At 43.3% G+C, this 144,179-nt stretch overlaps 4 protein-coding genes and 1 long non-coding RNA gene across 6 annotated transcripts; 2 read left to right on the forward strand and 3 right to left on the reverse strand.

Moving 5' to 3' along the window:
* Positions 1 to 23,945: 23,945 nt before the first annotated feature.
* On the forward strand, positions 23,946 to 28,128 carry TMEM252 (transmembrane protein 252). The gene is made up of 2 exons (XM_010725602.4): positions 23,946 to 24,970; positions 25,956 to 28,128. Exons 1-2 carry the CDS (start codon positions 24,621 to 24,623, stop codon positions 26,209 to 26,211), a joined length of 606 nt encoding a protein of 201 aa, XP_010723904.1. The 5' UTR covers positions 23,946 to 24,620; the 3' UTR covers positions 26,212 to 28,128.
* Positions 28,129 to 30,453: 2,325 nt separating this feature from the next.
* On the reverse strand, positions 30,454 to 99,592 carry PGM5 (phosphoglucomutase 5). The gene is made up of 11 exons (XM_085212810.1): positions 99,181 to 99,592; positions 92,655 to 92,817; positions 90,711 to 90,857; positions 89,456 to 89,581; positions 87,193 to 87,383; positions 86,074 to 86,228; positions 58,997 to 59,112; positions 50,446 to 50,581; positions 49,056 to 49,239; positions 43,136 to 43,270; positions 30,454 to 32,009 (listed from the first exon to the last, which is right to left on the reverse strand). The coding sequence occupies exons 1-11, from the start codon at positions 99,439 to 99,441 to the stop codon at positions 31,920 to 31,922; spliced, it is 1,704 nt and encodes a 567-aa protein (XP_085068936.1). The 5' UTR covers positions 99,442 to 99,592; the 3' UTR covers positions 30,454 to 31,919.
* Positions 99,593 to 100,141: 549 nt separating this feature from the next.
* On the forward strand, positions 100,142 to 112,303 carry LOC104914994 (uncharacterized). 2 transcript variants are annotated; one of them, XR_014880329.1, is made up of 4 exons: positions 100,142 to 101,052; positions 103,829 to 108,315; positions 108,600 to 108,754; positions 109,126 to 112,303. It is a non-coding gene; the product is annotated as an uncharacterized LOC104914994 (long non-coding RNA). The 2 variants fall into 2 exon arrangements; XR_014880327.1 differs by having other exon boundaries at positions 110,542 to 112,303.
* An 8,990-nt stretch (positions 112,304 to 121,293) lies between these two features.
* Positions 121,294 to 124,000, reverse strand: LOC146542173 (uncharacterized). The gene is made up of 3 exons (XM_085213555.1): positions 123,889 to 124,000; positions 123,214 to 123,274; positions 121,294 to 122,662 (listed from the first exon to the last, which is right to left on the reverse strand). The coding sequence occupies exons 1-3, from the start codon at positions 123,998 to 124,000 to the stop codon at positions 121,294 to 121,296; spliced, it is 1,542 nt and encodes a 513-aa protein (XP_085069681.1).
* A 5,524-nt stretch (positions 124,001 to 129,524) lies between these two features.
* Positions 129,525 to 132,647, reverse strand: LOC146542174 (uncharacterized). Its single transcript, XM_085213557.1, has 4 exons — positions 132,536 to 132,647; positions 131,966 to 132,033; positions 131,786 to 131,846; positions 129,525 to 131,170 (listed from the first exon to the last, which is right to left on the reverse strand). The coding sequence occupies exons 1-4, from the start codon at positions 132,645 to 132,647 to the stop codon at positions 129,525 to 129,527; spliced, it is 1,887 nt and encodes a 628-aa protein (XP_085069683.1).
* Positions 132,648 to 144,179: the final 11,532 nt, after the last annotated feature.

Raw genomic sequence — 144,179 nt, forward strand, 5'->3', positions numbered from 1 at the left:
CATCTTTTGATAGTTGTAATATCAAGGAGGCATTTTAAAGTGGCTTACAATGGCCAATTGTTAAGATATATTTTAAAATGAAGAGTTATTGTTCAGTAGTACAATGTGAGACCAGCAGCAGTCATGTTAAAAATGTTCTCTAACATGAACACTAGCTGCTAATAAAATGGCTGCTGAATCCTTCTCATGCTGCTTATTTAGGCATCTTATGGAAGGGATGTTTTGTTGTTTCTACATGATTACACAGAAACTAGACTTACGGCTCCCCTTTACTCCTTTGATTGCATGGCTTCAGAGCTAAAATCTATAATGTATGGAATTAATTCTACTCATTGCTTGAAATCTCATCAATAACTGAATCCAAATAAGACTTCAGAACTGCTGGAGCAGCAGTTAAGTAGAGACAGCTCTGTTAAATAAGTTGGATGCAGCTGGAGAGAAAGTATGTCTCAATATCGCAGTCTGAGCAGAGGTATCTTGGTGCAAAGCTACACTACCTCACAATATTACACAAGCCAGATAACAAGTTTCACTGGTGGGATGTATTCAGTGACATCAGGGGATAGAGGACAAAAATTCTTCAGCCTAATTTGTTCCATATCTACAGCAAATGATGACAGGAGCAGAAGATAATAAGTTCTAGTTTCATCAATTCTGTGCATGCAGTGATTGCAAAAAAAAGGACCAAGGAATGTCTTTCGAGATCTTAACTGAGGAGTATTACCATTGCATTTCCTACCCCTCTGATTATGGATTATTTTGTCTTTCCAAAATAGAAGTGTTTGTTGAGAAACTATACCTTAGAAAAACATACTATACCACTCATGTACAAAAATCCTGTATATAAACCAGAGGGACTGGAAAAAAAGATTAATTCTGGTTTCCACGTCACAGACCTGCAGACAGAGCCCTCATTTAAGGCGAAAGCTGTTACAGCTGTCTCCAACTGTGCCTTCTGTTGTTTTGGTTTTTTTTCTAACATATTCAGTAGTCAGGGTGCTTACTATCATTATGAAAAAAGGCACAGTGTAATAACAGGAGTGTAAACACAGTATGTATTTACTGAAGAGGTATCCAAATTACCTAGGAGCAGTGCAATATTTGGATGGCTTTATTTTAAACAATTGTTTTATGATCTGGTATTTTAAACAGTGATGGTAGAATTATTTAAGCTGGCTACAGTTGACCTTCAGTGAGATACTGATGACATAAGAGCTGGTAGCCCTGGCAGAAGCCTGCAGGGAACCACAAGAAAAGAAATATGGACCTGAAATACACTTTTGTTATCTGCCATGCTAAAGGAAAGTTGTGGAAACAAATGGTTTCATGATGTCTAGACCTGCAGTGGTGGCCAGATGGCAAATGCTCAACAGATCAAGAATTGGTTAGAAGCTACCCGAACAGATCAGAACAGAATGACGATTTTCTGGAATTCCAGAAAAGGTTGATTTGGGTCAGGGGAACCATTTCTCTGCCCAGGTTTTAAAAGTATTACCTGAAACACTTGGCATCACCCAACAACTGCATGACCCTCAGGGAAAACTGAAAAAAGGAGTAAGAGTATCAAAAACACTAGTATCCAAAAGTATCCAAAAATTTGTGCAGAAACAAGTCTGAAGTATCTGGATGCCACCTGTGAATGGTTATTTCAGATTAACTCAATATGTGTTGGAAATACAAAAGTACATAAAATCCTCCCAGTACCAAGCTCAACTACAACAACCAGTGCCTTTGGGAAGGAAAATGCACCCCTATAAAACAGGAGATTACATACGGATACAAGTACAAGCCCTAAGGGGGGAAAGGTTTTTTGGTTTTGTTTTTTTGTTGTTGTTGTTTTGGTTTTGGTTTGTTCGTTTCTTTGGTTTGTTTGTTTGTTTGTTTTTCATTATTAACCTCCTTTTCTGCAGCACATGTAAAAGAGAAAAATACTTCACTCTTCAGAGGCCCTAAACAGTTTGGCTCCTGGGGCAGGGGGTGCTCCAATCTGCTTGTTTTATGCTGCCTCTTTGATGGCAAGGACACAAAACCTGCCCTGTCCTCACAATTCTGCCTGTGCTGCAAACACTGTGCCCTAGCTGTATGGGAGTACAGAGCCCAATGGAAGAAGTGCAGAGAGCAGCTGAGACTGCAAAGGGATCAGCTCAATGGAAACAAGTCCTAGAAAACTTACTGAGAACAGGGAGGCGTGACAAAAAGAGGTGCCCAGAGGGAAGGTCAGGCACAAGAGCAGGGAAACTACAAGACAGACATCGGTACCAGTCCCAGCTCTGAGACATCAGTGGGATGAAGCAGAAAATGCATGCTGAATTATTATCCCAAGTCACAAGGCACCTGGCTGCGAGTCTGGGGGTACTCCAGTTTTACTGCAGCTCTTTACTGACCACTGCTACAGGGCCAACTGGGGAAACTGTATGCAGGAGCATCTTAAACAGTCTTGTTTCAGCAGGTTCCTGTCCATTTGCTTTCCTGGTACTCATCCAGAAGAAACTTCACCTCAAACATTTGCAGACAGCATGTTTTGAACTACTCCTTAATTTAATTGTTGAATAGAAATTGGATTTCCATGGAAATGACATCATGGCAGACAAAAAGAGATCACTGAGCAGCATAAAGAGAAGAATGACAACACTGCCAAGTAAGATGAGTTCCCATAAGAGATGGCTGCATCTATTTTAAAGCCTTAAACAAGGTTAAAAAATAAACATAACAAAGTGTGTGATCAGGATCTTCCATGTCAACCCCCACTCTTACTGTTTAAAAGCAGGTGATGGTAGGCAAAAAGTAGGTCCTACCACAAAAATATCTTCCCTCTCCCAAGCCTCCCCTGCCAGAGGCTGAAGATTGTCTGATCTCACAGCCCCTCAACTGCTGAAGGCCAGGAGGCTGCAGAGTTCTCTGCTGGTAAGGTGCCAAGGCCCTGCTGTTTAACAGACTTCTCCATTTCCAGTAGGCCCAAGAAAATTACCCTACATGGCAAAAAAGCTGTTGCTTTCTTCTTCTATTATTCTCAATAGTGCTGGAGATCAGCTACAACTCATTTGCAAAAGACCACAGAGCTCAGCTCAACACATAATAAAATAGTTAGGCAAATTCAGTTATTTCAGACAGGAAATAGAAGCCTCACCATATGCCACAGGAGTAGCAATCAGCTTGTTCAAATGCCCATTGCACTAAGAAATTTTGCCTTAGAAGAGTTTACAAATCAAGCCTTCAACAAAGCACATAAGTCACTGTTGCACAAGGAGAGGGAGGTGGCACTGCTGCCTTTAACTAGGCAGGTCACTGTGACCTCAATTTAAATTACACCCAAATGATTGCCACACCCTTAGAGGGGACAGCTTCTGGAGCTAATCTTAGCTCAGATCTCTGTATCAGTGGCAAGATGATCTTATAAGAGTTGCTGTTATGTAGAGATGATCAAGATGCCTGTAGAGGTCACAGACAAAGGAACTAGAAATATTTCCCAATTAGCATATATTATATATATGACAGCAAAACACAGAAAGACATAAGTGGTGATACTTCATTGGAGATTAATACATCCAATCACTCTTTTGAATCCAACAAGTAAATGCCTAAGGGATGGTCCTCAATGGTGGGAGAGACAGAATGGCAGTAACTGGCTCTTCTCTGTTCCTGTTAAGTCTTTTATAATGTTATGCTACCTGAACATTAAATGCTACATAAGTACACAGGTATAGCATGATACTTCTTATTAAAATATTTAACACTGAAATCATCCTAGTTTCAGGCCACCTTAACTTAGTTCTTAAAGGTTTCACAAAATCAGTAACTTCACTTCTACAAATCAGTAACTTAGGAAACCAGCTTCTGTTCCCTGCCTCCATTCACCTGTCCAGGTGAAGCCAAAGAGAATCGCAGGCAGCAATCGCAGGCAGAGCAATCTGCTCTCCCTGAAAGGCACAACTCTTTGCCTTGTTTTTGCTCTTGCAAAACACATAACTAGGCGTGTGCTCAGAAAAAGCAAAAGCCATAAATCACATCATGGAGAACTGTCCATCAGGATGGAGTGACAGGCTGACAAACATTAATCTTGCAGTGTAACATGTATAATATGTGTCATATTGTGAACCTGGTGAAGAACCATTCCTCTTCAGGCCAAGGTCTTTGGGAAGCAGGATGTTCTCATACAGAACATTTGGGAGCTAAAACTCATGACTTAGACAGTGTGAGGTCCTGTGTGTAATTCTGTCTTACATCCACAGGTGTCAGTGAAGGACTAGAAGCACTTCTGAGTGGTCTGTAGCAAAAGATCACAGAGCTGAGTAGCACTACATAGCAAAGTTTTCGGGTTGCAGTCCCACCATTGCAGGATAAAACACATGTCCAAAGGCACAGCTTACTGGCAAGCTCAGAAAAGGCCGCTTCTGATATGTGCAGGTCTGCACACGTCAGTAAGGCAGTTCTCTTCTATGCCAACTCTGCTGCCACAAAATCTGATCTGATTTCTCTTTCATCCTCTGGAAACATTCCTCCAGTTTCCCCATCCTGCAGCTTCTTTCAGGTGTTAAACCCTCTGTGTGTTTTCTCTTCTCTCCACTGGGCATGCAGGGGATCTTCCTCCTCCAAACTCACCTCCTCCACCTGTGATGATAATTCTTGCCTTGTTTGTGCTTTTCTACACATACCCACCAGGCTTCTACTCTGTAACCAGAACAACTGGGGAAAGGACAAAGGCACTGTCTGCCCTCAGTGCCTCCATATTGCCGTCAAAGAACTGCAGTGATGTGCTGTGGCCTGGCATGATTTACCGTGGAGCTATGCAGAGGAAAAGAATAGGGTGCAGCTGGAGGTGAACCAAGCATATGGGCTCCTGCTCATTTGAACTGATGCACAGGTTGCAATCCATGCTGAAAAATATTAAAATTTTCCAAAGAAAATTAAAATTTTTGAAATAGTTCCATTTTCCATCGAATGTAAGCAAGTGAAGAACAATGTTATGCTAACTGCTGCATCTTTTCAAAACTTCTCATTACTTCCAGCTGCTCAGAAATACTTAGGAATTCTCTTGAAGAGCTCAGTTAGCGTTACAGTCTGTACAGGTTTGCGCTAGTTTATTATAACTGAATCAGTGTCATGCTTTGCAATATACTGGTTACAGAAAATCTCTCCAGTTGCTAGTCTCCACTGTCATCCATAGTCTCCACCATCATCTATAGCAAGTATTGTAATCTACACAATAATCATGATCTCTGAAGCTGACACAAGCTATAATTATTCTATTGGGCTATCCCACTGAGTTGATTTGTTTTTTGATGATTTCATAGAATCATTATTTGGAGGAAAAATCATAGAAACATAAAATCATAGAATGGCCTGGATTGAAAAAGACCACAAAGATCATCTAGTTTCAACCCCCCAGCTATGTGCAGGGTCACCAACCACCAGACCAGGCTGCCCAGAGCCACATCCAGCCTGGCCCTGAATACCTCCAGAGATGGGGCATCCACAACCTCCTTGGGCAACCTGGTCCAGTGCGTCACCACCCTTTGAGTGAAAAATGTCCTTCTAATATCTAACTTAAACCTCCCCTGTCTCAGTTTAAAACCATTCCCCCTTGTCCTATCACTATCCACTCATGTTAACAGCTGTTCCCCCTCCTGTTTATACGCTCCCTCCAAGTACTGGAAGGCCACAATGAGGTCTCTCTGCAGCTTTCTCCAAGCTAAACAATCCCAGTTCTCTCAACCTTTCTTTAGTTTTCAGTAAATCTGGTATCATCCTTGTTAATCTTCCAGACTATCCCTAGTATGTGGAAAGGGATATTTAGCACTCAGATTGGCACTGAAGACAGTGCAAAATCATTTCTGTAATGCTATAACTGATGGAAGTTGAGGCAAGACAGGGGAAGGAGAAATCATCATCATCTAAACCATCTTACTTCTGTGCCTAAGGCAAACTTCTGCAAGTCCTTGAATAGGTATGTTCTGTATGACCTAAACCATGCTGTAGGCAATGATAGCTCTCATCTGCCTGTTTAAAGTTGTTCCCGAGCCATGTCCCAACTGCACAGAATCATACAATCACAGAATATCCCAAGTTGGAAAGGACCCACAGGGAACAACAAGTTCAACCACTGGCTCCACACAGGACCACCCAAAATCCAAACCCTATATCTGAGAGCAGTATCCAAATGAACTCAGGCACTTAGGACCCTGGGCAGCCTGTTCCAGGCCCCATCTGGTTCTGTCCTCTGGTGAAGAACCCATTCCTAACCCCCTCTTGCAATTCATTACTGCATACTTCTGTGACAATACAGATGTAGAGATACGGCTCCCTTATTTTTGCTGTTCACAAGAATTAAAACACAGCCACACAGCCTGCATACCATTACATGGGCTGAATTACCCATTTTGTTTGCGAGCTGTATCATGGATGCAGACCTTCCACTGGACCTGCCCATAAGTGATACTGTGCACCAGGACACGGGCATCTGGCAAAGCCATCACACCACCCTGAACACCACAGTCCCTTTGGGACTCTGTCCAGCCCAAGAGGTTGCTGGGGCAGGCAGTCCCCTTCCAACAACTGCACTGGGTCCACCAAGCTGTTTCCACCATGTTGTTCCCACCAAGACCCATTACCTTCTCTCACATGATGAACCTATTCACAGCAATAAGGATGCTAGGCAGGTGTTTTAGGTGAGAAACTATTGTGAGCTTTGTCATAGACCGTCTAACAGTGAACAGTGTTGTAAATATCATTGCTGACTCTACTTCTCTCGTGTCTGTGTGTTTAACTTACATACAGGGATAAGGTGCCCCAGCTGCAGGTTGCTGTGGAGTTTGGGCAATCTTATAGATTTTACACAATGTTTATGGTTTTCTGTGAAAAGTATAGTTGTGTTGAAAAACATCACCAACATAAAATCTGGAAGTGTGAGTTTTACTGTGAACCTGTCTGCAATGTAAACTAATCCCATGATGAGCAACCCAGAGGCAGAGCAGGAGTGTATTATCTGTGGTGTGGAAGGTATGCAGGAAAGCAGAACACATATCCCAAATTACAGTTTTGCCATGGAATTAGCACCAGATGCCTCGTGGGATGCAGAAGAGGCAAAGAAGAAAACTGAATCAAAATGGGAGCTTAAATGAAGCATGTGTCTGCTGGTCTTTATTCAGTCGCTTATGAGAACAAAGTTTCAAGTCTACACTTTCCTAGCACATAATGCTAAAGTTATGATTGCTACTTCATTGTTAGTCAGTTTCTGAAGGAAATGAGTTTCAAGTGCAATTTACCCAAGGTGGTAAATTGCAATAAAGGTACCCAGCCCAAGTATACATTTTATTGACTCTTTAATTTTTTTTACTACAGCTTCCCCCCAAGCTTTGAGTATCCAGAGTTGCCTGTTTCTTCAGTACTGCTAAAAATCAAAGTTATGTCATGAACTCTTTTCACCATTATAATATTATGGAGTGTACAATCTTGTGCTTGAAGAGAAAAAGATGTTCTTTGCATTGCATATAGTTAAACGGGAGATTTTTTACTCGTAAAAACAACTGCAGTATTCTTGCCAAAACAATGCAAAAACTTTGAGGGAGATTTGGGAACACACAGGAATTATAGCAATGACCTATCATCACACACTCTGTGAGAAAGAGAGTGTGTGATGAAGGATGAAACAGTGAAAGATTATTTCCGTACAGGTTCCTTTCAGTGTACTACACTCTACTTGCACACCCATTTTCGGTTCTGTTCTTCAAACCTAACACGGTAATACTCCTCTCTCCAGATGGCATTTTCTCTATGTTGGAAAGCAGCATCAAGGATAAGGCAAATTTCTATGATTTTACCAGACTCTGTCCCCCCTCATGTACAAAACATAAAAAATGCACTCTTGTATGCCCTGAAGTTGTTTTCAAGAATTTTGGTTCCCTGATGGCCTGTTTCATAATGGCAAAGAGAAGAAAATAATAATTGTGTGCCACACTATGGGCTTTCATGTCCCCTGAAGGTCGGTAGCAAGGTGCTTCTGTGATGCCCCCTGCGCCCACAGTGATGAAGAAAGAATCCTTGTTGGTCATCTGATGTTTCTAGAAACCAAACTAATCTCTAGAGGAAGGCTACACAGTCTCTCAAATCTGTGAAGTTTCTTACTTTGTAAACAGTAGTTGGTAACTGCTTTTTTCTGAATTACATCTCCACCAGAAGCTGGAAGCACAGATGGAATCTGGATAGCACAGATGAAGACAAAAAAAAAAAAAAAAGAAAAAAAAAAAAAAGAAATACACAGAAAGAAAACATCGTGTTGTGACCTGAGTATATTAATAAAAACCTTGACAAATGGCAAAGTTTTAAAATTTTCTACAGGGAAAATGTGGACAGAAATCTAAGCAATCCATACCACCATCATAGCAAAAGCAGAGGAGTTGCATTTACCTCTTCCATCTCTGCACTTGCACAGTTTTAGTGATAAGGGCTTGATCCTTCACAGGGCTGCAGATCATCTGAATGAGCTGTCTGTACTCACACAACATCCATCCTCCAGATTTCTGTCATGTTCTGGAATAGATTCTCTCCACAACAGCTGCTAAAAGTTTCGTTATTTACTAGCAAGCCCTGACAGCTCTCCCAGACTCAGATGTTCATTGGCTTTTGACACAACTGCCAGGTGGTGTGCTCAGTGCTCTCATGCCCATGAGCTCCACACCAGCAGAGCATGGGGAAGGGGTGCTCCACCTCCCTCACCCACCCTCTCTGTCACTTACTCTGGGATGCAGTTTGTGGTTCATTAGTCCATTGGCTGGTTCCTCTATTCAGGTTTTTCAGGAAAAAAAGAAAAAAAAAAAAAAAAAGTACGGTCTTTTTCTTATTCAATAGTTCACAATTGGGTCCACACTAAACCAGTAAGACAAAGTAATGCAGCTTAACTCACATGTTTTTATTCCAGAATTCCAAGTGAAAACTACCTGCTAATGAATCTCCTGTATATGTCAGACCCAGCCTGTGAGAAGTGGGTAAGATATAAACTGACAGGTTTCAATTTCAGGGTTGGTCAGCTCCAGTTCCAAGACTCTGTGGTGTACAAACACGCACAAGTGAACAGTGCAAGTGAACTTCATACTGTTTCTGATGTAAGCAGAGATTGGATCCTACGTGACCTTGAGGTTACACTATAGAGATATTTCTGAGGTTACTGTACAGAACCCATCCCAATGCCTGCTTACCTTACAGTAGTTTCTCCATGTATATCAGAGATTTCAAAAACAGCATCCTCACACACATCCTGATCAACCCTGCTAACACAAATCATGCACTTTTTTGTGTATTGCTAACATCTGCCTCACTTCATACTAAGGAACTTGGCCAACAGAGCACAGGCAGGATCCTTTCTAGCTAAAATATGCAAGAAGTCATCCACAAAGGGATATAATACTTCTTCCTCGTAGCCCAAAAGCTTGGACACCAACATTTTTCGCAGTCATTTATAAATTACATACAAATAAAGATATTTCCTAGGCAATCATATACAATTTACACGTCCAAACGTCATTTGCCTAGTTGTTGTGATATGAAGGAAAAGCAAAATTCAGATTCTTTGTAAACTAACTTTATCCTTTTGCATTTTATGTACATAGCATACGGAATTTATCTCTATTTCCTGTTTATCTTCCCATTTTACCTCTTAGTTTCAAACCAACCGTAATGCTGACCTTTGCCTGACTTCATCCTTCTTCATACCTATCTCCTTGCTGTATGATTGAGATATGCATTTGCCTTTGCAGCAAAGGAGTATGCTTTTTTTTTTTTTTTTTTTTTTTTTTTTTTTGGTGTGTGCATTGCATCTGCCAGTAATCCAGTATAATGGATTCCATATCAGATAAAATACTTCCTCTTAGAGACTAGCATGTCACAGTGGAAGCTGTCCTTTTTGTGCATGCCACTGACTTTTCAGAAATCCCAAGAGAGAGATTAAAAGAGTGGAAAAGAATTGCAGTTAGCTAACCTGTATATTAGGGCTTTTACTTACAGACATAACTCTCTGATTGTGAATGGGTCAATCTCAATTTCATGCTGCATGCAGCAAAGGTCTTTTATCCTCTATTTAGATGGATATTTCAGCAGTTCAAAGGTATTTTTAACCTCGTGTCTGTATACTGCCTTGTAGTATTCACTTGAGACCAGAGTTATCAGATGGGAAACTATATAGAGTGAAAAGAGACCCGTTCTGTATGGAAATATGGGTTGAGAATAGATGAATTTGTATTACTGGATATGTAAAGTGACTGAAAATGTGTAAGGTTATTTATATTATTGTTAAAAATACTGTCTTCCTTTCAGGAAAGTGAAATTAAGCCCTTGAAATGGACATACACTTCCATAAACAGTAATTAATTCTCAATTTGTTTTGCTCACTGCAGAAGATAAAACACTCTCATGATCAGGTTTTTCCAAGGCTCAAATCATATCAAAGCAGTCTTTGTTTGTATTACCTTGACCTGGAGCATTTTGTTTAATTTCCATCTTGTTAAGAACAAAATCCTAATTAAAACAATACATGTAAGGAGATTGAGGAGGAAGCTTCTTTAAAAGGCCATATCCTCCATATGGATGAGTAATTAGACTGCACTAGATATGGTGATTTGCCTCTATCAAGGTAAGATAATTTCCATGAGATAAATATGCAAACACAGCATAATGAAACCTCTAAGACTGTCATAAGCATCTCAAGTGTTTGAGTTATAAAAAGGAAATGGCTTCCATGGTGATACTGTTGTCACACAGTCCAAAGATTAGATTTGTCACTACAGAGTTGCAGAAAGAAGTAAAAAACTAAAAACTAAAAACTAAAAGAAAAGAAAAAAGAAAAAAAAAAAGCCCTAAAAAAAAAAAAAGCAAACACAAAAGTCCTTAAAGTTGCATTGTAGGAAGGTAGCAACACACAATTTAAGTCTGTGTTCATCTATTCTGGTACCTCCCCTGGAAAAAGACAAAAATACAGCAACTGTTCTTTGCATGTTTGTATATGTGTGCTATATTTGGAATCGTGCTGGTGACAGAGCAGTGGCACAGGCTGTCCAGAGGCTGTCGAATCTTCTCCTTGGAGATGTTCAGAAGCCATGTGGATGTGGGCCTGGGCATCCTGCCTGGACAGGGGTTGGTCTAGAAGACACAAAGAAGTCTCTGTCATCCTCAACCATACTCTCATCCTATTCCTTCCAGAGGCAGTGTGTGAACAATAGGATATATTAGAATTAAAATCAAGGTGTGAAAAAGATGACTGATTGGGCAGAGGGAACACACATTGTCTTTGTACCACAGTGATTCCATCCCTGTTCCTATTCTGTTATTGGCAGAATGTGATATGGGAGCCGAAAAGGCAGTGCTCTTGAGTTCCCTGCTTTCCTCCTCCCACTCATTCAGCTCAGCCTGATCACGTCTGTGGCTTTTGGAACTTACACCCACACTTGTGTTCGAATATTTTGTTCCAGGAAGCAACCTTACAAAAAGGGCAGCTACCAAGAGTTGTCACAGTGCTAACCCGTACAGCACTTTGAATCACAGTGAGAGTTCTAGATAAGTAACATTCATGGACAGCTCTATGACAATCAGACCTTAGTCTATTTTCCCATTTGTTAAAATCCATATGAACAAGCAGTCCCTGTGAAATCTAGCCTCATTATACAGCTACTTATTTAAAAGTTCCTTACCCACTGGTAATCATCTCATCTTCAAATCACAACTGTCTCTGCAGTTCTGCAAAGGAGGAGCTACAAGTAACACAGAAAACAACACTCATCCTTTCCATTTAGAGGATGCAAGTAGTTCGTGAAGAACCACTCCTAAACAAGGATTTCATGGCTTCCCATTTTACTCAGACAGTGCAGTGATTCAGTTTCAGTTCACTTTTCAGTTTCAAAATTAATTCTACCAAAATACGAGGAAATTTTTTGTTTTTAAAGAGAAAGAGGTAAAAGCAAAAATGTAAAGTTTATGACTCTGTGTGTGAGAACTAATTGCAGAAGAAAAACCAAGAAGTCAAAAGACTAAAGACTGAAGGCGGAAATAGAGAAATAGTATTGAGAAATAAAGCACATGTTCTTATCAATGGAACAAGTAATTATCATAAGATGTTCCCTTAGGAAAAGTAATCAATACTTCCATTTTCCAAAATGAGAGTAGAACATAAATTTGAGAGACATACATATTTTTCCATTAGTCTTCATAATTGCAAAATAGTATTTCCCTTCCTTCAGAAAATACTTGATTGTTGTGTTTTTTTTTTTTTTTTTGAGAATATAGTGGACAACCACACATGTGGGACTTAACTACTATGTCAAAAACTAACAGCTGGCCAGCTGTGAAGAGTCTGAAGAGAGAAGTCTTCCTTGTGTCTTGGTGGGCTTTGCTTCTTCACTCTCATTCTGTAATTCACATGATAAATTGAGCAGTTGTTTCATACAATTAGCTGTAATTCATACAGTAAGCCTAAAGACAGCTTATCTACTGGGATTAGCTTTAAAAAAATAATTTGCTACATGACTTTCTTTATTTAGAACTTTTCATGTTTAAGTTTTATATGATAGCAGTGTATATTCCTGGAGGTATTCAAGACCGGGTTGGATGGAGCTCTGGGTAACCTGGTCTAGTACCAGATCTGGAGGTTGGTGGCCCTGCCTGTGGCAGCGGAGTTGGAACATGATGATTGTTGGAGTCCCTTCCAACCCAAGCCATTCTATGATTCTATGATTCAAGATGTTGTATATTGGCATTGCCTGATTTCCTTTCATCGGCCTAGACCTGTATTCATGTCTTTGCTCTCAAGCTTGGCCTGCCATTGGAAAAGAATTTGAGAGAATACCATTTTATGGCAATTTAAGCAATTACTGAATTATAGCAATCCTCTGTAGGTATGTTTTAGATACTAAGGATAGATACTGATCTTGTCTTCTGCAATAAATAAAAATATTAACCTATCCAAATATTTGGGAAAATGAAATATTATTAAAAAGCTGATTTTTAATTCAATTTTGTGTCCCCCATAACATGTAGTAGCTATATAAATGTCAAATTATGTACTCACATTCTGCATTGAAGGATAGCAAATAATTGAAGAGCAGAGATTTCCCTCTTCAAAACAGTGGTGTTTGTTTTAAGCAAAGCTCTAGAATTTGCTGAATATCAGAAGTCTGAAGAATAATAACACTTAAAATGTTGCTCATTAATACAGACCTCTATGCATGTTGAAGTGTTCTGTACATGAAAATTCAAAGAAAAGAGTAGTTTCCAATATCCAAAACAACAGATTTCTTAGGTGTACTTTCTTATGAGTACTTACACATTCTGTCATGTTTTTCATTTTACTGATGATTTGTAGATTGTCTTTGCTAGTCTCAGTATTTTCAGAGGAAATGGTTGAGAATAAATTCATAACATGAGTTTGAATTGTAGCTGGAGGCAAAGAAAATTGCAAAGGAAGTGGTACTGGAGAATAAACTGAGGACAAAAGACTGTACCAATTTCTTGCAATATGCAGAATCACAGAATCACCAAGTGGTTGGGGTCGGAAGAGACCTCTGGAGGTCCTATGGTCAAAGAACTCTGCTCAGACACCTGTGCTGGTTGCTCACCCAGGATATGTGATTGAATGCGTGGGAATAAAGGGAAGAAGCATGCTCTTTTTCAATAAACATGCACATTATCTGTAAAATTCAGGAAATCGAGCCCCTGGCAGACAGGATGAAGTCAACTGAAAGACAAGAAAAACAGACAAAATAATTGGGAAAAATTTGCAAGCTGGATACTTTCTTCTAAAATGTAGCTGTCTTCACTAAGAAAATGTCATATTTATATATCATTTTTTTTATATTAGATGTTCAGGTTAGAAATAACAAACCTACTTGCAAATAGTTCTTGATGATAATGCAAATGTTAGACAACATATCGCAACACGTCTAAGATTTATTTAAATAATTCACCTGAAGAACATGGATAGCAGTCTATTGCATCATGTGAATTTAAATAAATAAAAGGTGGCACTCTGCAGGCCCATAAATCTGAAAAAATATTGCCTTCTACTTTTCTTCCCCAATAAGCATCAGCCTTCAAGTACCTCTATAGTAAATGAATGTGTTATTAGAAGAAAGCTTGTTGATAGAGAATATTAGGAGTTGAATTTCTTGGTACAGTTCACAGGTTGCCATGATAAATAATTGCAATTATAGCACAAGTACTACATTTCTGCATTCCAGACTACGTGAAAGAATGGAAAGACTTGGATCAGAAGGCACCTGTGAAAGTCACCTAATCCAACATTCTACTCTAGTAGGGATAAATTCAGAAGTAGACAAAGTTGACAAATTTTGAAAATCAGGAAAGAGGATGCTGGAGAGTCTCTATGGTTCTTTTCCCAGAATTGCACTAGGTTCCTTATGGAAAGAATTGGCTCTTTTTTAATCCCACTTCCAATGCACCATCATAAAAAGTGAAAAAGTTAATCAGGCAAGACCTGCCCTTGGTGAAACCTTGCCGGCTATCCCATATTAATCCTCTCTCTTGTTCCTTAGCATAGTTTCCTGGAGGATCTGCTCCATGATTTTCTCTGGCACAGAGGCAAGGCTAACAGGTCAGCAGTTCTCTGGGTCAATTCTACCCTTCTTAAAAATGGGTGATCTATTGCCTTTTGTCCAGTTACCAGGAACATCATCTGACCATGACATTTCAAATATCGTTGAGATTGGTGTGGTGACTACATCAGCCAATTTTCTCAGAACTCTGAGGTGCTTCTTCAGGACCCATATACCTATGGATGTTCACATTTCTCAAGCGGTCATGAACCTGATCTTCACTTACAGCAAAAGGGACATCATTCCCTCAGCTGCCACCTTCAGAGTCATCAGCTTGAAGGCTGTAGATAGAGCAGAGAGTCATTAGTGAAGACTGCGGCAAAAAGTTGTTAAATACCTCAGCCTTCTCACTGTTCATTGTTACTAGCCTGCTTATGTTGCTCATTAGGGAAGGTATGCCTTTCTAGACTTTCCTTTTCTGGTTGATGTACCTATGGAAGCCCTTCTTATTCTTCTTTATGCCCCTTGCCAAATACAGTACCAGCTGGGTCTCGTCCTTCCTTACCCTTCCCTACACAGCCTAGCAGCATTTGTATTCTCCTCCCAGGTTAACTGTCCCTACTTCCACTGCCAAAGTTTTTTCTTCGTGCTTTCCAGTTTGACTAACGTGCTCTGGTTCAGCCATGACAATCTCTTGATTTCCTTTTCTGACTTTGTCCATCTGGGATGGAGAGCTCCATGCTCTAAGGAAAGCTTCCTTAAAGATCTGCCAGCTCTGTTGTGCACCATTGTCCTTGTGGACAGATTGCCAGGGTTTTTGTTGACTTGTTCCCTGAAGAGCTGGAATTTGGCTTTCCTAAAATTAAGTTTCCTGATTTTACTCTCTGCCTGTCCAGTATCCCTCAAGCATGTGAACTCCACTGTTGCAAGGTCAGTACAGCCCAATATCCACTCCTGATGACACCAATCCCTTTAGTCACACTGGTGACAGATCTTTGCACTGCATCAACCTGGTAGGGCTATCTATTACCTGGCCCAGGAAGTTATCCTTGATACATTTCAGGAGACTCCTGGATTGCATACAGCATGCAGTGCTACTTTTCTAGCAGATGTCCGGGTGGTTTAAGTCTTCCAGCAGGACAAGAGCCTGTGATTGCGATGCCTCCTGTTGCTGGAGGAAGAAGACTTCATCAACAGGCCCTGCTTGATCAAGCAGCCTGTAGTAGACACCAACACAAGGCTCCCTTTGTGGCCTGAGTCACTAATTCTGACTGCTGAGCTTTTGACACTCATGGCCATTTCATAGATGGCTCTTCATATTCTATTCCTTACTTGACATAGAGGGCAATGCCTCCTCCCCTTCTTTTTCATCTGAAGGTATGACAAAGAACAGCAGAATAATGGGAAGTGAGCAAGAGTGAGAGGTATGAGAATAGCACTTCTGTCTGAGAAATACAACTTTAAAAAAAAAAAAAAAAAGCTTATCCAGGATACACAGTACACACTGTTTCTCCAGTGGTCTTATAATCTACGAATACCCAACAATCAAGAAGTCAAGTTCAGCCTCATCTGCCCATTGTTAGCTGCTCCTTTGCTCGAGTCCAAGAGCTGAGCAGCAGAAATGTGAACCAAATTAGAGAGATAAAGAGAAAAAAATAGTTTACTTCATTACTTCAAGAGAAAAAATGGAAAGATTTGTGAGAAGTTGGTATATAAACTTTGAAATGAAAAATAATGCTCGTACTTTTTTTCCTTCAGCACATTTTCTCCTGAGATTTTTTACAGATGATACTTTATCACTTGATTACTTGATAGTAACTGTGGTCCTTTGAACATGAGTGCTTCATGAAATGGAAGAAGGAAGGAGCTGAGAAGAACCCAGGGGCAGTGACTGGGAGCTGGGAGTTATGGACATAATCCCTTCTGTAGCATCTTGTGCAGACTGAAGAGCTATAGCATTATCCTGGAAGCTAAATTGTTTCTACACAATATTAAATAGGAGCTGATGAGTAAATGTGCAGGATTTCAACTCTGCTTCTTCAAGATCATACCACTGATGGCTCTAAAGGATACCCAACCCTGCAAAATCCAGAGGCTGAGACACAGAATCACACAAAACAGTCGAGGATGGCAGGGGTATCTGTGTTCCTCTGGCCAAATCCCTGCCCAAGAAGGGACATCCACAGCAGGGTGCCCAGGCCCATGTCCAGGTAGCTTCCAAAGTTCTCTGAGGAGAAGATTCCACAGCCTCTGGGCAGCCTGAGTCAACCACACAGCATAGAAGTGCTGCCCAGTGTTCTCAGGGAACCTCCTGTGTTCCCATTCGTGATCTCTTGTCCTAGCACATATAATTAACAATATAATTAACAATGAATAAACAGCTGTGTCTTGGCATTTGCAATTAGTCATACAAATACTGTCAAAAGTCAGAGCAAGATTTTGCTCCATGTTTTCAGAAAGCATGAAAAGAAGGGGAGAAAAAAGGGAAAAGGAACACTGGTGATGACAGTCATGGATGGCAGGGTGGTGCACTCATAATATAGAAAATTAAGACTGTAGGAGGCATCAAGAAATACCTCTCCTCCTTTAATACCAGTTTATCCATTGTGAATTATATGTGAGTTCATGATTATCCTGTCACTAACCTAATATTAGTTCTTACTAAGAGGAGTCAGGCTGAACTGTTGGAGCTTCCTCAAATGCCCATTTGATTCAACACTGAGATGGGTAAACCATTTCCAACAAATTACACATCAAAGCATGCATTGTAGTTACAGAAACAAATAGAGATATTTCTCATTTCTAGCACCTGATTCATGCTTGAAAATTATTGGTAAAAAAATATTTGAAGACTTTGTTATCCTGGAAAATTTGTTTTTCTATAACTCTGTCACAGGATATTGTATCTACCTAAAGGAGGAATTTTTCATCTTTCCCAGGGCAAATTTTGATTACATAACATTCTGAAAAGTTGCAGCTATAGCAATTTAACTATCTAATATTATCTGATATTTGATTGTAGAGTTTAGGCAATCTGTTTAAATGACATCAAAAGAGAAGGGTTTCAGAAGGTTCACGCTAATCACAGTGTAATATTTAACCTTATTTGAAAGCAATTGGGAACTCTTGCTTTAATATTAAACCATCCAGCACAGCCAAACAGCTGGTTGTAATCTCTCTGTGCTTTGTTAGAAGAAGAGCTGTCAGCTGTTTCTCTAAAGTTCACTTTTAATTTGCTTTTGACAAAACTGATGAAGCCTTATAGCCAAGTCTGAAGATCTGACTTTGCTCCTGCTGTCAGTAACTAATAGGCTAAGAACATACATGTCTTGCTTTATTTCCTGTGTGAATGAAGTATGTACGAACAGAAAGAGAAAAAATGGAAAGATTTGTGAGAAGTTGGTATATAAACTTTGAAATGAAAAATAATGCTCATACTTTTTCTCCTTCAGCACATTTTCTCCTGAGATTTTTTACAGATGATACTTTATCACTTGATTACTTGATAGTAACGCAAACGTTGCTCACAACTTTTCCCAGCCTCTTAGGTGTCATGTAAGATGTGGTAGCTTTGAGTATGAGACCAATAGAGCATGCCTGAATTTACTCTTGTAGATCCTTTTTTCTGATTTGACCCTTATAGAAGAGCGTAACCTACATATTATCTTTATATCTATCTAGCTATCGAGATGTGGCTCTGGGCAGCCTGGCCTAGAAGCTGGCAACTCTGCCCACAGCAGAGGGGTTGAAACTAGATGATCTTTAAGGTCCTTTTCAACCCAGGCCATTCTATGATTCTATGTATATAACAGTTTTTCGATAGAAATAGTTGGAAAAGGAAAGAATAACATCTGCTGAGTAAACCCTTATTTTGTTTTCCTTCTTCTTTTTTTTTCCTTAGCAAATTCTGGAAGATCCATTGACAGTCTTTTAAGGCAGAGATAATTTCACATTACATAGGAATTTGTCCCATCACGTCTGATTTTTCTGACCATGTTTCCAGTGTAACATCATTCTAACCTATTAAAATGTTATCACAGCTACTATATTTCTTGAATTTTCTTACACCATATGAGAGTAATGCTAAGCAGGTAAGCAGGTAAGTAGGTGAGCAATCCCAACTTTCATTTGTTTAGTAAACAAACAAAACACAGCTTCTAACTTTAAAATTCAGAACAAGTACCAGAAAATAAACAAAAGAAAAAAAAAGAAAATAAAAACATTTGTTAAAACTCAAGATTTTCTCAGCAATTTTAAAACTTTGTGCCTAACTTCTCCTTATTGTAAGTATTAATATTTATTGCTCATTTGTTCTGCCTTGTACACTGTTGTATACTATCTTTAACAGTCAGGGAAAATTCTCAAAATCCTACAGCTTAGTATTCTCAATCAAATAATTTCATGCCCCTTTTGAGCATTTCTAGAATACATTAAACTCAATTGCTTTTATGCAGTTCAATCATGCATTCATGATTCACAGCTGGACCTCATAATGTCACAATATCTTCAAAGACAAAAGGTAGTACTGATGGAGTTCACCCTCTTAGGTTCACATTTCTCAAGCAGGGGATTGGCCTGTGAAATACAATTTTAATTTTCATATTGCTGCTTCTCTTATTGCTTCTTAAACTCTCATAATCTCTCAAAACCATTGTAAATAATGCAGGTATGCTATGGAGAAAAGGCTACATCTGCAGAGGTTAACATCAATTCCCATGCCCTGAGATGCATTTTTTTAATGAAAACTAGAACTCCCAAGAGAGGCCCATTGCTGTATTGAATTACTGATAATGTTGTGCAATATCCTTTAACTACTTCTTTCCAGTAAATCTTGTCTGTCAGGGATGACAGAAGGGGACAGAACAGAGGAACAAACCTTGTTTGAATTTTGAGTTTTCACTTCATTAAAGGTAACACATTTCCAACTAGAACAAAAATTCAAATTTCTGGTAAAATTTCACTTCTTAGTAGCATCAGTACCTGTGATTTGTAATGTGATAGTATCTTATATACTACTATGGGTTAATAACTGCTTCTGTTACATTCCACATATTTCCATTAAAGTTTCATTTTCAAATTTCCTTTTTAACTATTTTTTTTTTATTTTAAAATGTTGCACTTAAGAGATACTAATAGAGACTGTGTTTGTATGTCACACAACTTTCATTAACATGTGTATGATTTCACAGCTTTCTTTTTGAATAGCATAATTCCAAAAACCAGTTTGTGTGAAAACTGCATTACAGGTTTCAACAGGATACATGGTGAGCAATGACCTTTTCAAGTGAAATGCTGATTCCAAAATAGTCACCGTGGTCAAATCGTACGGTGGAACATCCATTAAGTTCATTTCTAGTCGAACTTCCTAAGAATTGCTTTTTGTGCATCTGGACTGCTACCTTTTGACCTTGGTCTTCAGCCAGGTCTGCTCCACAACCTTTACACTGTGCTAGCTACTCCCTTTTCCCACCTGACCCTCATTAGCAGCAAGTTTCTTCCTGTTTTGTAAGAGAAAAAGGAAATCTGCTCATCCAGTCTGATGCAGCCTGTGGTACTCATTGCCAATAAAACAGCCTAGCTGACATGCAACAGGGAAGTTGAAAAAGGCCAGGAATGAACACTGAAGAAAATAAAGCAACAGAAAATGAGAAAAATAACAGAACCCTGAAAATTATATTATGGAGCTAATCCAGGCCTCTCATCCAACATTCAAAGATGTGATTCAAAATGAAGTGCTGTATTCAGCTCGAGATACCAACAGCTTGTGGACATTGACTTAAGTTTGCTGAAACCAGCAGACTCCTACAGCTTGCAAAAATGGAAAGACCAACAAACACAGAACAGCTGTCAGGCCTGCAGATTCCCCAGGCCGAGAGCTCCATTCCTCCTTCCTCACAGCACCATGAAGGACAAACCCCATGTTACTCACTCATTGCCTGTTCATCTACACAGTTATTTTAGTGAGTGTTAAGTGGAAGCTGAAGCTGAAGCATCACAGAAGATATGAATTACAGCAATGACATGAGCTTCATTAGCAGTCCTGAACAGCTCAGTGTTTCCAGTTGCATAGTCTGAAAGCATCAAAAGCCCACTGAAGTAAGGAGAATGATTTTGTAAAGTTATGTATGTTTAGCAGGTAAGGATAAAGTGCAAAATACATGGGAAAAAACGCCACTGTAGTTCAATTGGATCTGCTGGCTTACAGGGCAAAATGAACTGCAGGAAGAATGTACCTGACTGTATGGGACAAGGAAGCACAGAGCTGAGGGGCACTCAAAGACAGCCACATGCCAGCAAAACAACGGGCTGGGGTCTGTACACTGGGCAGGGCCAATGTGAACCCGCCCAGCCTCATGTTCCCGTGGGTGCCTGCAGCCCACTGCCAGTTCCCCTGCACACCTTCAGCTCCTGACACTCTCACAGACACAGCTAGCTTTCAGCAATCTCCTGCCCCATCTTCCCCAAAGGCAGCAGATACAATTCCCCTTCTTCTCTATGAAGAGAATTACCACTCAAAAGAGATTCAGAGGAAAATCTGCTTGGAGCCTGGTCTCATTAAAATCTCCAGAAGGGTTTAAATCTCCATAAAGACAAGGAGTAGGAAGTGAGATGAAACCTTGCAAACTTTGTACGACAAAAGTGGCAGCGTGCCAAAAGTACTTGCTCCACCCTGTCTGCCTGTGCCCCTTCCCATCAGGAGGACTGCAAATCCTTTAGGGCAAGTTCCCGATCTTTACCAAGTGACTCAGCAGTCGGTATCTCCCAGGGCAAGGATCTGCTGTCTTACAGCGTTCTCTGCAAGAAGAATACAAATGAAGAGCTGCAGTAATGCTGAGCCCTATTTCTGCCTCCATTAGGAAAAAGAATTACGTCAGTAGTTTCAGCAGTGGAGCACAGTAAAGCATCATGACTGATAGGTCATTTTCAAGGTGTTCAATTGCCTGCCTAAGATGTTTAATTAATTAAATAGAAGTGTTTAATTAAACAATTAGAATGTTTAACTAACCCTGCAATGACAAATAGCTTAGTCTCACTTTTGTAGCTGACAGGTGTCTAGGATCCTAATCTCTAATGTCATTGTGGATCAGGCCATGCAGAGAGAAAATAACTTTAGCTGAGACTGAAATTATGTAACCTTTTAATTTTTCAGCCTTTCAGACACCCATTCAACATAATGGCCAGATTTCTAGAAATTGTTGTAGCATGGTTCCTTTTCTGGGTCCAGTAATGACACTGATTGTAAGAGCAATGGCTTCTATTTCGCTGCTCAGTATAAGGTGCGGCATCCCAAAGACGATGGAGTTTGGTGATCTTTCTACCTTCTTCCACTGGGACCTTCTCTTCTCATAGAAGAATCTGTTGCCTGAGTGCTGCAGAGGAGCTCCTGCATGATAACTTTGACTGCGTACCATCTCAGGCAGATGCTCGGAGCCACAATGGAGACAGAGTGTTTGGGCGCTCTTTTGGCTTCTCCATCTCTGTGGGGTGTCAGGTTGGCAAACTGCAACTCTCTGACACTGTTGAGCGTGGCTCTATCTTGACAGGACTGAGGAAACAATTTTGCTGCTCAGAGAGCAGCTTAGCACACAGTGCAGCAGGTGTTACCTCAGAAGGAACATCTCCCTCTTTTATTGATGTCTGTATAGGTACAGAATGTATCTACATATCTAGATATAGATTTACCATCCACACTGTCTAGGCGTGTTGACAAGACAAGGCAGAATGTTTTTAAACTAAAAGAGAGGAGATTTAGGTTAGATGGTATGGGAAATTTTTCACTGAAAGAGTGGAGTGGCTCAGGCTGCTCAAAGAGGTTGTGGGTGCCCCGTTCCTGGCAGCACTCAAGGCCAGGTTGGATGGAGCCCTGGGTGGCTTGAGCTGGAGGGTGGCAGCTGGAGCGCAGTCCATGGCAGGAAATTGGAACTGGATGAATCCTTGAGGTGTCTTCCAACCCAAGCCCTTCTATGATTCTGTGACTCTATGATTCTATGACTCTATGTCCATTCTGGCTTTGAGTCAGTTTTAGCATCAGTTTTGTGAGTTCATCCTCCAGAGTTGCTGAAACACAGCTTCCAAATGCTGTGCAAGCTCACAGCACAGAAGCTGAGGGCTTGTGGGTATCACCATGGATGTGCAGGCAAACTGAGACTTCACAGAATCAGAGAACTGTAAGATTTGAAGGGACCTCTGGAAACCATTGAGTCCAACTAACTCCCTGCTAAAGACAGTTCTCTGCAGCAGGTTGCACAAGAAAGCATCCAGACAGGTCTTGAATACATCAAGGGAAGTAAACACCACTGCCTCTCTGGGCAGCCTATTCCAGTGCTGCATCACTCTGACAAGTACTTCTTTGTGTTTGTGTGGAATTTCCCATTAGCCACCAAAAACAATCTGCCTTCATCACCCTGACTTCCACACTTAGATATTTATAAACAGTTCCCCCTCATGGGAACTAAAATCCATTAAACTACTTGCGAAATCATACCCAGATTGCTCAGTGGCTCAGCGTCTGGATGAAGATCAGAGATAAGTGGCATCCAGCATCAGTCAGTACTGGGACCGCTGCTGTAGGCTAGATATAAGGAAGTCGTTTTTTATACGGGTGGTGAGCACTGGCCTGGGTTGCCCAGAGAGGTGGTGGAAGCCCCATCCCTGGAGGCATTCAAGATCAGGCTGGATGATGTTCTGAGCAACCTGAACTAGCTGTAGGTGTCTCTGCTTACTGCAGGGGAGTTGGACTAGATAGTCTTTAAAGGTCCCTTCCAACTCAAATAATTCTGTGTTTCTATAATAAAAGCACCAATACATAACACTCCTCTTCTTTGTCTAAGATGGAAACTCGGTACAGAGAGCTCAAATTGAGCAAGCTTGACTGTAAGCTACAGCACTGCAAAGCAAAACATTACCGCTCATTACAAAATATATGCAATTCACAGGAACATGTGGAGGAGTTTTTCTTATAATGAGGACTAGAAAATTAACTTGACATTAGGTTAAGGTGCATTCTTATTTCTAATTTCTGGGTAAACTTTATTATTATTATTATTATTATTATTCCGTAGGAAATAGCTTAGCGACTAGCACATAGTGCTGAATCCACACACACTGAAATGCTAAGCAGCCTGGATGTGAACAGTGGACATCTGTCTTTCTGGTGGCTGCAGGCAAAGATAATGGCAAGCCCAGGAATACTTTGAACTAACCCACCTCCTGCCTGGGGGTAATGCTGTACAGGCCAGACCCACCTGGCAGAGCACAATAGTGATAAACAGGTAGTTAACACCTGCTTTCCAGGTTACATCATATGGAGATATATGAAAAGATATCAGAGGCTCAAGGCACCTCAGTGAAATGTAAATGGCAGATTTCTCCAAGGCACTCTGGAGATTCGGTGTATTCAAGTCCTTCTGTGAATTGCTATTGTGCACAATGATCTTGATGTCACAATTAATCTGTGATGTCCTCATATCAGATGCTGACAAGAGTGTAATCAATCAGTGGGAAAGTTATTTCCTTGTCAGAATTACTGAGCGAGACCATACAGTAAGGGAAACTACACACGAGCATGAGTTTCAGGAAACTATGTGTGAACGCGAGTTCTGAATACCTATATCAGAAAATATAATTGGGTGACAGGAAATACGACCTGATGGGATTTTGAGAAGGCACTGAAGTGCTGAAAGAACTTGACTTACTTCACATGGTTTATCATATCAGCTGTAAGTTACCTGGCAGTCTCTCTGCCCTTATCTGCATCTTAACAGTGCTTTGTATTCCTTTTTTGTTGTTGTTGTTCTTCTTTTTAAGACAGATAGATACAGAAGTTGTTGTTCATCAACCAGCAAAGTGTGTAGCCACTGTTCATTGTGATGAATGCAGCAGTTCAGTAAGAACTCCAGAGGTAGCAGTGGCAAAAAACTGGTGCAGGAAGTTTGTTTGCTTCCCGTCAATAGGTTTCAGATTACAAATTAATCTCGAAAGAGATTATGACTATCTTGCAGAGTTAATGAGTATCTTAAGATTGTCTGTTTCTCTTAATTGTCCAAAGGCCAGTCAGTGCTGAGGTGTATAAAATAGTGCTGCATAAAGATGAGAAGCACAGCTGAGACAAACAGCAAACAAACAACGGGTGGGAGCTTTGTGCTGTGTCTGCTGGGAAACATGAAAAAAATTGTTTTTTCCCTCATTCGTCTTTCTGTGTTCTTACTCAGTTTCTCCATCATTTGCCTGGGAATCCTTTGCATCTACACAGGTTCCTCTGCATGCAGATGCGGGAATAGCAAGTTGGTTGCTTACTGCCTGTTAGCTCTGGGACTCCTGCTCCTTGTGACTGGTGTTTTCTGGAGCATGGTCCATGAAGCCATGAAATACGGGGCCCTCAGCAACATCTTCACGAGAAATCCTGGCCTTACAGAGCTCCGTGTCAACACCATAGACAGGTACGTGCTACAGAACTGCTGCCGATGAATGACAGGGGAGAGATGCTTAGTTTTAAACATACTGTGAGAATAGAAGTGCAATGCAAGAGCCAAAAGCCATACAAAACAGCAAGTAAGGTAAGGTATATGCCTGAAAACATGGCAGGTTGCACAGAAAGCTCCAAATCCATTCATAGAGGGAGCAGGTACAGCTGCACTGACAGCAATGGAGATCCTGCCAAAGCATCACTAGTTGCACTGCAATGGACCACACGGGTTGTGCCCTGCAGGCTGTGCTCCCGTATCGCTATTCTAGCCACTCTGCTCAAGGAAGTATGCAGCGTGCTACAGTTCCCTGTATGTTCCTAGCTAAAGTATTATTGCATAACTGTCCCCACTATTTAGGAGCAAAGTCTGATGCTCAGAGAGAGCATCTTATACTGACTGGTGCTGGGCCTGACAGTGTTTTTTACAGCGTCACTGGATACAGATTACTTTTCACAGACTATTGTGGAAACTATACCAGAAACACTGGCAGTGGGTATTCTGAAAACACTCTGCATACAACATTCAGCAAATTTTGGTTAGATAAGCAGGAATATGCTATGTGTAATTTAAAATTGTGGAAAATAATGACTGTTGTAATACTAAATAAATAAGCTACGACAGGCAGCGATCTCTCTCTTTTTCCAAATCGAACTTACCTCTTGCACTTGCTGAAATACACCCATGTGTGTTTGCATGCCATACATGGGGACTCTTTCATATCTGAATTTCTTGTTTTAATAAAAAAAGTTTGTGGAGAAAGACACAGGTAATGAGCTCAGCTATGCCAGCTCCTTTGCAATTATGTATTGCACATCTTGAACCTTGCCTGGGTTTCCATGTAAGGCTTAAGCCTTAACTAAACTTTGGAAACACAGCAGATAGCTCCCCACCAAGCTCTCAGAGACAATTCACATTTCACCATGATGCACTTCATTTCAGTTTGCTGCTTTTCTTTCAGGCCTGATTTCTACCCGCCATCTTATGAAGACAGCACTGACCCTGAGAAGCAGACTTTCCCACTACCTGTGGCCTCTGCACCAAAAGAGCAAGAAGTCATCAACATCCCACCACCGCTGTACAGCGAGAGCAGCACAGAGTCCGTCAGTGAGACGAACGAGCCAGAGCAGCCCCCACCATATGAACTACCTGGCCAGGTCTTGAGCCCCGTGCAGGAGTCAGGTGTTTGGGCAGCCTCACAGAACACTGTTTGCTGATAGCAGACAGGCAGACAAGGGACCTCAGACAGAGCACGGGACAGCCGGGCAAGGATGCATGTCAGTGCTGCCTGGGCCTGCATCACCCAGGGCAGAGCTACCTGGGAAAAGCACTGTTTGTTTACATGTTTGAGTGGAGCTGGAGGGGGAATGCAGAAAGGTGCTTAGCATTTCAAAGAAGAAGGAGGCTCTCGAGTCTACAGGGTTTGCTTAAAGAAATGCCACCCAGTGTGATCACAGTGCTTATTCACATGGAAATAGTCACCTCTGTGTAACATTACCAAGGGACAGCAAACAAGCTGTCGGGTATGTCAGGAGAGCATAGGTAGGGTGCATCGAGAGATACACACTGCTGTTACTGCGCAGCCTGCGGGAAGCACTCGCTGGAGGCTGGTGCTTACTCAGTGGGTAAGAGACAAGCCCTGCCCCTCCCACAAGGTGCAAGCACTGCTGCTCTGACAACCTGTCCATTACAGTGCTGGGTGTAACTGCAAATCTTTCTGAAATAAATGTAACAGTAAGCAGCTCTGAGGAAACAGAAATCAGTGGGAAATCATCTGCTAGCTTCATTCCAACTATGGCTTTAAAACTCAATGCTAAAGCAATTCTACCCAAAAGGCACCAGGGGCTTTGTTACTTAATCACTGTTGTCTGATATCTTCAGTCAGGTAAGGAAATATGCATGCAAGAAAGTTACCTTACAAAATCAGATCCATTAAGATTTGCATGAAATAGGAAAAAAAAAAAAATCCTACTGCTCAATATTGTGTTTTTTGAATTGGACATAAATGAAACCCTAACAAGCTGTTTTTTCATAAAAAGTACCACTACTTTTTTCTGCTTACCACAGAAATACTCTTGACATGCAAACAAATATATCTTGGAAGAGTCGATGTCACTGACAGTAGGAGTCATTTCTTATGCTGCGAGAAAGATGCTAATGATGGGAGAATTTCCTGAGAGCAGTCCTGCTGAGAAGAACTTGGGGGTTCTGGTAGATGAAAAACATGAGACAACTGTGAGCGTTTGCAGCCCAGAAGGCCAGTGGTATCCTGGGCTGCATCAGAGATGGGTGACCAGCAGGTAGAGGAAGGTGATTGTCTCCCTCTGCTCTGCCCATGTGAGGCCCCATCTGGAGTACTGCGTCCAGGTCTGGGGCAGCCAGTATAGGAAAGATGTGGGACTGTTGGAGAGGGTCCAGAGGAGGGCCACAAAAATGACTTGAGGGCTGGAGCACCTCTCCTATAAAGACAGGCTGGGAGAACTGTGCTTGTTCATTCTGGAGAAAAGAAGGCTGTGGGGACACCTTCTTGTGGCCCTTCAGTATTTAAAGGAAGATTATAAACAGGAGGGAAATCCTGTTTAACATTTTACAATGATAGGACAAGGGGGAATGGTTTTAAACAAAAGGAAAGGAGATTTGGATTAGATGTAAGGGGGAAGTTTTTCACTGAGAGAGCGGGGAGGTGCTGGCACAGGCTGCCCAGAGAGGCTGTGGGTGCCCCATCCCTGGAGGTGTTTAAGGCCAGGCTGGATGGGGCCTGGGCAGCCTGAGCTGGTACTTGATCTAGTGGATAGCAGCCCTGCCTGTGGCAGGAGGCTTGGAACTTGATGATCCATTAAGTCCCTTACAACCCAAACCATTCTACGATTTTAAGGAGCTTCATGCTGTTACCAGTCCTAAATGTCTTGCGTCTCACAAGGAGTTTTGGCTGAAAGTCCTCATCTGTGGTTTTATAACAACAGCTGACTTGGGAAACCTACTAATTCACCAGCTTTTGTCTGGAATTTGTAACATTTGTAGTAACTGAGTATTTTTGTAGCATAATATATGTTACTGAATGTTATGTAAATTATATGTTATGCAAAATATATGTTACTACTGAATTTGTGAATAAATTTTGTATTTAAAACTAATGCCATGTATTCACTTGTATGATACAAGGTGACTGTGGTTAAAGGAAAGTACACAGTACAAAACCTTAGTACAACACTTCCTGACTGCTGAACAGACAATCCTGATTAGGTGTACAACTCCTCAGAGCGAACTATCATGGTGGAAGAACCTGCTCAGGCCCTTCTGCAAGCTCTCTAAAAGCAGAGCTTTTAGATTTGCTCTTACTTAAGCAGCTGCTTTTTGACTTGCTCTTATTTAAGAGCTGTGAGGAATAAAAATGGGACTCATAAAGTACTGGAAAGAGGACAAGCTTGGACTCATCCTTTGTTACATGCTTCCTTCCTTCCTTCTGCAAAATCACAGAACAAAACTTGCATCCAGGCCACTGCAGTCAATAATTTCAGATAACAAGACATATGTCACAGAATCACAGAATCCATGATTGGAAGGGCAGGGATTGGAAGGGACCTCTGGAGGTCACCTAGTGCAACGCCATGCTAAGGCAGCTTTCCTACAGTAGGTTGGACAAGGCGGCATTCAGGAGGGTTTTGAGTATTGCCAGAGACTCCACAACCTATCTGGGCATCCTGCTCCAGTGCTCTAAGAGTAAAGTAAAAAACAAAGTAAAGTTCTTTCTTGTTTTCAGATAGAACTTCCTATGCTCCAGCTTGTGCCCGTTGCCCCTCATTCTGTCACTGGGGCACTGCTCAAAAGACCATGGCCCCATCCACTTGGCATCCACCCTCTAGATATTCGAAAGCACTGATAAAATTCCCTCTAATCTTCCCTTCCCCAGGCTGAACACTCCATATCCTCAGCCTCTCCTTGTAAGGGAGATTATTCAGGTCCCTAATCACATCTACAGACCTCAGCTGGACTCTCCAGTAGTCCTCAATCTTTCTTGAACTAGGGAGAACAGAACTGAACACCCAGCACTGTGCCCTCACAGCCCAGAAAGACAACTGCATCCTGGACCACATCAAAAGAAGCGTGGCCAGCAAGTCAAGGGAGGTGATCCTGCCTCTCTACTCTGCACTGTTGAGATGTAAAGTCCTCAGGATAGGAGCGGCATGGACTGTTAGAAAATGTCCAGAGAAGTGTGACAAAAATGATCTGAGGGATGGAACACTTCTCCTGTGAGGACAGGCTGGGAGAGCTGAGGCTGGTCAGCCTGGAGAAGAGAAGGCTCTGGCGAGATCTGAGAGCTGCCTTTCAAGTATCTTAAGGGGATTGCAGGAAAGAAGAGGGAGGACAGACTCTCTATTAGGGTCTGTGGTGATAGGACAAGGGAAAGTAGTTTCAAACTAAAAGGAAAAGATTTAAATTGGATATAAGTAAAAAGGTTTTTTCAGTGAAGATGATGAGGCACTGGAACAGGTTGCCCAAAGAGGTGATGGATGCCCTGTCCCTGGAGACACTCAAGGTCAGACTGGACGGGACTCTAAGCACCTGATCTAGCTGTGGATGTCCCTGTTCATTGCAGGGTCTAGGTAACTTTTAATGGTCCCTTCCAACTTTAACAATTCTATGATTTCATGATTCTTTGATCGTTGTCTTGATGGGCTAGACTGTCCCTCTCAGCCCTAATGATATGTGATCCTGTAATTCTTGTGAGCACTGCTGCCATCCAAGCTGTCTGTGAACACAGTGAGTTTCTCATGCTGCCACTAACACTCTTTTAGAAGGACATCGCTCCAAAGGGAAAATGTAGTAACCATTTGTCTGTGCTAGGAGGCAATTTCCTTGTATTTTATGATTTAGTTCAAACCACACAATGCTGGAGAGCAGATGCAAGTAGTTTGCATAGTAAAAACCATGCTTTCTCCTTGAGACTACTCAAAACAAGCTGCTGTTTCTAATCACATGGGCATTATGCTCTCATTGTTTTCAATAATTCAGTCTCAATTATTGTGCTTTTGTAAACTGCTTAAGTGAGTTGTCAGTCATCATTCCACACTGCTCCAAAATGGGCCTTACAGCTCCTCGTATAGACTATAATTCATCTTAAATCATCACCACAGTTAATATATTGTAAATAGGCAGGTGAGACTATACTCGGTTTCTTTAATACAGTATATAAGTGCATCTATCCTTCTTGGACTATGCTCTCTTTACTTATCTCTCTTCCATTTCGCAAACTTGTTTGCTAATTAGTGACGGATACTGAAAAATATCATGTTCTGAGAGAGAAAATTACTGTCCAAATAAATGCTAGCACAATTGCAGCTGAACAACACAGGAACCTTACAATTTCCAGACTTGATAAAACTGTGAACCAACAATAGCAGCAGAGGGGTCCCATCCCTGAGTGCCTCATCTGTTTACAGTCAATCACGAAGACAGTGTAACTGTATGAAAAGCAGTTTTATTAGGAAGCTTGAAAGTGCAGTGTCTTGCCAACAAGACTGAAATATAGCATTTCTCTTTATTGTGTACTTAGTGTCATAGAATTTATTTGACAGAAGTGTTCAAAGAAATCAAAAACAATTTCTTTTGCTGCAATGTTATATAAATTGCATTAGATTTGACAGCCACAATGAAATGAAACACACTGCAAAAAGACAGGTGGAACAAAGCCACCTTAAGAAATCATACAAGTGACCACACTGTTCCCAAGGAAGCAAAGCTTTCAAACAAGTCACATGCATAAAGTCTTTGAGTTCTTATGCAGCGCACAGTATTGTAGCTAGAACTGCAGTATCATTTCATAAGCAGAAAAATGCTGATGTCTATATCCCCAGATGTCCTTCTCAGATTTATATCAGGTCATCTCTTCACTCTTGGTACTCCCTAACTTTTTACTTCATGATCCACTCTAAGAAAAGAACTAACAAAAGCTGAGTCCAGCTGCTGAATGATACAAGTTATTTGTATGTAGTTCCTTACTGTTTGTTTACATTTCCTCTTCACTACACACCTCACTAGCACTTTGTGGTAAGTGGAACATGACTATTGCAAAGACTTTAAGAACTTCCATCATAACTTCTTTCTGTAAAATTGCTGAATTTGAAGCAATTGTCTTTCAAACATAATAAGCACCAGCATCATCTTCTGGCATAAGGAATATTGCAAAAGACAGCCAAGATTCTATACCCAACATATTGCTGCAAGGACATAATCAGCTTCTACAGCACAACTGCCTCAAAAAGAGTCAAAAATCAGGAAAATGCAAAGGCACAAGTAGGACTGATATGCTTTAAAAGCAGGGGTAAAAAAATATGGGATGACACTTTCTTTGGAAGCATGTGCAAGTGTGTATACAACACTGCTGCCAGCGTGATTTGTGAGCAACATGAGAGACTGGAGAAGTGATGTCAGATGAGAAAATGTACACTTCACAAAGCTTAGCACAGAGCCCTTAGGCCCCAGACATGTTCTGCATACGTCTGTGTAAACCAACCAAAAGGATACAAGGATCCCAAACATGTCTTTGCATGTTGTTTACAGCTTCTCCCCCTCTCTCCATAACCAGAATTTCTCAACTATTATCGCAGTATTCAAAAACAAGCAGTTTGCCTTTTCTGTCACAATGCTGGCAACATTTAGGAGCTAAGGCCTTTTTCTGTGGTTATATTGTTATCTGAAATAAAGATATTACAGGTAAAACAAAGAAGTCAATACACTACTGTCTTTGGAGATCAATGTAACTGAATATGCTTGACATGACATTGAATTTTTCATTCCACCTCCCTCTATCCCCAAGAAAAGTTTTTAAACCATACAAGGCACAAACAGCTAACACGTTTCAGCAAAGTCCTGTCTCCTCGTTGCTGTTTCTCTTTTGGCCCTGGTTTAACAATCCTCCACAGCTTCAGGTGATGACAGTGGGTCCCTTTCTCCCCGTCCTCTCATGGATCTGAGATATTTTCAGTGCGATCGCTATAAGAGGACTCAGCACAGCCTGAAGAGGAAGAAATGAAATGAATTACATACAGCAGAAATATCAAGAGACACATTATTTAAATTCCCCTTCTACCATAGTAGTGATTCTGTGTAATAGTAGTAAATCATTAAATAATCATTAAAGTGTTGATGCACTTATACCATGTTGTGTACTTGATCGCAGTGTCGTGCCAAGCAAGTTTTGTGAAGTTTTACATTGATTATACCTACACTATGCTTAAAAGAGAAACCAGTAAATACACCGCAGTAATAATGTCTCAGTGTAACAGGAATAGAGCAGCTCTTGTGAAATCTGCTGTACGAAATAGTTTAGAAATCACCTAGGTAGAATTACTTCTGTTCTCATGAGTGATATACTAACTAGGATAAAAGCAAGAAAACAAGCAAGAAGTCTCGAATTCAGGACTACTGACTGTACTAAGTGGCTCTACATATGAAACTGTTCAGATTGGAGAGTGCAGATAACTGCTAAGATAGAACTATATGAAAACAAAGTAAAAGACGATTTTTCAACTAATAACCTAATTTTCTCCCAGTTAATTATATTATATAGATGATATATAGAAAGATGAACTGACAGAAGATGAGTTTTGTGCAAAAAACTTTATTTTCAGAAAACTATATATTTCACTGCCAAAGTAATATTCTAATTTTCTGATTCTCAAAAGTTATTCTTTTGTCTCAAACTACATTCCAGCTTTAAATCTGTCAAGTTTGAAAAGCAAATCAATGACCCTAAACAGCTTAATTTTACAGATTTCTTTTCAGAAGCTTAATGTAACCAGTTCTTTAAATCCATTTGTCACATAGCAGTTTCTGACAGTATGTGGTATTTGCTTTACCTGTACAAACAGTCAGACTGTTAAACGAAAGTGTGAGGAGACAAAACAACTTTGCAAGCAGAGTCATGAAGCAACATTTTGCATGTCATTGGCAACAAATGGATTGATGATTAATCTAAATTATGTACAAGTGTAAGCAGTCTGATACATCCCTGTTCGAAATGATCCAGATACCAATGAACTGAATGGTTGAAGACAAGCACACTGAAGTAAAATGTGCTTAGCGGAAATTAATATATGGAGTATGGGTTCATGTCATGAGCAAATCTTGCTGAACTAAGTAGTAAAATGTGCCAATTTACAAGGACCGTATCATTCCTTCCATCCCACACCACGGATTAAGGAGAACTGAAAGAAGAGCAAAACATCTGAACTTCCTCTGTCACTCTCCTGAGTGCACTCTGACCTATTTATTCTTAAAAGTACAGGAAAATTTAACAAAAAAAACCTTACTGATCTAGCTTTACTCTGTTGGAAAGACCACACAGTGAGCTGCAAGAATCCACTGATGATAACTTTCTGGTCCAGGTATTGGACAGACTGACCAGAGGCGAAACGTTGCTGGACCTCCTGCTCACCAAGCAGAGGAGATCATTAAAGGTGTTAATGTTGGAGGCAGCCTGGGCTGCAGTGGCCATGCCCTGGTCAAGTTCGTCATCTCAAGGAGTGTGGGCTTAGCGAAGAGTGGTGTCAGGACCCAGAACTTTGGAAGAGCGAACTTCAAGCTGTTCAATGGAGTGTTGGCCAAGATCCCCTGGGATGCTGTCCTTAAAGATGTTGAGGAGTGCTGGCTACTCTTCAAGGATGCCTTTCTGAGAGCACAAGAGCTCTCCATCCCTCTGAATAACGAAGTGGGCAGAGGAGGTAGGAAACCAGCAAGGCTCGGCAAGGACCTGCTGGGCACACTGAGGGCAAAGAAAGGTGCGTACAAGCTCTGGAAACAAGGGTGTGTCATGTGGGAAGAATACAGGGATGCCATCCAGGCTTGCAGACGTGGGATCAGGAAAGCCAAGGCGCAGGCAGAACTGAACTTGGCGAGGGACGTGAAAAACAACAGGAAGACATTCTACAGGTACATTGACCAGAAGAGACAGGCCGAAGCAAGTGCACCTCCTTTGGTAAATGTAAAAGGAGAACTGGCTTCAACAGATGAGGAGAAGGCTGAGGTACTGAGTGAATTCTATGCCTCGGTCTTCACTGGCAGCCAGGATTCCAGTACTTTTCACGTCCCTGAGCCCTGCATCCCTAAACCTCTTGGTGGAGACCGAGATGGTAAATTCCCCCCCACTGTAAGGGCAGAGCAAGTCCGAGACCGCCTCATGAGACTGAACGTGTACAAGTCTATGGGGCAAGATGGTGTGCATCCCAGGGTTCTGAAGGAGCTGGCTGAGGTGGTTGCTGAGCTGCTCTCCATCATATTTGAAAAGTCATGGCTGTCAGGTGAGGTCCCAGATGACTGGAGGAAGGGTCACGTCACTCCCATTTACAAGAAAGGGAGCAAGGAGGACCTGGGGAATTACAGGCCGGTGAGTCTCACCTCTGTGCCTGAAAAGATCATGGAACAGATCAACCTGGACGACATGCTTGGTCGCATGAGGAATGAGCGTGTGATCTGAGACAGCTTCACCAGGGGAAGGTCTGCTTAACTAATCTGGTGGCCTTCTATGATGCAGTGATGGCATTGGTGGACAAGGGAAAGGCGACCAATGTCATTTACCTGGACTTGAGCAAGGCCTTTGACATGGTTCCGCACCACATCCTTATCTCCAAATTGGAGGGATGTGGATTTGATGGGTGGACTGCTCGCTGGATAAGAAACTGGTTGAAAGGCCACAGTCAGAGGGTGGTCATCAATGGTTCTGTATCCAGGTGGAGGCCGGTAACAAGCGGCGTCCCCCAGGGTTAGAAAACAGCAGGACAAGGGGAAATGGTTTTAAGTTGAGGGAGGGAAGATTTAGGTTGGATGGGGCTCTGGGCAACCTAGTCTAGTATTAAGTGGGGAGGTTGGTGGCCCTGCATGTGGCAGGGGGGCTGGAGATTCATGATCCTTGAGGTCCCTTCCAATCCAGGCCATTCTGTGATTCTGTGATTCTGTGATTCATTTCTTAAACAAATGCACACTGAGCAAAAAAAACCACCAGAATAAACAAAGCACTACTCAGTGCTTTCAAGAAAAAACAAAATCAAATCATGTGACACTCATTTACAAAAATATCTTAGCTGCTGTTCTTCAGCCAAATGATTCCAATTACCATTAAAATATTCTGCTGCTTACAATCATACTTGTTAACAGATAAAAACTTATTTTAGTTCTGTCCTCTCATTTGCCTCAACTACACTTTCTTCATCTTGCAGATGTTAAAAAAGAGCATTATTTTTAAAGTGGCAAAAGCAGAACAGAACAACAAGGATGAAGAGACGAAGAGCTGAATATGCCAAATGAAATGTAGGTAAGTTTCACATAATTTGGGCATGCTCATTTTCCATAGGTGTTAAGTTCACATTTCTCATTCCACTCTGTCTCAAAAACAGAGTAGAATGAACTTTTTATCAGTTTTATCAGTGAAAAGAACTTTGCAGAACTTACTTAGGACATGCAAATCCGAAAACACTCAGAGAATGGCAGTAACATCAACAGGACACAAAGCATTCTAGTGAACACAAGTAACTACTATTCTCTTTCAGAGTTCTCACATTTTTGCTCTGTCTTTTCTTACCGTATTTATCTGCATTTTGCATACAGCAACAAGTTCACCAGCATAATTTTGGTCTCTTTCAACTGTAAATGTACCCAAGTGAATGAATAAGGTGTAACACTCAAAACACAGGGTCAGTTATTCATGTACATATTATTTGTAAAACACTGAGCACTAACCCATTTGCTCCCTGTGTTCTGGGACCACAGGGAGGGCAACGGAAAGCTATCTGAACTAGTCACTGAAAGAATGTACTGCTGGGGCACCATCCATCAGCTAAGCCTTTATGTGACTTACGGTATATGGGCATGTAGACAGCTGAATTACTAACAACAAAGATCACCCTTTGGACAATAATTATTTCAGAACAAATATTCTGAAATTATAATGCTACTGATTTCTAAGCAGAGCTGGCATAGTACATATTTCAGCACAATTCACTTTCCTAGAACAACTGTTCAAATTAAAGAGAGATAAACAACTCAGCACAGCATGAAGTTGTCAAAGAAGGATTACAGTTCAATATCTGGAACTCTGCCATGACAGGAGATATGCCAAGTGTTTTCCATCTTTGCATTTTCCCTTTCTAAAAGCTGCAGTCAAATACAAAATACTACCTCTTCAGCTGCTGCTCCTTCATATTTAGTGTCAGTTTAAGTAGTTTTCCAGTTCCTCAAGGTAGTTTTGATAAAAACATACTTGTAGACTGAAGTCACCAAAAGCTATACTTGCTAGGTGGTGTTATTACTGTTTATAAATAAAGATAAGCCTTGAAGATTCAGGCATGACTTCACCTGAGTTAACAAGCAGACAGCACCACACCAGATCTTCTGCAGGGCTAAAGAGCTAAAACACACAGCTCAGCTCAGTGTGCCTGCCCAGTGAATATATTATGACTGTCAGGTCCTGCATTCCAAAAAAGCAGAAGTCTCTGGAAAAGTTTATGCTGCAGTCATTGGTCCTAGAAAATCTTAAGACATGTGGAAAACCTGGTTAATAGTGGAACAACCTGTCTGGGTCTGTAACATTTACAGAACTGGTCACGTTGACTTCATTACAATGATGCAACACATTTGCTGAGGTGAAAAGGGAATTGATATCTCTGCCATCTCACTATCTATGTCTAACTAGTAACTACTGTTTGCAAACTCAAATAAAATGATAGTAAGAGTCAGGAGGACAGCTGTTCTGCCCCGGCAGTGGAAGACAACCTGTACAAGAGATGAGAAATACAAGAGGAAAATGAAAATTGGGTAGTGTTAGGAAATATCTCTTGTTAAAAGATTAATTCTTTTCTAGTATATAGAGTAGTTCAGACTGAAGTTTAGTTAACTCATTTTCTTGACTCATAAAATATTTCATAATTAGTGCCACGATATATTTTTCCAACATTACACAAAAAAAACCCAACTCCTTCTAGTTTCAACTGATTTGAAATCTGTTCACTGGAAGGCTTTTGGCAGATCTGGAAGACAAAGTATCTGAGTAGCATGCATATAATGTATTATACCCTAGTGCAATCAAATAGATATAAATATCCTTATTCCACAAGCCTTCAAAGAAAAACTTATGAATTAAAGTAGTAAAGGTAAGACTTAATATAAACTCTTCAAATCACATATTAATATCCAGCAAGAGCCATGTTAAAAGATCCAGCGTTTCAAAAAATAACAGAGAAACCGTAACTCTAATGAACTGCATTCGTGGTTAGAGGTTGTTAACAGTATTTTGACAGAACCATATAGAAAATTTTAATTTTATCACTATTAAATGATACTGGGGAAAAGGATTTACATGTTATTGATTCCAGTTCCCTGCTCTTGCACAAAGCCATGCTTGCAAGAGAGAAACAATCCCTTCATACAATCTTTACATACATATAATTATATATAACCTTAATTCTTTTATATACATTCCATGGTCCATCCCAAAAAAATTTTCTTTACTGACATTCAAAAGTTCTTTCAGAAATTCAGTTTTGGATAATGAAGACACTTTTGATTCCAATTACATTTTTTTTGGACAAAAGCACACTGAAATAACTCTTGTGTAGTTGCTGCTACTATAGTGATTCTTTAGCTAACAAACATCTAGCAATCTTCAGCAAAAGCCATTCCTTCATTTGTGATTCACTGTATCATACAGATTGAAGGGTCTACAACAACACCTATTCATCTCTAGTGCAATTCAGGTAATGAATAATAAAATATTGTAAACAGAGCTAGTTAGTTCATATGCAGAAAATTCAATTATGCACTACACCACTCCCAGAGTACTTAGCCTGCAACAGCAGTAAAACCATGTGATTGAAGGGAACACCATTTTAATAAACGGAACAATTCAAAACAACTCTGCATAATGAATCATTTCATTTTTGGTCTTTGTACATGAATCTTCATGTCTGAATCTTATCCAAGTTCAATAATGTGTCCAGGTGGCTAGACAAGGGACAAGCAGATAGGAACCATCTGCTGCAATCCATAAATAGGGAATAAGCTGATCTATAAAATGAAGCTATAAAAGAATTGAAAGGTCAAAAAATTCTTGTTTTACTACTTTGGGCCTATTCAACCTAGATTTTCAATCTGTGTTTTGATTTAGCACAGCCAATAGTTCTTTTAAATTTATACAAAGATCAATTTCTAAGCATAGAGTCTGACTTCACACAGAAGTTTGTTGTTTGTTATAAAGCAATAAACTTCCTGAAATTGCTCGCCAGATGCCTGCTTGGATGCTAGAAGGCATCCAATATATCATTTTTTAAGAATGTCTTCCAAGCTATCTAGAAAGCAACTTTCTCAGTAATACACAGTGATGAGATGCATCACCAACAATAAGAAGCAGCAACAGTTTGCCTCTCCCTTCTTAAGAGGAATGTTCCAGTTTTAGGAAAGAGCTGGGCATCGTTTCAAATACTTTGTTTAAGCCTGCATAGAAGCAGATAGCAACACCGCTACACACTGTGATTTAAAACTGCTTACAGCAATAACATACTTGGCATAGGACGTGACAGTCATTTATCATTAATCACTCCTCATTAGGAAGAACTGAATTAGTCATGGAAAGACAGTAAATACCCTTAAACTCCCAGGTTATCATAAGCTGCTTCTGCCCATTTCTTTCAATTGACTATAGAATAGTTAGTAGTCACTGCTATTCACATTTATCAGTGGCCTTGGACTTCTAGTTATTAGCATATTTTACTACTTTCTCTTGGATTTTAATGTTGTTGACCAATTGGCTAGCTGGCTATAATTTATGCGTTCTAGCTGTAAAGTATTAATCAAATAATTATATGTAGATGCTACTAAAATAAGATACTAAGATTTGAGAGACCCTTCTATTCATTAATAGCTACCATCCGGCCCACATACAAATTGGAAGAAAAGTTCCTTAAGAGTCTTTTTTCTCTCTACTTATAAGACTACTTTTACAGAAAGACTTAGGATGGAAAATAAACAATTACAGACCTGAAAATCAGCTTTTCCTCTATGATCCATGCAGATATACATAGAACTGATGTACAATAAGGTATGAAGAGAGCCTCACTTAAGCACTACTCATTTCAATGGCTCCATGGTGACAAAATTAAGGGCATAAGTTTGAGGAACCCCCATAGTACTTAGAAGTGCATTAGGTTTTCTGTTGGCTATCAAATCAAAATAGGTCCTACAACTAGCTCTCTCCAAGCAGTTGATCCCTGATGATACAGAGAATAGTTACGTATCTTTGTTCAGATTGTTTTCTGGACAAGTATTGCTTATAATCCACTCCAGCTTCTTTAGCAACAATCACTGATTCACTGTGCATTTGGATGACAGATATTACAAATGATGAACAGCCACAGTGAAGGAAAAACAAAGGCAAGTAAGCAACGCTAAGACTGACTAGTTATATATAATGCATAAGTAACCACAAGGAAATGCTGTAACGTGACAAGCATTTCTGTTTATTGCTACTGATTCTATACACAGAGTAGGATAACTGTAGTCTGTTCCAATTCCAAATCCAAATTCCATCAACTCACATACAATATAAGGTAGTTAGCTATAGTCCTTGCCTTTACAAGAATAAACACAAAGAAAAGAATATAAAAGTTTTTTAAGAACAGCCTTCTGACATTTCACATACACAATTTTACACTTGGCTGAAGAAGTAACAATACCAAGTTGTTATAAAAATTAAGCAAATACTTTGTTGATTTTATGGCAGAATTCATATCCCACTTCATAATAAGAATTGATGAAAAGTTAACAGAAGAGCTTTCTTTCTCTTTGGAGGTTTTCCCAAACTCCCAATATTTGATTCAAAAAGTTATAAAGAAAAACAACTCAACCAGGATGGTGCAGCTCTACTGAACATAGATGATTTCATCCCTACTCAGAGAACAACTTATGCTCCTTATGGGAATAGTTTCAGCCACACTCTGCATCTGAAGGGCATCTGTGAAGATCAATTTACAAAAACAAGAAGAATAAATTTGTGCTTGAGTTTGACAGATAATTGGCTGGTGGTAAGATCAGATAACCAAGACAAACTGAGACTCAAACACTAGAATCACATGAGGGCAAAACACAAAAAAATCACAGAGGTTTCAGTTTGAAAAACCTCCTAACTCCACTGCCATTCAATAGACACAGCTGATTCTAAATACAGGGACTATGGATACAGCCCAGAACATTAACACAAACCTGAAAATGACTGATGGAACACGAAGCTTGATTTCTATCCCTGTTCTTTCAATTTAAGAATTTCTTCATTCCTTTATAGATTCTTGAAGATTTTGATTAATTTGCTTCTTTGTTGTAGTAAAACAAAAACTGAATAGTTATGCTTATCCGCAGAAGTAGAATAAAATGGTATTGTTATCAGGTAGAAATGGGCAATGCAAAAGCACTCCAAACTGTCTATGTAAACAATCAAAAGAAGGTACTTAAAAAGGTGGTCCAGTATGCAGAAGGAACTAAGTGTTGAGCGTCTTAGCATCAAATAATTTTCTTCTGTTTTATGATACAGAAAGTATACCATAAACATGGGATAGCCACTAGTTCCATGGACTTGTGACAGTCCAGGTGGAGTAGCAGGTCTCTAACTGTTCCCACCTGAATGCCGGTGAGGGATCTGGAGCACACGCTTTATGAGGGAACTGGGATTGTTTAGTCTGGAGAAGAGGAGGCTCAGAAGAGACCCTAGTGCTTTCCACAGCTACCGGAAAGGAGGCTGTGGTGAGATGGGGGTCAGTCTCTTCTCTCATGTAACTAGCAATAGGACTAGAGGGAATGACCTCAAGTTGTTCCAGGGGAGGTTCGGGTTGAATATTAGGAAAAATATCTTCTCTAAAAGAGTGGTCAGGCACTGGAATGGGCTGCCCAGGGAGGTGGTGGAGTCACTGCCCCTGGAGGTGTTTAAGAAACATTTAGAATGTTATACTGAGGGACATGGTTTAGTGGGGAAATACTGGTGATATCTGGTGGTTGGGCTAGATGATCTTAGAGGTCTTTCCAACCTTAGTGATTCTATGATACTTCAAGAAAGAGTGAAGAAAATGAATATATCATATCTGAAGAAAATCAGGTAGCAAAATTTCTGGAATGTCTGATAGATAGTTGTTTAGTAGCATAGAAGAAACTCATTAAATCTATGGTAGAAATATAGCAAAAAAAGCAATGTATGGTTCAAAAGGATTTCATGTTCAGAGAAACTTTGCATTTGCACTGCAGTCATAAATACTGCCATTCAGGGCCCAGCTCCATGATACTGTAAAGAGGTAAGCATAAAAGACCCAGAAATTGTACCCAGATTCAATGAATAGTCGAGATCAACAGGCAAGCTCATGGCAATGGGGAAGGTCCAAGGTCAAACAAGGGAGTCAGTGCACAATTTGGGTCCAGTGAGTGGCAAGGAGGTCCACAGTTTCAAAAACAGAGTTTTAAATTCTTGCAAGCTAAATGCTTACTACTCTTCCATGAGAAATACTTAGTCCTCTTTTGTTTATTTCACAACATGACAGTGTTTCAGTGGAACTAATCTGAGAGGTCGAACTGCAATTTGTATTATAAATTGTTTTAGGTGTCTGCTAGATTTCACTGAAATCTGCTCTCAAACTTTTATTTTCCTAGGAAGGAGTCTGTTTATGATGTGAGATAATTCTCAGATAGCTGCAAGTCTTTCCCTTACAAGGAATCCCTACTCAGGCATCCGTAATTCCTAACTGTGCTTGCACTGAGAAGCCTTCACTAAATGATCCCCAGAAAATGTGCCCCAAAATTTACTGATTTTTAAAATACTGTTCTATAAAAAAACTGAGTGGAAAAAAAAAAAAGATAAATATTTTCCCAGCATTCAGGCATCTCAGGCCTTGACATTCCTGTTTTGTGACATATTACACAAATATGTACTAAAGCTGCTAGTCCTACCTCAAAAAGTGAACAGTCCCACAAAAAAACATCCACAGTAAACAGAGGTCAAAGCATTGCGTGCAGGAACTCATAAAATTAACCTTCAGCTTCTACTGCAAAAGAAATTCCCCTAATGTCCCAAGGTTCTAAGATTCACACAGCAACAGCTAAAGAAGAACTGAAACTTTTGTTAGTTATGCACATACAAAAATGAAAGAAGTCTATGTAAGAGTCTGGCTGGCAGAGAGGGGAACAGAACAAAAGCATCAGTGACTGAACAGAGACTGTCAAGAGGCAGCAAGGGCTGGCTGGCTCTTCTCTCAGTGCCCGGCAATTCTCCTGGAGCTAGTCTCCTTGTGCCAGGAACAGTAATATAACTGACAGAACAGGGGTCTTGCCATTCAGGGCCCAGCTCCATGATACTGTAAAGAGGTAAGCATAAAAGACCCAGAAATTGTACCCAGATTCAATGAATAGTCGAGATCAACAGGCAAGCTCATGGCAATGGGGAAGGTCCAAGGTCAAACAGGGGAGTCAGTGCACAATTTGGGTCCAGTGAGTGGCAAGGAGGTCCACAGTGACCAGAAAGGGTTGAGGCCAATGAGTAAAGCCAATATATCCTCCAAATTTAAGGCAACTATAGATGATATTGTCTTTCTGGCATTTGACTTAACCACTAATATCTGTGATTTGAACAAAAAATTGGCTTTCTCAGGGTGTGGTGGTTTTCTTCAGTTGCCTAGACTGACTGACTGAATCAATGTCTGAATACACACATATTTCTTTTCTCTTTATTCTTCGACCTTCTGCTTCAGTGCTCCTCATTGAGTTGATGATCTTCATTGAACTGATGATACAGATTTCCAAAATATCCACTTACGGTTTGAATATGCATCACTACAACTATTGGAAACTCTTCAGTTTCTCACTGTATCCTTGATATTTCCTTTCTGTGATCAAGAAGCAGCTTTCCCAAACCAAACATAGTAGGCCTGCTAATGCTTCCTGACTACTTAGCAGTTTTAGTATAATACTCAGAACATTCTACCTTTCGCACTTGGTTAAAAAACAAAAACAAAAACAACGCATGTGGTGTTCAGGCTTCTACAGGCATCTACTGGAGTCTGATTTTAAGACAACTGCAAACAGTTTATTCTTGCAGGTTTTCTTACAATGTTATTACATTACCTGTGGTTCCTTATTGTGTTGGCTAGGATCCTTCTCATAACTCTCTGCATAGATCCGGAGAGTAGCTCTCACATGGCTAGAAGCGCTCATTCTAAAGATGAGCCTGGAAGCATCTGAAAAAATAATCCGCAGCCCCTATGGGAGAAGAAGGAGTATCATACATTAAGGTGGCAATACCTCTTATACATCACAGTTTTCACTGCTCTAAAATAAAACAAGAAAGGAAGAACCATAAGGATACAATCTCACTTTAACTTTGGACAACTCATTTATTACTTTTTTCCATCTCAAGATCAGAAACAATCTGTGTTTTCACTCCCACTCCTCTAACCAAGGGCTTTTTTACTGCTGTTTTTAGTTTCTTTCACTGATTTGTTCTTGTTCTGTGTGGCAGAGCAAAAAATCACTAGTCAGTGAGATATTTATAAGATCAACAAAGAATGGGAAACAGCTATAGAAACAAAAGACAGTTAGTAATGCTAAAAATGTCAGCATCAGTTCCCTCACCGACCATGCATTAAGACTTGATTACAAGGATTTCAACAAAAGTCTGTAGTACAGTCTAGGAGCCCAACATGTGTTGTTAATTTTAAGCATGTCTCTTAATGTGACATTCTTCACTGTGTAAAGATTTTAAAAGATTTATTATTAATTAAGTAGGAATTTACTTCAGCTTCCATCTCTTTTTATTACCCTCCCTGCTTTCACACTGTATATATGCACACATCCTTCCACAGACCATGTACTGGATCCATAGTGAACAGTCTCTCTGTACAGGGATGACATAAGTTAAGAAGAAGGGCAGACAGGTAGATTTGTTCCCATTAAAAAAAAGGACTAACCTGAACAGTTAAAGAGTTGCAGTGTTTTCATTATCTACCAGTTTTGCACTAACATGTTCTTGTTTCCTTTCTGTAAATGTTATCCCTAGGCTAAATGTTACCTCTGTTCTGCCAGTGAACTTCTATTTTCCATTTTAGTTCTGCTATTGGCAAATGAGTGCATAAACTGAGATCATTGCTAATTTTGTTGAAGTTCCAGTAAAGCATTTAAAAACGGGAGAATTAAAGAGAGAAGTATTTTATTCTTCCATCTTTATCAGCAGCCTGAGAAGACACTGCTGTTAGGAATACTGTGCTCCCCAAAATAAAATAAAAGTGCAAAAAGCCTTTGTTTGCTCAGGTATATGTCAAAGTATCTTCAACAGTGTCTGGATGGTATTGTCTTTCAACACAAAGAAATACGCAACAGGAAAACATAGCATATGAGTAAAAGGCTGAGTCAGATGGCCTAAGACATATTATTCATTTATTGCTTTGGTTGGACATAAAAGTGTGTGTGACGCAAATGCATCTCACTGAATTCCTCCATGAGGAAAAAATGGCATCTATTGATATTCAGCAACGCTTGCCGAATATTTATGGAGACCAAACAGTGGATGTGAGCAGAGAGAGGCAGCAGGTGGTGCATTTCAGCAATGGTGACCGTGACATGAAACACAGGCCACATTTAAATGGCCATGCAGATTTTTACAGGCACAGCATGCAGCCTCCTGCTCATCACTGGCAGAAATGCACAGCTAATGGTGGTGACTGTGTTTAAAAATGGTGTTTTATAACCGGGACTTTGCTCTATCAAATAGTGTTATTATGTGCTTTGTATTTGTTGTAACTTCCATGGAAATAAATAGCAGGCATTATTTTCCTGCACATTAATTTAAACACAAACACAATGGTAACATAAATTCATCTAGTATTTTCAACACAAAAAGCATGTGTAATAATCAGAAATACTTTATATTCAGCAGAATAAGCTTCAGAGCCTTTTTTTCTAATGTTTGCTATTAAGCCAACTTATTAATGATGGTTCGTATGATGTTAGTGGGAGTTCTGCCATCAATGGAATTTCAGCTTGGACAGCAAGAAGTATATAGTCACTTTGTTATGAACAAGGAGTTGTCTCTTGCTGATTGCTAATTACTTCTAACTTTACGACAGCAAAATGAAAAAAATATAGTTCTAGGTATAGTTTGTTTTGAATACTTGTTGAACCTACAATCAGGAGCTCAAAATAAGTAACATTCATGTCAAGCAGCTTGAAGTGGGAAGGAAGGAAGCCTAACATACTTGCACAAAATTAAACCACAAACATAAAGAGCATGTGAATGTTTTCCTACCTAATGGCTACATGGACATTTTGCATGTCCCTGCTAGGTCAAGCTACCTCCATAATGATAAAACTAGCAAATCCACTTGAACACTCTAACACTCTTCTACATATTCTGTGTATCTGGCAAGAATAACAACTGTACATTGTTGCTTCTCTCAGAACCTCAGTACTGTCTCACCACTCCTTAAACTATGGTCTTTGGGACAAAAAAGGTTTAGAAACACTCCCCATAACTCTATCCTTCATGACGCTATTTTTTTCCACCAAACTAAAGCATCTGTAGCCACTTTGATGCTACAGTTTATAGTACTTGAGATTTTACCTAGCATACAGACACACAACCTGCATTCAGTTTACTATTTCTGAGATTATTTTCACATTTCTCAGGAGTAAATGATTGACAGTACTAGTTTTTACACAAGAGAGATGTCAGTTGATAATAGTCTATAAGACTAGAATTTCTGCCATACAAAGGTATTTTTCAAAAGGGAATTATAGAGATGTAGTGACTGTACTCATGAAAAACAACTACCTCTGGAGTGCCAGGGAGAAATTATGTGCTAAGAAAACAGCGGCCTTCAGAGTTGGACTGTCAAAATCAGCTTTTGTGTCACTCCTGCACCTGGAGCTAGAGCATAAGTCATTTTTGGCACGGAACTCAACAGCAAAGACCTGTCTTTTGACTCTCCACTGAAAACAGCGATTTCAAAACTAGCAACGCTTTTTACTCTGGAAGGCAACAGAATTTAATGAGAACTATTATGTATTTACATTTCTTAACATTTTCTGAAACTTATACCACAAAGCTGTAGGTTACACTTGTTAAAACCAGTTAAAAGAGGAAAAACAGCCAAAAACACTGTTCCCAAGTAACTATGAAGAAACATTACCTGTCAAATAACCTACAGGTCTGCATTTAGGTGAAGACAAAGTCAAAGAGTTTATCCCTGTTCACTACTACACAGTTTAACATATTAAATATTCCTTTTTAGCATTTTTTAGCTTTTGTGATCACTGTTGTCAAAGCAAGTTGGTGAAATTGAGAACAACCTACTTACTGTTTGACATGATGGCATTTTCTCACCTGAGATAAACTCAATTTAAAGCCACATACTTGCTATTTGTTATATAAAAAATGTCAGCTCTGTGAAAGTGCACAGAACAGAATTTTATGTGCAGAATTAATAAACTGACTTGAGGAAAAAACAAAGAACAACAAACTGGAAAGTCCACAGTGCAGAAAAAGTTCCAGTTTTAATAAAATGGGGCACTCTATTTGTCACAAACATGTTTTATTATGGAAACTGGTAACTCTTTTTTCCAAAAGGAAGCAAATGAAAACCTTCAGTACAGCTCTGACAATGGATATCTGCAGATACTTATATTAGGCAAATCAGGCCTGCTGATGGACATTAATTAGCCGTGTGGAAATTTTGAAACAAAATTACCTTGTCACTGGTTAACCCATTGGCTTTGAAGCCATTGCGACAAAGAGAGAGCTTCACAAGGATTTCTCTACTTTTGCATTATAATCCAGTTAAACAGTTTACTGATATAAAAAAAGTCACTTAAGATTTTGAAAACCATTATTAAATGGTAGAGTATAACACCAGCAGAAAATCTAGCTTAGCAGCAGTATATCCAACAGACACATACATTAGAAGCATGCAGAATAGCTACCTTTCTTCAAAATACTGCAGTTATCGTAATTTTTATTTGCTCATCTGTGGACCCTAGAACACCACCGGGGCATAGGAGGCTATTCTGACTATTCTGACAAGAAATATGCTATTGTTGACATGGGACTAAAATATCATTCTGAACAGAGAATAATTTTTTCCTCATCTCTGGAGGGTCATATGAAATAACTTTCAGAACAGCTCCCCAAAAAACATGAGACTACACGCAGAGAATTTTACGGCCTAAATCTAACAAAGGAGCAAGACCACATTAAGAAAATTTAAATGACAAACACTGGGAGTTTTATTCTGTAAATCTCTGAATATGATAAATCTTCATGAAAGAGTCTATCATTTTAATTGGTAACTTGTTCACTATGTTATGTGCTAATATTCGTGCAAAGGCCAGCACAATTTTCAGGAACAGCAACATGTTTCATTTAACTTTATATCTTATTACTGAACTGTGATGATAAACAATATTCATGTATTTGTTTCATAATAAATTAGAGTACGGCCTGCTTGTACTGTTACATATCTATTTTATTATTGCTGTTTGTTTTCTGCAATTAATTAACATTGATTTAGTCGTAGTCCAGTAGAAGCAGTTCAGATACATTGAGTACAAATTTCTATCCACTTTCTACTGAGGAATAAAAAGTTCCTGACAACGTAGCTGGAAAATCTACATGAAACTCATGACAGTCACAAAGAGGCACCTGCATTTGCACAAAGAGCATACAACATGAGGAAAATGGCAGCAGTGAACTGCTGCTTATTTCCATGGATTAATGTCATTTCTTATTTTATTATGCTTGGAGAATTCCACCAAGGCTGCAAACACACAGAGCCAGGAATGCAAGCTTGTCAGAAGACAAACAGATTGAATTGTACTCTCATCAAATGAGTGCTTTTGCCTATGAAAAGACATGCTCTCCATTTCAAAGTCCACTTAAAAACAGGGCAAGTCATACTTCTCTGTATTACATGGTGACGTGACTAGCAGCTGTACTCCAATTTAGGAAACAGCTTTGGATGAAAAGAAAGAGAAAGTACACTAAAAATTTACAATTTTTTTTTTAAATGACTAGAGTCACAAGCCTGCCACACCTGTAATTTTCCAGTGGATTTGGATATGACAATATCCTTGTACCTTGTTTCAGCAGCAATATGTACAAAGACAGTAATTCAGTGGCAAATTGACTGCTTATATATCTGGATGTAGTGATGAATGGAAACTACAAAGACACTGAGCAAATGGAATGACAACTGGTTTAATGGCTCATAATATCATTTGATAGAGTGTGATCAGGTCAAGCAGTTTACAAACTTCACAAACAAAGACAACAAAAACAAGCAGCATAAAATCAGAATACATTTAAATATGAGTCACAGCTCATATTCAAAATGTTTTGATATACATCTACACCAGGCAAAAGTACATGTCTGCTTTTGTGCTTGTCATGGAACATCAAAGGCTCAATTTGAGTTGCAGAACTTGATAGCTAAAAGAGCTTAATATTGACATAGCCTACAGTCAGCCCAAAAGGAACACAGAGCAGTTTTTTTTGGCTAGAGAAGCCAAACATGCCCCAATATGGAACAATCTGCTTAAGTCTTCTGCGTGCTGTTGGCAACAAGGGAATACCATGCCTTAATTACGTGAATACCAAAAGCAAGAAAATTTGAGCTTTTTTTTGCATTGTATAGCAATTGTAGATTTCAGACAGAAAACAGAAAAAGCAAATGCTGCCTTTCTACAAGACACCTTCCATTATTCAGGAAATGGGTCTCTCTCTATATTTGCATTGCTGGCAGCAGGGACCCTGTCTCAGCCTACATTCTCCATAACACTACAGTCTCTATTTATGCACAGCAAGTGCAAGCCAAACCAGAGGTGGATTATCTTATCCAGTCTGAGCTAATCTTAAGTAGGAAATGTGGTATCTATCAGTGCAAATTAAAAAAATGTCCTATAAATAAATGGTAAGGCTTTCAGCTGAATGTCAGAAATGTTTTAAGAGGCATATTGAAAGCTGCAAAATTTTGCTACTTCACCACCACAGCCATACCTGTCTTTTGGTCACAGTGCCATCCACAGGATCTATGTACTCAAAGCTGTCTGTTCTTTCCACGCTGTAGATACTGCTGCCCACAGCAAACTGCTGGTGGCTGAATGACTTATCAGTGATCAAAGCTTCCAGGTCTCTCATTATGAAATATGCTGTTCTGGGTTCCAACGCTTCATAATCAAACCTTGCATGTATATAAAAAAGTAGAAGTAAAAATTAAGTCCACCACAGCTTAGAAGACAATTCTTTTTTCACAGTTCTCTATATATACACAATTAGCAATTTGTTGCTTACTTCAAAAATTGACAGTAGACTACTGAATCTGGCCACTTAAGTCTCGAGGCAATAGAAACCATTTGGAAAACACATTGTACCTTAAGTAGCACAGAAAACATCATAAAATCACAGAACCATAGAAAAGACCTCTAAGATCACCTGTCCAAACATTCACCCACCACCAATATTTCCCCACTAAATCATGTCCCTTAGTGCGACATGTAAACACTTCTTGAACACGTAAAGGGACAGTGACAATGACATCTGCATTGGCAGCCCATTCCAGTGCCTGACCACTCTTCAGGAAAAGTTTTTCCTAATATCCAACCTGAACCTTCCCTGGAGCAACTAGAGGCCATTACCTCTAGCCCTACCACTAGTTACCCGGGAGATGTCTCCCATCTCACCACAACCTCCTTTCAGGTAGTTAGTTCTACAGAGCAGTAAGGTCCCCTCTGAGCCTCCTCTTCAGAAGACTAAACCCAACATAGCCAGCATTCTGAAATCAAGGACACAATCAGTGCAGTGCTCTGAAGAAAATAAAATAGAAGATACTTTGCTGCAAGTTTTGAGGAACAGCTGTGTTCCTCCATGATTATACTTACTCATCCGAATTAAATCTATTCTGAAAGAAAGAGAGAGAGAGAGAGGCTAAGGTAAGATCTGTGTTATGTGAAAGCCAATTAGAATTCACCCTTTTGAGACAATAATATAAACAAGTACATGTATGAATATTCAGAGGAGTTCTCTTGACTTTAAAGTAAGCATAAAATCAGTTTTCACAAAAGCATTTTCATGAAGAAGCATGAAGAAAGAAATGTATGAGCAAACTTGCTGAGATGTTGACATTTTTCAACACCATGTAACCAACAGCGATTCCACATGTAATATACTGGAAGTGACGTATATGCACAGCTCCTTCAGTGAGTAAAGTCTGCTTACTCAACCGATAAAAAACTGTCCATTACAGTGGCAATCTGTAGCAGATTTTCATTACGTGGACATATGAAACATACATCTAAATGTAGCTAAGCGCAAGTAATCAAGCCTTGTTTGCAGCAGAATTGACCCACTGACTGTATAAGTTCCTGTGCCTTTCCTTCATTTTTCTCACCTGCAGTAATAGTGTCGACCAAACTTCGCCCAGTGATCCCTGACAATTTCTTCTACGCTCTGCTTTCGAGCTGCTAGGATTGAAAGCCAAACTAGAACGGCCCATAGTCCGTCTTTCTCTCGAAGGTGATCAGACCCTAAAGAGAGATATGTAAAGCACATTATTTGATATCGCTGCATTTAAGAAAACAAGCTAAGGAGGCTGGGCAAATGTCTCAATTAACTTGTACATCACATAACAGTATCCAGGAAGGTACCAGCTTCCACAGCTATGGTAGCTCCCAGAGTGACAACCAGAATTCACTTTTACATATGACAAAGTCTGTACCCTAACATTAAATAAATAATATACATGAGTACTTGGATAGAAGTGGTAGCAGTAGAAACACATTTTTAATCATTATACATACAGGGCATTTCCACACTTCTGGTACTGTTTCCCCAAACTGGGCAAGACACTCAGACTCCTGGCCAGTGTTCTGTGTTATGTGAGTCAAGTTCAAGAGCATCTCCCTATCTGCACAGATGTTCATCTGTCAAGCTGTGGAGAAACAGTTTTCTCATTCCATGAAAAAACATAAATTTCCAGAATATTTATAAACTTCCATCAGGACAAATAAAAAAAAAATATATATATTTTTTTAAAAAGCATCATAAATAGCTTCTGGAGGAAAAAAAAGCAGAAAAGAAAACTTTTTTCCCTTTCTGACTTCCTCCTTACCTTTCAGAGATAAGAATGTTTGAATGCTCAGACCTAAATTCCTTCCTAGTTTCATATTCATGACAAATTGATACAAAAGAAACTAAGAAGAATTTTTGAAAATCCCACGGGATTTAGGACACATTCAGGGATACAGGAGGCACAAATTCAAGTCTACTATTTGAATTCAAATGGAATATGGACTTGAACTGCCAGTTTCCACATACAAAACCAAAAGAACAACTTGGAGTAATGAGCTGCTTCCAAAAGACTTATCACTTATTTTGACCAGAAACATTTCTATGAAAGTAAACTCTGTCTGTTAAAACGGAAATGTATCAAAAAGCAAAAAGTTTCAATAAAATTATCATTTTGTAACCAAGGAGTATTACATAGGAAAGGTTCTTGGCCATGTCAGCAAGCACCCTCTCCTTCTGGATAATTTACAGCAAGTTTCTGTGGCAATCTGCACCTAATCTAGGTGAACATTTTTGAAAATTAATAGAAAGTAAGATCCAGGATGCTCTACACTTAGCAGATACTGGAAGATGACTACTTCAACTAATAGACTCAAGAAACTTGAGTTGTCAAATCTGTGGCCACTGCTCTGGCATATTAGCACCAGATTTAATTGAAGTTTTTTAGTTGCATTTAGTTATCATTTTCTGTTCACACACCATAGAAGACCTGGGTACAAGACACATTAAGTCACAATTTTTTCTTTTTCCTCATGAATCAATCAATAGTTTGACTATCTGTGCTCCTAAAAATTACTTAGTAAAAAATTCTCCACAGAGAAATCAGAAAGGCTTTTGTTTCAAAATCTGTTGCATGATATATTCTCCCTCATCAAATATAAAAATTCTGCTGCATCAAGTCTGCTTTGCAGTTCTGTAGTTTTATATAATAGACTGCAAGTTCTGTACACACATTTGTCAAAAATGGCTGTGTTTTCCTACTGGCAAAGGATCTGGTTCTCGTTATATAAATTGAAGCTGTTAATCCTGTGAAAAATTGTCGAGAGAAAATTAAATACATAAGGAAAACAGTAAGATATGCCTGGAGCAACTGTGATTTCTGTGGTTAACTCTTGACATCCATCCTTCAGTTACCACTGCTGCTTTTGACTTTCAGTCCACCTTTTTGACAGAGAGCAGCAAGTCAAGGTAGCAGCTGCTATTCACACAAATTTGCTAAGTGCCCATCAACCTGGGATTTTCAAAGCTTTGCCTGTAACTTAGGCTCCTTGGCTTTTATTCAGCCCTAGAGGTACAGACTCCCATCCCCCTTGAATCTAATATTTTTAAAAAATTACTACAGTTAACTATGTGTAAATTACTAATCCAGTACAATACCAGAACAGCTTAAAAATGATTACGAAAAAGTTGTAAAGGGGAAAAATGTTTCTAGAAAGCACAAGAAAAAAAGATATATGAAGATTATGCTTGAGTCTATGAGTTGGATTCTGTAGAAAACTAGGACACTGAATAGCTCAAATGGATTTAAGAACAGAGACAGACAGCAATGTTCCTTCATGTTTGCAAAGTAGCTGTCATGATACTGAGAATACTTTCTTTCTGCCACTTTTGATCTGCCTTGACCTGTAGTCTGTGAACTGTTCCCAACAAGGACAGTCTGCTAATACGGTGCCTAGAGCTATAGCCTGGTCCCCTAGCAGCTGCTATAAAAACTGCAAGAGCTTACTTTGTTCTCTGGTTCAGAGCCTCCAGATGCTATCAAAGCATGTAATGCTACTTGATCACAAGAAAAAGGGCAGGTTATTATCTATGAACCCTTTTGCAAATAGCTTTAGATTAAAAAAAAGAAAACAAATGTCCCCAAACAGGAACTCAGCCCTACAGATAATCAGATCCTCACCTTTTCTACTTCCTCTTTGCGATAACACAGTAGATCAGCTGAAGGATCCCTCCCACAGAAATACCAACAATCTGGTCTACAGATAACAAAATCAGCTTTGCTCATATACAAAGCAAATGGTATGATCCTATCTTTTATTGTAGACAAGAATTTGTTCCTAGAAACGCTGCCACTGCAGCTTTCTGACACTGCCACTAAAAGGAGGATGTAGAAGAGAGCTGTCATCTCCTACCAGCGCCTGTCACTCCTCTGGTAAAAGCAAGAAAAGTTGTTAGGCCAGCACAGCTGCAGGGGGCTTTCTGGGTGTCAGAAGCAGCTTGGCTGCTGCCCACGGCTGGGCAGGACAAAAGGGTGTGAAACTGCAGCCTGGCCCTGCTAAGTTGTTTTGGGAGCTGGTGGGGGGGTCCCAGACAGGATGGAGGAGGCTGGGAATGCTATGCATTGTCCTGGTAACTGTGAACTTGCCTCAGCATTGCTGTTCCTTTTTTCTTAACCTTCCTGGTTCTTCTTTTAGCCATTCATTCTTAGCACAGGAAAGGTTAATTCTGCCTAAAAGTCATCTCTAGTGATGATATTACCCACAACTTAAATTGCTTAATCTGCTCAACAGACACTAGCAGCGGAGATGTGGTAGAAATAAACACTCAAGTGACTTGTTTCAAAGTAAGTGATCATTTACTCTCCCATTGTGCAACACGCTGCAGACTGCAAGCCATCAAATCACACAGTGAAAGGCACACCACTGTGTCAGCAAAATAGCCAGTACATCTCGACATGTGTGCAAAGGTCTAAACTTAGCACTGAAGAAAGTAAGCATTTTGATTTCACAAACAGTTTGAGTATGTTTCACTGAACCAAATTGGTCCAGTGAAACATGGACATAAGAATTTTTGGAAAGGTCCCTGAGCCTTGTTTTGGCATGGCTTAAGCTTATAAATCTCTGTGAAGAGGGTTGAGTGTACACATGTATCATTCTTCTGATCCATTTAGCAGCTTTGGCGTGTGTTGTGTCCTTGTGTGTCCTTCATGATGACATACAGATTGTTGCTCCTCTGGAAAGAAAAAGCATAGGAAGAAAGCAATCCAGAGGCAAAAATCTGTATGGAAAAACCTGTAAACAATCCAACCATTTCAAAATAAAAAAAATCAGTGATTAAAAACACTGGCCTAACAATAACAGTAACCCTGCGTTCCCAAGAAATGTCTTGATTGATTATTCTTATTAGAAGGAAAAATGAGATCGGGGATTTCTCAGAATTTGTTTATTCCACCTCTTATTTTACCAGCTGATCAACTAGTTGGGCTACTATATACACATATGTGCAAATTTACTGCTTTCATTTCTTTTAGTAAATTAAAATCCACTACTACAACTCTGTTAGTGAACTCTGGTTTTCACTCGTTTTATCTATGTAGGTGTCTTCATTTCCTCTCTCACACTTACTCTTACTGTCCAGCTCACGTGCTAGAAACACGAGGCAGGGAGCTAGTTCTGCCAGCTCTGTTCAGTTAACAGTATTTTCCTCCAGTTCATACACCTAATATCTGTTGCTGTGAATCTGCAAAGGCAGAGTCAGTTTGTGCAAAGTGATCAAATAAAAGGTGCTTCACAATTCCTGAGGCTGTAATACTACCAGTCATTCTGTCTGCTGAGGGCACTCAGCAATCTCAGGATAATTCTTATTGATACTTCTGATTGAAAAATACATAGCATTAATGAATTCCAGCCAGTAAGGAGACAAAACAGAAAGAACAGTGGAGTCAACAAACATTTTTCTAATTATGTCACTGTATTTAATTTGCCATTGGTAAGGAAAATTACAGTAACAGCAAGTACTGTGACAGCTTATTTTTAAGCTAATTTGCCAATTATATTTCTCAATATAATAATAACAACAAAAGTTATTTTATACTACTGCAACAGTTAATTGCTATGGGCAGACTCAGAGTAAACACTCTGGGAAAAACTGTTAGAGCACATTCCCATTCACAAGAAAGTACACAGACAGGCTTAAACTGAAGTAGTCTTGAGAGTCAGTAGTCTGAGAAACAAGTAAAATCATGAAAAAATGTTTGCATGATTTTTTTTTTTTTTTTTTTTTTTTGATACTGTCAAGCTGTTGGGCATGCAGGCTTTCTTTTATATGTCTCATTTATCTGAGAAGAGTTCCAATTTTGATAGACAGTGAGCCTTGAGGATCATATATAAGAAGAAAATGTAATTGCTTTTCCCTAAATTAGCCTATTCTGTCTAGCATATTGCACTCTGTAAATGAAATTTTAAAACAAATGTGAGACTGAAGCATGTACACAAACTCACAGTAGAATATTTTGTCTGCACACAGTTTGAGCCTTACAGAATTATCCTCCAGTGATTTGAATCTTGATGGTATTTTGGGCAAATGGGGTCTTGCGTTACTGTAACAGGTAAGACCATACAGCTCTTTAAAGGCTTTCATTATTTTCAGCACCAGACCATCTTTATACTCTCCACTAGTTCTTCTTCCACATAATCTTGCAGGAGAAAGCAATTGGTGTTAATGGCATCTGGAAATTTGGAGATGGAGCATGCAAGTTTATGAAAGATACATCAATTACTGCAGTGGCTTAAACTGCAGAAAGATAAATCAACCACACTGCTCTCTGAATCCTGATTAATTCTTTGCTGATGAAATTTAGAAACTAATTGCTGCTGCAGATGCCCTTCTCTGAACTGTGTCCTAAGCATTAGTCATAGAACCAGAAAGCTACTAACCTCATCTGACAAGCTCCTCACACGACTACAAAAATGGAAGAAGATTTTAAAGTACTGGTTGAGCTCCAAGATCAGCTGCCAGAAAACAAGTCTGGGAAACGCAGCACTAGGGATGTTTTCAAAATCTTTTGTCCTTTTATAGCAGAAAATTTGCTTTTATTTATTTGCCAGTGCAAAATCCCTTATATTATAAAACTAAGACTCTGTACTGTTTGGAAATTCCAGCTGGGCTGGATTACCTAGGTATACAACCAATCAGTCTCCTGTGCTGCATGGTTAGTTTGACAGTAAAATGTGGATACGTAAATCCACATTCTCTTGCACAGAACAGTAATTTTCACACTCTGAGCTGCTATATAGTATATTTCTTGAAAACTTCTGCACTGAAAACTAAGATGTGTCATTTCAGTTCCCTAAATAGCTGAGACGGAAAGATAAAAAATTTACCCAAATGCCCAACACTGGCAGAAACTTGTGAAGGTGATGCAGCTCTTACGTCATTACCAAAAGGTTTGCAATAAGGTAAATATTTATTGCTAAAAACAGCTCACATTGCTGAAGTATTGGTAATTTACACACCAGCCTATGTTTTACTAATTAATCTCCTGGCATATGTGGTTTTTCCAGACAGCTGCAGAGAACTGAAAGATGATTAGAAAATTGAGGCAAAGAGAAAAACAAACTTTAGATATCATTCTAATTGCCCTCTAGGCTCTGCCACTATTAATTTACACAAAAACTACCTATAGACTGGCCCAATGCTCCCAGTGGTCTGCATGCCAATAGGCTGGAATCTCAACAGTTTATACTACTGTTTAGATGGCATTGTCAAAAATGAGAGGCCAGGTGGCTTTCTGAACTGCCAATGAAGTTCTCTAGGTATAGGAAGCTGATCAGAGTGGACCAAGATGCACAGGTCCTGTTCCTGTAGAACAGCTCTCCACATCATGCACGAACACGTTGTTCAAGCACCATTACAACTCACAAGAGACAGAATTTAGTGGAAATATGAAGAATTAATAATGGGATAGAAGAATCAGATTAAAACAGGAATACAGAGAATACTAAGAATGCAGAGATGGGTATGAAGTCAGGAGATGAGAGCTGCAAAATCAGAATAGAGGCTACAGTACAAAATACTATTGGTTTAGGACTTTACTGAAATATGCCTACTTCCAAGAATAGGCAAACTCCATAGGCTCTTCCTTTATCTCTCATAGTCTGTCTTCCCCCACTCCAACAAGCATCTGCTACTTCAGTTATTAAAGAAATAAGGTCAAAACAAATCACAACATCCTCAGTGTTTCAGTAGGTCAAGCTCAGAAATCAATTCTCTTGATCTCTATATGGCTGATCTGCAGAAAATCAGTATAACTGACACTTAGGCAGACCTGAGCATGCACATGGGTAGAGGTCATGTCTTTTCAAGGTGCCAGGGAAATTCGTTAGTTGGTCTTTTTCATGCAGTAGGACACACTACACTCAGTTAGCTAGGGCATCCAGATGTACTTCAGTCTGTGGGAGCTCACTGTCAAACTCCCACAGGCTAATTCCAAACAAATCACATATTTCTCTTCCTACAGCATGACAGTGAAAACAGGGTTGCTCATTTTCAAATAATTTAGGTGCTAATGACATAGCGTTGATGTCTCAAGGGCCACCTAACTTTCATGGAAATAACCATCTTTGGATATATATGCAAGAGAAACTTTAATATCCAGAGAGAAGTGAAGAAATGACGTAGTAAAAAATGAACCAAAACCTCCCCTCTGGTTCAGACCTCTCACAAACAGAGATGCAGTCTAATGCATGTAAGAACAAATGACAGCATGTTCTGAAAGGTACACAATCTTCTGAAAATGTCCCCCTTCCCAAGCTAAAACTGTCATTCTAAGACCTTGCAGAAAACCCTTAGAAAAAAACCTATCCAATGCAGTACCAAACTGTGTCAGACACAGCAGTCATGCCAAGGCAACCAGGGTGCTAGTAATGGGACAGTGATTCACAATCAGAACAGAAAGCAAAACACATTCTTTACTCATTATTACAGACCCCCAAAGAAAATTAATGTATTCTTGGCTTTTTCACCACAGCCCAGATACTTAGAAGAAAGTTAATGAGCAGCTATTGCATAAAGTGGAATGTGTATGGCTTAAAGATATCCCTATTTTTAAACAAGCAGCATCCTGGCCTAAATCACCTAATAGTCACTTAGTTCCAGAGTTAACTAAATCAAAGCAATATATAATTTCTAATCATATTTCACTGCACAACAAATAATTTTCTATGAAAAGCCGTGGTCAAGGAACTACACACACACAAAAAAATCAAACTTCATGGAATTTGCATCAAAATATACAATGTGTTATTAACCATGCAGTATGTTAAGTTATTCAGATATGCAATTATTCAAAAACACATGTATTACAACCACAGTAATAAAAAACATAAAGAATAAATAAATTATGTTCCAGAATCCAGGAAAGAAAAAAAGAAGCACTGTAAAATGTGTTCAGTTTTTCTCATTCTACAAAACCACATTTGTTCAGGTTTATAGAGCATAAGCCACTGGTTTACTCTGAATGAGGGCAGCTCAGATTTATCTTTCTGCATTCTGTTGTTTGACTGGTTCTTGCGACAGATAAGGGAGAAATACTTAGGGGAGAACAGGTGCTGATATGCAGCTGAATTTATTCTAGTGATGACTTTATCACTATCTGGTTTTCCAGTATTTGTAATGCTCTAAAAAAGGGATGCACGTAACAGGTTTGATTAGACATAACACTCCTCACTTTGTACACTGATTCATGTTAGGAAAAACAACAGTCTGCAAGAAGCATGCAAATACAAGCAAAATCCCTCAAAATGCCATCGCGGCCCATAAAAAATACTATTACAGTGGAACTAGAGACATCCTTCCACATAACATTCAAGTCAGAATACAGTGGCAGATGCCTTTGAAGGTTGTCAGAACGTCAGTGATAAGACCACCATCTTTCACATGGCAATATCCATCTTTCACATTTTTCATACTTCCAGGTAAATGGACAGCAGTGACTACTAGATGCCTAAAATACGAAAAGATAACAGTCTTTTGTTCAAGCACAAGATAATTCGCTGAATTTTTTATTATTATTATTTTTTGGCTTTGACTTGATGTACCTAGGAAAATTACTGTCATTAAAAGTCTCCGGAAATGTCTGATTACGTACTACTTACCAGTGCCAAAGCTTTCCTCCCCACAGAGTGAGCAACGTCCAGAATCCATGAGATTGGAAAAATATCTCCATCCTGTTGGTGTTTCATACACAGGAACCTTCATTACTTTTGCCACTCTGCAGAAGGCACAATAAAACAATAAAACATCACACATTTAAGAAAGTGGTTTTTTTTGTTGTTATTGTTGTTTTTTGTTTGTTTGTTTTTTACACATAGCTTGAGGTCAGTCAAGGAATATTCTAGGTTTTGCTGTATCTCAGAACAGCTGAGCTATGAAATAAAACAAAACAAAACAAAACAGATGAACAGGACCATTCAAAACTGATCCCTCAGAACTTGTTGTCAGCAAGAACCTAGATAAGTTTATACACTGCAGTGCTTTGGAAAAGGTAGGAACCTCAGCTAAACAGGCTTTACCAGTACATTTCTCTTGTTATTGAGCCAGACCAAGTTACATGTAGAGTTTTGTTATATTAATGCTTTCCTTAAAGTTTGATCACTATGTTGAAGTACCTTCCTTTACAAAACACAGGAGGCCAACAACTACACGCTAGGAAGACACTTCTGTTCATGTATTCAAAGCCAAGCCAGTACAGGAGAGTTTTCAAAGCACAACATCTGTTCTAAAAAAAGCATTTATGTGATTCTGTTATAAGCCGGATTTGCAATCCCCTTTAAGGAGCCCTCTACAAAGCTACAAGGATTTACACAAACTGAGTATTACCATTCCTCTTGATTCTTGCTCTCACAGCATTTTCAGTCAACTGCTTCTTACTATGAAAAATAGGACATGAGGAATAGTCAATCTGATAGACAAGGATCTTTCACAGAAGAATAACTGAGATGATATATGTAGGCTGCTCCTAAAGTAATGCCTCCTATTTATTCTCATGGAAGCTACAACAAAGTGCACAAGAACACTATTTGATAGAGTAAATTTCCTGCCACAAAACACTGTTTCTCAACACAGTCACCACCATTAGCTGTGCATTTTCACCAGCAGTGAACAACATCCTGCATGGCACACTTGTAAAAGTCTGTCTCACTGTCAGTGTCACCTCTGCTGAAACACACCACCCACAATCTCACTGGGCTCACATTCTTTGTTTGATCTCCAGAAATATCCAACAAGCATTGACGAATGTCAGTGGGTGCAATTTTTTCCACATAGAGGAATACAATTCCACACCTCTGCTTCATACGCACTTCCATGTCAGACATCATTTCATCAAACTGCCCCACTGCTGCCACCTGTCACACAGCATATATGTAACAGAATACTGGTGGGAAGTTTCAACTTCTACTGTCATACCACCAATATCCACTTCTGACATCATGAGCCAACGTAATAATAATACAGGAGACATTACTTTCATAGCCCTCATACTTAATTTTAACTACAGTCAAGCTCAGACAAAGTAGACCAGGAGGGATTCAACCTGCTTAACATAATCCACCTAGAACTTATGAGTCAAGGCTAAAGCAGTCACCTCTCTGATCAACAGAGAGACCTGTTTTCAGACAGGCCGCTGCTCTTTCTTAAAGCAGGTGCATATTGAGGTATACAAGATGAGCATTCCAAATGTGCAAATACTGACCTTTCTGAAACCTGAATGAAAGTGCAGTCTTTCAGAATTATCTGCAAAATCTTTAGTTAATCAGTGCCATCTGCAAATCCAATTTTTTTTTTCCATGTAATAAAGATCTGTTGCTATATAAGTCTCCTATTCAGCCTAGGTGTTCATTTTTGTTTTATATCTTATATCTAAAAAGGGTATTTTATAAATGAAATCAAGTAAGAATTGCTGGTACTTATTTGAAAAGAGTTAGAAAGAAATACATAGAGTAAAAACATATCAATGTGTTTAATCTTAAACTTGTGTATCATTCTCTAATGTCAGGTAGAGGCAAGTGTATAACTCTATGTGTTCATACAGCACCAGCTGTATTTTTGGGCCTTACATATACCTCTGCATAACAGAAGTCATACAGTGCAGAGCTTAACAGGTTTATAGCTGGCTCTGCAAAAAAGCAAAAACATAAAAGCATTTTAATCTGTATGTAGCAGTAAGTGCAGGCTGGGAATGGGACCATCCTGCCAAAAAGTAGAAAACAATACAAAAGAAAACAATGGTTAGCATGCTGGAAGAGCAAACACAATTCTCTTGAGGTAGCCTAACAATGCACCACAAATATCTCTGTTTGCAGAAATGTTCCAATATCCTGGTTTTGGGAGAAGGAAATCCCTTCCCTTTCACTTTTCTGAATTTCTCTATTTTGGGAACGAATACACTCAGGTGGACCTGTTTTGACCAGCACAAAAGGCTTTTAGGATCTTGTTAAGCTTGCTCAAAGTTTTCTGGCTATTAGGCCAGCTCTGAAAATACACATGACGATCCTGTTGGTATTGGGTTTATTTTAGACTAAGCCTTTCAAGCAAAGAAACATAACATATATATAAACACATAAAGCTTACACTGAAATACAAGATCCTTTCTTACAATTCTTTTGTTGTTTTTGTTCTTGACTCTCAACAGAGTAAATTAGTAGAAGCAGCAAATTCAGGTCAACTTTAACAACTACTTATCAGCAGCACTGCAGAAAAAGGCATTACAACGTATTATGCAAGAAGGGCCAAGTTCGAGTAAGTAAGAGACTTGACAGTACACCATATTCTGAGCAAAAACAACAACTGCTCTGAGTTGTGCCCGGAGAAGGTTCACTTTCCTCTCTATGCCTGTTTCCCACCTTTGAACTGTCACTTCTTTGAGCAAGGAGTAGTTCTGTTTTCAAGGCTGTAAAAAGGGTTCTATCCCAGTTGAGTAATGCAAACCACACAACAATTTGTCCTCACCACAAAGCTTCAGAAGGGCAATAAACTGACAGTCTGAACAGACATTCAAATATTATCATACCTAACAGGCCTGGCTTATCATCTTATCCAAGTAGCAAGCTAATTAGAAAACATACGGCGCCTCCCCAACCTCCTTAGCCAACAGGTTTATCCCTGTCCTGCCCATATCTTTGCCTACAGTTTGAGTAATCTGAGGAGAATGTATGCTTTAAATACGACAGTTTTAAAGAATCACTGTCTGCTAGTAACAATTATTGGCATCACAGAATAAATTTTGGTAAACAAAGGCATAGCTCCAATGCATGGATCAATTCAACAGTCTTCTGCATTTAGCTGAATCTCAGAAACATGTAAACCCATCCTAGCATTCAACAGATGCTTTTAGAGACATTGTACTTGCTTCATATCTGCACATAATACTTCAGATTCCTACATTAAATGTGACATCACTAGACACTGAAGATGAGAGCTATTTTCCTGTAGCACACTGAAAAATAAGTATCCTCTTTCTTACTGTCATTTTGCTGAAACAAAGAATCACCCAGTGGAAATCCCAGCAAATACATGTACCTTTACCATGCAGCCTATAAACACGACAAATGAGGGTTCCCAAAATTCTCAAAGCTGCAGACTAAGAGCAAAAATGCGCTACCTCAGCTCAAACAAATAACAATGCGAGCTACAGGAAAACACTCTTGAGAAGAAGGAGCTGAAATTACTACATCTCCAAAGACATGTAAGGTAAACACAAATTATAGGTGGGGGCATGAGGGGGAGTGTAAATTTCATATTCTACTAAGCAAAGAAAAGACTATAGTGAGGGCTTCTGGAATATTTAATTCTGCAAGAACAACTGCTGACAAGTCATGCTCTATGTTCTTGTTCTGGAATACAGATCCATAAATTACAATCGATGCTGTTTTTAGCAATGCAACTTCACAAGATAGCTCAAACAAGCTCACATATACACAGTTATTTAATTTTCTCTTTAATTTCTCCATGTTAAAAGTGGGAGACTGAGTTCTGTGATCCCTAAATTCTGAGGACTTAGAAATGGAAAGTCAAGGGGTTACAATGAAGTTATTTTTTTTTGTCGATATGAGATCTCTTGATCAGGTGGGATATCATTTCTCTCAGAAAGTGAGTTTTGGAACTGGTCCCATAAAGAGATTATAACTTGAAGAAGTTGTGGACACATTGCCTGCCTCATCTGAGGGAATTTTTTATGTCCTTATATGTACCATGTCTCATTGTCAAGGTGCTAATGCAGCAGTGCTCCTTCAGGGACAATAGCTAAGCCTCTGAGTTCTCGGGTGTAGGTGTGAGTTGTCAAAAGGTCTGGTAAGAATATATTTCCAGAGCAACTCAAGAAGACTGGTAGAAAATATGCCATATGAGTAGGTTCATTTTCCTGAACTGTTTGAGCAGAGGCATTCTATTTATGTCTAACAACGCAGTCGATATACCTGTGTTTATATGTTCTGTGAGTATGAACAATGCAGAAGGAATACAGCAATCCATGGGCATTCTGGCTCTTATCACCTCAGACATTAATGGGACTAACTTCAAACAGTATTCCTGTTTGCCTTCTCTCAGCGTAAGCGCTCACTACGTCAATGAGAATACATGGTAGAGTTTCTTGTGCCTTCTGCTGCACTGAGTAGCTCTTGCTAGAGGGGACACAAGGTATTTACACTTGGGCCTAAACTGCAGGGCATTCATTTCAATTATTCTGTCCACAGCAGAGCTAAGGGCATTCATGGTCCCAGTATGTAGAAAAATAAAGGAAAAAACTTCAAAGAGTAGTTAAACATACTATTTAAAACTATGTTTTGTGAATTAAAAAAAAAAAAAAAATCAAGGCAGCAGCAGCTGTTCTTACATGGGGAGATAATAAAGTGAGTTAAAATAACTGTATGGTTACGTAGTTACATTTACCCTTCTACTCTCACTTTTATTTTGAAGAGCTAGTCGCTGACTATCTATACTTGTCGTCCACTTTTTATTAAAGCATTAGAACACACAATGCAACAATAAAAAGCAACACCAGAAAATAGCATTGATAAGCAAAACTGTTAAGTTGATCCTTAGGTTCTGCAGTAAGGCTCACCGAACTGTGAAATGGAAAGCTCATAATAGAGTTAAAAATGAAAATAATGACAAAATTCACAATGAAGATCAGAACTTTTGAAAATTTCCTGTCAGAAAAAAAAAAAAAAAAAAGAACAGTTAATTCTGAAACTGTTTCTGAAAATCTTAAGAGACTGATGTGGAAAATCTACCTGTTCTGAAGCAGACAACTACACAACTTATCTTATAGATGCACAGCTGACAGCCATACGCAGATCACCTAATTAGGAAAATACAAGGTACAGGACTCTAGATTCTGTTTTGTTAAGGAAAATATTATCCTGCTTAAACTGTGTAAAAAAGTAACTTCTCATTGAAAAATATCTATATTTAAATGAGTTAAAGGAATCTCCTTATGAAACTGTTCTTTCAGCTTTCCGTCCACAGTAGAAACAGATTATTTTTCCCAAATGGACTAATAGTTGAAGTAGTCTTCAACAGTATCTATCAGTCTCTGTACATCTGTAAGTCACTGCAGTTTTGTAATAAAAAGATACCACTGATTGCAGTGGAATAATCATTATGTTCACAAAAGCCAAAGGAGGGTTTGCTCCAGCCTGTAACTACATTGCCACAAAAGGACCTGATGAATACCTGTCATTGAGATACAACAAATGGTCTGGGGCAAGCTGACTTTCTTGTGCTCAGTGAAACTTTTATAACTTCTGAGAATAGATCAGTCAATTAAAGAAAACTGCCCTGCCAGAATCATGACACCCATTCATTCCAAAGATAAAGGTCACAACAATGAGGGGAAGGGCTTTCTTTCACAGCTCTCATGGACAGTAGATGACTGGCTAGAGTTTTGCACTGCAGGTGAAATGCTGGCTAGGGTAAAATGCAGCACTGCACTCACTGGAGTCTTAGTGGGAAAAAAAGAGAAGGAGATTGTAATGAAAGGAACACGAAAGAAGTGGCTACTGAGTGTCTTCCTCTCATCTTCCACCATCTGCAGGCGTCAACTGCTCACATGAAACGTGCTCACGGACACCTGAGTGAGCAGATCTCAAAATGCAGACTGGTATTTCATGGATACATTTTTTTCCACCCCACTCCTCTCTGTGTAGCAGAGGCAGATGAGGTGCTTAACCTTAGGCAGCAAAGAGTCCAATTCTGCAGGAGGATAAGCACTCTGAGCACTAAGTCAACAGAAATCAAAGGAATCTGAGAGGCACAAGTATGGGTCACTGTTGGAAAGTATGTAGTAGTGCAGTTCCTCAGAATATCACTGTAACTGCTTCTTTCAGAGGTACTGGCTATAAAAGAAAAAAGTTTCACGCTGGGTATTCTAAACCTCACCTTTAGCCACTGAAATAGACCATGTTATGTAATCTCCAGCTAATTAAAAACCTGATTCAATTTAAGGCCTAAGGCATACTTTATTTTTTAAAGTCTATGATTTGACTGAAACTAAGAAAACCAATTTTTCTTCCAAATTCTTTAGTCTTTCTTGGTAAAATATTTGAGGTAAGGATATGTACCTGGTTTATCAATAAAATAATTTCTCTAGCTGAAAATAACAGTCTTGGTACGGTCTAGCCTTGGCAAAAAATGCAGTCTTTATTTGATATTTTATGAGGTGAAATGATTCAAAATGTCTGTAATACTTTTCAATCCTGAGATCAAAATAACTGGCTTATGCTTTCCTACAGTTTTTCTTTCCTTCAATTACAGATTCTGCTTCTTCTCTTCTCGTACTGTATTGTACAGCCTTTGTTGTAATGAACTTAAGTGTACTTGCAATCAGACCCAAAATTTGATTCTTTTGGAGTACTGAGATGACATACAAAACTGAATGCCTATCACATCACCACATTTTCTTCTCCATCCAATATTTGCATTAATCACTTCATTTTCTCTCCAACATTCATAATTCATAATAGTTGAAATTTTTTTTTATCTTCCTTGAACAAAATATTCATTGCTTTATCCACTACAAGGTCCCTGCTCCATTCTCACTGCATGATGTTTCCGCTTATTCTGTGTTCTCAACACAATAATGCTGGAAGTCTCCTTGCAACATCATTTCTCATCTCTAGAAGTTTAATAATTGGTCACCTTTGGTGACTTCTCTCCTATTCTCACAATTTCTCAAGGTGCAGGAATTACAAACTAAACAGACTTAACCTTCTTCAATCTGATCAGCAAGTCACCCATTTTTCTTTGTAACGGTGAAACTCCTAGCAGTCTGTGAGAAACTCACAGCAGTAGTAATGACAGCACCAGCACTGGCACCAGCTATAATATGAAATAGATGTTCTGCTTCTGGATGTTTTCATTCTGTCTGCACCTTCCCATAAAAGGCTTCAACTGCATATTGTGCAAGGAGCAGAGCTAAAACAACAGCCACCCCCCTTTTATGGTCAAGTATTACAGTGTTATCCTCTCGCAGTCTTTAATTTATTAAGTAAAAAGCAGAGGAATGCTAAGTGCTTGAACATAACACAGATAACCAGGACATCCCACTAAGATATGACAGTTGGCAGAGGGGTTATCAGGAGAACAAGGCAGGAAAAAAAAAAAAAAGATACTTAAGAGCTATTTTCTTTCTCACAGAGGATTATAGTAATAGAAAATGACAAATAAAAACCATATGGAAATGCCTTAGCTACAAAGGGTCTCCCTACCCCTGCAAAGTTGTAGCTGTAAAATGCTTCTGCAAGTGGACTAAAAGTACACTGAACTAAGCACTGGTGTCTGGAATTGCTTCTGTCATGAAAATAGGCAATTTCAGGTGGATTTTCTTGCCTGACAATAGTTCTGACGATGGTTACAGATTGCTATTAAATGCAGAAATCACATCCTTATTAAATTTAATTTGGGACAATTTGAATTCCCTTTCTATCAATGGAGCTTCATGGAATTCATTCAACAGCAAGCATAGTGCCAGCTCACTGTTCCAATATCCTCTCCTACCTCAGACTCACAATGGCCTTTCCCTGTTTAAATGCTTTCAACAGTGCAAATTAAAATTACCCCAGCAGAAAGACTAAGTCATATAAACACTACCTACCATTCTCATGCCTTGTAACACAGCAACCATACACACCAGAAATTTATTTGAGCTACACAGAACACATTCATTTTCAGCACAATCACCACTATACTCCATAGACATGAACTACTGCATGGAAAGTCAGCCCCTTGGCTTTAAATTCCTAAAAGCCAAACAAATTAAAAACGTAGTGTCTCCCTTTGGATCACTCAAGTTCACTGGATTTTACTGACCTCTGTATAAGCAGACTTGAGAAGACTTGCAACACCTACAGAAGAGTTAAGAAACACTCATCAGGAAACTCAGACTCTGAAATGCACAGTTGGGCCCTGAAGTCATTTACATTCCTTGTTGCCACCTATAGGCCACGGTATGAACTCACAGTTTAATATTTCCAGTGACAACACAATCTTCTTGCACAGACAGTTTGTAACACCAAAGACAATATTACAAGGCCCTTGCAAACAAACAAAACAAAGGCAAAAACACAGCAGTTTTTGAAGCACAAGACCCTTCAGAAAACAATGGTATTGCCCCAATTTATGCCCCAAAGTCAACAGGCTATTTTGTGATGCAATCACAGGTGATAAAAGTTCACTCTTGTTTAACTACGTACTGCTGATGCTAAATGAATTTTCACACAGGCCAGCAGCTGCCGCACAGCTCTACCTCAGAATTCTATAAAAGTGCTGCAGAAAGCCTCTGCTTTTTCCCTGCTGTTCAGAGAGAAAAAGATCAAAGCAAATGGCCTGCACAGCTCATTGCTTTACCTTCAGAACTGATGTGATAATCCTGTCCACTCTGGGTTGTATGTATAAAGACAGTTTTTATGGACACTGTACTTCAGTCCTAATTTGCTCTGGAGTGAAATACGACTGATGTAGAATTAACTGATAGCCAGGCACAGTAAGTGCACCTTTCATGTATAAAATAAGGAGACAGCATGCAAGACTCAATCTTTTCACCTCACGTTTACAAGTGCTGCAAGTAGGTTTTTGTTGTAGCAACCACAGTAAGAAATCGCCGCCAACATTAAAATTACCAGTAGTGCCAGTTTACATATATATTGTCACAGTGAGACTGTCACCAATACCAGCTTGTGGTTCAGGGGACTATGAGGAACTGAAGTTATCTTTATCCGAGGAGCTAATTCAATTTCAAGAAGTTCTGCTGAAGGAGGCCTGATTGGCTTAGCTAATAAGGTCTTTAATTCAGCTTTGGTTCTAAGTTCCCTTGCCAAGTATGGATGACAGCAAAGAGTCCTAGCAATGAGATTCCAGAGGAGACAAAAGCTCTCTGAACAGCTATGTGCTTAATTCAATTTAATCAATGTTTGTACATACATAAACTGCCTACGTTTCCATCTTTTCAAGGACCTACAACCTGAAAGGAATTCTACCAAGAAACAGTGTACTTTCTCAAAAATTCCTCCTTCAGACAGGAAAACGGCCAATGAGCCTAACATCTGCTGCTGCTCAGCTTAGCTATCATGGTAAGGACAGCACTGTCAGCAGAAAATCATTGTAGCTCAGAGTACAAAACACACCATGCTTTGCAGTCTCCAGACACCCTCCAAAAATCTCCTCTGTCAGCTTTTAAAAAATCTCAGCCTTTGACAGATTTCAGCACAGAACAAATGTTCATAAAAAAATCAGAAATTGACACAATTGCTCAAATCCAGACATTTGTATAATTGGAATAAAATAAGAACAAATAAATGCTGACCTGTGGTGCTTGCTGTGAGCACAGTCACTTGAAACTGCTTTCAAATGTGGAATTCTACAATAATAAATGCAGGTCAAGAGAAAAAAAAATCATGCCTGCCCTTTTCAAAAGAAAAATTAACTTAATGACAGTGAGAAACATTTCACTATAAAATAAGTATTTGTACTGTTCCTGTAGGCATTGGAATCAGGCCAAATGTGAATTCACATCTAACCGCTAGAAGCAATCCTCAGTCACACTTTACTAAGAATTAGTTAGCTGAAAAAAATTGTTTTCAAGCTATTCGTAATTTCACCTATATTGAACTCCTTACATGGCCAGCACCTTCCCTTCCCTTCTCCCCTACTGAATGTTAAAAGTCAGATTGAATGCGTGGTGTTTAAAATTAAATCCAGACTATCAGTCTGAATGTCTATATCTGGACTGAGTTTGCTAACAGCAAGATTTTATTCTTAGCATTTGTACTAGTGTCCTTTCCTGTTATGTATGAGGGAAAGCAGTCCTGACAAGAAACAAGGAAGAAGACCAGAAACAAATCTGCAGTATTTCTCAGGTACAGCTCTACAAAACTCACAGTCCAAGTTTTACTGAGTGGAGAGGACTAAAGAGATTTAGGTTTTGCTGAACCCCCACGAACCATAGGCAGCAGTGAAGGCTCAAGTGATAATAAAGCATATTGTGCACACAGCACTATTCAGAGATCTCTAGCCTCACAGTAAAGAAGCTTATCTGTTTTGCAGGAAGCAGACTGGTCCCATCAGTGTGACACCGATGTTGTTTGGTCTCCTTCACAGCACAGATTTGGTGCTTCACTAGCACAAACACACAGGCAGCGGGACTCTAGATAGAATATCTATATTGCTCTGTGTTATATACCACACGGGCATATGGGCTTACTCAAACTTCCACAGAAAATGTTGTGTGATGTCAGCATGGTACAGGCTTTTCTGAATATTCTGAGATGGAGCACTGTCCAGAAACTTTACAGGATCTTACATGATTTCAAACTACAGTACTGTCTGTGGAAAAACAATCCAGTTTTCTGAGCTGTATTTCTCCTCCTCCTTCCAAATCTTCTCAGCCCTGTTCAAGCATACCACCCATGCTGAGATTTATGAAGAGAAGAAACCTGGGAGGCTTGTGCTAAGAGAATGCTGACCCAGTCACACTACAACTTAAATTTCTCCTTTACAGGACATGTGTTTTATACAAGGGCTCAGAGCCAAACAGAGGATAGCACATAATAAAATGGGGGGAAAGATAAAACACTGAAGTAATGGAAAAACTAGTACTTCATGAAATTTTTCTTTCTTCTATATTATTTTAATATACATAATAACTTTTCATGTTTCCATTTAAATCTCAGGGGTTTCGTGCAAACCTGAAAGTAAAGTATATTCTCTAGTATTCTGTTGGACTGATGCCAAAAGACAAAGGTCAACTACTCTCCTTTACTGAGTTTCAAGCAGCCTTTAAAAAGCAAGACTAGTTAATTGTTCTGCAAGACCTGTTTCTAAATCTGCTAACAAATCCAGCGCCTTGCAGACAGAAAAACTGCTCCTTCAGGAAAAAAAATGATGCCAAGGTGGATAGGTCTGTGTAAATAAAGATAAGTTCAAATGTTTATTATTTTAAGTACTTCTAATGCACAAAAATGGCTGAATTCATCCTCTTGCTCCTCACTTCTCCTCACTGTGTACCTTTGTAGAGAAAAACAAGATGCTGTGAACACACCCTATAAGAAACCCCAACAATTCTTCAGTTTATCTAAAAAAAATTGAGATATTTGTATGTGCTGAAAGTAGATACTGTATGTGTTCCTAAAGCCTGCAGTCTCTTCCATTTTCTTTAATCAGAGGTACCAATTAGACGTGACCTTTTATACTCATGGCTCATCAGCTACAATAGTTTCACCAGGTATCAGTAATCACTAACAAAAAAATCATAGCTGAGGCAGATTTCAGTGCTTGAGGAAGAGAGGGCAGCTTTTCAGGTCCACATGGTGAAAGAAAACCTTTCAGAATGAATATTTAATGAGTGTTAAGAGGTTATATTTGTCTCCTCTGTCTCTATCCACTCAGATTCACCTCACTGCAAAATGCCAGCAGTCTTCCAAGTCAAAGGGCGATGTTCAGTGGACCTTAAAGATAATCTGTGACCCAGCTCACTTCCTATCAGGATAAACTTGTTTTATGTATTTTATAGTTACTCTCCAGATTCTGCAGGACATTGAAACCACTCAGACACAGCAAGGAAGTGATCACACACTCTACAGGAGACACACAGCATGTGAGTCTACCCATCTGAGGAACCAGATGAGTTACAAAAGAAAAAAGTGACACGTAATGATATCTTAATCATGCCACCTTGCACTGAGAAGTCTATCCACACACAGCGTTCCGTCAGTTTCAGGGCAGGGTCGACAGGCAAATTTTACTACCTACAATCACAATATTCGTAGTGGTGTTGAAGGCAAAAAATACCCAAAGCATGGGGCTGCACTCTCACTCCACCTAGATGGAAAGCACATTGTAAAAAGTGAAAAAAAATATGAAAAACTTGAAGAAAATGTAAAGAAGGAGCAAATAATAATCCCTGTAAATCCCATAAAGAATATTAATTACAGTGTTTATGGTTGTCCTTTAACCTGTATAAGCTATAATGATTAGTAATGTTTAAGACAATTCAGTTAAAAGTCATACTGGAGTAGTAGGAAGATAATGATGAACTTTCTTAGTTGGAGATGGAAATAAATGCCAATTTGTAATAAATGCCTTCAAGAGCACAGACAGATTAGCAGGATCCCATGATGCTGAAGTCCTGTCTTTGAGATCCACAATACCAAGCAAAAGAAACAGAAAGGAGCAATTCTTAAATCCCACCACTGTAACATTTTGGCAACCTCATGATATTGTTTTAATGGTAATAAACACTATTTGGACACCAAAACCCTAATAAAAACCCTAATACTAGTGCAGGTTCATCAACAACAAAGTCCATACTTCTCAGAAACACAACTGAGTGATATTAATTGCTGTAGTGATGAAAAACATGAAAACTTTTACTAGTCTCACAGGCAAATATGCTAGGGTAAAAGTTGTTTATATATTACACTAGTAAGCTATATATATAGGAAAATATTATATACACATATATGTGTATTACATACAAACACATGAAAACATCATCACTCTGCCTTTGAAGTGTGTATTATTTACAGGAATCCAAATTTCTGAGTTTGAGAATTTCTGACCAACAGTATCACAGTAACTAATGTAGCTTTTATCTATTTCTCTTGGTTAGAAATGTATTGGAAAGCCCTGCACTCCATGCGATCTGTAACTCTTTATTATTAAGAGTTTGTTTTCCTCAGTGTGTGGGATGCTAACAGGCGTACTCTACACAACGTTCCATACCATGAGCTATTCTCATGTCACTTCAGTCATCTGTTTGAGATTCAAATCCAAAACATGTAATTTCGCACCCTCTTTCATAAATATTTTAAGAGTCAACTCCCAAAGGAAGTAAAATCTTCAGGACAGAGAGTCCGTGACTCCTTGCTGTGTGAAAACTTCATTTTCTCCTTCATACCAGACCTAACAGAATCACTAAAAACAGCTGTTGACATGTACAGTATCCAAATAAAGCTGTGATAAAAGTGAGAATAAGGCAAAAGGTGAAAGTTTCTTTGGTAAAGTCAACAAGCAAATGCAAGTACATGATGAGAGATGTGCTTTGGCAGCAGCTAAAACAATTATGTCTTTCACATAATAAAACCAGTCGACACAGTGCTCAGAGTCCCTGTGAGGTGAAATTCTCACACACATACTGCAGATTCTCACAGAATCTGGGGCTTGGTTGCAGGTAGTACAGAACACCGATAAAGAAAAGACTAACCATCTGCTAAGCACGTAGCCATGGTCTCCAGATGCACTGCAGTAATCCCTAAGGTTATTCATGCCCTTTCTGGCTGAGACACAAAAAAATCTTTTCATTACTATTTTATTACTACTACTATTTTTACCAGCACTCATATGCGTATACATAGTTAACTCCTCCTTGTCAATAAAGGAGGAAGGGAATGGATGGCAATCAGGAACTCCTGGCATTTTCAATGAACCTATATATAACAAATACAAAACTTATAAAGGTTACAAGCTTATTTTAGCCTCCAAATTTTGCCCTGGCTTAGGAAGAGAGAGACCACGTCTTGTTCTAGGAAAGACAGTGTCCCCATGCTTATATATTTGTTTGTTTTTAACATCACAGCAGAGTACATTAGACTGTGTCCCATTCCCTGCCTGTTAAGCTCCACCAGTAAAGACAGTGATTTTGCTGCAGATCCATACGAATGGCTGTTACTGTTCACTGAAGTACATTGTAATAATAGCCTGCTGTGTTACTGAATTTCACACAGAGTCTTCTCAGTATATGAACAGAACCAAATTAAATAAAGACTTGGTTTTATGAAGCAAGCTTTTCCCTGGAGGAGAAGATTTACCTTTGAATATCAGAGCACAAAATGGCACAAAAGAATTTCAGTAGTAGACTGCGCCATTAATGATCTGCCAAGAATTTCAAGTGCAACAAAGAAACGTCAGAAGGAGCCACAGGGCATGCATGTAGCAGGGAAACAAAACAAAGCTTAAACAAGAAACAAAGCGCTGGAAGTTTCCACCCTCCCACCTTCAAAAAGGGACATTTCCTGTTCCAGCCTAGAGCCCCACATGGGCACTGCAACAGAGAAAACCTAAGTTTCCAGCAATAAAAGTGATCTATGAAGTCAGAGGGGGAAGTAGAAAATAAAGAGTGGGACAAATAGAAGGAAATAAGTTCTGTTATTCAGTAGAAACTGTCAGGGAGAATTTATTTTAACAGAAAAGAGATGTAGTAAGTGGAGAAAAAATAGAGGGTGATCTGGTGTTTGCCTCACTTGCCTCTACAGATACATACTCAACGAAGTCTCGGTAAGGTTATCGTTAATTAGAGGCAAGACCTGTGGCTTTTTACAAAAAATACAAAAACCTTATGAACCAACTACAGTGAAAAGACTCTCCACTAATTCAGATTGCACACGTGGCCAACTGTCATTAGCCTGTTTTAGCTCTTTTACAGTGAGGTCAGATGGTTGAAAAGGCACTGCATGCCTGTGTTCATCAACCAAAACACAACACAGATGTGAATACTGCTAGAGCATGACACCAAACTCTGTTATGACAGCAATTAAAATTGGAGTTTCTGTATTCTGATTTGTCCAAATAATAAAGAAAACAATGGCATTAGGAGTGTCACTGGCTTGCTCCACAGTGTCTTCTTCGACCTCCTTAGCGCTGCAGTACTGCACCCATTCTCTCAATCAGAGTTGTCAGCAGGATAGCTCAGAAAATGACCAAGAAAAAAAAAATAGTGCAGTTTCTCTAGTTGGATAATCTCTTGAATTTATAAGAAAAAGAAAAAATGAAAGAATCAAAACTAAGATTACTACACACCACTTTTTTGTTAATTGCACTAATTACAGGACTGCAATAGTGCTGGCATAATCCTGCAGTACTGCAACAAGTCCTAGTCTTGCTGGAGGGGGGCATAACATAGGAGCATAGCAGCACTAAAAATAAAATAAAATAAATCAGATTGGTAGGCACCACAGAAGATCTCTAAACCAAGTGTGTGACCAAAGCAAGGTCAGCTTTGAGATAAGACAATGTTACTCACGGTGTTTTCCAGACAAGCACTCCCTTGTTCCAAACTATGCACAGTCTCCTGTCCTCTCACCAAACCAACCTCTGAAGTGCCTGGTTCCATCCTGAGAGCCTCTATGTAGGTACTGGTGGCTTACATTAGGTCCGGACAATGACATCCCTTCTCCATACTAACAAATCCAATGCTCACACCACTCCTCTTGGGACTCGGGGTAAAACAATACTGAAAACATGGTGTTAAAAATCTTCTTAAAATGGAAGTAAATGGCATTTGCAGCCCTACTCCCAACAACAGACTTACTCATTTTATCACCTAGACAATCACACTGATCAGACGAGATCTATTTTGGTTGCTTCCTAATGATGTTATCAGGATTTGGACTTCCTTACACTATCATTGGTTTATCTCTTGTACAAAACATTCTGTGTATTTTAGAGACTTAGAATTACTAATTTTTCTATGCAGTTTTCACAAAGAAGAAAAGCACTCTTACAGTTTCAAGGTAGTGTTCATAGCTATAGAGTAAAAGAAAATTTAGAAGAAACTACAGTATGCCATAGAAACAGATCTACTACAGCATGGCTGACATTGGCAGGGGCCACAAGATCCCAAGCAGGGACACACAAAGCAGGGTGCCCAGGACCATGCTCACGCAGCTTTTGGAGGTCTCCCACGAGAAGACCACAACATCTCTGGGCAGCCTGTGCCAGTGCTCCATCACCCACACAGTAAAAAAGTGGCTCTTGATGTTTGGACGGAACCTTCTGTGTATCAGTCTGTGCTCACTGTCCTGACACCACTGGAAGCAACCCGGTTCTGTCTTCTTTTAGTTTAGAATACTAGATTTTGGAAATTGGATATTCTTTACACCTGGACTATTCTTATACTGGAAATTACCAGAACATGAAATATATATTTCGGTACTTTTTATATATTCTAGAAATCACTTAAAAAATTTCATTCTGTTTTGACTGCAGTGTACTATTTGAAAGCAAAAGTGATTTCTCATGCTCGCAGTAAACAAAGAGCTTCAATGGTAAATTACAAGACTATTAATATTAAGAAAGGAAAATTCCATTCTCCTTTAATACTAGGTTCTCCTACAAGCACTCTCCCTCACACACACACATATTCATAACCCTTTTCAGGACTCTATTCTGATTTTGGAAATATCTTAGTCGTCTTTCACTTCTGCACAGAAGGAAACAGACGAAAATGTTTCTGCTCCTACAAAATTAAACTGACAATTCAGTTGAATAAGTCTTAAAGATCTGTTCTAACAAGGCTCCCAAAATGTCTTCAAATCATGCTACGTACCCTGGCTCTGTCACAGTACTACACAGACCTTGTTCAAAACTCCCAGAATGTGAAGAATAATTTCCTGTCTTCTCATTTGTAAACAGTATAAGTAACTTTGCAGAACATGCTTAAGAAACATACATAAGAAGTAGAATTTTAAACACACTGTTTTGACATTCTGTGCCAGGAAGGTTTTCTTTGACATCAGCAGGAAATTTACCCATGAAGGTCATCCACTTACAGAAATCCTCTGATGGGAGAGGTCAGTTTTGGGCTGGTACCAGCTGTGCTGTCTGGCACAGACGAAACATGTTCAGACATGTTAATCCATGTGGGAGCCTTTGGAGGCTGTAGCCCAAAATAAGCCCATAAAAAAGAAAGGGCATTTATTTTAAACACTCTTTTAGTAGTCACAGTGTCTTCTTCAACTGTCTTACTGAAAAATTTCTCCAAGTGTTTAAATTAAAATGCTCTCGGATTTTATTTTATTTTTTATTCAGGATATTTATAGAAATTCCCATTGCTTATTCATATTTGTATACATTTTGAGATATAAGACAGATGCAGCACTGAGAGAACTACTGACCTTCTGTTTCCCAACATCTGTCTATTGCACAGTGCAAGACTTAGTCAGAAAGACTGGTAAAATGCGTATTTTTCTTAGGTGGTCTTTACATGCTGCATGTTAAGTCTAGACATATGTTTGTTTGTTAAGACTGCAAGTAAACTTACTTCTTAATAAGTCAGTCATGTCTGCTAGTATATGTTTACATCACATCAAAAACAGAATATTGTTTTAACCTTGGTGGACAAACTGTGTAAGTAAAATTCACAGTCAAGTTGGAAAGAAAGCACTATACATCTTTCAGTTCATCTTTTAAAGGATGAGAGCTTTCAGTGCAATTTTCTGCACTCAGTCCTGAGAACGGCTCACTGCACAAACAACGAACCTGCTCACTCTAGGCTACAGCACCTATACCTGCCCACTTTATGCACTGGCTGCAATCCGATAACTGTAAATGAGAGGAAGGCTGTCCTGCAGATGCCTTTTTTAGTTGCCTTCAGGATCACAATTGACCAGTGAATCCCTTTCAGGCCCAAAAACTAAGCTGTGTGCCAAGTGAAGATGTAAGCCACAGGACCATCCTGCCATAGAGGACAATTCAGTTTTCCTACTGATATAGAACACACCTGCTGTCCTTTTCTTCCCAAGGAATGACATACAAGCACTGAGAAACATAAACAAACAATTCATTCTTACAGAAAGTTCAGAAATACACAATACACTGACGATAACAGCTAAATTACAAGCCCACTGCACAAATGAAACTAAGGCACAGATAATGAATGGATGTCAGCTTTCTGTAGACATTTCTTCCTCCACAAAGCTTTCGAAACATGTAATATATGAGTAAATAAAGCACCTATCTTTTAACATTTATTAATATTGCAATGTCATTTTAAAAGTTACACTTCCTGAACAAATTTGGCATTATACAGTGCTAAACAACTTTTTATTATACTCCAAACACATTAAGTTATATTCATGAAAGTTTAATGCAGTTGTCTTTTACAGTGTTCTAGGAGAGACCTTCCACTTGTTCTATTTCATTTAATTTAAAAATGGCTTGTATGTGACATGGAGTTGATTTGACAGAGGTGTCTTAAAAATCCACAACAAGCCTCTTACAGGTAAGAGAAAGTGAGACTGACTTATCTGACTAAGGAAGATAACAAGAGCAATGTCAGAACTGGCAGAGCTTGAACAAATCACAGCAGTGAACGCTTTTACCTAGTTGACAGTAAACTGTATTTATAAATTGGAGAAGTCTTTATTTTGGAATATCCCTTACAACAGTGAGGGGCATCCATGCCAGGCAAGGGCCATGCATATCCAGCTTCTTGCATTCACTCTGTCATTAGAACAGGTGGATTAAGAATACTGAAGAAAAGCAGACAGCTGCAAGCCACTGAGTTACAAGAGGGACAAAGAAATCCATACAGTATTTGTAAATTAAAAATTCAAAGAAATAGTCACAAAGATACAAGCAGAATGTGATATGCTATTCTCCATGGCTAATCAGAGTTGCGTATTTCTTTAGTTACTACTGTTTCTTAAACAAAAATAAAAGGTCCCATTCATTAATTGATCCAAAAAAACTTCTTTTTTACAATTGGAAGATTAAGCTCTAAGCTTTACCTTTGAAATCTTATGTTTCTGCTTCACTGTAGACCTCTTTCACTTTATATCCATCACTTCAACTTCATTTTTCAAACATCGTATTTGAAAAAAGAGTAACAGTCAATGACCAAGGTAAAACTTTTCACAGGTGCACAGATATAAAGGATGTCAATGGAACTACTGCTGCTCAAAATCCTTGGAAAGTAAGACCAGTCTAGGGAGAGTTGATTGATCATTTCCAAATTAGAGGTCACTTTTGAAAGCAACAATTAATTTCCTTGTCTACAAATATCTTACTTAGAATGAACTCTTTGGGAGCTATAATTCCTGCTTATATAAGTTGATGCAATTCCTATAGTTACTTGCTTTATTCTAAGAAGGTTTGTATCTGTATTATTATTCAAGAAGTGCTGAATATGTCTAATGCCTTTGTGTCTATAAAATACTCAAGATCTTCATACGGAAGATGTGAATTGTAATACTAGACCTGACTGAGTTAAACCTAGCTGGTTATTAACAGAGATTTCACAATAACTCTTTGAATAACAAACGTATTAGAATAGATTTTCTGTATTAGGTATTGCAGAAAACCTTCAATCAGGGAAAAAAAAAAAAAAGCTTGAAGTTAAACTTCAAACTGTAACCATGTTGTAACAGAGTCAAGAAAATGCTATGATCAGGTATTACGAGTAGTTGCAATAACACAGCTTGAGCCTAAGTTTGACTGAATGTTAACATCTACCCTTTCAAATGAATCAAAATAGGTTTAGGAGAAGCTACAATACCTAGGCATTCCTCACCTCAGTCTAATTAAGGCTTGTGAACTATGCGTAAGTTAAAGGCCTGGGCCCCTTATTCCTTCAAAATAATTCTTATAGAATACAGTATTTTCATCTGTTCAGTCTGTGATGTCTCAGTTGGTTGTGCTCCATATGTAAATTCATGTAACCATATTTACACTGTTTTATGAAGGCACATACTTAATGGCTATGCCACTAGGTACTGTCCAGTCAGTCCTGAACCTAGCAGCAGAGCTGTTACAAGCAGCAGTCCACTGTCAGGACCTTAAGTTTGCTACTATCACTACCTTAGATTTGCCAACGATTTATATAACTATCTGGAGTTGCCTTGAGATGGAGTAACATTCCTTTTCAGCAGCCTGTTACCTCCTGTTCTCGTACCTGCTTTTGAGGATTCGGGATTTAACAGTGCATCACTCTGTTGCACACTTACACTAACTGACCTGAGGAGTATTAAATCCTGAACTAAACCCTAAGCAGAATGATGAAAGCACAGCAGGAAATTACATTTCCTGCCACATTTAAATTACATTTAAATATGTAAACAATACATATGCAACATAGATCTCCAGAGAACACGCTATTTAAAATTTTCTCTTATATGCTACCCTCACTGTCTCCTGCTGTGCCAGGGGACTGGGTTATGGGAAGTAGATAACAGGAAGTAGCAGCAGAAACACTTTATCAGGACAATACATTCTCCAACAAAAATCATGCAAAGAGGGTCCAGTGGTTCATGGAGGAAAGCAGGCCTGCTTGGAGCTGTATCCCTCTGTTGAGTCTTGAGTTTAAAGCATTAACTCCTAGCAGCTCTATCCTTGTTGGTAACAGGCTTTGGAACTGCTTTCAGAGGAACATTCAGACTTAATTTCTTTGCCTTCCTATCAATCTATTAAATTTTTGAGCACAGTTTGACTTTGACACACAGTAAGCACTAAATCATCATTAAAACTTCATTACTTCTGGTTTCGCTCTATTATGACACTGTTTTAAATGCTGAAGAGAGATGTTCATTATTTGTTTGAGGAGGTTATATTTGCTTCCCTGGTATTTCCAGGTAGAAGTCAGAGACAAAAGCAAACCAACCTAAGCCAAGAATGGTGAGTTTCTCTTCTTGGGCAATTTCTACAAGTCAATGCATTCTTTGATTCCTAGTTCTCACAATTAAAACAAAAACAAAAACCCAGTCTTCTGGAGTAGTGTTGCTCTTCTCTGGGCAGTAATCAAGGGGAACTCAGCTGGTAATAATGATTAAGCAAAAATACAGCCTTTGCCATGCAACTGGCCAAAACAACTTAAAGACACTTCTCTGAATTACTATCTTTCATCCTGTCTTTGTGTTTGCTGCTTATAATGTCCGGGGCTTCTGTCCTATAGGAATAGGCAAAGCCATTTAAGCAAAGTTTCCTACTGTGCTACAGAAAAAACCAGCCCTACTCCAAATTTTCATCCCATGAATTTAAGTTTCTTGTTGACTGAAGGGATAACATTCTTTCTGCACTCAGCAGAGCACATTCAAAGCCATTACATCTCTACCTTTCACAGCATTTCACTTCGTTAAGCAAGTCAGAACAGACACCATCACAGCATGCCCTCTCAAAACTTGACCCTTGCCAGCCAGACAGTAAATGGATAGGCAGCAGACACTGATGTCTCAAAGCTGCATTACAAGGTGGGCTACCAGGTGTAAAATCACAGAGTCCTGAGTAGTGAGGTAACCAGCTGTGCTCAGACTAAGGCTAATTAGAGCTTACAAATGCTGTTGTAACGACCTGGCTGTAGAAAACAAGGTATCAGATAATGCTAGCTGTAAGAGAATTCTCTAAACAATCCTCTTTTCCTGTACCAAGCTGACTACTATTTTCCACACTCAACTTCATAACTCCTACATAAACAACTTTTGCTCACTCTTCTGATTCTCATTTTGTAGACCATGAGCTAACAACTCTGGATTCCATTTCCTTTTCTGTTAAGCAAAAATCAGATAAACCAGAATACAAGGATATGAAAAAGAATAGTTTGTTGAACAGTGTACACAGCTACACATTCACTACAAGAGAAAGAACACCAATCTAAGGTTATATACCACCAGAGAATTGAAGACTGGAGACTTACCACCACAATCCTGTTGATGTTGGATCAAATTAAAGCAGATGTTTCCTGTCAAATGTTACACTCTGCCTACAGTACATACAAATGTACTCCAGCAGTCACTTCAAGCAAACATATGTAAATGTTGAACATCTTAAGTGAATTCTCTTGTAAACCACTGCTCTGTTAGTGTATTTCTAATCAATATTTAAGTCCCCTAGATTATTGCTTCCTGCTGTTTAACAGCACACACTGAAAAACTATTAAGCAACACATTATCCTGCACAGACATGAGCAAAGCACCAGACTTTCTAAACCCCTTCCTTCAAGTATTACACATGATATTTTTTTAATTAACTGAAGGAAAAACTTGAATAGGTTTAGATTTAGGCTAAACTGTGGCTACACAATATGGATGTATCACAAGAAGAGGTGGATTTTTTTTTTTTTTTTTTTTTCCCCAGATGAAAAAGGTCCTCTGACCTTAGAAGACAGCAGTACTACTGAGCCAACTGTCTCTCATGAAATCTGCTCTTATTACCGATGTCCAAAAGTGAGCCATTTTTTAACTCTGGTAATCTCAACTAGGAAAAAACTTCCATGCATTTTAGCGTTTTAAGGAATAGTGACAGTTTTTAAATCCTAGCTGGACATGCTTGAAGTTAGCATTTCCTTACCTCTTCTGGAAGACAGAGACCTAACAAGTAGAAACAAGTTTTCTTTCTTGTCTAGGTATAATTTTTCTAACCTACTGCACAAATGTTATATGTTATATACATTATACTACAAATGTTGCCATTTTCCTTTTCAGTCACGTTTATTTTAATGTAGTTTTTCATTTTCCATTGTTAGAACATCAAAGCACTAAAAACAACATTCAACAGTGCAATAAAAATTACTTTCAATCAATACATATAAGCCTTAGCAGTTAGACATTTCACCCACCTGAACAACTCATGCTTTCTATGCACAATCTAACATGCTTTTTCCTAAGCACAAGCATGAGATGTAGGATTCAAAAATTCTCTAGCAAGGAAAACTTCGATAAAGGATGAACAGAACAGGGGACATTTATACAAACAAGACATAGTAAGTCCATAAGACCTGAGGTCCTAAAGGATTCAGCCAAAGGCATTGCCAGGCCACTCTGTTATATTCAAAAGGCAAACTGAAAGAGCCTTCTGAAGATAGCAAGCAAATACCAACACTGCCTTCAAGAGGGGCAAGATCTAGAGGACTGCAGACCTGTCAACTTCACCTTATTCCCTAAGGTGAGGTGGTGAAGTGACTTGTCGGTAAATCAGTTCCAGACATGCTAAAGACAAGAGTGCAACTGCAAGTAATCAACATGGATTTATGAAAAGGAAATCCTGCACAACCAACCTGTTAGCTTTCTACAATGAGGTGACTAGCTAGGTAGACAACGAGTGAGAAGTGGATATTGTCTGCATTGACTTTAACAAGGCTTTCAACTCTCTCTCCCATAATAATCTCAGAGACATAATGATGAAATACACAGTAGATAATTATATACATAAGAGGATTGAAAATTAGCTGAATTTCAAAGCTCAAATTGTTGCCATCAACAGCACAAATTCCTGCTGGAAGGCAGTCTACTACAAGGGTCCCTCAAGGGTGTACACCGCAGCCAACACTGCTGGATGTTATTATTGATGACCTGGAAGATTGGATAAAAGAATATTCTCAGCAAGTTTATAGCTGATAGCTTGTAAGAAAGAGTAGCTGATACACTGGGTAGTTTTGCAGCCACTCAGAGACCTGAACAGGTTGGAGAAATTGGCCAAGAGTAACCTCATCATAGTCAACAAGGAGCAATGCCAAACCCTGCGTGCAGCAAGAATAATTCCAGGTACCCCATATACACACTGGAGTCAAAAAGCTGGAAAGTAACTCTACAGAAGAGGATCTGGGGTCCTAGTAGATGATAACTTGACCATAAGCCAACAATAAGCTTTGAGGCAAAGAAGGCCAACAACATCCTGGTCAGCATTAGGAAAAGCAGTGCCAGCAGGTCAAGGGAGGTGAGCCTTCCTCACTGTGCAGTACTGGTGAGGTGGGATCTGGAATCCTATGTCCAGTGCTGGGGTCTCTGGGATAAGATATACATGGACTTACTGGAGCAGTTCTAGTAAAAAGCCACTAAAATGACTAAGAGATTGGAGCCTGTGTCAGACTGGGAGAGGATGAGAGAGAAGGGGCTGTTAAAACGTAGAGGAAGGAAGGTTGAAGAGAGCATATTAGCAGTGCACATAGAAAATCTGATTGGAGGGAGGAATAAATAAAGATGGAGCCAGACTCTTTAGTGGTGCTTAGTGACACGACAAGAAACAATGGGGACAAACTGAAAAACAGAAAATTTGGCTCCAGGATAATTTCAAAACAAAACAAAACAAAACACCTAGTTTATTGTGAGAGTGGCCAAACAGTGGAACAGATCTAATCAAAATCTCTGTGAAGTCTCCATTCTTGAGGACACTCCAAGCCCAATTGGACATGGCCCTTAGCAGAATTCTCTGGTTGAGAGAGTGCTCTCAACAGTCGTTAAGCTAAATGATGTCCAGACATCCTTTCCAATTTCAATTACTACATGATTGCTTCCTCCTTTTATGTTAATATTCACAGTATACTTTTTAATTTAATTTTTAATATTTTATTTCCAGTGTATGAGCTTGAAGAATTAGCTTTATGGTAGATATACAATGGACTTCTCTAGAGTACAGAACACAATCCATCAGAAACGCAAAAAAGGGATCAAGAAACAAAAAATATTATAGATTAAAAGCATACACTAGTGAGCAGTAACCTGAAGCCTATTGCAGAATTGCATCTAGCAGCATTATCTTTTCTGTTCTGAATGTTCTACTCAGAACAGAAAATATTTTCCTCAACAACTTAATTAGAGTGGAGGTGAGATATACAGCATCAGAGATGGTGCTGTCACACTAAACAACATGCTGTCTGCTATCAGACATCACTTTCTTGAAGGACAGGACTTCCCTTTCCATTGGGGACACTTCAAATCTCAGAATTCTAATACTAAACATTAAACTAGTGTGCTACTTCTACACAGAATTGCTCAATCCTGTCTTTTTTCTTTTTGCCAAAATCACATTACAAAATTCTTATCCTTCAAAACGGATTATCTTTTTTCTTGCAAGTTGGCTAGTTAGTTCACGGGAATAGAAGCATGAATGCTTTAAGCATATTCTTTCATACTCGCTGTCCAACGATAACATTTCACTGACACTAGGACAACTCTCCCTCATGTATGTGGGTATAAGAAATCAGATTCTAGTTCAACATGAAACTCCTTCAGCAATATACTACATTTCAGACTATAATATTCTACAGTTTTTTTTTGAAAAATACCTCTTACAGACAACTATCTTTCATGGAAGTTAATCACTGCCAAAAGGTGGGCTTTACTGATAATCCTGGAAGACATGATGGCTCAATAATTCCTCCACTCAGCCTTCGAGGAAGGTGTTTATGACTGTTTACTGTGTGCTACAGCATGTATCCAGTTCATATACAGAAAAGTTACTTCCTTAAAATGAAATACCACATGTGACTTCAAGTCTAGGCTGGGCTCTTTGAGGTCTGAGTTCAGCACTGGCACATATAAGTGAAGCAAGTTTACTTGAATTCTGCCACCACAGCGTCAGAGTATCTGGACATCATCACTGCACTGTTACAAAAACTTTAGAATTCAGCTATTTTGAATTTTCAAGAGAAAGAAAAGCTATCATCTTTGAAAAGATGTGACTTTTAAATATTCAGGAAAACAACAACAATCTTGAAACAAAAGAAAAAAGTAATATTGAGGTGTCCTGGAGCAAAGCAGCAAACTTCATAACAGTAATTATTTGACAGATGACGAGGAAAATATTTATATTCTTCCATCATTTACTGAGTTTTATTTAATAATCAGACTTAACTCCACAGAACTGACTAAGGCAGTAATCACTCTAAAATAACTTGTGCACCAGAGGGTCAAATAAACACTGTCAAAGACATCAATCAAGTAGCCACTTGGTCATAATGGGGATTTCAGCACACTCATACTTCCTGGCATATTTACCCAGCTTTAAGAAATGTAAAAAACAACATATTTAAAGGCCACTGTGTCTTTGAGTCTTACAGGAATGCATATATCCCAGGTTGTACTTCCAAAACGAAGTGCTACTTATTTCAAGTAGTATCTCAATATAACAGTAGCTTTCACTTCAACAGTGAGATATTTGGATCACAAAACAGACAGGATATAATAAAAAAAACTTGCAATCTAACCTGCATTTTCTTAAAACAGACTATTCACCTACAAGTAAGGAATATTTTCCTGAAGATTCTGTCAATCATTAAATGAAACTGCTAGCTGAGCAAATCAGTAACTTTCTGAAACCTCCCAAATAGAAATGCACCCTGATATTCTTGCTTCTCAATGAGTGTAATCAATCCCCTCATAAAATCTACATTTCATTTTAAAATTACTGCTTATGTTTCTTGATTAGACACATTTAGCAGGCACAACCAATTGCTCTTGTACTAGTGAAGCTATGCAGCCAGATTAACACTGAGACACAATTATCTCTGCGATCACACCTTCCACATAGAGAATCTAAGGCAATAACATTTAGCTTAATCCTCTTATGAGGAGATTTACAGAAAATTTAGGCCTGGATGAAACTTCTTCAAAATCCAGCTGCTAACACAGGATGCACTTTTTCAGTAAATTTGTTAGAAACAAATTGGCCTTGTCACAGATAACTGAAGTATACTTTCAACCTGTCTTGGAACTGGAAATGGATTTCAGGACTACTAAATACTCCTTCCAGGACATTTTATATCATAATAAAAAAACATAATTAACAGGATTAAAATAACCAGTTTTGTGTTTTTTTTCTTAAATGCTTGCTTAGTACAGCACTTGCATTTTAAGTGCTTTAAAATTCCATGATTTGAAGAAGTAAGGCTGCCAAATGAGACTATTATTTCATCAGAAAAAGGATGAAATTATTTGGAAAAGGAATTACCCCTTACTTTTCATAATATCAGAAAGATCTGACCAATTTATTTCCTTCTCAGAGTGAATTAAACTATTTTAATCCAAGTAAAGGTTAGTAATATTCATCTGGCTAAGATCAAAGCATCCTTAAAAGAAATTAAAGTAATGAAACACATAATCACATAATCAAATGACTTAACTATTTTGCAATTGCTTTATATTATCTCCCTGCTTTGTATTATAATGACCAACATGATAAAGATGTTCCATCTTACTTGTCCAGGGCTGTACTGGTGGGCATGCTTCTACCAAATCCTCGGACACCCATCTGACAGAAGTATGGAATGCAAGACAGATTGGCAGCAATAATTGCCAATGAATCAGACGCATTAACAAAGAAACCATTTTGGCCAAGGATCATATAGCGGTCCTGGAAAAGACAAGAAATACAGAAACGTGTCTCAAATCCTATGTTTTGGTTTCTTCTTTTAGATGAACAGTAGAAAAAGGGTTTTTTTGGTTTTTTTTTTTGTTTGTTTGTTTTTGTTTTTAAATCAGGCTTTGAGTTACTTGTATCCCTCTTCAGGCAGAGTAAATTTATTGGCATTGTCCTATTGGCATTGACAGATTTATAACCTGCTATCATACTCTCACTCCCTCCAGCAAACAAAAGCTCCAAATCAGACCCTAGCCTGAGCCTCCCACATTGTACTTCAGTACGTCTGCTCCTGCCAGGGAATGCTTGTGTAGGAGAATCTTTCTCCCAATTGCACGCACTGTACAGTGAGTAGGAGGGTATTTTGTGTTTAGAGACCACAGAAAACAGCTTCTGTTCTTCCGAAATTTTTCATCGTTCTCAAATCCTCACAAGACAGCAAGTTGTTTTTGCAATACTTTACTGATGTGTTGATAACATGTCACAAAAACTAAAACAAGCAGAGATTATAATATATTTAGTGTTTTATTCAGCTAAAAATCTCTCAATTTATGATGTTAACCAAAACTAACTTTTTTTAGTTACTACTTATTACTATTTAGTTACTACTTAGTGACAAGTTGATGCTATCTGTATATGCTGTCCTTTCCCACGCAGAGAAACATTACACCAGAAAAAAACAAATACAGAAAAAAAAAAGGAGGGGAAGGGAGGGGAGGGGAAGGGAGGGCTCTCATTCTGGATTCAAATCCTGTTCAACTTGCAAAACATCTGTAGGAACAAATTATTCCACGTGACTGATTTACAGGTACAAATTCTATCATCTATGCTTGAAAGTAATGCTATTCATCTTCAAGAACTGTCTGAAAAGCAAATAAATTATACTTACATGTCCAACACCAGACAGCAGACAAAACAATACCTAAGGTGAAACTTCCACACCGATCAGAATACTTACTCCATCAGCATCAAAAGCAGCTCCAAACCCATACTCTCCACCTCTCATAGCCTCCAGCAAGGCAGTTGCATATGTTAAATTGGGATCAGGACGCTGTCCACCAAAATCCTCCAGAGGAATACAGTTTATAGCAGAATTGGCAGGAGCTCCTAATTCATCACAGAGGATTCTTCTCACATAAGGTCCCATAACTGTAAAAATATAAATCTGCCATGCAATCACAAAAACATATGCTTGACATTCAAATTTTTCACAGTACTTCAGAGACTTGATACAAAACATACTTCCAGCAATTCTATACATCTGTCCTATTAACAAAAGGGAAATCATCATTTCTCAGAAGAGAATATGGTCATCACTCTACACAGATCAGTTGTTAAGTCGGTATTAAAAACACGCTTCTTCATTAGCAGAAGTGAGAAAGTAACCACTGAATATTGAAAGAGAAGTTTTATTTAGCAACTATTATGGGAAAGTAATTAATGTACAGACATAGGGTATTCCTTACTAGAACAAAAATAATATGCTATTATAATATTTTACATGTCCTGGACTGCAAGCAACAGTTTAGCAAAGAAAGTAAGCAGTAATAGAATGGAAATAGGGAATACACTTCTTTCAGATTTCTCACACTGAAATTAAACATTTCCCTACTGAAAATGTTGCCGCATTTTTCCTATTGTCACGTACATAATAAATAAAAACTTTCCTACAACTAATTACAAAATAACTTTTTTTTTCTTTAATCATATGGCCAAGTAAGACCGTGGTTCATGCTACCATATCATAATTAGTATATGCAGCGTTGTGGGGTATCCGAAAATATCACACAGATTCATTTTGAAGCAGCTTTTTATTTCACCGACAACCCAGATTACCATGCCAGGCCTTCTCTTAATTTCCTGGTAAGACTTACCAATCCTAACCTTATCTGCTGAAGAAATGCATATACATTTCCATCCTTTAACCAATTAATCTACATTTTCAATAATTGTAAGGAGTATTTTCTATCACTTCAGAAATAAGAGGATCCTAAATACACACGCATCTGGAAATGATGTCATTATCAAACCGTACCAAAGATTTTTCACAATTAAATATTTTGATCTTATGGAGAAAACTGTAATGTTAGTTGTATCTGAAATCTATGCTTGTGCACTTGGAGGCTGAGTAGCATTTTTTAGTATCTTGTAATAGATGAGGACATCAGAGATCTATACATTATTTCAATAACATTCCCTCCAGAAGTGTATGTGATGAAAGGCATTCCGTTCCTCATTGCTTGGCCAACTCACCGAGGATTTCTGGTAGCAATTTTTTTTATTCAGATTTAACTAATTTTCATTGAATCACAGAATGGTTTGGGTTGAAAGGGACCTTAAAGATCATCAAGTTCTAATCCCCTTGCCATAGGCAGGACTGCCACCCACCAGATAAGGCTGCCAGGGATCCAACCAACCTGGCCTTGAGCACCTCCAGGGATGGGGCATCCACAGCTTCTCTGGGCAGCCTATGCCAGTGCCTCAGGATACCCCAGAGCACTGCTTTATGTAAAGCATGTCTTCCTAATATCTAACCTAAATACCCTCTCTTTCTGTTTAAAACCATTCCCCCTTGACTCATTACCATTCACCTGTGAAAAAAGACAGTCTCCCTCCTGCATCTAAGTTCCCTTTGAGTACTGGAAGGCTGCAGCAAGATCTCCCTGGAACCTTTTCTTCTCCAGGCCAAATAAAATGAGCCTTTCTTTATAAGAGAGGTGCTCCAGATCTCTGAGTATCTTTATGGCCCTCCTCTGGATCCGCTTCAAAAGCTCTACATCTTTCTTGTTCTTGAGGCCCCTGGAGTGGAAGAAGCACACCAGGTGGGGCCTCACAAGGAGAGAGCAGAGGGGGACAATCAGCCCCCTGCTTTGCTGGCCATCCCCCTTTCAATGCAGCCCAGGATACAAATGGAAACCATTTTTCCTTCGTAGACACTGTCCTGTAATCTCCTTGGTTATGACACTCTGCAACGTATCATCCACTCATGGCAAGATAAGCTCACCCTGCTTGCTTTCAAACTTTTATTGCATATAGATGTCCTCAATTACTTATCAAGAAAGGACTAACAGTGGGTTAGGCCTTTATTAATAGTCTGATGTGCAAACCCTTTAGCATTTCTAAAAGTCCTGACATTTATACACCGTATATATATTTACCTTTATTGTAAAACTATTACAGCAAAATCATATTTTGGTCCTGATAGTATCTTAAGTTCATACCTCCATTCATGGCATCAATCCTTATTTTGATCTGGTTGGGTCCAGTCAGCAAATTTCTGATTGCATTGAAATCAAAGATATTTCGAAGGAGATTGAGGTAGATATCCACAGAATCAACAATTTCCACTAGAAAAAAAAAAAAAAAAAATGCAAAAAAAAACCAAAAAACAATCAATAACATAACAAAATAGAAATACAGCTTACATATGGGGACATGTGTCTCCCAGCACACTTTTACAACCCATGTACCTGAATTAAAATAGGACCACACAATCTCTGTGCAACATGAATTGGCGCTGATGCCAAAGAGACAAAGTAAAAAGCTCTTTCATCAACCTTAAGCCTTGCATGCATCATCAGTTCTGCTTGCTACAGCACTGCAGAGAATGGAAGATGTCCATGTTGATAAAAATTCACAATTTCTATTATCTAAAAGCAGTATCTATTTGCATCACTTCATCAGGAGAGACACACAGCCTATCCTTTTCATTTTTGGCACTTACGATCATTCTAGCATTGTCATTCTAACACCATATTTTTGCATTTTATGTATTACCGACTTCAGAAAGTTTGGCTCAAATACAACATCTGTTTTTCTTTGTTACAGTCCTGTTAATATGAATTGTGATGCCACAAAGGTAGAAAGCTACAGCTTCTCTAGTTCTTTAAGATATTAAACAGATCAAACTAAAATTAATTACTGAAAGTAAATTTGTTGGAATCAATGCAGCTACCATGGTAAAGCCATGGTTTTCAGTCAACTTGGAACAAGTTATTCTTCTGATTAAATTTAGAAGAATGTTACACAAATGCCTTTTTATCTGGTTTAGCGAATATCCTGAAATATTTTAGTTACAAGTTAAACTATTTTCCTCAGAAATGCTGACCTCAGCCCAACGCTCTTCTTCAGGGTAAAATGTAAACACAGTGCCTAAGAAAAAAGCTTAGAATAAAATACACTTGAACTAGAAACAACAACAACAAAATTCTTCCTCAAATTAGAAAACAACAACAACAAAAAGGGATTGTTTTAGTTTATTTTTATGCTACTTGATGTTTTTTTTGGTTTGTTTTCCTGTGTGCAGAATGAATGCAACGCTCACCCTTACCACTGAGCATTTTGAGATCTAGTAGCAGTAAGGAATTCTGAAGAAATAATACTCTGATTAAATAACTACTCTTTATCATTCTCTGGCAATTCTACTACCTAGAATCAACACATGTAAGTAGCATGCATAAAAGCCTTCGTTTGTACCTCGGAAAGGTTTGAATTTGTTCTCCAGATCAAACTCTTGTCTTCCTAAGCGAGATAAATCAACTCTGAGATCAGGACAAATGGCATATTCCTCCAAGGTTTTGCTGATTTGATAAATCTTATCTGAAACTACATCTGGAGCAGGTCCTGTAAGAGAAGAGAACTTGTCAGCTCGTATTTTTAAATGAAGATTCCAAACACAAAAAAGTTTGCTGGTTAAAAGTAAAAAAAAAAAAAGAAAAAAAAGAATTTATCTATTGAAGAATAAGCCCCAAAAAGAGCACTGGTACTTTTTACATTCTAGCACATTTTTTTAAGAAAAAAAAAACAAAAACATCAGAACTTGGAAATACAGTGTGTTCTCATACCATTTTGTTTCATAGAAAGTATTTAAGGCAATCACTAGCCTAGAGAAAAGAATTCAATCGTTTTTCTTCGTGTTTATGACACAAAAATATTGCCATTTCTTCTTCTACAGTGAACCTAACATATATACCAATGGAAAAACTGCCTTTCAGAAGCAGCTTCTGGTGTCTCATGGGTCTTTCTGCACAACTATGAAGCTGAGATTGTTTGGCATCTCACTTGATTTCCTTGGGCACAGATTATCATTAAAAACTCCTTAACAGTTTGACAGCCATTAAGCCACCAATGCCCTAATGACACATTCATAAGAATCAAAATAATTTAATCGCTTAACAAGCGGTTGTGACCTGCAACAGCTTAGGTCATTGCAAAAGAGGAATCGTATCTAAGTGTGCATTATTATTAGCAAATCCTGAAGATTGGCTGTATTTTTAAAAAATTACTGTCGTCCTAGTAAGAGTTGCAGGCTTGATGCAAAATGACCAGAAGACCATTCTGTCTTATCCAATTCTTCTTTGCTTATACTAAAGCCACACTTCCAACTTGAAAAAATGAACTCCTGTGTTCTTCTTATTTTCTCTCTCTCCTATTTGAATGCCCCTTTCTTTTCTGGATGCTTGCCTCCTGCAACAATGCTGCTGTACCCAGTATAGCCTTACCACATGAATCAGTGTCTAACATCTCAGACACAGCCTATCTGATGGTCCAAGGTAATAAAAACAACACACAGTAGTCACTTAACTTTATTTGGCTTTGCAAATGACTTCTTACTATTTTATTCCAAACACAGGGTAAGGACAAGCTTCATTCACACTACATCAGCTTTGATAGGATGATTTTAAAGGCACTTTGAGATTTTCAGAAGGAAAGCATCCTATGTTTATGAAGTGTATAAGGCTTCAGCATTTCTAAAAAGCATTGGGTTTGCACATATCAGTAACATAAAATGTATAAAGTGCTACATAACTACATGTGCCAACTTAAAAATTTCAGAAAACAAGACATTATTACTATACACACAAACCGCATAATTGAGGAGCAGAACTGAGATAGTTAAAGTAGTACAATTCTCCTTGGATAAATGCAATTTTTCTTCCTGGTCAACATGAAGAATGCTTTTTTCCATACATGAAACATATACTGAGTTGTGAGTTACACTGCTTACAGCATTTCTGAAATCACATGCTATAAATTAAGTGCCAAGACAACCAAGGCGGAAACACGAAAGAAATAGAATTCTCTCATAGACAACTTCATAGAAGGATGAAAACTGTTACAATAATCCGGCAGAGTAAGTAAAATAAAGTAAAAATCAGACGGTAAGCCTCACAGAACTCTTACCGACATTGCAAGGGCTTTAATGAATGTTTAATACTTACTGAACATATGCCATGTAAATAAAAACAGTCCTATCCTTAAGAAAAATAAAGAATATGCTTATTTTCTGCAAATTTGTTAAAGAATAGTCTGAGAAAGAATAACCAAAAACACTTACAGTTAATGTCAGTTGGCTGTCCCTGAATTTTAATCACACTGAGATGCAATGACATAAATGTGCTAGTTAAAAAGAACACCTACCTCCATTTGCAACCTCAAATTTAACTCCAAACTCTCCTCCAGGTCCCCCAGGACTGTGGCTGGCTGTTAGAATAATCCCACCAGCTGCTTTTATCTTTCGAATAATACACGAAACAGCAGGTGTGGATAAGATACCATTCTGCCCAATAACCAATCTGCCGATCTAGGTGAAAAAAGGTATTATTTTTAATGTTAATGAAGAAACATACACACTAATATATGCGTATACAGTGGCTATCAGAAATTTTAAGCTCCTACCATGGAATCTATTTGTTGTAGAGAAATACACAAACAAGAGCTGCCGTTAACAAATGCTATCTTATATATACCCAGGGCAGCAAGGAGCACAGACACAACAGCAAACTGCAAGCTCCCACCACTGGACTGGGGTATGATCCTGCTATCAGGCCTTTCCAGGTATCCCCATCAATCACCAAAGCTGCTTTAATAACAGTATGTTTTAGTGTTGAGTGTGTGGAAGCAAGCAAGGTCAGAGCTTCAATTAGCATAAAAGAGAACAGCAAGCGACTTGGCTTTCATGGAGGGGCTTTTCAGAGCAATTGCAAATAGAACCACAATATATTTCTAAAACAGGTAATCTCTGAGTCACATCTTTGTAACACAGATACCCTCGGACATCCTGCCCTGCAGAAAACAGTCCTCCTTCAGTCATTATCTACTCTTTGGCTATTTCAGATGAACAGGGAGTGTTTCCAGGACACAGCTGAGCAAGGGAAGTTCCCACCAGTCTTAAAGTAAAAAAAGCTTCCAGGTGGTGTTATTAAACACTGACTGCTTCAGTGTGTTTGGTGCTATGCACAGTTCCACTGCATGATCCCAATTTCAAAGCCTCTGCCTTAGTTATCTACACAGATACTACAGTTTCAGCTCAATATGAATAACCGAGGCACTACCCAGACATCATAATTTTGATGCGTAAGGATCCTTCTGCTGGAAAACAGGAAAAGCTATCAAAATCATAAGAAAAGTTCACAGAAAACATTCGAGGTTCATTTGATTTGCTCATGGTAACTAATGTAAACACGTTTTGTTGCACTGCCTTTTTCTGCCAGGTATGGACAAATCTAAGGAAACAGTAAGATGTAAAACCCAAGAAACTCAAAATTATAGTTTCTTGTTTTTCCACTGTAACTATAATACTTTCCAGAAAAAACAAGTATTCAGGAGGGATGGGGATATGTGAGTCAGCAGAATCCTTTAAGTTGCCATTACACTGACATGGTCAACTGGTGAGGGTGGAGCATATACCTGGTTACCTTCAGTACCAGGCAGCCGAGCCTCATTTCTGCTCAGTTCAGAGGTGCTGAGCAATTTTATTTATTATTCATGTCTAATAATACAGATCCATTAACTTGTAATAAAACAATTAGAACACTACCTTACTTACTGGAGAACCTTGATTATTTGTGGAGGAAACCAAGCTAGTGAATATGGATTTCCCTGAAGAGCAGATTAAATGTTATGCAGGCACACTGTGGCAGATTTACTCCTACCAGACTTCGTATTGCTTTCTGACACATCGTCTCACTTCCCTTCCTGCTCTTGGTTCTCTCTGAAGATATAATGAAGCAGTAATTTGCAGGTCTCAGAGCAACAATGAGATACGTTTCTTCCACTTAGTCTCCAAATCTCAGTGAAGGGGCTCATATTTCTTCAGTACAGAACCCAACTAGTATCTCTTGCTGACTGGAGCACTTTGCATTTATGTAATGTTCTCAGCACCTTTTAAAACTCTCCAAATGCTCCAAAACTCTCCAAATGGAGATTTAAAAATCTCCAGAATTTGCATTTTTTTAACTCGACTGTTTTGAATAGAAACTGCTTCAAAAAAAGTTTATGTATAACCTTGCTTATGACTGCAGAAATTCCTATGCAGGAATGCAGCAATCCTATGCAGCAATTCCTGTGTTATGGAACAAGGAAGACTTTCTTCTACAAATAAGCAAAAGTGTTTCTAGTTGTTTTGGGCTGTGTTTCCACAGACATACCTTTGCCTCAGAAAATACCCAGGATAGAACTCCATCCAAACTCCTCAAGGAGAGGAGAGGCTAGCAGTTCAAGCATATGCCTTGAGGTACCTTAAGAACCAAGTTCAAGAAAAAAGGATTTCCATTATCTGTATTACTGTTTCATTTATATCATTGCTTATTTATATAGGTAGTGATTTGAAATAGAAATACCAATGTTTTCAAACTGTTTTGAATTTGAGCATGTCCTTTTAAGGCTTCTTTTCAGCCTATGCGCAGCTTTTGGACAATATGAGGTTTCTTCCAAGACTGCTGTACAAGTGCCATCATTTAATCATCACTGCTCGTTGTACCAAAGCACTAGAAGAAACACAGACCACTGGGAAACGGGCTTTAGCAAACTTTCTTCCAGTCTATACTATGTACCCCCATACTTATGGGAAATAAAATGAAAAAAAGTAATGAAAACACTTGCTTTGAGCACTTTCTCTCCCTTTTCTAAACTATTATGCATGTAGAATACTAAGGCAAGTGAAGACTCAGTTTTCCAAAGATAGCTGTCAGAAAAGAGTGGTGGCTCTTAAAACGTTATTGTGGATGGGTAAGCAAAAGGAAGATGACAGAAATTATGTTTTGCTGATGTATTGTGAGATATTAAAGTATCAATACATTTATATTTGCGTGCAAGGTATATCATGAATTCTTCTATACTTCTACGTGAGGTTTAGGTTTTTTGTAAGCGCACAGAAATCACTGTTCTGAATTAGCCAAAACACAGATTATTCACAATGCATAAATTGTCTGGCACTGTCTCTTTACTGCATCTTCACTTTTCTCCTGCTCAACACAAAGCAGTTCCTGGACGCCCAGCATTTATACGAATAGGACTATTTTGCGTTGCTTTCTGTATTTGTGACAGGTTATTTGTTCAGGTGGTTATTTCTACACTAATTAGAATTAGTGCAGAAACAGTATAAGAATTGTTTAAACTAATTCCTATCCTGTAAAAATGCAGTGTTTTGTATTCTAAATTAAATAAGATTAAATTAAATAAGAAAGTGAAATTGTGTCTTACGATACTCTATTTTGTTTGCAGTGACTACTGCAAAGAGCTTCACTTTACATATAGCTCTTCAGTGCTGCTATTCTAAACTCTAAATTCAGGCACTCCCTAGAAACGTAAACATCTTTCTCTCTTCGTTTTGATGGCAGGAATGCAATCTCATCCACTTTCAGCCCAGTTGCTGTTCACTATGTCTCTGAATCAAGTATTAAACTGCTATCTAATTAATTTTAAGAAATGAACTCTCAGATTTTCAGACTTCTCTGGGCTAAACCAGCAACCAGATAGTGTCCACATACTCATTGACAATTAAAGTTCCAGTATTATCCTTCTGAAAATCTTGGACAGTTTCATGGCATGGAAAGATTATCTTTGGAATTCAAAAACTTACGTGGCTACAAAATCACAGGCTTGTAATGCCTCTTCTAATACTGTGCCCAGCGCCACATTCTATTTTGTCACTCTGCTTTTAGTAGCAATAGCAGCAAAAGAGACCATGGTCCTCAGCAAACTCTTAGGGCTGAGAGTGTAGTCACCCTAACAACTATTTTACAGCAACATTTTTATGCAATATTACCACATGCAGCTGTGTATTTTCAGAAAATACAGTGGATCAAAATGGAGTCATTTAACATTTTTAAATTGATCTTCCCAGTAATTTTTCTCTCACATGCCTCAGTCAATTGAACCTGAAATAACATAAAGCAAGTGGATTATATCCTGGACAGCACAGGGATATATCTTCTTTCACTGTAGTTTCCTAATGATGACTTAGTGTCATGCCTAATATAGAAGCAAATAAGTCAGCCATACAGGTGTAAGGAGGGAAGATAAGATTCTCATTGGAAACAAACAAACAAAAAAACCCATGGCACTGCAAAAACAGCTGGAAAATTCTTCGCCATCTCAAACTTTTACAGCATTATTAGCAATACTTCATGACCTCTACAATGTTGCTATGACTCTCCATAGGCCAAGTATGATTATCAACTTATCCACTTCTGATCAGATCCAGACATCAGAGTTTTTAATTTAAACTTATTCTGAACTTTGCCTCAAAAATAAAGCACCACACCCAGCTGATGGTTCTAATGGAATACTTGCATTTAATTTGTAGTGAGACTTTGTCACACGTGATGGAGCCTTTTACCTCAGTTCTTCCTGGCATTAAGAAGCAAAAGCTGCTGACAGGTGGCAGGTGAAATGGGAGATGCAGTTTCAGATATTCTCCTAACATCTCACTTCTCAGAAATGCCTGTTGCCTGTTGCAAGCTGGAATGAGACAGTCTCTTACCAAAATGTGTTTGCCTCAATCCCATTTGTGCGCTCTTTCAAAGAATGACCACTAGTTAGCTGCTTCCAGCTAACCTACAGTATCTCTCCAAACAGAAAGACATGATGAATCGTGCTGATGGCCACTGCATGCTACGCACTACCCCATAGCCACTGCCAGCAGTGGAAGCCCAGAAGCTGCAGCAGTGGTGTACCTGCAGTCCCAGTCCATAGGGTGAGCGCAGGGCTCAATGATGACAGGAAGGCAGGGCAAGCAGCAGCAGCTGACCAGGCAGGGGGCCTCAGCTCATTCCTGGTCCCAGGGCCTGTGCCAACTGTGCTAGGCTGCTAAAGCAGGGAGAATGCAGGGTGAGTCACCAAATTAGAACAAGGGGAACCTAGCAACTCTAAAGGGCAATACGTGTACAGTTGATAACAGAAGATCCCCTTTATTTTTATACTCGGCAGGCACAATTAACCAAAGAACTCAGTATGTGTCTTCCTGGAAGGAGACTCTGGCTCAGTTTGTCAGCACTACTTGGCCATCACTCTCCTGGAACTCCACTGAGGCTAAAGGTTTTCAGGGCAGCTTCAAGCTCCTACATGTTTCATCTCACCCTGCATTTGCCAGCTTGCTTTTTTTTTTTTTTTTCCTTTTGATGCAGGACAGGCTCCTTGTAGAGATATTTGCCTTGGCCAAAGGAGAGGTATTTGCCCTCAGCAGTATTCATGCTCTCCACCCAAACCATATAGCACAGCACTAAACAATGCCTTTGGGGAGGCTTAGATAATTTTTCAGCTGTCATATATTAGCAATCGAAGAATAATACATGTAATGAGTATTCCTTGGAGGCAAAAAAAAGTGAGGTTTCTACACTTACAGTGTGTTGCAGAGATACAGAGAAGCGGCCGGCAGGCCAGAGGGGAATAGAGCATGAGCACGTGGGAGCAGGATCAATGTCACCCCCAGCCATCACCCACTTGAATTTATCAGGACTGTGCCCCCAGCCAGAGTACAGTGCTTGAACTCAGGAATCTGTGGGAACTGCCAGCAGACACTCTCGTTTCTTGGCTTCAGAAAACAGTAAGGAGAAACTGTGCTTCCAAGAAAGCTGCAATAACTTAAGGAAAGGGAAGCCCAGTTAGAGCAAAGTGCCAGAAACATGCTAAATTGAAAACTTACAGAGGTCAAAAAAAAACTAATCTGCAGGGGGAGCAGAAGAAAATGGGAAATGTGACATGGGACTCTGGAAGGAAGAAAGCTGACAGCAACATTAGCCAGGACAGAGTCCTGACTGCAGCTTAGCCCAGCTGAGAACCTCTCAGCCTTCTAAGCCCTACATTTCTGGTCTCCCCCAGGTTTCAGTCCTTGTGCTCACCTTGCAACTGCAACTTATTCTGTGCATACAAGAGCAATGGGTGACTGCCGGCTGGGCAGAACAGCCCTTGCTGTGCTTTCTCCTACCCACGCTACAGTGACAGAGCTCCACTCGCAGAGCTAGCAATGGGAGGAGCTGAGGCAAAGCAGTCCCATGGAACTCGCAGCTCCCAGCTATGAGCAGTGGCCTCCCACTGCTCCCTGTTGTGTGCGCTTTCTGGAGGGTCAACTCAGCAGTTAGGAGAGATAGCAGCTTCAACTCTGCTTTGGAGAGGAAACTTCAAGCCCGTGCTGGCTGGTACTTCCCAGCTTTCTGCATGTACAGACAGACAAAGGTGTTTGCACACCTCCATCAGAAAACATCAATTCCCCTCTTGAGAGTTTTCACGTTTTCAAATCTGAGCAAAATATGCTGTAACCCATCTGATTGGATGGGCTGTCACCATTGTCTCATTCACTAAATGAACAGAGAACACTTATTTTCTTAAGATGCAGCCAAACTGCTGAATTCCTCTTCCTTTACATCATTTTCCCCGAGCATCCCTGAAAGAGTGTAAGCACCGAGCACACATCTAACGCCCTCGCTTTCCACGCACTTATGTTTGACTCTGCTAAACCTTCTCCGCAGAGTCAGGTGTGGTTTTTCAGCTTCCACTCCTGACTCGGTCCCAAAAGAGCTGCGCAGCACCACGGTCGGGCCGCAGTACACGGGGCTGTCAGGAGCACCCGGCTCACACGCAGGCATCGCCAGCCTCGCCCAAAACTAGCGGAGCAGCCTGACCGACGGCGCAGAACGCCGGCGGAGCCGCGAGACCCCGGGCTTACCCCGTTGGCCGCGGCCATCTGGACGACGATCTCGATGGCCGTCTTGCTGAAGTAGCGGCCGTCGCTGCCCACCACCATGGTGCAGCCCTGGCGGTCGCGGAGGTCTACGGAGGAGAGCAGGCTCTGCACGAAGTTGGGCAGGTAGTTGCGCTGGCTCTCGAAGCGCGCCGTGGGCCGCCGCAGCCCCCCGCCGCCCGTCGGCCGCTGGTCCTCATAGGGCGTCGTCTGCACCGTCAGCACCGGGATGGGGTTCCTCTCCATAGCGATGCTCGGTGCCGCCCGCCCGGCCGCGACTCCGCTGCCGAGCGGCGGCCTCACAAAGGCGAAGAGAGGCGGTTCCGTCCGCCCCGGCGGCGCGGGGTCGGGCTCCCCGACGGCCGGCCCTCGTGGGACGGAGGCGGGCCGGCTGGCCCCTCGGATGCCCAGGGGCGGCGGGAGAACGACACAGAGGGGGAGCCGGGGAGGGCGCGGGGTCGCGCCGCCCCTTCGCCGCCCGGCAGAGCTCCACCAGCGCCGCGCTGCGCGCAGGGACGCGCGGGACTTGCCAGAGCCGTGCCGTCAGCGTGCGGCGGCCGCGGCCAAAAATAACCCTGGAAAGCAACGCCGAGAATCGCGGTCTCCTGCCAGAGATGTAACCGGAGGCTGGGGGAGAGGGAGAGCCAGCGCCGCGCACTTGCTCGGGGGGATCACGCTCTGTCAGCGCCGCAGCTGGCCCCGGCCGCCCCCTCCGGCTGCGGGAGCCGCGCGCCTCGGGACGGCGTGCCGGGCGGCCGCTCGCCGGGCAGCAGCTCGCTGCGGGAAGAGGGGGAGGCGGTCCCGTGCCGTGTCGCGGCCGAAAGAAACGGGGAGTTAATGAAGAGAAAGTTGTTTCGCTACAAACGCTGAAGTGAGCGGGGTGGTTTTCTTTCTGCTATTGCTCACAAGCGACTTTCTTGTATAGGAAGGGTTTGGGATTTATTTATTTATTTATTTATTTTTCTCATCATGAGCTGGGAACTATCTGGCAGGGTAACAGAAGGTGTGAGTTGCCATGCAGGTCTCCTCCCTGCGTGTCCGAGAAACGCTGAACCTGTGCTTCCCTGACAAAAATTGTCGGGTGTTACATATTTTCTGTGGATGTGACAAGAGCTCGTTGACACGCATGTTCATTTTATTTACCAAAATAATTACCTGAATTATCTGAAATTCAGTGGATCCAGTGGATGTGTTTCTTCACAAACTACAGCTTCTCATTGTGCAGGCTGTCTGGATTCACTTGTCCAAAGGAAAGAAAAAAAAAATGGGGTGGAATAACTGCTGTGGTGATAAGACTGTTAAGCAGTGTATGATTCACGTTTTTCCTGTGTTGTTCAGTGAGCCATTTGACAGCTGCTAGATTTGACTAATCAGGTGGGCTGTAAAATGTGTTCAGCCTTTTGTCACATGCTTGCCATCAACATTAGGAGTCCAGACTAATTCAGAGAATGTCTTCTGGGGAAATATTCAGTATTTTTAACTTGAATTAATGTTGAGGTTTATATATAGATGTGAGATTACTCTTGTCTGTGTAGGAATTAAAAATGGATGCATACTAAGAATTTGGCATTGCATGAAGAACCGTCAACACATACATTGTTTGTTGCTGTCCATTAATGAAGTACAGATTGGGAAGTCTCATGATCCAAAAGTGTAGAGAGCTCTGATGGGGATGGAGAAACCACTGCAAAATACCTGCACATTTCAGGTCTGATTTTCAGAGGTACAGTAAGTGAGAATGATGCAGAAGAAGGCCCTCTGGGATGTTTTGTTCAAACGTGTTACAAAATGCCCCTCCCAGATACTGCTCACCTAATGGCCTCTTCCCCACAATCTCCCACTGCAGAAACCCTGCAGGTAAGTAATTTCACAGTTTGCTCGTTACAAGATGGCATATCCCTATGTTGATGTTTTTCATTGGAGTTGCTAAGAAAAGTAACATCAATCAAAATCTCAGTTGAGGTTCAATAGTTTGATCCTGGGAGATGGGCAGTGATAACGCAGAAGGGAAACATAGTTCTCAAATAGATTCTGGCTATCTATTTGGGCTGCCAGCCCTATGGATGCTAGTTAGTAAGGGTAACAGAGAAAACCCTGGTTTTCTTACTGAACTAGCAGATTGATATACCAAACAGGGATACAAGTTACAGTACAGATCTACTGCCTATCCAATTAAAAAGTTTTCACATGAAATCAGAGCATATATAAAGTTTAAAAATGCGGAGCAGGAAACGGTCTCCCTCACTTATTCTGGAAATAAAGACATCTGAGTGATTGTGTGGTTTACGGGTTGTAGTCTTGTACATAATGGCTTCTACAGCAATATATCAAGGTAGGAAAAGCAAATGGCTGTCATCCTTACCCTGAGTCAAAGTCTCTCTGACAAAGACTCAAAACTTAAAACAGCAAAACTCAAGAATGGAAAACAAGCTTTTTGTAATGTTGGGGAAAAACAAAAATAGATTTAAATTTCATTTTACTTTCTGAGTTTTTGGTGAAGTTGCATGTATTTAAGTCCCCCAGTTGATTTTCAAGACCAAGGGTTTAAAAAAACACCCTAAGCACATTTTCAGGAAGGCTCCTAGCAGAATTTCAGCAATTCCCTAATCAGTATCAATGCCATGGTTTTATTCACTTGTATAGCTGCTTAAAGGTGTTCACTGTTCCTTTTTGCACCTGGTGAAAAATATACTGTTAATTTCACTGCTCACAGTCTACTGTTTCTGACTGCATTTCCGGCAGTGCTATTGATTAAATCACTTGGGATTTTTCTCTCTGGTTCCTATCTTTTTTGTCAGAGGTCAAGTAGGTTTTCAGCAATGGGAATGGATTTGAAGATAAATTTCTTGCTGGAATGCAGTGTATCTGATAAACAAACTTTCCATATTCCATCCATCAGGTAGCTCTGATTGTTTCTTTGGCTGTTAATGAGGTCAGGTAGAAGCAGTTCTTTGGATGGACTAAAATAATCCAGAAGCATTAAGTCTGAGTTCTCATTTGACTGCACACTGCAGAAAAATCAGACAAAATGAGTCAATGGCAAAATTTCCAGGTGCTGCAAGGCATCCCATTTGTAGTGCAGGCTGCTGCTCGCAGCAGGAATGCGAAAGTGATCGCGCAGCGCCGCTGTCTGCAGGATGCCCACTGCTCCCATGTCAGATCCTAGGTAGCCCGCCCACAGGAAAAGAGTTGTGCTTCTCTTAACCCTTACCCTCTCTCCCATTTCCTGTTGCTCATCTCTGAGCAGCAGCCTGTTCTCACCACCTGCAGGCCTCCAGGATTCTTTATTAGAAACACAGAATCATAGAATCGTAGAATCATAGAATGGTTTGGGTAGGAAGGGTCCTTTAAGATCATCTAGTTCCATCTCCCCTGCTGTAGGGGATACCTCCCTCTAGACCAGGCTGCTCAAAGTCTGGTCACGTTTCTCTTGAGGCAATCCAGGATACTGTTGGCCTTCTGGGCTATAAGTGGACATTACCAGCTTATATTGAATCTTTCCTCAAACAACACCCCAGAATCCTTTTTCTCAGGACTGTTCTCAAGCCATTCTCCACCCAATCTGTATCTGTGCTTAGGATTGTCACAACCCAGGTGCAGGATCTGGCTCTTGGCCTTGTTGAACTTCATGAGGTTGGCATGGGCCCACCTCTCAAGCCTGTTCAGATCCCTCTGCATGGCATCCCTTCCCTCTAGCATGTCAACTGCACCACTCAGCTTGGTGTCATCTGAAAACTTGCACAGGGTTCATCATTTAGATAAGCACCTTGGGCATTTATGTCAGACTAACTAGCCTTTCCTTTCTGTGTATCCTCTGACCATATCCTTCTTATCCTTTCATTTGGCCTCAGATTAATACAATTTAACTTCATATTTTCTTATTTTAATGCTTTGCAAGCGTAAGTGAAACTAACGTGTTGCTGTGCCTGGCAATTGCAATATGAAGTTAAATAAAATAATTTGAATAAAGGATTGATTGCAGGTGTTAAACAGGGCTTCTTGCTTCAGATTTTCAGATCACTGAGTTAATCTATCTACTATTTCTATAACTGTAAAGGCACACAGGAAATAAAATAATAAAAAGTATCTTTCCATAGAACTGTGGGGTCAAATTGCTGTTTTTATTTGGCTCTGGACTGTTCAAAGAGTTCTGTTTTCTGTTGGAGGATCTCTAAACGCTTAAAAGAACAGAAATTAACTTGTTGCTACATAATAAAGCAATGGACAGTAAATTACTAGATCAAACACAAGTAGGATGATAAAGGTGATCATTGTGGTAACGGGCATGGGGAAGGGGAAGGTGTTTCATTCCTGCTATAAATAAACCAATTTATTTTGTACCAGCACTTTAGGTTTGTATTGAGATCTTCAGAACCTACTGTTTCAGAAGTGAATCTTGCAGGGAAATGGCTTGGGCATGTTTGTCTTATTTTAGACCACGAGGCTTTTAAAAGAATTAAGATGCCGGTCAATTTCTTCACACGAGAGTTAGAAACTCACTCTCTCAGGAGGCTCATCTTGTGCAGAAGTGAAGGTCTACATGTGCATGCTAAGCTGTTCTTAAGCTTAGCTGACTTGCTCCCATCAGGTTTCACTTTAAATCAAATTGTCTTGTATGCCGTTTCCCTTCCAGCCTCTCCAGAGACAGACAGTCAACCAGCAAATGCTCTGCCAACATGGTGGTCTCCTGGAATTTCTGGACTCTGCATTTTCTCCTACTGTCCACTTTGTTCTAATACAACAGTATTTCTTGAGAGGTGACCTTGATCCAACGTTCACAAGCATTCATCCTTCAGCATTAATCCCATGGTAATGACTTTTATTCATAAAATCACATTCAAGTGGAAAGGACTAGAAACATGCTTGAAAACACAACAAATTATCCTTCTCTTTGATACGCACTGCTATGATACAGCTGCTACAAAGAGCTTCAGACAAGCTGAAGAGTGGTGACTTCAGGGATACTACATCTGTTTTTCCCAGTGGCTTCTCTTAATCAAAGGTATATTACAATACAGCCTTCTTTATCCTCCATCTACCTTTTCCCAGGAATGCTGCAGGAACATTTCCTGCACACTGATACTTGGGCATAATACAGCCTCCCACATTTAACGTTCCTGGTTTTCCTTTTTTTTTTTTTTTTTCCTGCTGCCTTATTGTACTCTCTTATCCAGAGCTTGTGTACTCCAACAGCTATCAACGTAACTATCTTTTAATGTTGCAAAGAAGAGATGTCTGGTTGGACAGTTCTTCAAAGCACATAAATTGCTTCTGATACCTACAGAGCTAAGCAGAGGAGCAGCACAGCATGCATGGTCTATAACAACTGAGTGAATCCTCAGGATTTCATACACCAGCATCCTCCTGCAACATCCCTGGGAATCATATTTTTTAATAGTTTTATTTTTGTCATAGTATAATATAAGTAAAACCCATGCAATTTCTTGGATTTAAATGGGATTGTTTTGGTTGAATCTCTATTTATTTTTTTATTGTTTTGGAAATGTGTCCAGCTGTACTGAGAAAATACTGCTTTTATATTCTTTAAATATTAAAGTGTTCTTTTCTTAGCTAATTAAAGTTAACCTTTCGTCACTGATGATGGTGACAGCGAAAGTTTAGCTTCTAAGGTACCTTTGATGTCATCATTCCACATGTGGTGCCAGTGACAGTGTCAGTAAAATCCTTCAATGGAAAGCTGAAGACAAAATTCTCTTAGTTTTACTGAAGAAAATATTTGGAAAGTAAAAGAAAAATATCACCATGATTGTAAGCAGAACCATCACTAAAAGGATGCAGGCTTTTCCTTCCTTGCTTTTACTATCTGCAAAGGAGCATAAAGCCAAGAATAGCTTGAGAATTTCTGAGGAGAAAACAAGAATGTTATTGCGGAACTAAGTTCATAGAGACTATAAAATAAATGCTACCACTAGATGGTAGCACATACTAATTTATTGTACTGCAACAGAGTCTTTGTTAAAAAAAAAGAAAAGAAAGGAAAAGAAAACAAAAGAAAAGAAAAGAAAAGAAAAGAAAGCAAAAGAAAACAAAAGAAAAGAAATCCTGCATAAAGGGAACAGATGGCATAACTGCCCGACTGGAAACAAATTCTGTTCTCTCTGGAGACAGTAACATAATTTCTCATTTAGTATAATTAACTTATTAGGTTCAAAATTCTGTTTTTCAGGTCAAGTACCAGGCTTGCATTATAGTTCTAATGTTTAAGAGTTGTCTTCTGAGGCACTAAGCTTTCACAGAATCATAGAATCATAGAAACCTTAGAGTTGGAAGGGACATCTGAAAGCCATCTAGTTCAACTCTCCCACAATGAACAGGGACTAGATCAGGTTGCCTCAGGCCTGATCGAGCCTCACCCTGAAAGTCTCCAGGGATGGGACATCCACCACCCCTCTGGGCAACCTGTTACAGTGCCTCATTACCCTCTCTGTGAAAGATTTCTTCCATATAACTAACCTATATCTAGCCTCTTTGAGCTTGAAACCATTTCCCCTTGTTCTATTACTACAGACCCTGCTAAAGAGTCTGACCCCTCCTTTCCTGGAGCTCCCACTGAGGTTCTAAAAGCCTGCTGTCAGGTCACCTTGGAGCCTTCTCTTCTCCAGACTGAACAGTCCCAGCTCTCTGAGCCTGTCCTCATAGCAGAGGTATTCCACCCCTTGGATTATTTTTGTCCCCTTCTCTGGATGCACTCCAACAGGTCCATTCTCTCCTGTACTGGGAGACTCCACATCTGGATGCTGTACTCCAAGGGAGGCCTCATCAGCGCACAGTAGAGATGCAGGATCACCTTCTTTGCCCTGCTGGTCGCACTTTTTTGATTCGGCCCAGGATACAGTAAGCTTTCTGAGCAACAAGGGTGCACTGCTAGCTCAGGTCCAGCTTCACATCCATCACTTCCCATGCAGACCTTTTTTCAGCAGGGCTGCTCTCAATCCTTCCATCCCACAGCTGGTAGTGGTATTGGACTTGGCTCTGTTCAGGAGCAAGATATTATAGAATCATAGAATGGGCTGGGTTGAAAGAGACTACAATGATCATCGAGTTTCAACCCCCCTGCTATGTGCAGACCAAGCTGCCCAGAGCCACATCCAGCCTGGCCTTGAATGCCTCCAGGGATGGGGCATCCACATCCTCCTTGGGCAACATGTTCCAGTGCATCACCACACTCTGTGTGAAAATCTTCCTCCTAATATCTAACCTAAATCTCCCCTGTCTCAGTTTAAAACCATTCCCCATAAGAGCCGAGTAGAGGGGGCAATCACTTCCCTCTCCCTGCTGGCCACCCCTATTTTAATGCAGCCCAGAACACAGTTGACCTTCCAGGCTGCAAGTGCACACTGCTGGCTCATGTTCGGCTTCTCATTACCAGGACCCCCAAGTCCTTCTCCACAGGGCTGCTCTCAAGGAGATCTTACCCCAGTTTGCTTAAGAACCTGGGATTGCCCTGAGCCAAGTGTAGCACCCTGCACTTGGCCTTACTGAACTTCATTAGGTTTTCTTGGACCCAATTCTTCAGCCTGTCAAGGTGTCTCTGGATGGCTTCCCTTCTTTCCAATGTATTAACTGTACCACTCAGCCTGGTGTCATCTACAAACTTCCTGAGGGTGCACCTGCTGCCATCATCTATGTTGTGGATGAAGATGTTGAAGAGCACCAGTACCAACACCGACACCTGAGGGACACCGCTCACGCAGTAAAGGCCCATAAAATCGCTTTTAGTTCCATAGTTTGTAAGCTGTCTCGTGGCTCCATTGGCACAGACTGATGCTTCCAGCTTTTGTCCCACCACACGCAGACTGCTTTGTGGCTCTGGCGTCCAGCGTCAGTATACTGCGCGACCATCCACCGGTCGTTTTGAATACCGAGGTATTCCAATCCAGTCAGCTTTTTCCAGGAACTGCGCCACTCGCTGATCTGGGCATTCTGCACAGCAGATGGCCAGGATACCCTTCTAAAGCCGACTGTAAGCTGTAAGAGGGAATGACGGTACATCCACTCTGCCCACAGCGAGGTAAAGGGTAAACTAATATCGTCAGGTTCTCGCCCCGCTATGCAGAGAACTCTGTCTCTGCCCATACAAATCAGTTCAGCTACTATATCAGTACAAGTCATCAAGTACGATCGAGGCTGAGCAGGGGAAACAGCCGTTCCAGCAAAAAAAAAACACAGAAGGAGAAGTAGAAAATTGTTTAGTAGGCCTGTTTTGAGAAGCAGCGTGCTTTTTTTTTATCCCCCATTGACAAATAACTGCGAAAGCATGCTTCTCCTGGACATACACGACACGGGAAACGTCGTGAAGTAAGGATTGACGATGGCTCGCTACCGACTGAATTTGGGTAGTAATCTGAACTAAAGCCTGCTTAGCGTCAGGCGTCAGTGCGATCGCGTCATTAGCACATCTCCCCTTTAACAACTCTAAGAACGGTTCTAGTTGAGCGTTAGAAATGCCAACCGATGGCTGTAGCCATTGTAAGTGACCTAAAAGAGGTTGCAAGTTGGTGAGTGTGCAAATGTCAATTGTCAATTCTGCAGTCTGAGGGTGTATCATAGCATCCGACAATTTTCAACCCACATATAACGGAGGAAGAGTACGCTGCACTTTCTCGGGTGCCACCGTAAGGCCTAATTGAGAGAGATGGGAGATAAACTGCATTTCCCAGCTATTATCAAAAGGCTGTTCCTGCCAGCACAGTATGCCATCCATGTGATGATAAATGATCATATGAGGTTTTGCTTTACGAATAGGTTGCAAGGCTGTGGCTACGAACAGTTGACACACAGTAGGAGAATTCTTCATGCCACCCATTCATACCGAGAGGCTGGCTCCGCTTTATTGACAGATGGCACAGAGAAAGCAAACCGCTCACAGTCTTTCTTGTGCTGTGTCTCCCACATTCCCCCTTTTTTGTTTATTAAGAATGGATCTCAATGTTAGATGAGTATGCTCAATGATAGCTTATCCAGGGGGAGAATGAGGAATGCCTGTAATATGCCTAACACCCCATTTCTGGAGGAAAGTTGGAATGGCTTTAGAACGACAAGCAGCTCCGTTATTGCCTTTAACCAAGTTGCACGAAGGCTGCGGAGACGCAGCAACAGGTGACGCAGGCGGGGCAACGGGGGCGGGGCGGAGGGCGGGTGCGGCGCGGCGCGGCGCGGCGAGCGTCAGGGGCAGAGCCGAAGGCGGGAGCGAGGTGGGGGGTTGCGATTTCGTTTTTCCGCGGTCAGGGGCGGGGTCAGAGCCGCGGATCGAATCCGGACCAGGGCTGCTTTCTGCACCGAGAGGTAGCGGCGGGGTGGGAGGGAGAGCGATGGGGCGTAGTCGGGAGAAATTTTTCCTTGTCGAATTTGTTTAAGTCCTTCCATTATTTTATGCCAAACAGGTAAAAGTTTAGCAGCCGTTCTGTTTTTAGTAATAGAAGCCTCCCGGAGTTTTGCGCCGATTTTGTCCCAAAGCTCTCCATAAGAAGAGAATCCAGTTTTCGGGAATTCAGAGACATTTCTACTTAAGCACGTGAGAAAAGTAACTAACGCTAAGGTAAATACAGGCTGATTCTGAAACGTTACAACTAACTGTAATGCTGCAAGATTTTCTTGCTGCTCCTTCGACAGTGAATTCCCCATAGTTCCCGAGTGCTCACCTTCTGTCCCGCAGAACGCTGCGGGCGCGCGCAAAACAATCTCTCTGTAGTGCAGTCGGGAGGCGCTGCTGGCTGAGTCGCTGGAGCAACAGGCGCTCCGGTAGGACAGGGCCCATAGAAGGCACTGGTCGAGAGCCTCGGACAGGCCCTGTACCCTTTGTTTGCCGCGTACAGATTTCCAGATGACGTAGTCGCTCTGTTAGTATTTTAACCTCACAATCCAGTTTTTCCAACCTCTCACCCCTATCGTTGCTGTCTGATTCTGCAGGAATCTCCTTGCAGTGTCCACCAGGGGTGATGTCAGGTATAGCCCCTTTTTCCTGCTGCAATACTGCAGGTAACTCAGTAGCAGTATCATTTGAAAGATCAGGAGCTGCTGCCTCTACCGATGCTTTTACCTGACCTGCCAAGGAACACACAGGCTGTGTGACACCCCGAACAGGCACGTCGAACTCCAACGCCGAATGAGTTGTTGTACCAGCAAGTGCCCGGATAGCTGCAGCGGCTGCCTGTCGCTCGGCTTGCATAGCTTTCGAAGAATTAATAATAGACCTCCAGAAGGGACCAAGGGTCCGCAAAGGTTTTTCTTCCTTTCCACCATTAAGGACTGAGTCCCCCATGCGGTCCCCAACGTCACGCCATTCGTCGACGCTGAATATCAGCGCCACTTCTGACAAATGTCCCTTCTTCTGAGCCCAATGCAACAGGGTCTCGGTCATGCCTTTAGGAGATGACTGCTCCCCTCTCTAAGAGAGAATACTTAACAGCAGTTTCTCCGCAGCTTCCCACTCATGTCTTCAGCGGGACTGTGGGAGCCTGCAGACCCCTCACAGCATCAGGTGGTGCAGGACTTGGTGCTGTGCCTCCAGATGACTCACAGAGACCCCGGGCTGCCCCCCAGGGGGCAGGCCAGGAGGGAGGAGAAGCTCCAGCCAACTTGCCGGGGCTTATCCTCATCTGCATGTCCTCCTGTGGGACAGCACACCTTCCCTGGTACTCCTGAGCCCATCTCCCCCCTCGATCCTCAGGGAGGCCCCCATAGAGAAAGCTCTTTGGCACAAGTAGATGTTTATGTATTTATTTAGGGGAAAAATAGGCTTTTTGTACAGAAAGCGTGCTACTGAGCCTGGCCCTTCCTCTTGCGGCTCTTGCCTTGCAAAGCTGTCTTGACAGTCTTGGCACGTTTGCTCTATTCTTAGAGCTTCCCGGGCTTCTGTGTCTTCTTGCCTTTAGCTTTTCCATGACAAGTGCAGCGTAGACACCGCTAAGCTGTTGCTTGTGCCTGAGCTAACTATAAGATAGTGGCTCAAACCTGAGAGTTAGGTGGTAGTGATGGGAAAATAAGTTTCAGTGCCTGTTAATACCTATCAGGCTAGGTAGATCTGCCAAATATTAAGGGTAAATTGCCCAGTGAACCAGTGTAAGTAGCTTGAACTGATGGTTCTTGCCAGGCTGGGGCTTCTGTCATAGACTCTCCTGTTAGCAGTCTCTGTGAGAGGTGCTCCTCTCTCCTGTCAACTCTGGAGAGGGGCACAGAGCTGAGCTTGACTTGAGTCCATACTCCTCTGCTTATAAACGCCCAAACACACTGACAGAACGTAGGCGCTGGCACGGCCTTAAATTTCCTTGCCTGGGTTTGGTCAGGAATGACTGACTCTATCATTCTATGATTCTCCCCTTGCAGGCAAGATGGACGTGCTTAGAGACTGAGATCCACGGCATTTCAGGAATCGGGCATATCTTCCCCCAGACCATCTTGCTACTTGCTGCAGCCACAGGGTCACAGTCAGGGTCACCGCAAGCATTTAACAATGAGCTGCGGTAGGTGGTGGTGGTCTGTTGCACTCCACGGAATGTTCGCCTGACAAGCCGAAAGCCGCTGTGTTCTGCTTTGGCACTCCAGGTGCTCTTGCCTCTGCTAGGGCACTTCTTGTGTCCTCTGGGGCCTGCCTCAGCCCTGGATGCCTCGGAAGGTGCAGTCATGTATGTGCTGGTAAAGATTCCTCCTCCTGGGACACAGCTGGCTTCTACGGACTGCCTGAGACGAGGCGGTTCCCAAGGCGCTCCAGCTTCATGGAGCGGATGTGCAGCTCCAGGCCCTCACGCTTCTCCTCACTCAGGAACAGAGCCTGACGGCAGCGGAAGTATGTGGGAACCATCTGGGGTACATACTGTTGCGACATGGACTTCCGCACTGCCACAGGGAAGGACTTAAGCTTTACCTCCAGGCATTTTCTGGCTGTGTGCATGGAGAGCTTCCCGAAAGTCGCCTGACTGAGGTGCAGCTTTGAGATGATGGCAAGCGCTGCCCTGAGGCGCTGGCTGCTGGCTTTGATGTCAGTCACACGGAGGCAAAGCAATCTTTGCCGACTCCTTGGGGCGGCACTGCTGCCCCTTCCGGGAATGCTCCCGTTGCTCAGCCTGGCCCTGGGAATGAGCTTTCCGCCGGATGACCGTCCCGGTTAGACCCACATTCCGGGGAAGCAGAAGGCTGGGGGGGCACGGCACCAGCTGCTCCATAGAGATCTCTGTAGGGTTGGGTTCACCCCACTTTCTTATCTCTTGCTTGTTGAGAATGTTTTCTGCAATGCAGTCTCCCTTGGCTTTCAGCGAGGGGCACAGGCTTCGCCGCAGCAGAGGCTGGGTCTGCCCTGGCTTGATGAGCTTGGGCAGGATGCGGCGGCATTGTCTTCCCCAAGCCTGCTGCTGGGAGAGCAAGAGCCATTTGGGCAGGCTCCCCAGTTGCACTTCCAGGCTTTTCCGGGCCACGTGCACCTTGAGCTCTGTGTGGGTTTCAACACTCCACGCAGCTCCAGGGGAGCAGACTGTGCTGGGCACGTTCAAGGACTCGACCTTGCCTTTCCCGGGACAGCTTTGGACCTCAGGGGAGCTGCAGCAGTGGCATGACAGGCTGTTCCACTCCACCAGCACCTCCAGGTCCCTCCATGCCGCCTGCAGGAAATCAGGGCCCAGGACACGCCTGTGCTCAGGCACCCCTGACAGAACCAGCTGCTGGAGCTCCTGGTCAGCCTCACTGCAGGGGCACAGCGGCTCACACTGCGGGCTCCTGTGCCCGGCCAACTGACTCTCGGCACCTGTAAAACAGGGAAGGTCCTTGAGCCACAACGGGACAGGATCTCCAGAGATGCTCTGGGCCACGCACGTCCTTTTTTAATAGAAGACTGTTAGCTTTCATCCAAGAACTGCCAGAGACCACCACCACATTTTTAGGGCCCACGCTCCAGGAGGTGAGAGCATAAGTTGTAATTTCTCAGAATTCCAGCCCATTTCCTTGGACTGTAAAGAATATGTATCTGTTATGTCTTTAAGTATGTAACAACTGCTTTCCTCGGTGTGCGAGTTAGAAGGAGATATCCCCCTCGCACCCTTGCTGTAATAAACATACCTGCTTTATAACCTCACGTGGGTTATAGAGTTTGAATCCACACACGAGTAGTTTCCATGTAAGTAAATAGGAGGCATTACTTTCAGAGGAACTCATGTATAGGCAGCCCAAGACAATTCCTACTCGCTCAACGCAGCCCAGACAAACCAAAAAGTTTGGACGTCCGTGCCCTGGGCCCATCTGGCCAGGGTGCATTGGGCCAGGTTCTGGGCCAGGGCTCGGCTGCTTCCTGAGGCTCAGCCCCGCCTGGGGATGGATGCTCCTGGGCAAGTCTGGGGCACGGGCTGACCCTCAGAGGACCCACCTGGCTCCGGTGCCGCTGCTCGCTGCCACCATTTCCTCCACCGCAGGCGTTGTCTGCCGGCCTGCGGACACATGGACATGCGTCAGTCACACTCCTGTAGGTGTCGGATCACGGCGTTCAGGAAGACTCTGGCCACCAGGAACAGGAGGCCACAGTGAAGGACAAGGGTTACAGGGACAAAGAGAGAGCTGTCGTCAGCCATCGCTAATCGCTGGTCACGACCGCAATGGCAGAGGTGGGACCACCCCTCTGAACTCACAACTCGAGCATGCTGACATCACAATGCTGCCCACTTGCCCTCGGAACCATGACACGCTGCGGGGCGGAGCCCGAGCATGGGCACTCTGCCTCCGCCTACCCACCCCATGCCTACACACGCCTCGTGCTGGTCGCCGTCTTGTTACCGTGGCCGCTCTGAGGTGGAGGCATTTGAGGTCCACATCCCACCAATCTGTCTTCCCAACAACCTAATCTCTTCCATTTGATCTCCACCTTTCCCAAGGATTCCACCTGCATAGCTTACGTCTCCCTGCCCCCAACTGGCCAGCTGCCTCACCTCAGTATCTTCCTTGTAGAGAAGGGCCCCAATCTGAACACGCTACTCCAGGTGCAGCCTCACTGTTGCCAGGTACAGAGGAACAATTGCATCCTCGCTCCTGCTGGCAACACTATTACTGATACAAGCCAGGATGCCGCTGGCTTTCCTGGCTGTCTGGGCACACTGCGGGCACACGTTCAGGTGGCTGTTGACTAATGCCCCCAGATCTTTTTCCACCACGTACGCCATCCAATCTGCCCCAAGCTTGTAGCACTGCATGGGTTGTTGTGCCCTTGAATCTTGCTGAGCCTCATACAGCTGGCCTCAGCCCACCGATCCAGCGTCATCTGAAAACTTACTGAGGGTGCATTCAATCATCCAGGACACCAATAAAGGTATGAAACAAGACCGGCTCCAGTACTGACACCTGGGGATCGCCGCTAGAGAAATCTTCAGTCTGAACAGCTACACCATTGGAAAGACAGAATGGCACCTGCTAAGGCAGATCCTTCTCACTGGCTCAGGCAAGGCTCTTAGCAAGACCACGATCCATGTGGAAATCCTCATGGAATCATAGAATCCTTGGAGTTGGAAGGGACCTGCTTTAGCAGGGAGGGTGGACTTGATAATCTTTAGGGGCCCCTTCCAACTCCTACAATTCTGTGATTCTGGGATTCTCTTTTCCTCTTTCCTAGTCCAACTCTCCTGCATAGAAGCCATAGCCTTCGGCATGACGCCACTCATACAACCAGTCGTTCAACTGGTCAGTTCTCCTCTTTCTGCCCGATCCCCGTGTCCAGCCAGGGGCACCGAGGAGAACATCGCCTGCACTGCAGACCCCTTCAACACCTTCCCAAGGGACGCAAGGTCCTTTTTGATGTTTTTTAATTTCCTGGTTGCAGCCTCGTGTGACCTGGCTTGAAAGACCAGGAGAAGATAGCTGTCGAATGGTGTTACCACTCCAGACGCTGTCTTCCTGATGTTCCTAACGTGGGCAGCAGACCTCTCTGGAGTGGTTATCTGGCAGCAGACGGGTGCCTCAGTGCTCCTCAGCAGGGAGTCTCCAATTACAGCTCTTCTTTAGTGGCACTGGTTGTGATTCAGGCCCTTGGCTGGACTTTCTTAGTGTCATCATCCCCCTCCAGTTCCAAGCTGCTGTCCCTAGCTTCTTCCTTCTCCCACACCAGAGTCTGAAATCTGTCAGCTCATGGCACCTCAGGGCCAAGGGGGAGGCTTCTCCTTTTGCTCTGAACAGAGACAAGGGTCCAGAGCCTCTCACCCTGCACATGTTTACTCTGTCTGGTCGGGAGACTGCTTGCCACCTTCCTGGCTGGGCCCCAAGACAGGGCTGATTGCCCATGATACCTGGCATCCTGTGATACCAGCCATCGATTTCCCTCTCAGACGCCTGAACGCGTCTCAGACTGGCAACCTCCTCTCTCAGCCTGGGCAGCTGCTCAAGCAGTTGGCCCATCTGTGGCCATGACACCCCTCACCCACCTGGGTCCTATGTGTGACTCCTAGGTTCCGGAGGTTCCCAGAGCCAAAGGTCTGGGCAGCCTTCTCATTGCTCAGGAGTTGCGTCTGGATGCACGCATCAGCCCAGAGGGATTGTGGGCCTCCGATCTGCGCTTCCGTCTCTGCCTGCCTACCACGCCAGGTGCTCCCTGTTGGCTACCTTTGCACATGTAAGGGATGACCCCTCTGCTCCTGGCTCCGCCCCTGCCGTGTCATAGCTCTGCTCCCACAGAGCGGGTGGTGACTCCTGGCAGCTGCTCCCTACCAGGGGCTACCCTCAGCCCGCCAAGGCAACTCCCTGCTTTGATGCAGAATGCGTCCACGCAGAAGCCCAGCACATCGCCAAAAGCAAATCGTCTTGATTAATTCCTAGTATAACTGTCCGTATCCCACTGATTTGTCTTCCCAATAACCTAATCTCTTCCATTTCATCTCCACGTTTCCCAAAGATTCCGCCTGCATATCTTATGTCTCCCTGCACCCAACCGGCCAGCTGCCACCCCATCACCACCCAGTGCAATAAGCCACGTCCCCAAGTGACACATCTATACATTTCTTGACACCTTCAGAGATGGGGTGTGGCTCCCTTTTTTTGGTGGGGAAGCAGAGTGACCAACTGGTCTGTATTGGTGCACGCCAGGGAGTCAGAAAACGGTCCATGGAATCATAGGAGCATAGAACCGTAGGATCATAGAATGGCCTGGGTTGAAAGGGACCTCAAAGATCATCTAATTGCAACCACCTGCTCTGTGCAGGGCCGCCAACACCAGACCAGGCTGCCCAGAGCCACATCCAGCCTGGCCTTGAATGCTTCCAGGCATGAGGCATCCACAGTCTCACTGGGCAACCCGTTCTAGTGCGTCACCACCCTCCGTGAAAATCCTCCTCCTAATATCTAATCTAAACCTCCCCTTAGTTTAAAACCATTCCCCCTTGTCCATCACTCTCAACTCATGTAAACAGTTGCTCCCCCTCCTGTTTATACGCTCCCTTCAAGTTCTGGAAGGCCACAATGAGGTCTCTCTGCAGCCTTCTCTTCTCCAGTCTAAACGAGCCCAGTTCCCCCAACCTTTCCTCATAGGAGAGGTGCTCCAGCCATCTGATCATCTCAGTGGCCCTCCACTGGTCCCGCTCCAAGAGCTCCACGTCCTTCTTGTGCTGGAGACCCCACGCCTGGACGCAGTACTCCAGATGGAGCCTTACAGGAGCCGAGTAGAGAGGGACAATCACCTCCCTCTCCCTGCTGGCCACCCCTTTTTTAGTGCAGCCCAGGATATAGTTGGCCTTCTGGGCTGCCTAAGAGAACAGAAGGTGCTGTCAGATAACTGGGAGTGACCGGAAGCCGCTTCAGCGGCTGGGAGAACCCAATTCTTTCCATATGCACTGTGTGGCCAGTGCAAGGGAGGACCTGGCAGCTGCCCATCCTGGGAGGGCGATGGGCACTACGCTGCGTGCAGCCTTGGTCGCTGCTTCATGCTGCCTTCCCCATTCCCACAGACCAGGCAGGGCTGACTCCAGGATCACAGGCCAGGACTTGCCCTGCAACACCTCAAGCCTGCCTGCCTGCAGAAGGAGCCAACAGCTGTGGGAGCCTGCAGATGACATCCACTGCCCTTCCCCCGTCCAACGGGGGAACTCCATCACTCCATCATAGAAGGCCACCAGGTTAGTCAGGCCCATGTGGTTAAAAGCTATTAGTCTGCTTTATTGTTAAGCACTGCTCTATTTATACATGTTAACAGAGCATTCTGCAAAACGCTCTTCAGTCATTCACACAGACTTATCCAACCAGAGCCATGAGACGTTCTTTGTTCTTCAGAAGGTGCCCTTGCTTCTCATACTGCTTATCTGGCTCCACAGCTGCTGCTCTGGACAGTTTTTTCCAGCTGCTGCTCTGAACAGTTTTTTCTTGTGTGCCCACAATTCCCCCTTTTTTGTTTATTCGCAAACTTTTACCATACTATAAAATAATAACACTAATTATATTAGTAATACAATCATTATAACTCAATCAAGGCTTCGATTGACAATACTCTAAATGCAAGAAAGGAGACAAGGCTAACATAGCATCATGACAAGAAATATTGTTTACCTACTAAGAAGAACAAATACGTGTTTGGTCTGCAGCCCAACTTTCTGCAACCTGGAAATAAATCCCGGAGGGTCCAGAAGCACACAGTCCCAATCATTATGAGTTCACGCTCGTTTCAAGCCTGGTATCAGTCTTTCTCATCGTTTCACATCCTGACGCCATTCTTTTCGTGGGTTCCGCGAGCTGCAACGGGGGCTGCAACAGGGGGTACACGCAACCATTCCCCCTTTTTCTTTTTGCGCAAGCAGGACAGTAGTGGACATTTTGTTAAGTAAGCATTTTACAAAACCGATAACTATACTAATAGTTATTATAGCTATTCCCAGCAACAGCCCCTGGTATAAGGACAGCTAAAGCTACCCGTGCACTACATTTAGAGTGCATGTCACGCATATCCTGGAAGGTGAGAGAAAATATAGTGAGCTTACCAATGTAACATGGACCCCCAAAAGCATCCCTGGGATTTCCAAACATAAAACATGTTTTCTTCCATCCCTTAGATGTGTTACCGATCTGTTGAGTTCCAAGATTTAACTCCTGTGGGTCCCAGGGTATAGTGGTATTGAGACTCCTAAGAAGCTTGAAAGAACAATCACCTGCAGTATCCAATACGCTGCAACTACCTGTGGAGTAAGCAGAAAAGTCAGAATCATTTAGAAACAGCATCCCTATAAAACAAGTTTGGAAGGAATCAATGGCAGAAGCAAGCGCTAATCAGAAGTCAGTCCGGCCTGTTGATTTAGCCCAGGTGACCCACATGTTCTGCCATGGGTTGATTTGGTGAGGTTCAGGTAGTGTTTCCACGCCAAGGACGAACACTGCGAGCAGGAATCCAAATAGGACCATCGTCTGTGGAAAGACAAAAATAACCTCTCCTACAAATGTGATAGTACTTGGGCCCTTACAATCTCCAGTCAAAGGATTATGTAGGATACTTTTGCAGACTCAGATAGTACTCTCATACTAATGCCTGAATGATGCAAGGCTATAGCAGGTTCCAATGAGCCTCCTCGTACAGAAAGGAGATTAAGGGAGAAAAGAGCGCTCATGAGGTGATCTGGCACATCACATATATCGCTCATTCGGTTTACCTGTGCTTTTAGCATAGCATGCGTGCGTTCTACAATAGCCTGACCTGTAGGAGTACGTGGTATCCCGAACTTATGTTGAACTCCCTGCTTTTGCAAAAAAGACTGTACTGACTGCGACTTACAGGCCGGCCCATTATCCGTTTTAATTTGGTTTGGAACTCCCAAGATAGCAAAACATGCAATCCCATGTTTAACGACGTATTTAGCAGATTCACCCGCTAAAGGAGAGGCCCATATAAACCCAGAGTAAGTATCGATAGCGACATGAACACTTTGCAATCAACCAAACTCTGCAATATGGGTGACACCTGTTTGCCACACTTCCAATGCTTGCAAGCCTCTGGGATTAGTCCCCAGCCCAAGGCCACCGTTATGGTGACTGCACCGTGGACATGTTTGTACTATCGACCTTGCGTCATTCATGCCAATATTAAACTGTCTATGCAAACCACGGGCATTTTGATGAACATCTCATGAGAGCTACGAGCAGCATCAAATAGATTAACACGGGTCACCATCACCCATTTATCAGCTACACCATTACCCTCCCCTAAACCAACGGTGTTTAGGTGGCTACGAATGTGGATGACACAATATGCTTCCTTTCTTTGCCGTAACGTGTTTAAGACATAAAAACAGAGAGATAAGGCACACATTCTTGTTATCTCTAATGTGGGCATCCTCAACTCTTTGACACACGCCAGCTGCGTAGAGGGAATCAGTTACAACATTTAGAGGTTCATTTGGCCACGCAGTAAAGGCCCATAAAATCGCTTTTAGTTCCATAGTTTGTAAGCTGTCTCGTGGCTCCATTGGCACAGACTGATGCTTCCAGCTTTTGTCCCACCACACGCAGACTGCTTTGTGGCTCTGGCGTCCAGCGTCAGTATACTGCGCGACCATCCACCGGTCGTTTTGAATACCGAGGTATTCCAATCCAGTCAGCTTTTTCCAGGAACTGCGCCACTCGCTGATCTGGGCATTCTGCACACAGATGGCCAGGATACCCTTCTAAAGCCGACTGTAAGCTGTAAGAGGGAATGACGGTACATCCACTCTGCCCACAGCGAGGTAAAGGGTAAACTAATATCGTCAGGTTCTCGCCCCGCTATGCAGAGAACTCTGTCTCTGCCCATACAAATCAGTTCAGCTACTATATCAGTACAAGTCATCAAGTACGATCGAGGCTGAGCAGGGGAAACAGCCGTTCCAGCAAAAAAAAAACACAGAAGGAGAAGTAGAAAATTGTTTAGTAGGCCTGTTTTGAGAAGCAGCGTGCTTTTTTTTTATCCCCCATTGACAAATAACTGCGAAAGCATGCTTCTCCTGGACATACACGACACGGGAAACGTCGTGAAGTAAGGATTGACGATGGCTCGCTACCGACTGAATTTGGGTAGTAATCTGAACTAAAGCCTGCTTAGCGTCAGGCGTCAGTGCGATCGCGTCATTAGCACATCTCCCCTTTAACAACTCTAAGAACGGTTCTAGTTGAGCGTTAGAAATGCCAACCGATGGCTGTAGCCATTGTAAGTGACCTAAAAGAGGTTGCAAGTTGGTGAGTGTGCAAATGTCAATTGTCAATTCTGCAGTCTGAGGGTGTATCATAGCATCCGACAATTTTCAACCCACATATAACGGAGGAAGAGTACGCTGCACTTTCTCGGGTGCCACCGTAAGGCCTAATTGAGAGAGATGGGAGATAAACTGCATTTCCCAGCTATTATCAAAAGGCTGTTCCTGCCAGCACAGTATGCCATCCATGTGATGATAAATGATCATATGAGGTTTTGCTTTACGAATAGGTTGCAAGGCTGTGGCTACGAACAGTTGACACACAGTAGGAGAATTCTTCATGCCACCCATTCATACCGAGAGGCTGGCTCCGCTTTATTGACAGATGGCACAGAGAAAGCAAACCGCTCACAGTCTTTCTTGTGCTGTGTCTCCCACATTCCCCCTTTTTTGTTTATTAAGAATGGATCTCAATGTTAGATGAGTATGCTCAATGATAGCTTATCCAGGGGGAGAATGAGGAATGCCTGTAATATGCCTAACACCCCATTTCTGGAGGAAAGTTGGAATGGCTTTAGAACGACAAGCAGCTCCGTTATTGCCTTTAACCAAGTTGCACGAAGGCTGCGGAGACGCAGCAACAGGTGACGCAGGCGGGGCAACGGGGGCGGGGCGGAGGGCGGGTGCGGCGCGGCGCGGCGCGGCGAGCGTCAGGGGCAGAGCCGAAGGCGGGAGCGAGGTGGGGGGTTGCGATTTCGTTTTTCCGCGGTCAGGGGCGGGGTCAGAGCCGCGGATCGAATCCGGACCAGGGCTGCTTTCTGCACCGAGAGGTAGCGGCGGGGTGGGAGGGAGAGCGATGGGGCGTAGTCGGGAGAAATTTTTCCTTGTCGAATTTGTTTAAGTCCTTCCATTATTTTATGCCAAACAGGTAAAAGTTTAGCAGCCGTTCTGTTTTTAGTAATAGAAGCCTCCCGGAGTTTTGCGCCGATTTTGTCCCAAAGCTCTCCATAAAAAGAGAATCCAGTTTTCGGGAATTCAGAGACATTTCTGCTTAAGCACGTGAGAAAAGTAGCTATCGCTAAGGTAAATACAGGCTGATTCTGAAACGTTACAACTAACTGTAATGCTGCAAGATTTTCTTGCTGCTCCTTCGTCAGTGAATTCCCCATAGTTCCCGATGCTCACCTTCTGTCCCGCAGAACGCTGCGGGCGCGCGCAAAACAATCTCTCCGTAGTGCAGTCGGGAGGCGCTGCCGGCTGAGTCGCTGGAGCAACAGGCGCTATCGGTAGGACAGGGCCCATAGAAGGCACTGGTCGAGAGCCTCGGACAGGCCCTGTACCCTTTGTTTGCCGCGTACAGATTTCCAGATGACGTAGTCGCTCTGTTAGTATTTTAACCTCACAATCCAGTTTTTCCAACCTCTCACCCCCATCGTTGCTGTCTGATTCTGCAGGAATCTCCTTGCAGTGTCCACCAGGGGTGATGTCAGGTATAGCCCCTTTTTCCTGCTGCAATACTGCAGGTAACTCAGTAGCAGTATCATTTGAAAGATCAGGAGCTGCTGCCTCTACCGATGCTTTTACCTGACCTGCCAAGGAACACACAGGCTGTGTGACACCCCGAACAGGCACGTCGAACTTCAACGCCGAATGAGTTGTACCAGCAAGTGCCCGTATAGCTGCAGCGGCTGCCTGTCGCTCGGCTTGCATAGCTTTCGAAGAATTAATAATAGACCTCCAGAAGGGACCAAGGGTCCGCAAAGGTTTTTCGACCTTTCCACCATTAAGGACTGAGTCCCACATGCGGTCCCCAACATCACGCCATTCGTCGACACTGAATATCAGCGCCACTTCTGACAAATGTCCCTTCTTCTGAGCCCAATGCAACAGGGTCTCGGTCATGCCTTTAGGAGATGACTGCTCCCCTCTCTAAGAGAGAATACTTAACAGCAGTTTCTCCGCAGCTTCCCACTCATGTCTTCAGCGGGACTGTGGGAGCCTGCAGGGACACAGCTGGCTTCAACGGACTGCCTGAGACGAGGCGGTTCCCAAGGCGCTCCAGCTTCATGGAGCGGATGTGCAGCTCCAGGCCCTCGCGCTTCTCCTCACTCAGGAACAGAGCCTGACGGCAGCGGAAGTATGTGGGAACCATCTGGGGTACATACTGTTGCTGCATGGACTTCCGCACTGCCGCAGGGAAGGACTTAAGCTTTACTTCCAGGCATTTTCTGGCTGTGTGCATGGAGAGCTTCCTGAAAGTCGCCTGACTGAGGTGCAGCTTTGAGATGATGGCAAGCGCTGCCCTGAGGCGCTGGCTGCTGGCTTTGATGTCAGTCACACGCAGGCCTGCAGTGTCCGTTTGACAGCCAATGTGCTTTAGCAGGCCTGCAGAATCCATTTGACAACCGATGTCCTTTAGCAGGCCTGCAGAGTCTGTTTGACAGCCAATGTCCTTTAGCAGCGATATGATGGCCTGGCCAGGAAGCGCTGCAGTAGCCGTGGGACGTTCCTGCTTGATGCTCGGAGGCAAAGCAATCTTTGCCGACTCCTTGGGGCGGTACTGCTGCCCCTTCCGGGGATGCTCCCGTTGCTCAGCCTGGCCCTGGGAATGAGCTTTCCGCCGGATGACCGTCCCAGTTAGACCCACATTCCGGGGAAGCAGAAGACTGGGGCGGCACGGCACCAGCCGCTCCATAGAGATCTCTGTAGGGTTGGGTTCACCCCACTTTCTTATCTCTTGCTTCTTGAGAATGTTTTCTGCGATGCAGTCTCCCTTGGCTTTCAGCGAGGGGCACAGGCTTCGCCGCAGCAGAGGCTGGGTCTGCCCTGGCTTGATGAGCTTGGGCAGGATGCGGCGGCATTGTCTTCCCCAAGCCTGCTGCTGGGAGAGCAAGAGCCATTTGGGCAGGCTCCCCAGTTGCACTTCCAGGCTTTTCCGGGCCATGTGCACCTTGAGCTCTGTGTGGGTTTCAACGCTCCACGCGGCTCCAGGGGAGCAGACTGTGCTGGGCATGTTCAAGGACTCGACCTTGCCTTTCCCGGGACAGCTCTGGACCTCAGGGGAGCTGCAGCAGTGGCATGACAGGCTGTTCCGCTCCACCAGCACCTCCAGGTCCTTCCATGCTGCCTGCAGGAAATCAGGGCCCAGGACACGCCTGTGCTCAGGCACCCCTGACAGAACCAGCTGCTGGAGCTCCTGGTCAGCCTCACTGCAGGGGCACAGTGGCTCACACTGCGGGCTCCTGTGCCCGGCCAACTGACTCTCGGCACCTGTAAAACAGGGAAGGTCCTTGAGCCACAGCGGGCCAGGGTCTCCAGAGATGCTCTGGGCCACGCACGTCCTTTTTTAATAGAAGACTGTTAGCTTTCATCCGAGAACTGCCAGAGACCACCACCACATTTTTAGGGCCCACGCTCCAGGAGGTGAGACCATAAGTTGTAATTTCTCAGAATTCCAGCCCATTTCCTTGGACTGTAAAGAATATGTATCTGAATACGTATATGTCTTTAAGTATGTAACAACTGCTTTCCTCGGTGTGCAAGTTAGAAGGAGATATCCCCCTCGCACCCTTGCTGTAAAAAACATACCTGCTTTATAACCTCACATGGGTTATAGAGTTTGATTCCGCACAAGGGTAGTTTCCATGTAAATAAGTAGGAGGCATTACTTTCAGAGCAACTCATGTATAGGCAGCCCAAGACAATTCCTACTCGCCCAACGCAGCCCAGACAAGCCAAAAAGTTTGGACGTCCGTGCCCTGGGCCCATCTGGCCAGGGTGCATTGGGCCAGGTTCTGGGCCAGGGCTCGGCTGCTCCCTGAGGCTCAGCCCCGCCTGGGGATGGATGCTCCTGGGCAAGTCTGGGGCACGGGCTGACCCTCAGAGGACCCACCTGGCTCCGGTGCCGCTGCTCGCTGCCACCATTTCCTCCACCGCAGGCGTTGTCTGCCGGCCTGCGGACACATGGACATGCGTCAGTCACACTCCTGTAGGTGTCGGATCACAGCGTCCACGAAGACTCTGGCCACCAGGAACAGGAGGCCACATTGAAGGACTAGGGTTACAGGGACAAAGAGAGAGCTGTCGTCAGCCATCACTAAGTGCTGGTCACGACCGCAATGGCAGAGGTGGGACCACCCCTCTGAACTCAAAACTCGAGCATGCTGACATCACAATGCTGCCCACTTGCCCTCGGAACCATGACACGCTGTGGGGTGGAGCCCGAGCATGGGCACCCTGCCTCTGCCTGCCCACCCCATGCCTGCACACGCCTCGTGCTGGCCGCCGTCTTGTTACCGTGGCCGCTCTGAGGAGGAGGCATTTGAGGTCCACATCCCACCAATCTGTCTTCCCAACAACCTAATCTCTTCCATTTGATCTCCACCTTTCCCAAGGATTCCATCTGCATAGCTTACGTCTCCCTGCCCCCAACTGGCCAGCTGCCTCACCTCAGTATCTTCCTTGTAGAGAAGGGCCCCAATCTGAACACGCTACTCCAGGTGCAGCCTCACTGTTGCCAGGTATAGAGGAACAATTGCATCCCCGCTCCTGCTGGCAACGCTATTACTGATACAAGCCAGGATGCCGCTGGCTTTCCTGGCTGTCTGGGCACACTGCGGGCACATGTTCAGGTGGCTGTTGACTAATGCCCCCAGATCTTTTTCCACCACGTACGCCATCCACTCTGCCCCAAGCCTGTAGCGCTGCATGGGTTGTTGTGCACTTGAATCTTGCTGAGCCTCATACAGCTGGCCTCAGCCCACCGATCCAGCATCATCTGAAAACTTACTGAGGGTGCATGCAATCATCCAGGACACCAGTAAAGGTATGAAACAAGACTGGCGCCAGTACTGACACCTGGGGATCGCCGCTAGAGAAATCTTCAGTCTGAACAGCTACACCATTGGAAAGACAGAATGGGTCCTGCTAAGGCAGATCCTTCTCACTGGCTCAGGCAAGGCTCTTAGCAAGACCACGATCCGTGTGGAAATCCTCATGGAATCACAGAATCCTTGGAGTTGGAAGGGACCTGCTTTAGCAGGGAGGGTGGACTTGATGATCTTTAGGGGCCCCTTCCAACTCCTACAATTCTGTGATTCTGGGATTCTCTTTTCCTCTTTCCTAGTCCAACTCTCCTGCATAGAAGCCATAGCCTTCGGCATGACGCCACTCATACAACCAGTCATTCAACTGGTCAGTTCTCCTCTTTCTGCCCGATCCCCGTGTCCAGCCAGGGGCACCGAGGAGAACATCGCCTGCACTGCTGACCCCTTCAACACCTTCCCAAGGGACGCAAGGTCCTTTTTGATGTTTTTTAATTTCCTGGTTGCAGCCTCGTGTGACCAGGCTTGAAAGACCAGGAGAAGATAGCTGTCGAATGGTGTTACCACTCCAGACGCTGTCTTCCTGATGTTCCTAACGTGGGCAGCAGACCTCTCTGGAGTGGTTATCTGGCGGCAGACGGGGGCCTCAGTGCTCCTCAGCAGGGAGTCTCCAATTACAGCTCTTCTTTAGTGGCACTGGTTGTGATTCAGGCCCTTGGTTGGACTTTCTTAGTGTCATCATCCTCTTCCAGTTCCAAGCTGCTGTCCCCAGCTTCTTCCTTCTCCCACACCAGAGTCTGAAATCTGTCAGCTCATGGCACCTCAGGGCCAAGGGGGAGGCTTCTTCTTTTGCCCTGAACAGAGACAAGGGTCCAGAGCCTCTCACCCTGCACATGTTTACTCTGTCTGGTCGGGAGACTGCTTGCCACCTTCCTGGCTGGGCCCCAAGACAGGGCTGACTGTCCATGATACCTGGCATCCTGTGATACCAGCCATCGATTTCCCTCTCAGACGCCTGAACGCGTCTCAGAGTGGCAACCTCCTCTCTCAGCCTGGGCAGCTGCTCAAGCAGTTGGTCCATCTGTGGCCATGACACCCCTCACCCACCCGGGTCCTATGCGTGACTCCTAGGTTCCGGAGGTCCCCAGAGCCAAAGGTCTGGGCAGCCTTCTCATTGCTTAGGAGTTGCGTCTGGATGCACGCATCAGCCCAGAGGGATTGTGGGCCTCCGATCTGCACTTCCATCTCTGCCTGCCTACCACGCCAGGTGCTCCCTGTTGGCTACCTTTGCACATGTAGGGGACGGCCCCTCTGCTCCTGGCTCCGCCCCTGCCGTGTCATAGCTCTGCTCCCACACAGAGCATGGTGACTCCTGGCAGCTGCTCCCTACCAGGGGCTACCTTCAGCCCGCCAAGGCAACTCCCTGCTTTGATGCAGAATACGTCCACGCAGAAGCCCAGCACGTCGCCAAAAGCAAATCGTCTTGATTAATTCCTAGTATAACTGTCCGTATCCCACTCATTTGTCTTCCCAATAACCTAATCTCTTCCATTTCATCTCCACGTTTCCCAAAGATTCCGCCTGCATATCTTATGTCTCCCTGCACCCAACCGGCCAGCTGCCACCCCATCACCACCCAGTGCAATAAGCCACGTCCCCAAGTGACACATCTATACATTTCTTGACACCTTCAGAGATGGGGTGTGGCTCCCTTTTTTTGGTGGGGGAGCAGAGTGACCACCTGGCCTGCATCTGTGTGCGCCAGGGAGTCAGGGAACGGTCCATGGAATCACAGAAGCATAGAACCGTAGAATCACAGAATGGCCTGCGTACAAAAAGCCGATTTTCCCCCTAAATAAATACATGAACATCTACTTGTGCCAAAGAGCTTTCTCTGTGGGGGCCTCCCTGAGGATCCGCCCCACTGCCTCTGCCCGCCAGGTCCTCCGGAGATGCTGCCCCTCCTCTCCCATCAGGATACTCAAAGTGCCCATAAAAGGCAGTAAACGGAACCAGAACATGAACTCGTTAACTCCCGCTGCTCCTCACGGTGTTCTGATGTGGAATACTGACAACAAAAAATCACAAAACCACAACATTCCACCCCTTATTCCACATCACCACATCATGCTTAACGTATATCTACATACGAACAAACAATAATTTACATGCATTACATATAGGCATTTCTATATACACATATATACATGGAATCACTAAGTGCACTCCCCCAGCATCACACTCACTTGTGGTACACACTGGACGTGCCCATCTTTCTCCATTACCCACCAAGTGGACCCAGGTCCCTGTGCAAAAACAGTTCCACGGAGAGGTTTGCCCTTCCCAGAAGCTGGAAGGACCAAACTGCTTTTCTCCCCATGCTTTTTACATGTACCACAGGGACCTTATCTCCTTCTACAGTATGTAGGGAGGTGGACTGGGTAGGACCATCTCGACTGACCGATCCTCTGGTGTTGACCAGCTGGGTGGCTTCTGCCAAATACATCTCCCAGTGCTTAAATGTTCCACCACCCACTGCTTTTAACATGGTTTTTAACAACCCGTTGTAGCGTTTGATCTTACCAGAGGCTGGTGCATGATAGGGAAGATGGGAAATCCACTCTATGCCACGTTCCCTGGCCCAAGTATTTACAGGAGAATTTTTGAAATGAGTCCCGTTGTTGGACTCAATTCTTTCCGGGGTGCCATGTCGCTGCAGGATTTGCCCCTCCAGACCTAATATGGTGTTTTGGGCGATAGCGCAGGGTACTGCGTACGTTTCAAGCCACCCAGTGATTGCCTCCACCATGGTAAGCACATAACATGACAGCTGAACACGTTGCCAAAAGCAAATCATCTTGATTAATTCCTAATATAACTCGACTCTTTAGAATTTCATCTGAGAGCCACATCTGAGTGCTGCAGAGATGAAACGCGGTGTGCCAAGCCGCAGCTTCTGATGCTGCAGATCCCAGACAAGGCACCAGTGGGAAGAGCCCTGATGCAACCTGGGCTCCAGCTGGCTTCCCCTCCTTGGTGTCGACGCCACAGCCACGCTTCTTGGGGCAGCCAGGCATGATTTAATGCCGGGGCACTCTGCAGCTGAGGTCCTGGGCGGTGGCACCCAGTCAACAAGGACTGGGTAAAGGGGACTCGGAGGGCTGCTGGCTGCACACACCTGCAACACCGACTCCTTCAGTGAGGGTCCCTATGGGTGCTCCCAACCTGCCACCACCACAGCCCCACTGTCCTAGCACACCCCTCCACGCATCGTTAGGCACACCCCTACCCAATGGCTGGGGCACAGCAACCCCTGCTCCCCCCAGCTGTTGGTGGAGCATCGCTCCTACGAAGCGTAGGTGGTGGGAGCGTAGCCTTGCAAGGGAAGCCTGGCTGTGGACAGCAGTGGGAAATGGAGCATCTGGGAGGAGCAGGTGACCCTGGCCTGCGTCCTGCCACTATCTGCCCCAGGAGCAGTTCCCAGGAGCAACAGGGGCATCTCACATTGGCAGGTAAAAAGGGCATAACCCCCTTTTTTTTGGTGGAGAAGCAGAGTGACCAACTGGTCTGTATTGGTGCACGCCAGGGAGTCAGAAAACGGTCCATGGAATCATAGGAGCATAGAACCGTAGGATCATAGAATGGCCTGGGTTGAAAGGGACCTCAAAGATCATCTAGTTGCAACCACCCTGCTCTGTGCAGGGCCGCCAACACCAGACCAGGCTGCCCAGAGCCACATCCAGCCTGGCCTTGAATGCTTCCAGGCATGAGGCATCCACAGTCTCACTGGGCAACCCGTTCTAGTGCGTCACCACCCTCCGTGAAAATCCTCCTCCTAATATCTAATCTAAACCTCCCCTTAGTTTAAAACCATTCCCCCTTGTCCATCACTCTCAACTCATGTAAATAGTTGCTCCCCCTCCTGTTTATACGCTCCCTTCAAGTTCTGGAATTAGAGAGACAATGAGGTCGCTCTGCAGCCTTCTCTTCTCCAGTCTAAACGAGCCCAGTTCCCCCAACCTTTCCTCATAGGAGAGGTGCTCCAGCCATCTGATCATCTTAGTGGCCCTCCTCTGGTCCCGCTCCAAGAGCTCCATGTCCTTCTTGTGCTGGAGACCCCACGCCTGGATGCAGTACTCTGGATGGGGCCTCACAGGAGCCAAGTAGAGAGGGACAATCACCTCCCTCTCCCTGCTGGCCACCCCTTTTTTAGTGCAGCCCAGGATATAGTTGGCCTTCTGGGCTGCCTAAGAGAACAGAAGGTGCTGTCAGATAACTGGGAGTGACCGGAAGCCGCTTCAGCGGCTGGGAGAACCCAATTCTTTCCATATGCACTGTGTGGCCAGTGCAAGGGAGGACCTGGCAGCTGCCCATCCTGGGAGGGCGATGGGCACTACGCTGCGTGCAGCCTTGGTCGCTGCTTCATGCTGCCTTCCCCATTCCCACAGACCAGGCAGGGCTGACTCCAGGACCACAGGCCAGGACTTGCCCTGCAACACCTCAAGCCTGCCTGCCTGCAGAAGGAGCCAACAGCTGTGGGAGCCTGCAGACCCCTCACAGCATCAGGTGGTGCAGGACTTGGTGCTGTGCCTCCAGATGACTCACAGAGACCCCGGGCTGCCCCCCAGGGGGCAGGCCAGGAGGGAGGAGAAGCTCCAGCCAACTTGCCGGGGCTTATCCTCATCTGCATGTCCTCCTGTGGGACAGCACACCTTCCCTGGTACTCCTGAGCTCATCTCCCCCCTCGATCCTCAGGGAGGCCCCCATAGAGAAAGCTCTTTGGCACAAGTAGATGTTTATGTATTTATTTAGGGGAAAAATAGGCTTTTTGTACAGAAAGCGTGCTACTGAGCCTGGCCCTTCCTCTTGTAGGTGCCTTGCAAAGCTGTCTTGACAGTCTTGGCACGTTTGCTCTATTCTTAGAGCTTCCCGGGCTTCTGTGTCTTCTTGCCTTTAGCTTTTCCATGACAGGTGCAGCGTAGACACCGCTAAGCTGTTGCTTGTGCCTGAGCTAACTATAAGATAGTGGCTCAAACCTGAGAGTTAGGTGGTAGTGATGGGAAAATAAGTTTCAGTGCCTGTTAATACCTATCAGGCTAGGTAGATCTGCCAAATATTAAGGGTAAATTGCCCAGTGAACCAGTGTAAGTAGCTTGAACTGATGGTTCTTGCCAGGCTGGGGCTTCTGTCATAGACTCTCCTGTTAGCAGTCTCTGTGAGAGGTGCTCCTCTCTCCTGTCAACTCTGGAGAGGGGCACAGACCTGAGCTTGACTTGAGTCCATACTCCTCTGCTTATAAACGCCCAAACACACTGACAGAACGTAGGCGCTGGCACGGCCTTAAATTTCCTTGCCTGGGTTTGGTCAGGAATGACTGACTCTATCGTTCTATGACTCTCCGCTTGCAGGCAAGGTGGACGTGCTTAGAGACAGACATCCACGGCATTTCAGGAATCGGGCATATCTTCCCCCAGACCATCTTGCTACTTGCTGCAGCCACAGGGTCACCGCAAGCATTTAACAATGAGCTGCGATAGGTGGTGGTGGTCTGTTGCACTCCACGGAATGTTCGCCTGACAAGCCAAAAGCTGCTGTGTTCTGCTTTGGCACTCCGGGTGCTCTTGCCTCTGCTAGGGCACTTCTTGTGTCCTCTGGGGCCTGCCTCAGCCCCGGATGCCTCGGAAGGTGCAGTCACGTATGTGCTGGTAGATTCCTCCTCCTGGGACGCCGCTGGCTTCAACGGACTGCCTGAGACGAGGCGGTTCCCAAGGCGCTCCAGCTTCATGGAGCGGATGTGCAGCTCCAGGCCCTCGCGCTTCTCCTCACTCAGGAACAGAGCCTGACGGCAGCGGAAGTATGTGGGAACCATCTGGGATACATACTGTTGCTGCATGGACTTCCGCACTGCCGCAGGGAAGGACTTAAGCTTTACTTCCAGGCATTTTCTGGCTGTGTGCATGGAGAGCTTCCTGAAAGTCGCCTGACTGAGGTGCAGCTTTGAGATGATGGCAAGCGCTGCCCTGAGGCGCTGGCTGCTGGCTTTCATGTCAGTCACACGCAGGCCTGCAGTGTCCGTTTGACAGCCAATGTGCTTTAGCAGGCCTGCAGAGTCCATTTGACAGCCAATGTCCTTTAGCAGGCCTGCAGAATCCATTTGACAACCGATGTCCTTTAGCAGGCCTGCAGAGTCTGTCTGACAGCCAATGTCCTTTAGCAGCGATATGATGGCCTGGCCAGGAAGCGCTGCAGTAGCCGTGGGACGTTCCTGCTTGATGCTCGGAGGCAAAGCAATCTTTGTCGACTCCTTGGGGCGGCACTGCTGCCCCTTCCGGGGATGCTTCCGTTGCTCAGCCTGGCCCTGGGAATGAGCTTTCCGCCGGATGACCGTCCCGGTTAGACCCACATTCCGGGGAAGCAGAAGACTGGGGGGGCACGGCACCAGCCGCTCCATAGAGATCTCTGTAGGGTTGGGTTCACCCCACTTTCTTATCTCTTGCTTCTTGAGAATGTTTTCTGCGATGCAGTCTCCCTTGGCTTTCAGCGAGGGGCACAGGCTTCGCCGCAGCAGAGGCTGGGTCTGCCCTGGCTTGATGAGCTTGGGCAGGATGCGGCGGCATTGTCTTCCCCAAGCCTGCTGCTGGGAGAGCAAGAGCCATTTGGGCAGGCTCCCCAGTTGCACTTCCAGGCTTTTCCGGGCCATGTGCACCTTGAGCTCTGTGTGGGTTTCAACGCTCCACGCGGCTCCAGGGGAGCAGACTATGCTGGGCACGTTCAAGAACTCGACCTTGCCTTTCCCGGGACAGCTCTGGACCTCAGGGGAGCTGCAGCAGTGGCATGACAGGCTGTTCCGCTCCACCAGCACCTCCAGGTCCTTCCATGCTGCCTGCAGGAAATCAGGGCCCAGGACACGCCTGTGCTCAGGCACCCCTGACAGAACCAGCTGCTGGAGCTCCTGGTCAGCCTCACTGCAGGGGCACAGTGGCTCACACTGCGAGCTCCTGTGCCCGGCCAACTGACTCTCAGCACCTGTAAAACAGGGAAGGTCCTTGAGCCACAGTGGAACAGGGTCTCCAGAGATGCTCTGGGCCACGCACGTCCTTTTTTAATAGAAGACTGTTAGCTTTCATCCGAGAACTGCCAGAGACCACCACCACATTTTTAGGGCCCACGCTCCAGGAGGTGAGGCCATAAGTTGTAATTTCTCAGAATTCCAGCCCGTTTCCTTGGACTGTAAAGAATATGTATCTGTTATGTCTTTAAGTATGTAACAACTGCTTTCCTCGGTGTGCGAATTAGAAGGAGATATCCCCCTCGCACCCTTGCTGTAAAAAACATACCTGCTTTATAACCTCACATGGGTTATAGAGTTTGATTCCGCACAAGGGTAGTTTCCACGTAAATAAGTAGGAGGCATTACTTTCAGAGCAACTCATGTATAGGCAGCCCAAGACAATTCCTACTCGCCCAACGCAGCCCAGACAAGCCAAAAAGTTTGGACGTCCGTGCCCTGGGCCCATCTGGCCAGGGTGCATTGGGCCAGGTTCTGGGCCAGGGCTCGGCTGCTCCCTGAGGCTCAGCCCTGCCTGGGGATGGATGCTCCTGGGCAAGTCTGGGGCACGGGCTGACCCTCAGAGGACCCACCTGGCTCCGGTGCCGCTGCTCGCTGCCACCATTTCCTCCACCGCAGGCGTTGTCTGCCGGCCTGCGGACACATGGACATGCGTCAGTCACACTCCTGGGCGGTCCTGCAGAACTGCTCCCGACTCCCCCAGCCACAAGTCCCCCAGCCACAAGTCACGCCCACCCTCAAATCCCCCCTACCTGTAGGTGTCGGATCACAGCGTCCACGAAGACTCTGGCCACCAGGAACAGGAGGCCACATTGAAGGACTAGGGTTACAGGGACAAAGAGAGAGCTGTCGTCAGCCATCACTAAGTGCTGGTCACGACCGCAATGGCAGAGGTGGGACCACCCCTCTGAACTCAAAAGTCGAGCATGCTGACATCACAATGCTGCCCACTTGCCCTCGGAACCATGACACGCTGTGGGGTGGAGCCCGAGCATGGGCACCCTGCCTCTGCCTGCCCACCCCATGCCTGCACACGCCTCGTGCTGGCCGCCGTCTTGTTACCGTGGCCGCTCTGAGGAGGAGGCATTTGAGGTCCACATCCCACCAATCTGTCTTCCCAACAACCTAATCTCTTCCATTTGATCTCCACCTTTCCCAAGGATTCCATCTGCATAGCTTACGTCTCCCTGCCCCCAACTGGCCAGCTGCCTCACCTCAGTATCTTCCTTGTAGAGAAGGGCCCCAATCTGAACACGCTACTCCAGGTGCAGCCAGGTATAGAGGAACAATTGCATCCCCGCTCCTGCTGGCAACGCTATTACTGATACAAGCCAGGATGCCGCTGGCTTTCCTGGCTGTCTGGGCACACTGCGGGCACATGTTCAGGTGGCTGTTGACTAATGCCCCCAGATCTTTTTCCACCACGTACGCCATCCACTCTGCCCCAAGCCTGTAGCGCTGCATGGGGTTGTTGTGACTCAAGTGCACTTGAATCTTGCTGAGCCTCATACAGCTGGCCTCAGCCCACCGATCCAGCATCATCTGAAAACTTACTGAGGGTGCATGCAATCATCCAGGACACCAGTAAAGGTATGAAACAAGACTGGCGCCAGTACTGACACCTGGGGATCGCCGCTAGAGAAATCTTCAGTCTGAACAGCTACACCATTGGAAAGACAGAATGGGTCCTGCTAAGGCAGATCCTTCTCACTGGCTCAGGCAAGGCTCTTAGCAAGACCACAATCCGTGTGGAAATCCTCATGGAATCACAGAATCCTTGGAGTTGGAAGGGACCTGCTTTAGCAGGGAGGGTGGACTTGATGATCTTTAGGGGCCCCTTCCAACTCCTACAATTCTGGGATTCTGGGATTCTCTTTTCCTCTTTCCTAGTCCAACTCTCCTGCATAGAAGCCATAGCCTTCGGCATGACGCCACTCATACAACCAGTCATTCAACTGGTCAGTTCTCCTCTTTCTGCCCGATCCCCGTGTCCAGCCAGGGGCACCGAGGAGAACATCGCCTGCACTGCTGACCCCTTCAACACCTTCCCAAGGGACGCAAGGTCCTTTTTGATGTTTTTTAATTTCCTGGTTGCAGCCTCGTGTGACCAGGCTTGAAAGACCAGGAGAAGATAGCTGTCGAATGGTGTTACCACTCCAGACGCTGTCTTCCTGATGTTCCTAACGTGGGCAGCAGACCTCTCTGGAGTGGTTATCTGGCGGCAGACGGGGGCCTCAGTGCTCCTCAGCAGGGAGTCTCCAATTACAGCTCTTCTTTAGTGGCACTGGTTGTGATTCAGGCCCTTGGTTGGACTTTCTTAGTGTCATCATCCTCTTCCAGTTCCAAGCTGCTGTCCCCAGCTTCTTCCTTCTCCCACACCAGAGTCTGAAATCTGTCAGCTCATGGCACCTCAGGGCCAAGGGGGAGGCTTCTTCTTTTGCCCTGAACAGAGACAAGGGTCCAGAGCCTCTCACCCTGCACATGTTTACTCTCTGTCTGGTCGGGAGACTGCTTGCCACCTTCCTGGCTGGGCCCCAAGACAGGGCTGACTGTCCATGATACCTGGCATCCTGTGATACCAGCCATCGATTTCCCTCTCAGACGCCTGAACGGTCTCAGAGTGGCAACCTCCTCTCTCAGCCTGGGCAGCTGCTCAAGCAGTTGGTCCATCTGTGGCCATGACACCCCTCACCCACCCGGGTCCTATGCGTGACTCCTAGGTTCCGGAGGTCCCCAGAGCCAAAGGTCTGGGCAGCCTTCTCATTGCTTAGGAGTTGCGTCTGGATGCACGCATCAGCCCAGAGGGATTGTGGGCCTCCGATCTGCACTTCCATCTCTGCCTGCCTACCACGCCAGGTGCTCCCTGTTGGCTACCTTTGCACATGTAGGGGACGGCCCCTCTGCTCCTGGCTCCGCCCCTGCCGTGTCATAGCTCTGCTCCCACACAGAGCATGGTGACTCCTGGCAGCTGCTCCCTACCAGGGGCTACCTTCAGCCCGCCAAGGCAACTCCCTGCTTTGATGCAGAATACGTCCACGCAGAAGCCCAGCACGTCGCCAAAAGCAAATCGTCTTGATTAATTCCTAGTATAACTGTCCGTATCCCACTCATTTGTCTTCCCAATAACCTAATCTCTTCCATTTCATCTCCACGTTTCCCAAAGATTCCGCCTGCATATCTTATGTCTCCCTGCACCCAACCGGCCAGCTGCCACCCCATCACCACCCAGTGCAATAAGCCACGTCCCCAAGTGACACATCTATACATTTCTTGACACCTTCAGAGATGGGGTGTGGCTCCCTTTTTTTGGTGGGGGAGCAGAGTGACCACCTGGCCTGCATCTGTGTGCGCCAGGGAGTCAGGGAACGGTCCATGGAATCACAGAAGCATAGAACCGTAGAATCACAGAATGGCCTGCGTACAAAAAGCCGATTTTCCCCCTAAATAAATACATGAACATCTACTTGTGCCAAAGAGCTTTCTCTGTGGGGGCCTCCCTGAGGATCCGCCCCACTGCCTCTGCCCGCCAGGTCCTCCGGAGATGCTGCCCCTCCTCTCCCATCAGGATACTCAAAGTGCCCATAAAAGGCAGTAAACGGAACCAGAACATGAACTCGTTAACTCCCGCTGCTCCTCACGGTGTTCTGATGTGGAATACTGACAACAAAAAATCACAAAACCACAACATTCCACCCCTTATTCCACATCACCACATCATGCTTAACGTATATCTACATACGAACAAACAATAATTTACATGCATTACATATAGGCATTTCTATATACACATATATACATGGAATCACTAAGTGCACTCCCCCAGCATCACACTCACTTGTGGTACACACTGGACGTGCCCATCTTTCTCCATTACCCACCAAGTGGACCCAGGTCCCTGTGCAAAAACAGTTCCACGGAGAGGTTTGCCCTTCCCAGAAGCTGGAAGGACCAAACTGCTTTTCTCCCCATGCTTTTTACATGTACCACAGGGACCTTATCTCCTTCTACAGTATGTAGGGAGGTGGACTGGGTAGGACCATCTCGACTGACCGATCCTCTGGTGTTGACCAGCTGGGTGGCTTCTGCCAAATACATCTCCCAGTGCTTAAATGTTCCACCACCCACTGCTTTTAACATGGTTTTTAACAACCCGTTGTAGCGTTTGATCTTACCAGAGGCTGGTGCATGATAGGGAAGATGGGAAATCCACTCTATGCCACGTTCCCTGGCCCAAGTATTTACAGGAGAATTTTTGAAATGAGTCCCGTTGTTGGACTCAATTCTTTCCGGGGTGCCATGTCGCTGCAGGATTTGCCCCTCCAGACCTAATATGGTGTTTTGGGCGATAGCGCAGGGTACTGCGTACGTTTCAAGCCACCCAGTGATTGCCTCCACCATGGTAAGCACATAACATGACAGCTGAACACGTTGCCAAAAGCAAATCATCTTGATTAATTCCTAATATAACTCGACTCTTTAGAATTTCATCTGAGAGCCACATCTGAGTGCTGCAGAGATGAAACGCGGTGTGCCAAGCCGCAGCTTCTGATGCTGCAGATCCCAGACAAGGCACCAGTGGGAAGAGCCCTGATGCAACCTGGGCTCCAGCTGGCTTCCCCTCCTTGGTGTCGACGCCACAGCCACGCTTCTTGGGGCAGCCAGGCATGATTTAATGCCGGGGCACTCTGCAGCTGAGGTCCTGGGCGGTGGCACCCAGTCAACAAGGACTGGGTAAAGGGGACTCGGAGGGCTGCTGGCTGCACACACCTGCAACACCGACTCCTTCAGTGAGGGTCCCTATGGGTGCTCCCAACCTGCCACCACCACAGCCCCACTGTCCTAGCACACCCCTCCACGCATCGTTAGGCACACCCCTACCCAATGGCTGGGGCACAGCAACCCCTGCTCCCCCCAGCTGTTGGTGGAGCATCGCTCCTACGAAGCGTAGGTGGTGGGAGCGTAGCCTTGCAAGGGAAGCCTGGCTGTGGACAGCAGTGGGAAATGGAGCATCTGGGAGGAGCAGGTGACCCTGGCCTGCGTCCTGCCACTATCTGCCCCAGGAGCAGTTCCCAGGAGCAACACGGGCATCTCACATTGGCAGGTAAAAAGGGCATAACCCCTTTTTTTTGGTGGAGAAGCAGAGTGACCAACTGGTCTGTATTGGTGCACGCCAGGGAGTCAGAAAACGGTCCATGGAATCATAGGAGCATAGAACCGTAGGATCATAGAATGGCCTGGGTTGAAAGGGACCTCAAAGATCATCTAGTTGCAACCACCCTGCTCTGTGCAGGGCCGCCAACACCAGACCAGGCTGCCCAGAGCCACATCCAGCCTGGCCTTGAATGCTTCCAGGCATGAGGCATCCACAGTCTCACTGGGCAACCCGTTCTAGTGCGTCACCACCCTCCGTGAAAATCCTCCTCCTAATATCTAATCTAAACCTCCCCTTAGTTTAAAACCATTCCCCCTTGTCCATCACTCTCAACTCATGTAAACAGTTGCTCCCCCTCCTGTTTATACGCTCCCTTCAAGTTCTGGAATTAGAGAGACAATGAGGTCGCTCTGCAGCCTTCTCTTCTCCAGTCTAAACGAGCCCAGTTCCCCCAACCTTTCCTCATAGGAGAGGTGCTCCAGCCATCTGATCATCTTAGTGGCCCTCCTCTGGTCCCGCTCCAAGAGCTCCATGTCCTTCTTGTGCTGGAGACCCCACGCCTGGATGCAGTACTCTGGATGGGGCCTCACAGGAGCCAAGTAGAGAGGGACAATCACCTCCCTCTCCCTGCTGGCCACCCCTTTTTTAGTGCAGCCCAGGATATAGTTGGCCTTCTGGGCTGCCTAAGAGAACAGAAGGTGCTGTCAGATAACTGGGAGTGACCGGAAGCCGCTTCAGCGGCTGGGAGAACCCAATTCTTTCCATATGCACTGTGTGGCCAGTGCAAGGGAGGACCTGGCAGCTGCCCATCCTGGGAGGGCGATGGGCACTACGCTGCGTGCAGCCTTGGTCGCTGCTTCATGCTGCCTTCCCCATTCCCACAGACCAGGCAGGGCTGACTCCAGGACCACAGGCCAGGACTTGCCCTGCAACACCTCAAGCCTGCCTGCCTGCAGAAGGAGCCAACAGCTGTGGGAGCCTGCAGACCCCTCACAGCATCAGGTGGTGCAGGACTTGGTGCTGTGCCTCCAGATGACCTCACAGAGACCCCGGGCTGCCCCCCAGGGGGCAGGCCAGGAGGGAGGAGAAGCTCCAGCCAACTTGCCGGGGCTTATCCTCATCTGCATGTCCTCCTGTGGGACAGCACACCTTCCCTGGTACTCCTGAGTCATCTCCCCCCTCGATCCTCAGGGAGGCCCCCATAGAGAAAGCTCTTTGCACAAGTAGATGTTTATGTATTTATTTAGGGGAAAAATAGGCTTTTTTGTACAGAAAGCGTGCTACTGAGCCTGGCCCTTCCTCTTGTAGGTGCCTTGCAAAGCTGTCTTGACAGTCTTGGCACGTTTGCTCTATTCTTAGAGCTTCCGGGCTTCTGTGTCTTCTTGCCTTTAGCTTTTCCATGACAGGTGCAGCGTAGACACCGCTAAGCTGTTGCTTGTGCCTGAGCTAACTATAAGATAGTGGCTCAAATGAGAGTTAGGTGGTAGTGATGGGAAAATAAGTTTCAGTGCTGTTAATACCTATCAGCTAGGTAGATCTGCCAAATATTAAGGGTAAATTGCCCAGTGAACCAGTGTAAGTAGCTTGAACTGATGGTTCTTGCCAGGCTGGGGCTTCTGTCATAGACTCTCCTGTTAGCAGTCTCTGTGAGAGGTGCTCTCTCTCCTGTCAACTCTGGAGAGGGGCACAGACCTGAGCTTGACTTGAGTCCATACTCCTCTGCTTATAAACGCCCAAACACACTGACAGAACGTAGGCGCTGGCACGCCTTAAATTTCCTTGCCTGGTTTGGTCAGGAATGACTGACTCTATCGTTCTATGACTCTCCGCTTGCAGGCAAGGTGGACGTGCTTAGAGACAGACATCCACGGCATTTCAGGAATCGGGCATATCTTCCCCAGACCATCTTGCTACTTGCTGCAGCCACAGGGTCACCGCAAGCATTTAACAATGAGCTGCGAAGGTGGTGGGGGTCTGTTGACGGGGCAGGGGGGGAAGGGGGGGGCCCCCTTTTTTTTTTTTTTCCCTTCCCCCGGGGGGGGTTTTTTCCCCCCGGGGGGGTTTTTTTCCCCGGTTTTTTAAAAAAAGGGGGGAACCCAAAAAAAAAGGGGGGTTTTGGGGGGAAAAAATTTTTCCAAACCCCGGGGGGGGGGGGAAAAAAGGGGGGGGTTTTTTTTAAAAATTTTAATTTCCCGGGGGGCCTTTGGTTTAAAAAATTTTTTTTTAAAAGTTTTCCCCCAAAATTTTTTTTTAAGGGGGGTTTTTTCCCTTTTTCCCCCAAGGGGGGGGGGGTTTTTTTTTTCCCCCTTGGTTTTTTTCCCCCTTTTTTTTTTTTGGGGGTTTTTTTTTTTGGGGGTTTTTTTGGTTTTTTTTCCCCGGCCCCCCCTTAGGGGGGTTTTAAAAGGGAAAAAACCCCCCCGGGTTTAAAAAAATTTTTTAAAAACCCCCCCAAAAAAAAATTTTAAAAAGGGGAAAAATTTTTTTTTTGGGGGGGGGTTTTGGGGGGGGGAAAAAATTTTTTCCCCCCCTTTTTTTTTTGGGGGGGGGGGGGTCTTCTTTTTTTTCCCCGGGCCCCTTCCCCCCGGGGTTTTTAAATTTTTTTGGGTTTTTTTGGCCCGGGGCCCCCCCGGGGGGGAAAAACCCCTTTTGGGGGAAATTCCCCCTCCCTTTTTCCCGGGGGGCCCCGGAAAATTTAAAAAAAAGGGGGGGGTTTTTTTTCCGGACCCCCCCCCAAAAAAGGGGGTTTTTTTTTTTTTTTGGGGGGGGTTTTCCCAAGGGGTTTTTTTTGGGGGGGTGCCTAGGGGTTTTAAATGCCCCCCTTTTTTTTGGGGGGAAACCCGGGGCCCGGGGGGTTTAAAAATTGGCTTAACCCGGGGGCCCCCCCCTTTTTAAGGGCCGGGGGTTTCCCCCGGGGGGGGCCTTGGGCCCGGGCTGGGGAAAAAAGGGGGGGACCAAATTTTTTGGGGAATTTTTTCCCGGGGTTTTTTTAAAAAAAAAAAAAATTTTTTTAACCCTTTGGGGGGTTGTTCCCCTTTTTAAAAACCCGGGGGGGTTTTTTTTTTTCCCCGGTAAACCCCCCGGGGGGTTTTGGGGGCAAAAAGGGGGGGGGGCCCCCAAAACCCCCCTTTTTTGGGGGGGCCCCCCCCCTTTTTTTTTTTTTGGGGGGGGGGGTTTTTGGGGGGGGTTTTGGGTTTTTGGGGGACAGGTTTTCCCCCGGGGGGGGGCCCCCGGGGGGGGGGGGGGCCCCCCCCCGGGGGAACCCCCGGGGGGGCCGGGAAAAATTTTTTGGGGGGGGGGACCCTTTTTTTTGGGGGGGGGGGTTTTTTTTTTTTAAAACCCCCCCCCCGGGGGGGGGCGGGGGGGGCCCCCCGGGGCCCAAAGGGGGCCCCAATAGGGGGGAGGGGGGCCGGCCCTTTCCCCCCCCCAACCCCCCCTTTTTAAAAGGGAAATTTTTCCCCCCCAACCCGGGGGGTTTTTTTTTAACCCCCCCCGGGGGGGGGGGTTTGGGGGCCCCGGCCCCCCCTTTTTGGGGGACCCCCCGGGGGATTTACCCCGGGGGAACGGGGGGCCCCCCCCCCCCCCTTTTTTTTAAAAAAACCCCCAAAAAAAACCCCCCCCCCCGGGGGGCCCCCTTTACCCGGGGTTTTCCCCGGAACCGGGGGTTTTTTTTAAAAAAAATTTTTTGGAAGGGCAAAAAGGGGGGTTTTTGGGTTGGGAAAGGGGGGTTTTTTAAAAAAACCCTTTTTGCTTTAAAAAAACCTGCCCCCCCCTTTTTAAAAGGGGGGGGGGGTTTTTTTTTTTTAAAAAAAAGGTTTTTTTAAAAATTTTTTTGGGGAAAAAACCCAAACCCCCGGGGAAAAAAAGGGAAAAAATTTTCCCCCCCCAAAAACCCTTTAAACCCCATTTTTTGGGGGGGCCCCGGGGAAAATTTTGGGAAGGGGTTTTTTGGGGGGGGGGGGCCCCCCCAAAAAACCCCCCCCCCGGGCCCCCCCCCCCCCCGGGGGGGGTTTTTCCCCCGGGGGGGGCCCCCCCGGGGGGGGTTTTTTGGGGGGCCCCCCTTTGGGGAAAAAAACCCCCCGGGGGGTTAAAACCCCCCTTTCCCCCCCCCCCAAAAACCCCCCCCCCCCCCAAAAAAAAGGGGGTTTTTGGGGGGGGGGGGCCCCCCCCCCCCCGGGGCCCCCCCCGGGGGGCCCCCCCCCCCAATTAAAAAAGGGGGCCCAAAAAACCCCCCCCGGGGGGCCCCCTTGAAGGTTGGGTTAAAAAAGGGGCCCCCCCCCCCCCCCCCCCAAAAAAAAGGGGGGGTTCCCCAAACCCCCCGGGGGAAACTTTTTCCCCCCCGGCCCCCCGGTTTTAAAAACCCATTTGTTCCCCCCCCCCCCTTTTTTTTTGGGCCCCCCCGGGGGTTTTTGGGCCCTTTTTTAAACCCCCCAAAACCCCCCTTTTTTTTAAAAGGGAAAAAATTGCCCCCTTTTTTCCCCAAAAAAACCTTTTTTTGGGGGGGGCCCCCCGGGAAACCCCCCGGGGAAAAAAGGGGGGGGGCCCCCCCTCTTTTCCCCCCAAAAAAACCCCCCCCCCCTTTTTTGGGGGGGGGGGGTTTTTTGGGGCCTAATCCCCGGCCCCCCCCCCCTTTTTTTTCCCCCCGGGGGGGGGGGGGTTTTTTTAAAGGTTAAAACCGGGCCCAAAAAACCCCCCCCCCCCTTTTTAAAAATTTGGGGGGGGAAAAATTGGGAAAAAAAGGGGGGGAAAAACCCCCTTTTGGGGGGCCCCCCAAAAAAAAAACCGTTTTTTAAAAAAGGGGGGGGAAAAACCCCTTTTAAGGGGGGGAAAAAAACCCCAAAAAGGGGCCCCCCCAAAAAAAGGGGGGGGGGGTTTTTTTTCCGGGGGTTTTCCTGTTTTCCCCCCCTTTTTCCGGGCCCCTTTTCCCCCTTTTTTTTTTTTTTTTCCCCCCCGGTTCCCCCCCCCCCCCAAAAAAAAACCCCCTTCAAAACCCCCCCCCCCGGGGGGGGGGGGGTTTTTTTTTTTTCCCCCCCCCGGGGGGGGAATTTTTAAAAAAAAAGGGGGGGGTTCCCCCCCGGGGGGGGGAAAGGGGAATTTTTTTTTCCCCCCGGGGGTTTTTTTCCCCCCCGGGGGGTTTTTCCCCGGGGGGCCCATTTTTTGGGGGGCCCCCGGGTTTTTTTTTTCATTTTTTAAAAAGGGGGGGTTTCCCCCCCTTCCCCCCCCCGGGGCCCCCCCCCCCCCGGGGGGGGTTTTTTGGAAAAAAAAGGGGGGGGTTTCCCCCCCCCCCCAAAAAAAATTTTCCCCCCCCTTTTTTTTCCGGGCTGGGAAAAAAATTTTTTTTTCCCCCCCAAAACCCCCCGGGGGCCCCTTTTTTTTTTAAAAAAAAGGGCCCCCTTTCCCCTTTCCCCCCCCCTTCTGGGGGCCCAAATTTTTTTTTCCCCCCCCCGGGGGATTTTTCCCCCTAACCATTCCCCCCGGGAAAAGGGGCCCGGGGGGGAAAAAAAAAAACCCCCTTTTTTTTAAAATTTTTTTTTAAATTTTTTTTCCCCAAAAATTTTCCTCCTTCCCCCTTTCCCCCCCCGGGGTTTTTTGGGGCCCCCCTTTTTAAAAAAACCCCCCCCCTTTCCCCCCCTTTTTTTTCCTCCCCCCCCCCCCCCCCGGGGGGCCCTTCAGGGGGGGGTTTTTTTTTTAAAAAAAGGCCCCCCCCCAAAAGGGGGGAAACCGGGCCCCAAAAAAAACCCTTAAATCCCCAAATTTTTTTCCCCCCCCCCCTTTTTTTTTTTAAAAAAAAAAACCCCCGGGGGCCCCCCCCCCCTTCCCCCCCCCCCCCCCCTTTTTTTCCCCCGGGGGGGGGGCCCCCTTTTTGGGGGGAAAAAGGGAACCCCGGGGTTTTTAAAGGGGCCCCCTTTTTTGGGGAAAAGAAAAAAAATCAAAAACCCCCCCAAACAAAACCCCTTTTCCCCCAAAAAAAAAAATTTTAACTTTTTTCCAAAGGGGGGCCCCCCGGGGGGCCCCCCCCTTTCCCCAAAAATTTAAAGGCCCCTTTCCCCCCCCCCCGGGCCCCCCCGGGGCCCCCCCCCCCCCCCCCCCTTTTTTTTTGGGGGGAAAAAATTTTAAAAAAAAACCCCCCCCCAAACCCTTAAAAAAAAATTTTTCCCCAAGGTTTTTTTCCCAAAAAATTTTTTTTAAATTTTTTTAAAAACCCCCAAAAATTTTTTTCCCCCCCCCCCCCCCCCCCCCCCCCCCAAAAAAAAATTTTTTTTTTCCCTTTAAACCCGGGGGGGAAAATTTTTTTAAAAAACCCCGGGTTTTTTTTAAAAAAAAGGGGGGGGTTTTTAAAAAAGGGGTTCCCTTTTTTCCGGGGGGTTTTAAAATTTTTCCCCCCCAAAAATTTTTTTTTCCCCCTTTTTTTTTTTAAAAAAATTTTTTTTTTTTCCCCAAAAGGGGGGAAAAAAAAAGGGAAAAAAAAACCCCAAAAGCCCCCCAATTTTTTAAAAATTTTTTTTTTTTTTGGGGGGAAAAACCTTTTTTTTCCCCCGGGGTTTCCCCCCAGGGGGGGGCCCCGGGGGGGGGGTTTAACCCAAGGGGGCCCCTTTTCCCCTTTGGGGCCCCCCAAAAAAATTTTAAATCCGGGTTTTGAATTTGGGGGGGGGGGGGGGCCCCCCAAAAAAAGGGTTTTCCCCCCCGGGCCCCCCCAAAAACCCCCCCCGGGGGGGCCCAGGGGCCCCCCCCCCCCCCCCCCCAAAACCCCCCCCTTTTCCCCCCCCCCCCCGGGGGGGCCACCCCCCCAAATTTGGGGGGGGCCCCCCCCCAAAAAAAAAGGGGGGGATTGGGGTTTGGGGGGGGGGGGCCCCCCGGAAGGGCCCGGGGGGAAAGGGAAAACCAAAGGGGGCCGGGCCCCCCCCCTGAAACCCCCCCCAAAAGGTTAACCCCCCCCGGGGGCCCCCAAATTTGGGGAAAAGGGCCCCCTTTTTTTGGGGGGGGGGGGGGGGCCTTTTAAAACCCCAGGGGAAAAAAAATTGGGGGGGAAAAAAGGGGCCCTAAATTTTCCCCGGGAAAACCCCAAACCCCCCTTTTAAATTTGGGGAAACCCCCCGGGGGGGGGTTTTTTGGGCCTTTTTGGGGGAACCCCCCCCGGGGGGGGAAAACCCCCGGGTCCCCTGGAAAAAACCCCCAAAAAAAAACCCCCCTTTTTTAAAACCCCCCTTTTTTCCCCCCAAAAAACCAGTTCCCCCGGCCCCCCCCTGTTTTTTCCCCCAAAAAGGTTTGGGTTAAAGCCGGGGGCCCCCCCTTTTTTTTTCCCCCCCAAAAACCCCCTTTCCCCCCCCCAAAAAAAAATTTTTTTAAACCATTTTTCCCCCCCTTGTCCCCCCCCCCCTTTTTGGGGCCCCCCCCAAAAAAAAAAGGGGGGCCCCAAAACCCCCTTTTAAAAAAACCCCCCTTTCCCCCCCTTTTAAATTTTTTCCCCCCCAATTTTTGGCCCCCCGGGGGGGGGCCCCCCCCGGGGAAACCCCGGGGCTTGGGGGGGGCCCCAAAACTTTTAAAAAACCCCCCCCGGGGGGCCCCCTTTTTCCGGGGGGGTTTTCCGGGGGGGGTTTTTTTGGGGGGGGGTTTTTAAATTAAAAAAAACCCCCTTTCCGGGCCCCGGGGTTTTTTAAACCCCCCCCAAAAAAGGGGGGGGGGGGGGGGAAATTTTTTTGGGGGGGGTTTTTTCCCCCCCCCTTCCCCCCCGGGCCCCCCCCGGGGGGGGGGGGAAAAAACCCCCCTTCCCGGGGCCCCTTTGGGGGGGGAAAAAAACCACCCCGGGGGGTTTTTTC

This window comes from Meleagris gallopavo, chromosome Z (assembly GCF_905368555.1).
Source record: "Meleagris gallopavo chromosome Z, MGAL_WU_HG_1.1, whole genome shotgun sequence".
NCBI lineage: Eukaryota > Metazoa > Chordata > Aves > Galliformes > Phasianidae > Meleagris > Meleagris gallopavo.

Excerpts from the sequence above, each read along its gene's own strand:
- TMEM252 (XM_010725602.4), top strand. The coding sequence starts at position 24,621 with ATGAGAAGCACAGCTGAGACAAACAGCAAACAAACAACGGGTGGGAGC. Across the intron at positions 24,971-25,955 it reads CGTGTCAACACCATAGACAG|GCCTGATTTCTACCCGCCAT; the intron begins GTACGTGCTACA and ends CTTTTCTTTCAG.
- PGM5 (XM_085212810.1), bottom strand. The coding sequence starts at position 99,441 with ATGGAGAGGAACCCCATCCCGGTGCTGACGGTGCAGACGACGCCCTAT. Across the intron at positions 87,384-89,455 it reads GATTGATGCCATGAATGGAG|TTATGGGACCTTATGTGAGA; the intron begins GTATGAACTTAA and ends ATATTTTTACAG. Across the intron at positions 59,113-86,073 it reads ACCAGTACAGCCCTGGACAA|AGTGGCAAAAGTAATGAAGG; the intron begins GTAAGATGGAAC and ends TGCCTTCTGCAG.
- LOC146542173 (XM_085213555.1), bottom strand. The coding sequence starts at position 124,000 with ATGGCGTACGTGGTGGAAAAAGATCTGGGGGCATTAGTCAACAGCCAC. Across the intron at positions 123,275-123,888 it reads CGGCATCCTGGCTTGTATCA|GCCGGCAGACAACGCCTGCG; the intron begins GTAATAGCGTTG and ends ATGTGTCCGCAG. Across the intron at positions 122,663-123,213 it reads AGCAGCGGCACCGGAGCCAG|GACGTGCGTGGCCCAGAGCA; the intron begins GTGGGTCCTCTG and ends CTATTAAAAAAG.
- LOC146542174 (XM_085213557.1), bottom strand. The coding sequence starts at position 132,647 with ATGGCGTACGTGGTGGAAAAAGATCTGGGGGCATTAGTCAACAGCCAC. Across the intron at positions 132,034-132,535 it reads CGGCATCCTGGCTTGTATCA|TCCTTCAATGTGGCCTCCTG; the intron begins GTAATAGCGTTG and ends CTGTAACCCTAG. Across the intron at positions 131,171-131,785 it reads AGCAGCGGCACCGGAGCCAG|GTGCTGAGAGTCAGTTGGCC; the intron begins GTGGGTCCTCTG and ends CCTGTTTTACAG.